Here is a 144,179-nt window from a genome sequence, read left to right as displayed (position 1 = left end):
GCTGCCTCCTGAACATCTCCTACTGGGGATGTGCCCGCAACCCTGGTACATGCCCTTGACCGGAATCGAACCTGGGACCCTTCAGTCTGCAGGCCGACGCTCTATCCACTGAGCCAAACCAGTTTCGGCCAAATTTTTCTTTATGTATCTTGAATTTTTTATATTAGGCCAACACATTTATGCCTTATGTCTTCCTGATTAATGTAGATCCTTTATCATTGTGAAATGTGTCACTATATCTCTGGTGATACTTGATCTTGAAGACTACTTTGTATGATAATAATATGGCCAGTCGCTTCCTTTTATTTTTATGGTTTGCAGGGTATATATTTGTTTACATTTTTCCTTTTAACCTATCTGTCTTTATATTTAAAGTGCCAAGTGCTATGTCAGAGTCCAGCCAGGAGACAGAAAGTACACAATAATTTCAACCAGGAAAGTTTAATATAAAGAATTATTAAGTAAAATTGGGGATTGGAATAATGAGGGATTGGCTAGTAAGAAGTGAAGAAAATTCTAAAGACCATAAGAATAGCAGATATAAGGAGTAGCCACTCCCCCTAAGGCAGAGATAGGGTGCCCAAGGAAGAGTTTCTCCTGTCCCTAATGCTCCCAACCCCCTCTTTAATTAATTTATTTTTTTAAATCCTCACTCAAGGATATTTTCCATTGATTTTTAGAGGATGGAAGAGAGAGGGAGAGACAGTGAGAAACATCGATGTGAGAGAAACAGCGACTGGTTGCCTCCTGCACGAGCCTGACCAGGGCCGGGGCGGGGGTGGAGCCTGCAAACACAGTACATGCCCTGGACTGGAATCAAACCCAGGACCCTTTGGTCACCAGGCTGATGCTCTATCCACTGAGCAAACTGGCTAGGGCCCAACCCCTTTCTTACCAGAGCTGAGAGCTAGACCTTGTTGGAGTGGGTGAATCCATGGCATGCAGATGGCAGAGAAGTCACTGTGGTGCTGCACCGACAGAATTTGTTGGAAATCACCCTCTGGAACTGGCCAGAAACTTGCCACCTAGGGAGGGGAGGAGAGTTATTCGTGCAGAGGGCGACTCAGCGGTGGTGGTTTTGCTCTGAAACTCCCCAGAGGGTGCTGGAGGAGCTGCTGGTTGCTGGGTGCCACTCACCACTGTGCCCCGGAGAAGCTGACAGTGATGCATGTGTCTTCTGAAAGAGCACTCAGAAGCCAGGAAGGAAAATGCTTTCTTCCTACAATGTTTCTGCAGGGCTTGCCACCAATAAAGCTTAATGTTGTACCTGGTGGCAAAGGGAAAATATGTAAACACATACGTGTTCATCGTTGCTATGTAAATTGTATGTCTTATTGTGATTATGGTAAAAAATGTTTGAAAGCCACCAGCTAAAAGACAGATATGAAGTAAGACCTGTTCCAGAAGACTTCAAATTCTCAGAGGACTTTCCCTGAGAGAAACAAATGTTTCTGGGGAGCTCCCCCCCCACCCCTGCCCCGCCCCGCCCCCGCCCCAGAGGAGTGAAAGGAGAGGATAAAAGCACTTGCTAAAAGCACAAGTTCTCTGCTGCAGAATCTCTAGGACTCTTGCTAAGACATTAAAATGGTGCTTCTTGGCTCAGAGGACCTCAGGGCAGAGCAGGAGAAATCTGCTCTTAACAAGTTCCCCAAGGTGATCCTTTGGCAAAGAAAAGTTTGAGAACTTTGGCCTCGAGGTTAGCATTCATTGAGCTTTGACTGAAGCCAGAGAGGTAAGTAATCTGTCAGAGGTCACGTAGATTAGAAGTGACAGGAAACCCACTGTTACATCACTGCCATCTAGACCCCATGTGAGTGTTGCCAGTTGCTCCAAACAAGTTCTTTTGGCCAAAGGATCCAGTTCAGGATCATTCATGCATCTATATTTTCATGACACTTTTGAAGGCGTGAACTAGGATTATCTGGGCCCTAAACTAAGCCCTAACTCTGAACCACTGAGTGGAGCAGGGCCTAAGATACCAAGTTTGCAGAGATAGGAAAGTCGATTACACCAAGCAATGGCTTGGCTGGGCTCCCCTCTGTTACCTGTGTGATTTCAGGCCTGTTTCACAAGTTCTCTGGGCTTTGATTTTGTTCTCTGTAAAATGAGGGTGTCTTGAGGGTTATGGACTGGGTTACAAGTTAGATGAGTCTTTGTGTTCTGTCCTTTTATTACACTCTGCCCTTTTTTCAAATGAAGGTAGTCATGACGGGATTGTTGGGGAGACCACAGGCCCTTTTGCAGCCAAACTAGGGGAGAGAGGGCCTCAAGGGCTAGGTGGAATGGAGGCCCGCTCTGAGAATAAAGGCCAGTCTCCTGGGGTTAGCAGGCAAGGACAGGAGAATGCAGAGGGCCTGTTTGGGCCTTGGAAGGGCTTCGGGATGAGCTTCGGAGGGCCTTTGTAAGGTTTCCCTGCACTCATGAGATCAGGGCAGTCCGCTTTTAACATGGTTACAGCGCATATCCAAAAGCCAGGGGACTCTATTTCCTCACTGGAATAGTTTGAGGATTTATGTTTTGAAGTACTTCAAGCATTTTAAGTAAAAAGTGTTGTAGGAGGGCAAAGAATCATTTGCTTACTTAATTTTCATGTTTACATAGCATTTGTTTTAAAGTAGTAAGAATCTAAATTTCAAATCGGGTTACAAAATCAGCCTTTACTTAAACTGGTAAGTGCATTTTAATGAGGCTTACTTTGAAATCACACATTTGCATATTGAAGTTTATGTGAGCCAACTTTTAGAGTATGATCTACAGAGCACAGGTTTTCTGGTGTTCTGAGAATGTAACAATTCGTTTGAGTTGCTTTTCATAACCTATAAACCTTAGCTCAATTGACATAAGGCTTAGCAAAATGGAGAGGATACAAATTAATAATACTTTTCCGAGTCATTTTTAGAATGTTCTTGGGATACTTTAGAACCCAAATGTCACTATTTTGGAATACTGTGTTAAACATACTTATTCTGCAGTTCATCTGCATTTAAATCAATAGGCATGAGAAGTTAACATGTGAGAATTTGCCAAGCCAGAAGGTATCCATTTTCTATTGATACCTTCATGCAAAATCAGGCTGTATTATACACTTATTACAAGTATACAAGTATAACTTATTAAAAGTATAAGCTTTTAAAAATATATTTTTATTGATTTCAGAGAGGAAGGGAGAGGGAGAGATAGAAACTTCAATGATGAGAGAGAATTATTGATCGGCTGCCCTTGCACGCAACCGAGGCATGTACCTTTGACCAGAATTGAACCTGGGATCCTTTAGTCTGCAGGACAATGCTCTATCCACTGAGCCAAACCGGCTAGGGCAAGTATAAAAATTTCAGAGGGACTTCTGTAATTATATAAAATGAAGTTGATTTATTTTAAATCTTTATTAGTTGTAAAAGATAACACATGGAGAAAAGTGCATAAAACACAAAGTAATGTATGATGAATAATTGTAAATCTATAATAATAAAAGCATAATATGCTAATTAGACCAGACGTCCTTCCAGACAACCTTCTGGACGAAGCCGGGGCTGCAAGGGAAGCCCAGGTCCCGGGTGCTGGAGGGAAGCTGGTGCTGGCAGCTGTGGGAAGGAAGACCTCTTTTTTAAAAAAAAATAAAATATTTTATTGATTTTTTACAGAGAGGAAGGGAGAGGGATAGAGAGTTAGAAACATCAATGAGAGAGAAATATCGATCAGCTGCCTCCTGCACACTTCCCACTGGGGATGTGCCCGCAACCAAGGTACATGCCCTTGACCAGAATCGAACCTGGGACCCTTGAGTCCGCAGGCCGACGCTCTATCCACTGAGCCAAACCGGTCAGGAAGACCTACTCTTGCACAAATTTCATGCATTGGGCCTCTAGTATAATTATAAAAAAACATGAAAACACCACCCAGATCAAGAAATAGAAGATTGCCATTACCCCTGGAACCCCTCCCTATGTGTCCCATCCTAGTCACCTTCTGTTCAATATTCTTCTTACACCTACATAATCATTACCTTGACTTTTATGGTCATCAGTCCCTTGTTTTTCAGTTTTTGAACTTTATATACAGATGGAATAATACTAACAAACACTGACTTGGCTTGCCTGCTGACATCAGTGCAAACTTGGCCGGGTAGCAGTCCCCACTGGGGCACATCATCTATGCAGAAGAGGCAACTGAACCATAATACTCAAGCTGGAGCTTGATCCTACCTGTACAGTGACCTCCCCCAGTCAGCCCAGGCCTTTCCCTTAAATGACAATCCTGCATATCCACAGCCACTCAGCAATACTATAGGTTTGTTTTCTTAAAGTCTGAGAAGGTCTTGGTCTTTTTGGCTTTAAATGATCCAATCCATTTCTTGTCTCCTCAGTTTCATCTCCCAGAGTTTAGACTCTATGCTGGATTAGGTTTCCTAGCCTGGCAGTAATTTTTTCCACTCAGCACTCAATCTCAATCTTTGGTCTTAAAATACCAAGGGATTAAATGATCATTTTTCTTTAACACTACAGAATATATTCTTTTGTATATGTCTTTTCCTGCTCAACTCTGTAAGCTTCATTCACGTTGGATGTGCAGTTGTAGTTTGCTCATGTGTGCCGCTGGATAATATTCCAATATGTAAATCTGTGCGTCCTAATTTATCCATTCTATTGTTGATAAACATTGGATTGTCTTAATTGCTGTTTATTTTTGTACATGTCTCCTGGTAACATATACATGTATTTCTGTTGGATATGTACCTAGCAATGGAATTCCTGGATCATAGGACATATGTATCTTATACTTTAGTAAATAATTCCAAACTGTTTTTCAAAGTTGCTATGGTGTACATTTGTGCAACAGATTTTTAAAACTGTGCCCAATGTAGAGAAATAAAAGGTAAAATAAGTCGTTCTTCATTTTTATCCTTAAAAACTATCTGCTTTATGAGATCAATGTAAGTGGGCTCAGGCTCAAGTTAGTCGTCCACCTTCATTGCTGTTCCCATTACAGGTGCTTCTGGCTTAACATGGTGGCTCTCCCGGGGAGGCTAGTGCACAGATGGTAAAGCTGGTGGATTCCCAGGTGGATGTCTTGGAGGAGGCAGGGCAAGATCTAAAGGTTCTTTTCGCAGCCAGTGCCTTCTTTGCAAAGTGAGAGTTTCCTTTGAGGGTGTTTTGTTTGTTTGTTTATACCTGCTTTCCTCAAAGCTGTAATCACTTCTGGGGTATGAGTTTTGCTGGGAGCATGTTCTTTTCTTCTCATCTGATGTTCTGGTTACAGGCAGGGCCTGCCCCCAAATTATATGGCTTGTTGATTTGCAAATGGCTACATCAAGAATGAGTTAGAGAAGTAGTTTCCCACTTTTTAAGCAGGACAACAAACAATTAAAACCAATTTTTTTTTTATTATTATGGACTTTTCTAAACGTACACAACAGTCGAAAGAATAGTATTTCATGAATCCATCTCGGAGCAATGGCCAATCTTGTTTACACCTCTCTCACTTGTTTACCCCCTTCAAACTAGGCACTTATTTTTTTTGCAGCCAAAGTCTTTAATAGAAATGAAATGAGGTAAACACCTCCCTACTAGCCCCCCACATACACGTCTCTTCACCCCCATCCCCAGGACGAGAGAGTAATAGGGCACGTGCTCCGCTCGCAGGCACACCCAGCGGCCACCGCTCCTCTGCTCCGAGCAGGTCAAGGTCTTGGGGTGCAGCGCCTGCCTGCCTGCCTGGGTGGGCACACGGAGGCACTTCACCGGCTGCTCACGGACCCCCGTCCTGTCTTTCAGTCCTTCTTGAGAGCAGGCGCTGTGGTCCCCAAAAGGGCAGCGTCAGGGCTGCAGGTGCCTGCCGGCGGCCACAGTTCATGCGGGGCTGGAGCCCGATGCCCGCCGGCGCTGGCACCGCCAGCTCGGGACCGTGCCCTTGACCTGCACGGACTTGCCGCGGGCGTGGCCCCCCGTGCCCTTGGGGCGTGGGCCTTGCAGAAGGTGCGTGGGACACCCGCGCCAGGCTGGGGGCCGGCAGCTCGGGAGGCCCTGGGCAGCCCTGCCCATGCGCACTCTGCCCTCACCCTCCTGGAGCCGGGCCTCACCCGCCCACCTGCTGAAGCCCCGCCCCCAGGCCCTCCACTTCCGCTTCCGGTGCCCTCCTGGCTTTCTGGCCTCTGGGATTAGTTTGAAGGAAAACACCCACAGCAAATGATTTCATCCACAAATCCTAAAAGGTAAGTAAGAACACAACCACGGCCCTAGCCGGTTTGGCTCAGTGGATAGAGCATTGGCCTCCAGTGTGGGGCCCGGTTCGGTTCCGGTCAGGGCATGTACTGGGGTTGCAGGCTCCCGGCCCTGGTCCGGCTTGGCAACCAATGGATGGGTCTCTTTCACATGGATGTTTCTCTCTGTCTCTCCCTCTCTAGTCCACTCTCTCAAAATCGATGGAAAAATTGTCCGTGGGTGAGGATTAAAACAAAACAAAACACACAACCGCAATACCATTATCACATTAAATAAAATGAACAATAATTGTTTAATGTCATCGGATATCTTCTCAGTCTCCACGCGTCCCCAGTTGCCGCATAAGTGCTTGGTAGTCAGGGTCTCATCAGGTTGACACCTTGCATTTGGTTTCTACATCTGTCTCTTATTCTCTGTTTTTCTCATCTTTATTTTCTTGCCATTGATTTGTTGAATAAACAAGATTATTTCCAGTAGAGTTTTCTTATCTTAGGTATTTTATTTTATGTTATTCCTGTGTTGATGCTAATTTTCGTTTTTGTGGTAATAAAGGCCATTGTGATATTAGTAGTACTTTTAGCAACCTTTGATTAAGAAAATGGCCTTGCCAGCCAGCATGGCTCCGTGGTTGAGCGTTGGCCTATGAACCAGGAGGTCCTGGTTGGATTCCTGGTCTGGGCACATGCCTGGGTTTCGGGCTTGATCCCCAATGTGTGGTGTGCAGGAGGTAGCTGATCAATGATTGTTTCTCATCATTGGTGTTTCTCGTTCTCTCCCTCTCTCTTCCTCTCTGAAGTCAATAAAAATATATTTAAAAAAAGAAAAGAAAATACACAATGACAAAGGATTACTATAAATGCAGTAACACTTTCAAATTACTTTGTGTGTGCATGTGTGTGTGTGCATGTGTGTGTGTGCCTGTGTTTGTGGGCAAAACAGCTGCAAAACTGTAGATCAGCAGGTTCTGAAACTTTTTGGTCAGGACTCCTTTATACTTTTAATATTCTTGAGGAGCCACAGTACTCTAAAAGCCATTTGTTTATTGATATTTACTGTATCAGACATTACAACAAACAATTACAAATATTTAATTCATTTTAAGACAATAAATCCATTCGATGTTAACACAAATAATATACTTGTCAGAAAATTTTTTTTTTCCAAAACAAACAAAAAAAAATTAGTAGGAAGAGTGATATTGTTTACATCTTTGCAAATCTCCATAATATCTTGCTTGATAGAAGCCAACTGAATTCTTTTATATATTTTGGTATTTAATCTGGTACAATATTACTTACCATATAGCTCAGAGGTTCTCAACCTGTGGGTCGCGACCCCTTTGGAGGTTGAACTACCCTTTCACAGGGGTTGCCTAAGACCATCGGAAAACACATATTGAATATATAATTACATATTGTTTTTGTGATTAATCACTATGCTTTAATTATGTTCAATTTGTAACAATGAAAATACATCCTGCATATCAGATATTTACATTAGGATTCATAACAGTAGCAAAATTACAGTTATAAAGTAGCAAGAAAAATAATTTTATGGGTTGGGGGTCACCACAGCATGAGGAACTGTATTAAATGGTCGTGGCATTAGGAAGGTTGAGAACCACTGATATAGCTTCTGGAAACTTTGCCATACATTTTTGAGAAATTGAGAGTGAAAAAGGCACACACAAGAACGTCTTAGTGTTCGTATGAAAATAGTTTTCACCTCCAGGAGCATCTGAAAGGGTCTTGGGACCCCTGTGGGTTCCTGGACCAGACTTTGAGAACTACTGTTGTAGACTATTTATGTGTGGAAAGATATAATTACTATTAGTGTGTAGACAAGGCTTAGTGAAAAGGAGTGTATTTGAGGATCTCTTGCAAATAATTCTCAACTTCCCCCCTCTCTCTGAGCTCCACAATTTCTCCCTTTTTATCCCATTTGGGACTGGAAGTACAAAAATATTCTGTGGATGTGGTAGTGGCATTCTATGTTCTAAAAAGTGTTTAAAGGCCCGGCTGGCATGACTCAGTGGTTGATCATTGACCTATGAACCAGGAGGTCACAGTTCAATTCCCAGTCAGGGCACATGCCCAGGTTGCGGGCTCCATCCCAAGTGGGGGGTGTGCAGGAGGCAGCCGATCAATGATTCTCTCTCATCACTGATGATTCTATCTCTCTTTCCCTCTCCCTCTCTGAAATTAAAAAAAAAATTAGAAAGTGTTTAAAGAACACCTTCCCTTCCAAATATCTTAGCAAACTCCATAACTTTTTCCTGAGAGTGCAAATGAAGTAGTGGAATGGAAATGTGGAAACATGGATTAGGACCCTTTTTGGTTAGTCAGAGGGAGAGTAAGGATTGGATACACCACAGCAGACTGAGGATTGAAGAGTAATGAAGTATGTGTCGTAGCCCCTTGTCAAGAGGTTTTGCAAAGATTTTTCACACCAGCAAGTATGTTCAGAACAAGAACCAAAGCCCAACATTTTTTTTCCTCCTAAAATCTTTATAACCTTCTAAACTCCATTCACTAAGGCAGGGTTGGCAAACTGTAGCCTGTGAACTAAGAATAAAGCCCTTGCTTCTATTTTTACATTTTCAAATGGTTGGGATAAAAAACACACAAAAGATGAATAATATTTTGTGGTACATGAAAATTACATGAAATTCAAATTTCAGTGCTCATCAGTAAAGTTTTATTGGAACACAGACACATTCTTTATGGAGTATCCATGACTGCTTTTATGGTACCAAGGCAGAATTAAGTTAACATGTCAGACACAGTATGGCTTGCAAATATTTACTATCTGGCTCTTTACAGAAGTTTGCAGACCCCTGCCCTAATATAAACCTACAATTTGCATTTTATGGCTGTGCTTTCAAAGGTAGTTAACAAATAATCCTAAACCACCCATTTATATATCTTCTCTGACTCAATTTTGGTTCAACGTTTAGGTTCGTTTTAGGTTCTAATGACTTCTGCTTCAACCCTTTCTTTTATATCAAACGGAGGTCTCTACTCTGACACCTTTAATTAGGCATCTCAATCTCCTGTGAAAGTTTGAAGGCTGTAACAGGTGCTCCTCTGTGACCCGCCCATCCCTCTTCATGTCTAGCGGAAAGCCCCAGCCTGGCTTCTCCTATACTATAGACTTCCTCAAATTCAAAACCACCTGCACTCTTGGACTTTCTATTTCCAAGGCCTTCTTACCAATAGCAGTTGTTGACAGTGGCAGGAGAAAGATGTGATTTTCTCCCCCTTTTTTAAAACTAGGGCATAGTCTGCTCAGCTAAGTCATTAGAACAACTTTAAATTTGCAGTTTTGTCACTTCATGGTTTTCAGTGGTCTTCATTTAGACTTTTCAAGAATTTAGGCTGAGGTCTGAATGAGCTGGAAAATGAGTTAATTCAACAGTTAAAATGGATAACAAAAGAAAATATCGGCACTTCCTTTCTGCATAGAAATCTTGGAACTTTTTTTTTTTTCAAATATATTTTATTGATTTTTTACAGAGAGGAAGGGAGAGAGACAGAGAGTTAGAAACATCGATCAGCTGCCTCCTGCACATCCCCCACTGGGGATATGCCTGCAACCCAGGCACATGGGATATGCCCGCAACCCAGGCACATGCCCCTGACCGGAATCGAACCTGGGACCTCTCAGTCCGCAGGCCGACGCTCTATCCACTGAGCCAAACCGGTTTCGGCGAAATCTTGGAACTTTTAAAGACATAGCTACATGTGTGTAGCTACTTATTTTACACCGGATTTAATTTATAGAGGTATGAGTAAGTGAGGACATGGAGAGGTCAATGCCATTGACTGAAGATTTACACTAGTCACTCCTGGGAAACACAGGATAATTAGGAGGCAGAAGACAGAAGGGAGGGAAAATCATTGGACCAGAGCCTTTATTGGGATTTCCCAAATGGAAGGCAGGGCAGAGTAAATAGTTTAGAATTAGCTAGTTTGAATAATAATATTCGGCCTCGGAGGGCATAGGAACTGTCCCTAGTTCCAAACCTGGTTCTGGGTTTGATTTAGGGCAGGAGATATATTGGCTTGGTTGTGGGAGAGTTAGGTAAGGAACTAGTTGGGGGTGTAGGCTGGGGCACTGGTTGGTTTGCATATGAAAGGTATGCTTTTAGGCCGATGTTATTAACTCTAGGGATTAGCAGATTTGGGAGGGGTAGTTTCTCTCTGGGACTGTAAGGGCCCCAAATGCCAGAGTATCAAGAATACAGAGCGTGTGGGAGGCAACAGATCGATGTTGTGCTTTCACATTGATGTTTTTCTTTTCTCCCTTCCCCTCTCTCTAAAACTATTCTTAAAAAAAAAAAAATACAGAAAATATAGTTAATATAATTGGCCTTGTAATGAATGGGTACCAAATAAATACAGAATCTAACAAAAACACATTTATGCATTTATTGGAATAATGATTTTTAACATTAACAAAGTAGAAATTTGGAAATGAGTTTAAAAATTAATAAAAGGCATAGATACTCAAGATAAAATTTTAAACCTGTATAAAAGTTTATAATGTGAAAATTAAAAAGATTATTCACTACTGTTCTTAATCCTATCTCTTTTTAAAAAGTTTTTATTTATTGATTGATTTTAGAAAGAGAGGGAGAGAGAGAAACATTGATCCAATTAGTTGCTTCTTGTATGTGCCCTGACCAGGAATTGAACCCACAACTTTGGCATTTCAGGATGACCCTCTAGCCAACTGAGCTACCCAGCCAGGGCCCTTAATCCCATTTTTAAATTAACCACAAATTAAAAAAAAATTTTTTTTTCAAAGAGGAAGGGAGAGGGGGAGAGAAACAACATCAATGTGACAATGAAACATCAAAACAGCAATCTTTTTTTTTATATATATATTTTATTGATTTTTCACAGAGAGGAAAGGAGAGGGATAGAGAGTTAGAAATATCAATGAGAGAGAAACATCGATCAGCTGCCTCCTGCACACCCCCCACTGGGGATGTGCCCGCAACCAAGGTACATGCCCTTGGCCAGAATCGAACCTGGGACCTTTCAGTCCGCAGGCCGACGCTCTATCCACTGGGCCAAACCGGTTAGGGCAACAGCAATCTTTTGGTGCATGGGACGTCGCCAACCAACTGAGCCACCTGAGCCAGGCCTTAATTAACCACAATTTACATCTTCCTAGAGCAGTGATGGGAACCTATGACACTCATGTCAGAGGTGACACGCGAACTCATTTTTGTGGTTGATTTTTCTTTGTTAAATGGCATTTCAATATATAAAATAAATATCAAAAATGTAAGTCTTTGTTTTACTATGGTTGCAAATATCAAAAAATTTCTATATGTGACACGGCACCAGAGTTAAGTTAGGGTTTTTCAAAATGCTGACACGCCGAGCTCAAAAGGTTCACCATCACTGTCCTAGAGGCTTTGCACCTGTATCCGTCTTGCTTGGAGTAAAAGCAGTGTTCTCATATGGTCAGCAGGCCCTCTTACCCGCCTCTACTTTAACTCCTGCTCGCTCCATCTCTTCTCCCCACCAGCTGGAATCCCCTAGGCATGCTCCTGCCTCAGAGCCTTTGCTTCTATTTTCCAGACTCTTCCTTCTGATAGGAGCCTGACTATCCTAGCACTTTCCTCTGTTCTTCACTCAAATATACCTCCAAGAGGTGATATTGAAAATTGTACTGACCCCAGGCTTCTATTTCCCTTCCTTAAATTCTTTTTTACATTTCTTTTGCTTATTTATCTAGTTTATTATCTGTTTCCCCTACTAGAATTAGTTAAGTTTTGTGTAGGCAGGGATTTTCATGCAGTACCTGATACACAGAAGATGCTCAGTAAATATTTCTTGAATGAATGGATGAGTATTAAGCACAGTTATACAGTACATATTTATTTTTATATTTTACCAACTGGGATCATATTATATGTGCAGTCTCCTTGTTTTTTGTTTTCCCCCAGAGAGGCATCTTGGATATTGTTCATGTTAGTATATCTGGAGGCAGTTCAATCTTTTAAGCAGCAGCATAGTTATCCAGAGTCTAGATAAACCTTAATCTACCTAACCAGTCATTTACTGATGGCCATTAGGATGTTGAGAATTTCACAGTTTCCCAGAAAAACAAATCAAGGAATAGAATGCATACCAGGCTCAGGGAGAAGACCTTGTTCCAGAACTGACTAGGAGACGATTGGTCATTTTCTGACTTTCTTGTGCTGTAATTTATGTTTTTCTTTAATCCTGGCTACTCAAGTAGAATAAGGTTGCTCAGGTGAGGTATGGGCAGAGATGGATGTTGGGACGATCACATTTACTTACGATAATTCTACATTAATAGTCAGGTCGTAGAGCTGAGGGTAGTCGACCTCTGCAGAGGCAGGCTACAGGCTTGTAGGGAGGATCCCCTCATCTTCTTTGGCTCAGGTCAGCCCATTTATCCACAACTGTCTGTGCCCTTATGTGATACACTTGCTGACTGGTCCATTCATCTACCATGTGCCTTCAAAATTAATACCGGACACTCCATGTGCTGGTAAATTTCTCTTCTCAGTAATCATATCTTCTATTTTCTATTCATTTAAACCCCACTAGTGAGTCTTCTTATCTTTTAGAGCTTAGTCACGTGGTCTCTTTCCTCATTGAAATCTGCCTAATCTCTGACATCTTCCATATAGAAGTTCAAACCTCATCTCTCCGTGATGCTTAATGAGATGGCCTTCATCTTGCCTTTCATTTCCTCCCTGGCCCTGGACCAGTCCATCTGTTCCTCCCCAGCATCTCTGTTGCTTTAATCTGTTCCTGCCTCTGATCTGTGCTTGTTACACCTGCAAACCCAACCCATGTAATATGCTCTTCCTCCCTAGACTTCAGAAATCGCATCTGCTTCCCTGAGTGCTTCCAGCCTTTCCAGCCCTTCCAGTCTTCCCTGAGTGATTCCAAAGGCTGCTCGAACTGGGATGTTTATTTTCCGTGCTTTGTCTCTTTTGAATATTCCAAGTTTGGCTTAATTAGGGTGCTGTGGGTTTATAGTTGGCCTTCCATCGCAGAGGGTTCCAGACTCACTAGGCAGGCATGGAAATGACAGGAACTATAGGTGGGCTACCAGGCCTGATGTCTCCAAGTTTCTGGGTCCACTAGTTCCTCCATGGTGCCAGGGTGCTCTTTTCAGGAGAGCGGGACAGTTGGGTTTGAAAAAACACTGTTGGATTATGGAAGATACTTATTTCTATAATAAGTTAGTGTTTTGAGGGGGACTGGGGGTGCTCTTGATGACAGCTAGGAACCTTTTTTCCCCCCAGAAAAATTTACATATGCACAACATTTTGAATGAGCTCCAAGATGTTCAAGGACCTCTTGAAACTGACTGAAGATTCCATGGCCTCAGGTTAGAGCCCACTTCCCTAGATCATGTTTCATGTTTGTCCTTTTTTGTTGTTGTTTTCTTTCTGCCTGCCCACTGACTGTGGCAGGAAAGCATTGTCTTAATGAGATAGTGACATAGACATAAAATGACTCTGATGGCATTGTTGGCTTTTCTTATTTTTAAAGCAAATTTGGTTACTCTTTGGAGATGTCCCATATTGGAATGTAAAGAATTAGGTAGGGTTCTTCCCCCAACGCCATGCATAAATTTGGGACTACCAGTTTCTGTCTTATATCTGAGTTGTTTGGACTGTGGTGGAGGTTGGTGGGAATTTTTCTCTGAGTCATATTGGGGATTCTTCAATATTGGTTCTTTGCCTCCTTTCCCATACAACTCAATTGAGGTCTGGTGGATTAACAAAGAATAAAGGAAATATAGAGAAGTGGTCTAGCTTAGGTGTAAGTTTTGTTTTGTCTGCTCAGCAAAGTTACCCCGATCTCCATAAAAGCATTGCACAGCTACTTGTTCTATACTGACCCCCGTAATGCAGTTAGGTCAGTGGCTTGCCCTGAGGCAATGCACTTTAGGATTTAGCTCCTCCATTTGTAAAATGAGTGTAATACCCACCTCAAAGAGCTAAATGAGTTAGCTTGATTCCTGTAAACTCTAAACAAATTGTACATCTGACTATTAATAAAGGACAGTGATGGATGCCTTAGGAAGTGCTAGATGTGTGGGGGTAGAAACAGGATGGAGCTGAGAGATACTAAGTCAATTTGAGAATAAAAGCAGGTCTGTTAGGGAAAGCCACATAAAGTGGGAGAGCAGAATCTGGTCCAGAAGGTTGTGGACCTGCATCTGGAATCGCTGGCACCTGGCTCAGAGAACTCAATGCCCAGGGTTTCGCTGGAATGGCAATGTGTGGTTTTGACTGTTGCTTCTGCAGGGGAAGTGAAAGCCGCTGTCCAGGCCTCCTTCCTGTGGATGCTCTTCCCTCCAGGCCTTCTGTGCTTCCCACGCCTGGCTCCTTCCACTGCCCACTCCTTGGATTTCACAGGCATTTCCAGACACAGGAATGCCTTTGTTGGGCAGCATCCTTTGCAGCCCTGAAGGTGGGCTGGGGTGCCATAGCTGTGTCCTTAGTTTCTGGAGCTCATTTTAATCAGCAGCTGGGATGCTTTGATGTCCAGTCTCCCTAGGGCTTTCATGAGTTGGACCACCTTGGCCTGGCTCAGTATTAACTTCTCACTGACTTGGGCTCTGCTGCTGTCTGTGGGGCAGGAAAGGATATCTAAGGAGAGCCTCTGATGGGGCAGGATAGGCAGACTCTGCCTTCTGACTCTGGGTGGCAGGCTGTGGGCCCAGCCTCATTATCAGAGAGCTCAGACTGCCGTCAGATCTGGAGAATTTGGGGGTGAGGTTGAGGCTGGATTGAGGACAGGGAGTGAAAACTCTCAGTGTTGGTACAAACTCAGAGGTTAGGATTGCAGGTCCAGGATTCAAATCTCAGCTTTGCTGTTTATAAACTATGTGCCCTTGGGCAAGTCACCTAATCTCCTGGTGTACCAGTTTTTTATTCTATAAAAAGGGATAATAGTAGTATCTGCCTCAGAGGAATGCTCTAAAGATTAAGTGTGTGTGTGTGTGTGTGTGTGTGTGTGTGTGTGTGTGTAACAAGCAAAGGAGTGCTCTAACATTGTGGTTTAAGGACAGAAAAGAAACTTTTTTGAGAGCTAACCACCGTGGTGTTATTAAGACTTACATTATTACATTAGGATTATTTTAAGTGGTCTGTAATAAGAATAAAGTGAAAGGAAGTGAGCACATAAGAGGTTGCTGGGCTCCAGTTGTGAAAATCAGAATGAGGAAACACCAGAGGCCTTCTCATTAGAACCATGAATGGATTACAGAACACCCACCATTACCATTATCATTTGATGTCTTTCCCAGTTTGTAGCTAGTGCAATTAAAGATGAAACAGAAATAAGATTTAGATCATTGGAAAGGAAAAGACAAAATTTTATTATTTGCAGATGATAGGATTTCATACCTAGCTTACTAAGAGAATCAAGCAAATTGAACCCCCAACCATGGGATTTAATAAGAGAGTTTAGTGTGTTGGCTGCAAGAGGGATAGATAAACTTAAATCAAAAGCTTTCCTACTTGCCAACATTGATGGGTTTTAAAATATAGTAAGAGAGGGGGCGAGAGAGAGAGAGAGAGAGATTTCATGTTTAAAAACAAAACTCACAAACTACCCAGGAATAACCTTAATGAGAAATGTGCTGAGGGATCTATGTAAAGAAAACCAAAAAATCTGCTGAAATTTATAAAGATGTGATTCATATAGAACCATACTGTGCTTTTTTTCTCTGATTACCAATGTTTTTTATATCTTTCTTTGTTAACTATTTACCACATTTTCACTCTGCTATGGGCTCCACTCAGAATTCAATGGTGAAAAACACAGACATGGTCCCCTTACGGAATTTACAGTTGAGTGGAAGAGATGAATGATCAGCTGCCTCCTGCACACCCCCTACTGGGGATGTGCCCGCAACCAAGGTACATGCCCTTGACCGGAATCGAACCTGGGACCTTTGAGTCCGCAGGTTGATCCTCTATCCACTGAGCCAAGCCGGTCAGGGCTTCTTTCTTTCTTTTTAAAAATATTTTTATTGATCTCAGAGAGTAAGAAAGAGGGAGAGAGATAGAAACCTCAACAAGGAGAGCGAATCATTGATTGACTGCCTCCTGCACACCCCCTTCTGGGGATCAAGCCTACAACCCAGGCATGTGCCCTGATTGGGAATTGAACCATGACCTCCTGGTTCATAGGTTGATGCTCAACCACTGAGCCATACCTGCCAGGCTCCAGTATGTTATTTTCTAACATGTGTTTTCTTCTCTATTTATTATCCATCTCTTTGTTTGCTCTAGTTACACCCTGGATGAAACTTTGCTGATTTCATTTATAATTTCTGCCCAAATCTTCCATCATTTTCTTTCTTTTTGCCCTGTCAGAATTTTCCAAGGGGTCCTATAGCTAACAGACAGTGTTCAGCTTTGGAGAATAAAGGGAGTGGATAACCATATTTTGAAGAGTACCCTCCTTTGATGCTCTCTTTATAAAGTGTTCTAAGAACATATGAAATTAATTTTCCTTCTGAGGCTTTACAAGTTCGTTTGTTTCCAGAAGGAAGGTAAGTATTGGCCAGGTGTGGAGATGGGTTAAGTCTTAAAATTGTTTCCGTTTTGCTAGGAGAAAAGCTGAGGGTGCTAGTCACCATGGAAACATCAGGAATTTGAGGACTGTTCTCAAGGAGGAGGACTTACGCCTCGCTTTGCCTTCTGGGCCATGGTGATAGATATGTCTCAGGAAGCAGAGACTTGAAGAATAATCTGTTAGGGCTTGAAGGGAACTTTAAAGACATTCATTTTAATCACTTCTTTTAAATAAGGAAGAAACTGAAGCCCTGAGAGGTGAAATGACTTTTCCAAGGAGAGTCCAAATTTTTGCCCGTTAGTGTTCCCAACACACCTTGGCGTCTGTTACAACCTTCCGGTGGTGATCTGAGCAGAAGACTCTGGCTGTGGCCCCCCTCTTGCTACATAACACTGAGGAAGTCATATGGTATCTTTTTCTCTAGAGAATGGGAGAATGGTAAGTCACAAAGAGACTGTGACAGATTCCTAGAGCTGCACACATTCATGAGAAAATGACAAAGGTGAGATGCTGATGCAGAAAAATGCTCCCAACGATATAGCTGTGAAGAGGAATGCCCTGCACACTTTCTGGCAGTGGAAATAATGCTTGCTTGGCCAAGGTGTGTGTTCAGGTTTGTGTGTTTCAGGAGGGTCAGGGTAGAAGGCATTTGAGACCAAAGATAATCTACAAAGACATAGCGAATGCTATCCCATCCAGGATCACCAAGGGGAAAAAAAAAACAACAAAATATGGAGACCATATTCAAGTCTTTACCCGCTACATTTTAGTTGAGAAATGTCTATAGGAAAGTTGAAAGGATAATGCCATTAACACCTATACTCCCTTCACTTAGACTTACTAATTGCTAACATTTTTGACATTTTAGTATGCATCTCTTGAGAATAATGACATTTCCTCTACATAACCACAATGCCATGATCACACCTAAGAAAGTAGCAATATTCTGATGTATAATTTGTATTCAATTTCCTCCATCTTTTTGTAGCTGTTTTTATTTTATTTTCAATCTGGGATCCAAACAAGAGTCATGATTATATTGAGTTGTTATGTCTTTAGTATCATTCAGTATAGAATAGTTGCCCCTCCCTTTTTTCCTCAGGACACTGGATTTTAAAGGAGACCAGGCCAGTTGGCTTGTAGAATGTATCATATCCTGCATTGCCTGTTTTCTCGTGATTTCTTTTAGAGAAACATTTTGGGTAAAACTATTATGTAGGTAAGATTGTGTGTCTCTTTTTGCATCACACCATGAGGCATATAATATGCTGCTCATTGTGGTCACTCAGTTAGCCATTACCAGCTAGTAGGTGTCTCCCTGTCTCTCCATTTCCCCTTTATAAGTGTTAAGTTCTCTGTGTAGTGTTACTTTGAGTCCATGTGAAAACACTGTCCCCCCTATAGTTTTAGTATATATTGCCTGAATTGATCATTACACCAAAGGTTGCAAAATGGTCATTTTAAAACTTTATTATTTTTCTATATTTATTAGTTGACATCCTTCATAAGGAAAATCTCCTTCTTTCTCCCTCTCTTTTGAGTATCCCCATGTTGTTGTTTTATTTCTTAAAAACAACTCATTACATTAGAATCCATTATTACCATTACTTGATTCTTCTATTTACTGGTCAAGTAATTCCAGATATGGGAAGCAGGATGGTTTGTGGGTAGGAGCAGAGGTGATATGTAGCAGCAGCATCTCAGCTCGGCTGGCCACTTCCTGATTATAGCACAGTGTTAATGGTGCAGTGGCAGAACCAGATTCGGCTTGTGATGCGTTGTTCTCTGGCCAGTCCTCTTCTGTGGCTTTGGAATTTTTCCTAGAAGCTCAGCCTACACGTCTGTTTCTTGTCAAACCATCTCCCTACCCCCCACTTGAATGATTCTGGAAGCTATATGATACCCTGCAACAAATCTCCTCTTGCTTAAAATAGCCAGAACAGATTCTCTGCACCTAGGCCCTTACTGATGCAGGGTATGGCCTCCCTACGCAAGTATCGGATGTGTGTGTAAATAAGCAATGATTAAAAAGCACTGTGTTAGTGGATATGTCAGAGAGATCACAAATCTAAACCTATAGCACAAACTTGAAAAAGACACCTGCATTTATATAATTATGGCTTGGTATTAAAAATGCCCAGGGACAGCGCCATAGATAGAGTGTTCCAAAAAATGTATAACATACTTTGAATAATTGTACAGGCAGTGTTTATTAAAATACATTTCATTTTCAGAATTGAGCTATCAGCTATTAAAGTGAGCAGACATTTTTGGGGACACCCTGTATTCAGAGTTCCCTGATATTCAAATTATATGGTGTTACTATGGTCTGAAACGAATGTGCAAAAGGTGGCCGTTGAGAAATGCCGGCCTGCGGGATCAAGGATCAGCATAATCAGTAGCAGTTTGGTGTTCAATAGTATTTTGATGCTCAGTAAGCTATTCAAATGACAAATGAAATTGGCGAGTCTTGTTGCTGCGGACGGCCGGCTTCTTTCCTCTGTTTTTGTTCCTGTTCCTGTTCTGTCTTTCCCCCCACTCCTAACACAGAATGAGTAGCACCCCCTCTCTGCCTCAGGGAGCTTGTGAGGGCTCAGTAAGGGGACGATGTGCAAATCCGAATTCACAGCCCAGAGGCAGTCCACAGGCAATGCCAGCAAGTAAGGGGACACTTGTCCTTGGGCAGCGGCGATTTCAGGAGGAGGTGGCGTTTCAGGTGAGCCAGACCTACTGTCCTAGATTTTACTAGATCCTTAGAGTCATCCTTCAGATAGGAAGGAATAGTGCCTTCCTTGGACTTCATCAATTAACCAGTTGTGTGGAATAAAAAACCCAAGTCTCTCAAACCAGAACTTCCCAGCAAGTCTGTTTTCACCCACACGGTGAGTGACATGCCGGAGGAAGACAGACCAACCAAGTTCAGCCACTTGTCTTGGCAAACAGACGGACTCCCTCCATTCGCCAGGGAGGAAGGAGACCGCTTCCCTGTCAGCCTTTCCAGAAAACCAGCAGGTGGGAGGCGGCGACCCTCGTGGTCTGCGCCCCACTGGTCGCTGGGGGGCCGTCGGGCGGGCGCAGTTTCCCCGCGGCCCGCTGGGTCGCACTGTGGCCCCACGAATGCGCGCCTGGGCGGGCGGCGGCGGCGGCTGGGTCCGCCCGGGCGCAGGTCGGGGCGCTGGGCCGGGGCTGTGCCCAGGAGCGGCTCTCTGACCCCCTGCGGAGTTTGCACTTGACCACAGATCCCAGGGGTTGGACCGCGCCTCCCCGCGGAGCCACACGGGCCACCCCCCTCGGGAGAAGGGCGCCGGTTCCGGGCGACCCGGTGTCCCGGTCCCCGGGGAGTTTGCCGCCTCCACTTGCTGTCGCCCGGTCCGGGACACTACCGAGCGGCACCGAGCGGCTCCGAGGGGAGCGGGCCAGGCGGGGTCCGATTGCGGGCAGGGAAGCGGGTGTTCTCGGGCAAGGCCACGCTCGTCCTGACGCGCAGTATGCTGGGGGAAACGACTCCAATGCTTTAATCTTCTTTCTATCTACTACACGATGTTTTACTTTTTAAATTTTATTAAAAGATTGTCTGCCTTGCTTCTTCCTTAAGCATTTGAGTTTTCATGGGTGCCCATTGCTTGGGTGGGACGTGGAATCTCCTTCCTCCAGATAACAGAGCTCAAAGCACCATGGATTCCCCCCCACCCCCCCCCCCCGTCCTGCTTAAATATTCATTTAATGTTTACAACAATGAGCTAGTTTTTAAAACGGAAAAATAATAAAGGCCTATGATAGAAAATGTAAGCAGTACAGAAGCCTCGCTCCCTTTTACATGGCACCAAGCCTCCTTCTCGGAGGCAGCCACTGCTAATACTTTCTTTTAATTTCTTCCAGAACACAGTATACAGATAGCTCATTTGAAATGCCCTCCCTACCTAAAAAATTAGGTCATCTGTGACCCCTCCCCCTTAGAATATATCTTGGAGATGGCCTCACATAAGCCCATGTGATCCCTGCATTCTTTCAGATGGCTGCCTGGAGTTCTGTTGTGCTGCACACCAGAATTCTTCACTCAGCCCTCTGTTAAAGGATACTGAGGTTGTTTCCAGTCACTCGCTATTACAGACAGTTCTGCAGTGGACATCTGTGTGGGTATGTGACTTGGACTATATGTGCAACTTTGTCTATAGGATACATTCCAAGAAGTGGAATTGTCTCAATGGAGAATATTTGCATTTTTAATTTTATAGATCTTGCCAGTTAAAAGTACTACCAAATCATACTCTCATCAGTGACTGCTTTCCACTCCCCATCTTGTTAACACTAGATTTATTGAACTTTTAAAGTATTTGCCAGTGTGAAAGATTTATTACTTTTTATTTTATTTTTTTTAATATATTTTATTGATTTTTTACAGAGAGGAAGGGAGAGAGATAGAGAGTTAGAAACATTGATGAGAGAGAATCATCGATCAGCTGCCTCCTGCACATCTCCTACTGGGGATGTGCCCGCAACCCAGGTACATGCCCCTGACCAGAATCAAACCTGGGACCTCTCAGTCCGCAGGCCGATGCTCTATCCACTGAGCCAAACCGGTTTCGGCTACTTTTTATTTTTTTTTAATCCTCACTGAAGGACATGTTTTTTTTTTATTGATTCTAGAGCATTGGTTCTCAACCTTGGCTGCATATTAGAATCACCTGGGAATCTTTTGAAAATACTGATTCCTGGGCCGCATCCTCCGGAAATTCTGTTTCTTTGTTATGGGGTGGAGCCACATTAGTAACAAAGAAACAGAATTTCCAGAGGATGAGGCCCAGAAATCAGGATTTTAAAAAGATTCCCAGGTGATTCTAATGTGCAGCCAAGGTTGAGAACCACTGTTCTAGAGCGAGAGAAAGGGAGAGGATGAGAGAGACACGTACATATGGATGGAGAAACACATATACCCTGTAGGGGGCCTGCAGGAGGCAGCCGATCAATGATTCTTTTTCATCATTGATGTTTCTATCTCTCTCTCCCTTCCTCTCTCTGAAATCAATTAAAAAACCCCATAAACAAAACAAAATCTAAACATGACACTTGTCCTTACTAAAAAAATAATAAAAGTAGCATGTCATTGTTTTAATTTGCATCTTTTAAATTTTGAATGAGGTTTATTCTTTTTCACATGAATAAAATTATTTGAGTTCTATGAGTGGATGGTTCATGTCCTTTGCTTACTTCTATTGGAATTTTGGGCTTTTTCTTAGGGACTGCAATGCTTTTGATATATTAAAGAAATTAGATCTTTGGCTATAATATCTAATCAGTCTTTTGGCTTCTTTTGCAGTGTTTATCATTCATAAATTTTAATATTTATAGAGTAAAACATATCAGTCTTTTACTTTATAGCTGCTGGGTTTTCTATTTATTTAGAGAGAACTTACTGACACAAATACTGTATTCAGATGCCCCCAGGTTTTAGTCTGGCAATCTCTCCAAAGAAATCCAGGTAACAGGACGAGCTTACTGTATGATTGAATAAAAGGGAGGGAATATTATTTTTTCCATGGGGAAAATGTATGATTTGAAGTTAAGCAAGTAGTTTGTCTTATAAAAAATTAACATTTCCCACCCTAACCAGTTTGATTCAGTGGATAGGGCATCGGCCTGGGGACTGAAGTGTCCCGGGTTTGATTCCGGTCAAGGGCACATGCCTGAGTTGCAGGCTCGATCCCCAGTAGGGGCCGTGCAGGAGGCAGCTGATCAATGATTCTCTCTCATCATTGATGTTTCTATCTTTTTCACCCTTTTTCTCTGAAATCAATAAATAGATATGTATTAAAAATTAACATTTCCCCCCGTTTACAAAGATTATGTATTTTTATTGTAGGAAATTTGGACATGTGTAGTGATATAAAGAAGGAAATAAAAGTCACCTACAATTCTACCAGAGATAAACAATGACATTTATATGTTATATACATATATTTATACTGTTTATATTTTGTAACCTACTTTAGAAAATATAGCAATATTTTATGAGAATTTTCTCAGGATATCAAATATTTTTCTAAACATGATTTTAATCATCAAATACTTATTTATTGTATACTAGTAAGTAACAAAAGTGTTTAACCAACACTAGTTGTAGAATGTTTAGGTAGTATCTAATTTTTTAAAATACATTTTTATTGATTTCAGAGAGGAAGAGAGAGGGAGAGAGGGATAGAAACATCAATGATGGGAGAGAATCATTGATTGGCTGCCTCCCGCACACCCCCCACTGGGGATCAGACCCATCCTTGACTGGAATTGAACCTGGGACCCTTCAGTCCGCAAGCCCAATGCTCTACCCACCTAGCCAAACCAGCTAGGGCTAGGCAGTATCTAATTTTTCATTGTTGTAAAGAAGTAGTGTTAATATGCATGTCTCTCTTTTTCTTGTCTTCTAATTTAGCCAATTCTATAAGTATACCATGCACTACAAAGAAAGGAGAACATGGATTTAGCTTTCAGATGGAGCCTGCCTGTTCCTAAGTATCTTTTTGCACATGACGAAGTTAATCTCTAGTTATAGTATGCCAAGACCCCACAGTGTCTGTACCTTCCTTTAATATCTTTTTGGGAAGTATTCATGCTTTTTTGCACATAAAGGAAGAAGCATGTCAATAATCTAGTTCTTTAGAGTTTTCATATTGCATTACTTACCTGACAGACTAAAAATTGCAATTTTCCTTTTTAAAATATATGTATGGAATCTCTAAGGACCAGAGTAGGAAACTATAAGCATTATTATTTGTATGTCTGGAAAGAAGATGAGAGGCCATCTAATCTAGTCCTTTCCTATCCCAGGTGGGGAAGTTGAGGTTCAGAAATCTTATGTGCCCTGCCCAAGACTCACAGCTCAGCTGCATCAGGTGGCACAGGATTCATATTAGGTTTTTTTGTTGTTGCCCATTATCTGAATTGTACATTTTTTAATGCCAGTTTTTAGGTGAACTGGCCTTTCCTAGCTGTGATTACAGAATTTCTGAATGGGGCACACTTGTATAGAACGCTGACTGTGCCAAATGCCTGGCTGAGGAGGAAATCTCAACTCCACATACAGGTTCTTACCTTCTCCTCTGTGTTTACATCTGTACTGAAAAGGTTCCTTTATGAATTTCCTTCCTTGTCTATCATTTTCCTGAAGAGTTTAACCTACTTTACGCTGGGTGTTTGCCTTGGATACACATCAGGTTTTTATTTTACTCCTCATTGAGAAAGCAGAACTTATCGTGAACTTTCTTCATAAGGGCTTTCACTTACACTATGAAACAATGCTTTAGACAAACATTATGAAAGCTTTGGAGTCTATTACCTAATTGGCTTGAAGATAAGTATAGTTAAAAACACTTTGCTTCTGCACACCTGCTACAGGCATCAGTTCTTGAGAATCTTTTTGGACAAGAAGTCAGCAAGGTTAGTCTGATAAAGCTCATCTGGCTGGGAGTTTGAGGAATTTGCAGTTGGTTTGCTTTGGTCCTTGCTGTCCCTTAGACTAAGACATCAGGACAGAATCCATCTCTCTTTTCCTTTTCCTCATAGATTTGGCAGATAGTTCTCTCTTTGCTTTTGACATAGAATAAAGCTTTTTTTTTTTTTTTTTTTTTTTTTTTAAGAAAAGTTCTGAGAAGTTATTTTTGCTTTGGTCTTGGTTTCTGTATGACCTTGGCAGAAATTTTATATAGAAAGTTCTATGTGCCTTTTCCCCCCTCTGGAGAATAAATAGAATATCTTACTTAACAATGACATTCAGAATATTAGATTATAGACTTTAATTTTGGATCTTGAATGTGGCTGATTGTCACAGTCATGGAGAGAGGGTTGTTAAGCCTCCAGTGAGAAAATGGCGATGTTAATTATCTAGGACCCTTAGATTTCAAGGGACAAAGCCAACAAAATCCAGCTAAAGCCACAAGGGAGAATTTTTTGATTCATACATATGGGAAGTCTAAAGTGGTGGTGATGGTGGGGTAGTTGTGGCTCCAAAGATGGCTGAATCCAGAAATTGAAGTGATTCTGTCTTTCCCTCTCTATTTTTTTCAATTGTTTACCTCTCCGGGGCTTCATGTAAGCCTTCATGGTCTTTACAGCTCACAGTCCTAGTGTAAGAGAGAAAACATTTCTCTTTTAGTGCCCACATGTCAAGTCTTAGGGAAGGCTCTGATTGGTCCTGTTGGGACACTTATTTATCCCTGAATAAATAATGTGGCTAGAGCAGCCATGGGCAAACTACGGCAGGTGGGCCGTATCCGGCCCGTTTGAAATGAATAAAACTATTGAAAAAAAAGACCGTACCCTTTTAAGTAATGATGTTTACTTTGAATTTATATTAGTTCACACAGACACTCCATCCATGCTTTTGTTCCGGCCTCCGGTCCAGTTTAAGAACCCATTGTGGCCCTCGAGTCAAAAAGTTTGCCCACCCCTGGGCTAGAGCATGGGGTGCTCTGATGGGCCAGCGAAGCTCGTGAGCATACCTCTTTGGCAGGGGAGGATTGGGACACCGTGATAGGCAACCCTACCAGGATCCAATGAAGTCAGATTAGGATAGTTGTGTTCCAAAGAGCAAAGGGAGCAAAACAGGCCAAACTAGCACTACAAAGCCTTTGGATGGAGTATGAGTGTACTAGCTATAGATCTGTTCAGTATTCAGACATGTTTGTCTCTCTCCATAAATGTAACTTCTACATATGCTCACATTTTATTTGATTTCACTATAAAGCTTAAGCTCCATTGAACTGAAGTAGCACTATTGTAAGGCTAGCAAAGATGAGTTATTAATACAGAAATGAAATGTATATCAGAGAGATCAAAGTGATAAGTGAACTTTTTTTTTTTTAGTTTCAGTTAGCACAAAGTCATTGTATTTATAATAGTTTTCCTTGGCCTCTTTAATCATATAATGTAGAAAGGTCTTCAAAGTATTTTTTAAATTATAAAGGCACACAAGGATATAAAAGTGAAAAAATCGTTTATTTTGTTTCATTCTAGAACCTTTCTATGTGTTTGCAAGAATACACATACTGTATATCTATATATTTAAAAAAAAGAAGTGATATGCAAATGAGGTCGAGACTCGATCACGGTCATGACCAGCTCAGGAGGAGGGGCCGGGCTCCGCCCTAGCCTGAGAGACCAACACAGAGGGGCGCCTGCTCCAAGCCTCTGCAGTGCAGCTGGGAGCAGGCCCCCAGCGGACACACACACACACACACACACACACACACACACAGTGTCTGCTCCAAGCCTCTGCAGTGCAGCTGGGAGCAGGCCCCCAGCGGACACACACACACACACACACACACACACACACAGTGCCTGCTCCAAGCCTCCATGGCCAGACTGAAGGCCTAAGCCATCGGTAGGACATCTCCTGAGGGCTCCTGGACTGTGAGAAGGGGCAGGCTGGGCTGAGGGACCCCCACCCCCCAGTGCATGAATTTCGTGCACCGGGCCTCTAGTTTTATATAAACAGGTAGGATGATTCCGTATGTCTGCTCTGCAACTTTCTTTCTTCACCGAATGTTGTGTATTGGAGATCGTCATTTGTCAGTACAGATAAAACTCCTCTCCTCTTAACAGCTGCACAATCTCCCATAGTATCAATGTATAACCCAACTGCTCTGTCACCAGAGGATCTTAAGGTCCTTTACAAACCATTACTCTTTGGCCTCTCCTGCCTGCAAGAAACATGCTGTGGCTGGAGCACCTGTGGCTCAGAGTTGGGCCAAGCCTTGGCCACTAATGTGGATGCAGCAGAAGCAATGATGCCATCAAGGATTTCCCCGAGGGAGCAAGATTCCTGCAGGGCTAAATTAGAACCAGCTTCTGGTCCTATTACTGCCCCACCCTCCCCTCCCTGTGGTTAACCAGGAGGGATGCCCATTGTTGAGTGGCTTGGCAGGTAGTTGAGAAATTGCAAGGGTGTAATGACTTCTTTTTTTAATTTACAGCCACTAAGGGGACTGACACTATTTTCACAGGATTCCTGGGTAGCTTCTGTTCTCTGGCCCCCTGAATAGACTCCTTGGTGTCCTGTATCAGTTTGCAAACATCCGCACGTATTTCTGGGCTATGGTCAATCACAGCCAATTAATTTACGTCTGGTTTGGAAATGCTCATATCAGATGTAATTCCCTCTGAGGTCTTTTTATATTTATTTTTGTCTGTTTCTTGCTGCTGAGTTATCACGGCTGTCATGAAAGGCAGGCTGGGTTGGAGGGCTAGTGACTGGGATAGGTTGAGAGGACAACTTAAAGGCAAACGTCTGAGAAAAAGCCTTTGGTTCTCCTCCTCCCCAGCCTCTTCTTCCTGGTATTTCTCCCCGTACTCCTTCCTGCTTCACTCCCTTAGCTTCAATGCCAAAGGAAAGGCTGCTGTAATATTTTAACACTGCCCCAACTCCTGGCATCTTCTGGCCAGATGAATGGCTACAGAGTTGTAATGACATAGGAACTACAATATGAGACCAGAATGCATCTTCCCTCTTGTTTTTCTCAGACTTCTCTCTCTGTGTTTTACTGCCCCCCCCCCCCATGGCTTTGCTTATTGCAATTTTTATACTTCTAGACCCAGCTCTAAGACCACCATGAGGATCTCTGGTAATCCCAGTGGGAAGGGTCCCTCACCTCTGCTGCATGTGCCACCTGCCCACTGTATCTCTTACTGGACCTGGACGTTCTTGAAGACCTTTGCTTTGACGTGCTGGGATAGGTAAGCTTTGTCTTTTCCATACCAGACTGTCCCACTGCCCCCCTTAAGGCTCAGAAGGCACTGTATTCTTAGCAACTATCATGATACCTGGTCCATAGTAGGTACTGTTGACAAAGGGGGCCAAATGCTAACCTGACAAGCTCAGGGAAGGCCTGCATGGCAGTCTTGTAAACTCAGAGACCTAAAGTACCACAAAGGATGGTCTGAACTTAAACTTTAACTAAACGCAGTTATGGTGGGTAGTCGTGTCCTAGGCCAGTATCTTCTCTGACAAGGTCAATCTTTACCTTAATTGAGCTTATTGTCATTTTGCATCTAAGGTAGCGTACCTATGAAAAGTCAGAGTAACTTGTAACTTCCCTTTTTCTGGACTCCTTGGGGCACAACCAAATGCGCCTGGCACCAGGACAGAGACCATAAATTCCTTCATTGTTATTGTTATGTTAATTGTTGACTGTTAAACTTTTCTGTACCCACCTAAGTAAAAGAAGTATGTGTCTATCATTTTACTTTTTATCCAATCCCAGAGTCCTCCCCAGACCCTGACTTTGCTTTCTCCCGCCTCCCAAATCTACCACCAGTGGATTTCATGTAATCCACTTACTAGTACATCTCCTCCTTTGATGTAATATATAAAACAAGGTGAAAAACCGCCATTCTTGGGAGCATTACCCTAATCCGTTGAGATTCTGCTTCCTGGCAGTTGTTGACCAGTTTGGCTCAAATAAACTCACAAAAATTCTTTACAGGTTTGAATGTTTTTATGTTAACAGTGCTTAATATGCTTGTTGAAAATATGAATCTGTCTAGATCAAGCTTTGCTACAGGAACTCGGACCTAGTTTTACAATTAAATCACTAATAACGTTTTTTAGGTACTTGTTCCTTTTGTTAGTGTTTGAGTTCTGGTGATAATTTAACATTAAAAAAGACATATTTATATTTTTAGTCTCCTAGTAGACCTTAAAACTGTCAGATCCTAGGAGAAGTAATTGCATAGGGACAGGTTGTATGTAAGTGTAAATTGTTTTGTAAATTCTAACGTCAGAGGAAAAAGAAAAAAAAATAAATATAAAAAGACCTCAAAAAATAGCGTCTTGTCATGCAAGGGGTTGGGCACACTCTCCATATTGCCACGATATATTTTTGGACCCCAGAAACTCTCCTGAGCATCTCTCCAAAATAAGGAAGAGCCTGCAATTACAAGTACAATGGCACTAATTTGCCTCTCTAGGGTGGCCTGGAGTACAAAGAACTCAGAGAGGCTCACATCAGTTTGGGGTACAGGAATGTGCTCTGAAAAGAAGATTCTGTTTGTTTTGTTTCTTGACTCAGATGTAAATAGCAGCCTTTGAGGCTTTGTTAAGCAGACATTTACTCCTTTGATTGTCTGTCCTGGAATATCACCCCTTCTCCTCTCTGGATGATGGCAGTTCTGCCTAACACATGTCGTACAACCTGTCTTTGCCTTTTTATCATCTTCTGAAGACAGTTCAACTTCTATATATGGGTTTTCAAGGCCCCGCAAGGCCAGCCCTGACTCTGGCTCCAATATAGGTTAGGATGGTAAGTCTAGAAGCTGCAGAAAAATCCATTTCCTGTTCCTAAATGGAGATCAGCATTTCTATTTTCAAAGATGTCTGGCAAAATCTCTGTGACAAATGTTTGGTAACTAATTTTTATTTATGCTAGCTCTCCCCTTAGTTCTAATTGACTTCCCCTTCTTCATTTCCCTTATAAAACCCATCATGTAGTTAAGGGATTTTCTTTTTATTTATTATTTTCAGACCTTATAATTAAAAAAATTTCCCTTTGAATAAAAATGTATGCTCATTGAAGAAAATCAGAAAAGCACAAAAAGTTTAAAGAAACTAAAAGCAGTCCTAAATTTATCTTCAAGATAATCTTGCAGGTCTGGCAAGTTTTCTTCTAACATCTTCGAGAGATTTCTCTTTTAGATTCTTGAAGTACCCTCTATGCCTCTGTCATATTTTTCATTTCTTTATCCTGTTATTGTTTCTGGGAGAATTTCTCTATTCCACCTGTCAGCTTTCTAAATCTGTCTTTTACTGTGTCCATTCTGCTAGTCAGCCTAATTACTGGAGTTTTAAAGACTACTTTTTTTTTTTTTTTTTTGAGAATGAGCTCTTCTCTTAATGGTATTTGGTGTCTCTCTGTCACAGTAAGGGTTTTCTTCAAGTGTTTGCTGGTTTGTAATTGTGTGTTCATTTCTAATTTGAGAGTTTGGATGGTATGTCTGAGAATGTACTATCCTCTGGCGGTAGGGCAGGAGCAGGATGTGGGGCTGGGCAGCGTGAGTCAGTAGTCTTCTAGCCAAGATGCTTCCACTCCTCCTGGGTGAGGCCAGCTACTGGAAGCATCACCTTGATTCTCTGGCCCAAATGTTGGCCCAAAATATGTCTCTTAGGCTTGCTGCTCCTACAAGCTTTGGGTGGATGTGGGGGGGCCACCTGAATGGTCGCTCCTACTGAGATGCCCCAGAACTCCCTTGTCCACACAGACTTCTCCCTCTGATTTAGGGCCCCGTGGACCCATCCCGCCACTGTCCTCTCCTGTGAGTTTTAGGTTCATTAATCTGATTCCATGTGTCTTTCAGAGGTGACTCATTATTACTGGCCACAGAGGCTGTCTTTCTTTGCTTACCTTCATTGTTTGGATTCGTTTTTTAAAATTATTTTCAGTCATTTCTAATGATTTGGAGTGAGGAAGGTTGGCTGGAGCATGTCAGCCTTCTTTATCCAGTCTTCTCAGCTGATTGTTTTTTGAAGTAATTTGAGGTTTTTCTTGTGGACTAAGAATTCAGAATTGATAATCGAGGAGGAAATAGCTTAATGTTTGCCTCCCAATATCGTAATAGATGTTGGGAATTTAAAACCTAAATACAGAGAAAGCATAGTTTTGAACCATCTACTTGACTAAAATCAAACTTCCGTTATCCATAGTTAAGGGTCACTTTTCCTCAGAAGCTGCTCTGTTGACTCCTGGCAACCTTGTTGCTTGAGAACTTTGGTGGCCTAAAAGGAGACAGTACCTCCTTGGGTGAGGACACTGTTTTGAAGCTTTGCAACTTCAGGGAGTGGTCTGGGTGGGTCACGTTCCAGCCGCACCCCATAACATTTCCCACGAACTGGCCGTGTTGATAGCTGGTGCTGTCTGCGGTTCACTGTTCTGGCCAATGAAGGCAAAAGAATTGCTTGCATTGAAAAAGCATTGACTCACGCAGCAGACTCATGCATTTATAGACCTCTGGGGCTGGCATTTCTGTGAATTCTTTCAAGTTCATTCCTGTTCCACAGGCTCACCCCTTTACAAGTGTTTGCTTGCCCTGCATGCCTACAATGACAGAAGGACATCAACTCCCCATGATAACTTGTCAGTGTATTTTCTCTAGGATTTTCCTGCATTAGTGTGTTATCATTTCCATGTTTGTGGAAAATAATAAAAAAGGTACTTTGTACTTGTCTAGAACATTTCCCATGAGGAATTTTTAACATCTAAAGAAAAAGTTTTGTAATCTTCATAATTTTTCGTCTGAGGTAAATGTTTCTTTGTTAATTTTTCAGGCAATGAATATGACTTTGAAGATAGCACAGTGGGCTTTAATTTTACCACAGAACAGAAGAACCTTGTATTCTAGGCCTGAGTACAAATGTGGCGTTTCATACTTATTGGGGGCGGAGATATACATACAGGTATCTTTCACTTAATGGTATTTCAGTGAAGTTTACTAGACTATTTGTCACAAAACTTATTCTAGTTTCCCAAGACTTAAAAATTTTTAAATTATTTTTAAATTTATCTTAGATAGAGGAAGGGAAGGAGAGAAAGAGAGAGAGAGAGAGAGAGAGAGAGAGAGAGAGAGAGAGAAAGAAACATTGATCAGTTGTTTCCTGCAAGCACCCTGACCAGGGATCGAACCCACAACCTGGGTATATGGTCTGACCGGGAACTGAACCCACCACCTTTTGGTATATGGGACAATGCTCCAACCAACTGAGCCATATGGGGCAGGGCTAGTTTCCCAAGACTTTTTGATATGAAATCAGATTTATTTCTCCATAGGGACAATTTCTAATAGAAAATGTTCAAATTTTGCGAGGCAGGACTAAGGAGAGAGTTTAACAATCAGGTGTCTAAAATGATAGTTCTTCACCATGTTTGCACACTAGAGTCACTGGGGAATCTTTTAAAAAATACCAGTGCTTGAAACGCCAGTGGTGCCTGGGTTGGGGTAGAACAGGGACTGACAATGAACTGGCACTGGGGAGCTTTTGGGGTAAAAGGAATATTCCACACTGGATTGTAGTGGTAGTTGCACCATCATATATATTTACTAAAAAAAGAAAATCATTGAACTTACCAGTGGATGAATTTTATGGAATGTAAATTATTTCTCAGGAAAGCTCTTTTTAAAAAGCCTGCCTGGGTGTCACTTCAGACCAACTAAATTAGAATTTCTGGTAGTAGAGCTCTGGTACTGGAATTTTTAAAAAGCGCCCCAACTGATTTCAATGTGCGGCCAAGACAAAGAACCACTGGCCTAAACCTGATTTGTCTTGGTAGGATAATCCTGCCGTAGGGCCAAGAATCTTTCAAACAATATTTCGTAATGAGATTTGGTATAATTGCCCATCCCTTAAGGCTTATATAGGAAGATGGATGATGCATCCAGATTATAATACAGCAATCTGAATTTAGGTGGCAGTGCTGTGTTGGGAGTATAGGTGAATGACTAAATGAGTTATTGATATTTTGGGGGGAAAGCCCAGCCTTTGTAGGGTGAATCTCTACATGCCTATTTAGGGCTCGGATGAGGGTAAGGCGAGCAAGGCACTCATCTTGGGTGTGAAAATTTAAAGGGTGTGAAAAAACTCACTAATCAAAATAAATACTATTTTAATGCAATTAAAAATCAGATCACGGTTCGATTGTTTTTGCTGTTCTGGTTAGGTGTTTTCTGCTACCTTGTCTTCCAAATTGCTGATTCAATCCTCTGTTTCATCTAATCTATTGTTGATTCCCTCTAATGTATTCTTCATTTTATTTATTGCACTCTTCATTTCTGACTGGTTCTTTTTTGTGTTTCCTATCTCTTTATTGAACTTCTCAGTGGGATCATCTATTCTTCTCCTAGATTTATCGAACACCCTTATAACCAGTGTTTGAGCTCTGCATCTGGTAGATTGCTTATCTCCACTGCTTAGTTCTTTTTCTGAAGTTTTGTTCTGTTCTTTCATTTAGGACATATTTCTTTGTCTCCTCATTGTGGCTCTCTTCCTGTGTTTGTTCTATGTATTAGGTAGAGCTGTTACATCCTGTGGTCTTGGTAGAGTGGCCTTGCTACTAGGTATCCTGTGGGGCCCAGTGGCAATGTCTTTCTGGTCACCTGAGCAGAGTGCTCCAGGTGTGTTCCTTGTATGGGTTGTGTGTGCCCTCCTGTTGTTATTTGAGCCCTGATTGCTGTTGGCATGTCATTGGGAGAGACTGACCCTCACTAATTGGTTTTGAGGACAGGCTGTGACTACAGTGGAGGAGCTTTTGTGTAGGGGCTGACCCTGTGGAGCAGGATTCACATTAGCAGCGCGCTGATGCCTGCTGAGACTGACCTTCAAGTGTATCATTTGTAGAGGTGGCTGGGTAATACTCTGGTGTGGCTTGAAGTTGGCCACCAAGTGTGTTGGTTCTGAGGCCTCTTGGGAAGTACAGACCAGAGTCACCCACTGCCTGTGCCATCTCCTGCCTTGTACTACTTGGTATGAGCCACCCAAAGTGATTTGCAGATGGTTGCTACTTGTGCTGGGCTTGGAGGTGCCTGAGAAAGGCTAAGCTGTGAACTGAGGTCGGTTGGCACTAGTGACAGGCTGAGCAAGAAGTATGGGACACGACGAGGCCAGACATTGCTTAATGGAAAAGCCACTGAAAGCAACTTGGGTGGGGCAGAATCTCACTCAGGGGATCACCAGGTCAGGGTGAACAGTGTTGGCCAGGTTGATGGAGACTCAGATATGACACCTCCTGCACCTGCAGGGGAAGGGCTCAACAAAGGAACAATGGCTTCTACCAGCACTTCTGTCTGGGAGAAAGCTGCCCTTCCAGCCCTTGTCCCAAAGCCAGATAATTCAGTTCCTCCCCATATGTCCCTGGTGCCTTTTGAGCTGCTGTCTCAGCACTGAAGCTCAGAACACGTGAGTCAGTCAGCGAGTAAGTTCATGCTTGAGCCCTTTAAGAGGAATGAATGCCTGGGATTCCAGCAGCCCTTCATCTCACTCTGCCTCAGTCTCTGCTGGTTTTCATAGCCAGAAGTTATAGGAACTTCTCTTCTGGCACTGGAACTCTGGGCTGGGAGGCCCGGAGTGGAGCTGAGGAACCTTCCTCACTCCTCAGGGGGCACCTCTACAGCCAAGGTATCCCTCCTGATTTTTAAAAAAATAAAAAATAAAAAAATCAATATATATATTGATTTTTTTACAGAGAGGAAGGGAGAGGGATAGAGAATTAGAAACATCGATGAGAGAAACATCGATCAGCTGCCTCCTTCACACCCTCACTGGGGATGTTGCCCGCAACCAAGGTACATGCCCTTGACCGGAATCGAACCTGGGACCTTTCAATCCACAGGCCGACGCTCTATCCACTGAGCCAAACCAGTTAGGGCCCCTCCTGATTTTTTTTTTTTAAATATATTTTATTGATTTTTTACAGAGAGGAAGGGAGAGAAACAGAGAGCTAGAAACATCAATGAGAGAGAAACATCGATCAGCTGCCCTCCGCACATCTCCCACTGGGGATGTGCCCCGCAACCGAGGCACACGCCCCTGACCGGAATCGAACCTGGGACCCTTCAGTCTGCAGGCCGACGCTCCATCCACTGAGCCAAACCGGTTTTGGCTGAGCCAAACCAGTTAGGGCCCCTCCTGATTTTTAACGCCACACATGGGTGTGGGTCCAGCCCATTCTGCGTCTTTCCCCTCCTACCAGTCTCTTTTGGCCTCTTTCTTTTGTGTATTCTTAGTTAGAGAGCTCCAAAATGTCGTTTTAAATAAAGACAGTATCCTCTAGTCTCCCCAGTACAGCCTGGTTGTCTGTCCCCTCTTCCTCAGAGTCAGGACCACATCCAGCTGGTTCCGTAAGAAGGAGGGCCTGATGACTGGCCCTGAGAAAGGAGGACTCACCCATCCTTGGCTGCTACTGTTGACCCTGCTGGGTGCACAGATCTTGCCTTTCCTCTTGTTGGACGAGGGAAGAGCCAACTTTCTGGGGAAAGCTGGCTTCCTGAGTGCCCTGAATGCTCTCTGGAGTGGTGAGAAATAACTCTTAACTTTCTCTTTTTCTCCTGAGGGCACGAGAGCCTCAAAGGTTGCCTGTTCTTTCACCTATATTCTGTGGGTCTATGTTTCTTTGTAAAAATCCTCTGCTTGATCTCCAAATCTGGGACTAGAAAATGAGTCTTTAATCTGATAAATTCATGGTCTCATCCAGGAATGGATCCATGTATTGTGGAGTCTGAAGCTTATACCATTTTGGGAACCTTCCTAAGAAGAAGAGTCCAAATATAAAAATGCAAAATTAAATTTAGGGCTTTGGAAGGACACCCTTGCAAGTGAAGAGTACAGAAACTTCATTTGCTTCATGGTAAAACTATCTCCAATCTTACCTTAATATTTCATTTTCCTTATACCTTTTCAGGACTTCTCTCTGCAGTTTATTAACTCACAATACCCATAGACCTTAGAAGCATGTCTCAAGTCTTGTCTTCCAATTTCATACTTTCAAAAGCCTCAGAATCTTTTCTTTTATGAAGTAGTGAAATAATTAAGAGAATGAATTCTAGCATCAAACTGCCTGATTTTGTCTTCTGGATTTGCCAATTGTATGACTTGGGCAAGTTAATTAGTCTTTTTGCCCATTTCCCCCTCTATTCTTACTGCATAGGTTTTGTTGGGGCAGGACTAAATGAGATAATGGATGTGTGAGGGTTAGCACAATGTCTGACACAGAGAAGGCACCCAGTAAATGTTACATAGCACATCCACCTGGATTCTTGGTTCTAAGCAACAGAAACTTATTCTGGCTACTTTAAGTAGAAAACTAATTATTGGTAAGATGTTGGATAGTTCACCAAATTGATAGGAAGTTTGGAAAAGCAGATGCTGAAAACAGGTAGGAACTAAGGAAAGTCAAGCAGCAGAAATACTCTGAGTAGAACATTCTGTTCCTGTTGCCTGTTCCAGAAACCACTGCTGGATTCTTCCACTGCTGCAACCCCAAACCACCCATTCCTTCTTCCTGGGGTCTCTTACTTAAGTTTCAAAATCACTTGTGATCCTGTCTGAGGCCAAGATTAGGGAGGGAGGGTCTCTCCAGTTAGCTTATATAGTAGAAGTTGGGGCCTCTTACTTTGCAGTCTTCCACCCAGATAGAGGGTTTGCATGTGGAGGAAGAAAAAAGTGCCAAACTAACACTATTGTTTCTATTGTGATTCTTTTGGTGTATTCTGTAGTGTTTAATAGAACCAAGTTGCAGTGTGATATCCTGCCAGTAGGTGCCACACTTTAGATATTTGAGTATGTTGCTTAATCTCTAACTTCACTCAACAGTAATCTGCTATGTATAGAACACTGTGATGTTTCCCCACTAAAATCACAACTGTGATGGTCAATTCTCAGGTCACAGAAAATGCATTCAGTTCTCTCAGGTGAAAGCTTGCTATCCATAAGATTGTTAATTCTTTGGTTTCTGTTGCTCTTTATCTGACAATAAATATGAACATCTAGTAAATTAAACTTAATGGAAAAGCACAGAACCAGTGAATAAGGCTTACTTTACTAATTTTTTTTTTCAGGACATGCTTTCAGGATGTTGAAAATATACCGATTACTTATCCTATAGCAGCACTGTGCTAGGTGTAGCTGTGAGGTTTTGCCATTCTACTTTCTTTTTTTAAAAAAATTTTTTAATATATATTTTATTGAGTTTTTACAGAGAGGAAAGGAGAGAGATAGAGAGTTAGAAACATCGATGAGAGAGAAACATCGACCAGCTGCCTCCTGCACACTCCCCACTGGGGATGTGCCCGCAACCAAGGTACATGCCCTTGACCGGAATCGAACCTGGGACCTTTCAGTCCGCAGGCCGACGCTCTATCCACTGAGCCAAACCAGTTTCGGCTCTACTTTCTAGTAGAATGATTTTTCTAGAACATGATAGAATTAGATGGGTCAATGAAACATGGCATTTCCCAAAGGCCAGGTATGGCTTGGTGTTGTTCCAGGAGCACTGCCAGACCACAGGTCTCCCAGGGCCAGGTACTCCGTCTTTTATTTATCTGTGCATACTTAGCACAGTTCTTGACATAGGTAGTTCTTAAATAAATGGAGGAAGGGAGGAATGAGCATCGCAGATTGTAGGGGCAGCACTACCTGGACTAATTTGAAAATCACTACCATAGTTTGAAAAGTCCTTAGCCTTGGAATTTGAGTTGGGTCCCAGGTTATGGACATGGCCTCTCTCCATTCATTTATTCATTTGCTTCCCCCACCTCCCATATCTTTAACGAAAATGTACTGATTGCTTATCATATAGCAACACTGTGCTAGGTGCAGTTGTGAGGTTTTGCCAGCAGAGTCTCTTGCCCTCATGGATGTCATGTTTGAGTTTAGGGACAGACCCACAAGAAAACTATAAAACATGAGGTCAAAACTATAAAATATGATAGAAATATGCAGATAGGGCAATTAAGAAGAAGGACAGCTCCCCCAACTTGGGAGGGTCAGGGATGGTCTCCCAGAGGACAGAAGTCTAAATGGAACTTTAAAGTTCTTCAAAGTGTTCAACTTGCACATAAAATCAATTAATGTACTTTGAGTAGAAAACTCTTCAGCATGTGCAATAAACAATAATTGATCTTATAGGTTTGGAATTCTAGACATCACAATGAAACACGGTACCTGAAACATGATAGATGGTCATTAATAAATAGTTGTGGATTAGTTCATTGGTTTAGGGATAATTGTACTGTCGAGGCTAATGTAATCCATAACATACTGCTAAATATAGGATTGACTTTCTAGTATCCACAAATTTCAGCTCATGAATTTGATTCCTATATCATCTGGTTAGTTACACACTTAGGAAAAGTTTCTGTTTCAAGGTCATAAATTGAACCTCACAACTCACCTGATTCCAAGAAATGCAGCAGAAATGTGGCAATGGCTCCCTGCAGACCCGCCTTCACTACCAGGAAAAGCAAGGGATGCTGCATCCTGTGGTAGACAAGTGCATGTCCCCCTACTCATCAGGTTTGCGTCCGTCAGGCATCTGTCCAGAAGACATTCTTTATTTTTAACATAGAAAAATCCACCATAACTATGGGTTCTATCGTAAATCAGCGAATGAGATATAAGATGCCTTAATGAGCCAATTAATTAGGAGTCGTTTATTGCGCGTGGCCCAGAGGGAGGTGTCTCTTCCAAATCTCTGAGCCCCACATACAGGAAGTTTCCCGTATTTATACTTTTCGAGTCTCTTTGCAGGTTTCACAAAGACCTCTGCGTAGGTTATTGTTACAGTCAGTTTGTAACCTTTAATACACAATGAGTTAGTACTTGGCATAAATGGGAATTATTATCAGTATTAGTCTATTACATTGGATGGCTAGCTTGCAAGGTCAGACAGTTAAGTTTATCTTTTTTCTATTATTTGAACGAAAAACAAAGTCATTTTATAGAATAAGTGACTGTCTTAAAGTGACAGAGTTTACAATGACAGAGTTTACAGGACTAGGAACTATCTAACAATAGCAGAGAATTCAAACAGCAGTTTTATACAAGATGGAATTTACTATGCTTCATATGCAACGAAGGCCATTTAGAAAATTTATGGAGATTAAGACGAACCCAATTAAGATTAAATTTATATAAAAAAATACTTCCATCCATCCCCCACAGGCCTCCAAAAGAAATCCTTTTTTTTTTTTTTTTTATTGCTTAAAGTATTACAAAGGGTATTACATATGTGTCCATTTTATCCCCCCGCCCTAGACAGTCCCCCAGCCTCCCCTATCCCCCAGTGTCTTATGTCCATTGGTTATGCTTATATGCATGCATACAAGTCCTTAGGTTCATCTCTTACCCCCCTACCTCCTGCCCCCCAACCCTCCCCGGCCTTCCCGCTGCAGTTTGACAATCTGTTTGAGGCAGCTCTGCCTCTGTATCTATTATTGTTCAAAAGTTTATAATGGTCTCTATTATCCATGAATGAGTGAGATCATGTGGTATTTTTCCTTCATTGACTGGCTTATTTCACTTAGCATAATGCTCTCCAGTTCCATCCATGACGTTGCAAATGGTAGGAGTTCCTTCCTTTTTAGAGCAGCATAGTATTCCATCGTGTAGATGTACCACAGTTTTCTAATCCATTCATCTACTGATGGGCACTTAGTTTTTGTTTTTTTTCATGTGAAGGTGACTTATTAGAACGTGTTTCCAAAAGAAATATTGATTCAAATTGATTAGCATGTGACACTGTATTTACCTTGCTGCAATACTATTTGAGTTTCAGAAATTCATTTCACAAAGGGAAAGGTGTGTCTTAATTTTTTTTCTTTGAAATAGAAATGTAACTAAGTTTTATAACATTTCTACCTGGTTCTCTGCTTTGTTTATCTAAACACTACAGAATCTTGATTCAGGTTATAGTTTGGTTTGGTTTAACTTTTTTTTTTGTTTGTTTGTTTGTTTGTTTGTTTGGTTTAACTTTTAAATAGTAATTGGGAGATGGGACTGGAGGTGGGTTGGGTCATGTAAGGCTATAAGGAAAGGATGTAATATAAGATGTAAGGAACGATGTACAATTCAGCCATGGTTGGTTTATGAGTGGGACATTCTGTGAGGACAGTCTGGTCATGCCCCTGTGTAATCAAAGGGTCAGCTTCCCTCTGCTTCTTACCTCTCATGTGCAGTAAACAGTGATGCTCTCTCTATCTGCATATATATAGAGTTTGCTGCTGTAATTACATTTATAACCCAATTAATCTGATACATGCTCAATGATAAAAAATGATTTTGTCTTCCATGGAAGACAGCACTTCCCGTAAATGAAGATATTTTTAATCGCCAAACTGACATTTTAGAGGTCCTTTTCTCACTCTATTTATTTAGGACTTGTAACAGTTCTACTACTTCCTATTTTATCTCGGACACACTACCTTTTAATGAAAGCCACCTCACTCATTCTCATACATTTAATCCAGGTATCCTGCTCTAAGCTGAAGCTCTCCGGTCTCCTGCCCAAACCTCACAGGCAGTGACGTCCCAGATGAGTAATGGAGAATCAATGAGAATAAGCTGGGGGCTAGCACATGCAAAGGCAGGACATGATGGAGAGCAAGGCAGGTTTGTGGGATCCCTAGTGGTACAGTGGGGATGGCTGGCACAGAGTTTAAGAAGAGAATGGTCAGAGATGAGGCTGAGGCCATGGGGCCTTATATGTCATTCTGAGAAGTCAGGGCTTTATACTATGGGAAGCCATTGAAGAATTTTAGGCAAGGGAGTGACACAGTCAGATCTGGTTTTGGAAAGATCATATTGGTCAGGTGAAAGACTGGTTAGGATATGATCAAAGTCTCAAGTAAGATAATAGCAGAGGAAACAGAGAAGAGGAGGAATTCTGGAGATAACATGCAGATAGAATTAATGGACAATAAAAAATAATTAATAGGACAATGTATCCTATTGGTTATAGGCCATGAGGGAGAGAGAAGAAGCAAATAGTCTTCTTGCTTGGGTAATAGGGTGGACTTCTGAATCTAGGAGGAGAAAGAAAGCCTTTTGGGGGAAGATGTTGTGGTCCATTTGGGATATGTGGACTTGGAATGCTTGTAGGATATCCAGCTGGAGATGTCCAGGGGAAATGGAAATGGGATCTTTGAGTAAGGACCAGGGGAAGGTCTGGGCTGGAGGAGAATATGGGCTTACTCGAGGAAGAAGTGGGGATGAGAAGGGAAGGATTCCAAGCCTCTGGGACTACCAAGTGCCTCTTTCCACCATCCCAAGGGCCTAAAAGGGTAACCCGGGGCCTCCCTCACTAATGCTGGCTGGCCTGCTCTGGTCTCTCTGCCTCTGGTTCATCCTGGCCTTTGACATTGCTCATAGGAGTGAAGTTCCAGAATGTGTAAAGGGGAAATCTATTTGTGATCCTTTAGCCTGACCATTCCTTTTATCTGCAGAGCTCCTCACCCTGATACCCTTGTAGCTCACTCCTTCACTTCAAGCTTTCCCTCAATGGCACTTAGGTTAAATGGCATTAGAAAGCCATGCACTTGTCTAGAGTTACAAGTAGTGACTTTGTTTATACAGTAGCTTGCGAATAAATCACTTAGCTCTTCTAGCTTCAATTAAGGCACCTTTCTAGCATGTGAAGTGTTTTTGCAAATAAAGTTCTCTGAGAGGAATTTACTGCTGAGGGAGTTCTGTGAGGTTTATCCATCTGTTTCATCGTAACTCACGTGGTAAAAGTCTAGACAACCATGTAATGGCCATGCACTCAGCTGGCAACTGCTTGGGTCGTCATAACACCCCTCTCCCTGAGCTTCGCATCTCAGTACACACACGACAGGGGTGGGCCATAGAGGTTAATGGGTGATGGCAGGGTGGCCTTGTAGGCTCTGAAAGTCAGCTCTGATGCATTTTGACAGCAAAGTATTTCTATTTCAGACAGTTCTGTAGCTTTCTGCCATCTCCCTCTCTGCACCAGCTGGAAGACAGGTCGGAACCCTGACTTACAGTCAGCTTGCTTATCCACCCCTGTCCCTCTCTCTGTTCTCTCATTGGGAACTTGATGGGGGTTTTTTCCTGGTAGTTGCATGTAGCAGGTGACATCTTGTATGGGGATGGATTTGTGTAAGAGGGAGAAACGATATCTTTCACAATATTCACTTCAAGAATATCTCCTTAAGATACATTCACATGGAAAATTCAGGGACCCCATTTCATCCTTATTTCTTTACCTAATTTTCTTTCCAGGGGCAACACCCACTTTCATCCTTTATAGATATCAAGGGCATCTCAGTGTATAGTTATCTTCCAAGCTACTTTAGAAAGGCAAGGAAGGCTCATCTACCACCTGTTTTCTCCATCAGGTACATGTGAGAAGGACCAGGGGTTATCACAGCACTTTCCCTTCATTGGAGCTCATGAGGGAGTTGGCAGACCAATCCCAGACCCACCAAGAGGGACTTCTGGTTAGAAGGAGGGATGCATTTAGGGTTGTTAATTCTGAGGAGGCTGTAAACGTCTTTTTCTGTGGCCTTGACAAATAGAGGATCTTACTATCAGTGAGGAATGTGTACTCCTGTCTGAAAGCTGGGAGAAGGCTTGCAGGGCCTCCTTGTGGAGGCTGCTCCCCTGTGTCTTTTTTTTCTTCTTTTTAACTTAAGGAAGCTAACATTGAGCAAAGGCTGAGGTAGCAGAAAAATCTATTTATAGAGCTTATGTTGTGAAAAACAGACACAGGGAAAGAGCAGATTTTCTCTTCTGGGATGGCAATTTTCCAGGCTATACATTGTGAAATAGCCTAAAGGGAAGTGGCCTTGGTCTGATTCATATCTGACGCCTTTTTCCACATTCATAAAGGATGGTGAGCCCAGGGTCAGGCTAAGGCTGACTTCTGACTCGATGGCTCAATTGTCAGATATGTTATGCAGGTTACAGGGAGTGCCGAGCAGCTCTCAAAGTTTCCTGACCCGCCCCATTCCTCACTCTTGCTAAACAGCCTCAGAGAAAACATTGGAATATGAAAATGATAAACCAGAGAAAAACCCAGAGGAGCAGTGGGACACTAACAGTGGATAGAGCCATGAGCTAATTTCATTTAGTTTTTTGTTTGTTTGTTTGTTTTTTAGTATTTCCAGAGTAAGCCATTTTTCTTTATGAAACTTTGGAGATTATTCTAGCTCTTATCAATTGTTCTAATGTATTTCTAGTATCCTTCGTGTAAAATTTTAAGTTTGTTTTCATATTATAAAATTAAATGCTTGTGCTCGGCTGGTGTTGCTCAGTGGCTGAATGTTGACTCATGAACCAAGAGGTCACAGTTGGATTCCCGGCCTGGGTTTTGGGCTTGATCCTCGGTACGGGGTGTGCAGGAGACAGCCTGTTGATGATTCTCATCATTGATGTTGCTATCTCTCTCTCCCTCTCCCTTCCTCTCTCTGAAATCAATAAAAACATATTAAAACACACACAACTAAATGCTTATTGTGAAAGATTAAGTTAAGAAAATAATGAGCAAAACTCATCCATACCCTTTTCTGGCCATGCTAGCGTATGGTATATTACCAAACGAACTGATCCATGGGGAAGGTCTAGTTGGTGTGGTGGGAGGAGTTCAGAAAGGTTTGAAATCTAAGCCTGAGGTAGTCAGGTCAGGTGCAGAAGGGATTTGAGCTAGGCCTTAGTGGGATAAGATTTAGTTCAGGCGTGAATGGAGAGGGCTTTTACAGAGAAGGGAATGTCATAAGCAGAAGCACAGAGGTGGAAAAACACAGAGTTGATTTAAGGCAATAACAAGTGACTGAGAACAGTGGAAAATGAGCCTGGAAAAGTGAAGTGGGCCAAGCAGAGGGTCTCAAAGGCCAGGAGTTCGGTCTTCAGCACACAGGCACTGACATCTCATCAGAGGTTTCTGAATAGGGGGCTGCCGCCATGATCCCAGTCAGTTTGTGTTGTGGTACAGTTTCCAAGTTTCCTTCTCTCCCTGTGTACACCTATTGCTCTTTGTCTCAAGATGTGGCGACTACTCCCCTTCCCTGTACATCTGGGTGGGCCTTAGTGACTTGCTTGACCAACAGAATGTTGTAGAAATGACATGCTGGGACTTCTAAGGGCAGGTCATAAGAAGCCTTGCAGCTTCCTCTGGGTCCCTTTGAATACTCAATTGTGGGATATTCCCTCTCGGGATCCAGCTATCCTTTGAGAAATCAAAGGCACACGGAGAGGCCATGTGTCTGTGTCCAGTGGACGGTCCCCACGGAGCTCCTCCACAGTGTCAGAGCAGAAGGAATGACAGAACCTGGACCGTTGGTAATGTAATTCAGTGACTGAATCAAATCCAACTCTGACCTCCAGGTCTAGAAACCAGTAAGTCAGTTTTGTTTTGAGCCAATTTGAGTTTATTGCTTCTTACAATAAAATGCATTCTCAACGATACTAAGGAGCACAAGATAAGTACTAGCTGAGTTCACCTCTTAACGATGTGACCAGAGACAATATCTCTTTTTTTTTTTTAATATTTTTTATTGATTAAGATATTACATATGTGTACCCTCTACCCCCCCTCTCCCCGCTCACCCCCTCACCCCCCCGTTGTCCGTGTCCATTGGTTAGGCCTATATGCTTGCATATAAGTCCTTTGGTTGGAGACAATATCTCTTGACTGGCTTCCTTTTTTCTAAATCTTTAAGGGATGCTTTAGGTGGCTGGTCTTCAGGTTACTCTACAGTATCCCAGATAAAAGTATTTCTCTCCCCTGGACCTTTCTCTGTACATATTGAGAAATTTCTCTCCTTGAATTATCAACTACCTTTCATTTTAGAATTTCCTTTTTATTTGCTTTATGCATTAAGGCCATCCCACACTTAAGTTTCCCATACAATACTTGTTCTAACATTCTCAAATGTCCACCTTTTCTCAATAATGCCGCTAAAAACACCACTATCTATAGGACGGGTGTCCTGGTTGGAACATGGAAGTGTCTCTAGTCACAGGGAAGGTTTTACTCTGTTTAATTAAATAAATTAGCTCTTAGATAAAAAACAGTGTTGACAGAGTTTGGCTAGAATGAACAGTTTCCCTTGGGCTTAATTACTATGGTTAAGCTAGCTGACTTTTGAGATTTTGGATTTGTAGTCCTGAGCAATCCCCCAATCTGTGAAAATGAGCCCTGGCCAGGTGGCTCAGTTGGTTGGAGGATTGTCCCGTATCCCAAAAGGTCCTCAGGTTAGGTTCTTGGTCAGAGCAGATACCCAGGTTTCGAATTGGATCCCCAGTTGGGGTGTGTATGGGAGGAAACAAAACAATGTTTCTCTTTCACATCCATGTTTTTTTCTCTCTCTCCCTCTCCCTTCCTTTCTCTCTAAAATAAAAGAAAGAAAGAAAGAAGAAAGAAAGAAAGAAAGAAAGAAAGAAAGAAAGAAAGAAAGAAAGAAAAAAGATGGTACGCAATGAGACCTTAGTCTCATTTAGGCTAAGCTTCCTCTTTAAGTTATTGGATTTCTTGTCTCCAGGGATTTTGAAGGGAGAATCTGGAAGTTTTCTCAATTCTGGAACATTATAACTTAAAATATGTGTAGATCTGGGTTTTCTGAAATAAAACAAATCTCATGTCCAAAAATGTTATAGTTACTAACCTATAATAAATATTGGTTTAGGGCTTTGAGAAATTCTTCAGTTGCCATTGTGTTTTTGCCATACCTGAGGACTAAAATTCTTCATTTTCTGATTTTTAGTGGCATTGTGAAGGCATGGACAGGGGGGTGTCAATGACATGGTTAGAACACTCTAGTTTAGAGATAGCAACGTCATAAATACAGATGCCAAGCTCAGACACACCCGTCCATTTCCGTCCTGCTGCAGGCGTTTTTCTGTATGCTGCCCTCATGTTAAGGGAATCAGAATTACGCCTTCCTTGGTATTTGACTCCTATAAATAAATACATTTCAGCCCAGTCTCAGCATTCAGAAGAAGGAGATCTAAGTTGTAGGGCATCTTTGCCTTTAATAGCGTTGGGTAAGTCACATAAGATGACTGCCATCTCTCAGGGCTGTGGGATGAGATACATCAGGCAATGAAACAGCACTCTGAACACTCTGAAGCACTGGTCGGTGTGTCTCAATCTCTGTGTTCTCGGTACTTTTTCAAAGACGAGCCTTTTTTGGTGGAATGCTTGAGCTGTTAGAGGCTAAAACAAAAGCCAGGTTTGGAACATTGCAAATAAATTCTTCTACAAATTATAGTCCCAGGTGGCCTACTTCCGTCAGTTACCCAAGTAACTTTTGAAGGGAAAAGGAGGAAGAGTAAATAGTAATATATGGAGGAAGGAGAAGGAATGAAAGGAGGAGAAGCCCAGCAGAGGCTCTGTAGCTTGTCTGCGTATCATGTTGGAGACTCTGCATTTATCTGGTTAATTTGATGGTTGTAGACAGACAGATAATTACAAGGAGAAACATTAGCTTTGGGACATGATTTCCCCAGATTGACTGTCTAGAATAATCTAATTGTCAAGCTAACCAGCAAATCTGTATTTCACTTGAAGCTATAATGAGTTATAGCTGGTTGTATATCACTGGGAGCAAATGCTTAGGAACGTATAGTATATTTCTGGTTTAGTGCTAGAGGAGTGTGTGTGTGTGTGTGTTTTCATTTGTTTGTTTGTTTAGCGTTTTCTTTAGGGAGTTGTATTTAGGAAAAATCCTACATAAAATGTCTAGGTCTCCAATGTATTTCCATTCCAGATGTATATTTTTGATGTTACCCATGTATTCAGTTATGGTTATTTAACACTACTACAGATGTTAAACTTCCCCTTTTTTCCATTTCATTAGTGACGAGAAGATTACAGTCTACAATCATAGTCTTCGTAAAAAGGAAAAAAGGAAATTAGCTGTTTTTTTCTCTTATTTAGTCATCTTCTCTGACTTCCTAAATTTCCCAAATTACCTCTGGGTTGTATGCCCTCCAGGGTGGTTAGCATTCTATTGATTTGGGAGTCCATTTCCTGCCAACTGGCCTTCTAACTGGAGTGCCACATTGCTTTTTTCAAAATTAACCCCCTTAGAGCAGGCTAGCTAAGAGGAGGAGTCACATTACCTACTGCCTGACTTACATTAAAACCTGCCGCTGCGGGTTCTCTGAGGTTAAAATGCGGCCGGTTCCTCTAAGGGTCGGAGAAGGCACAGTGGAAAGCAGCAACAAAGTGACTCTGCAGCGCATTGTTCTCGGGTCAAAAGGACTTAAAACCGAACAGCACAACAAAAGAGTGAAGAGAAAGTGCTTTTCGTCACCCTGCGGAATCCTTTGCCCAAACTCCTCTCTACTTGGAAAGAATGAAGAGCTTTACAAGGTTGGGGGGAAAAAAGAGCAAGGAAATATGGCTCCGTTCCACGTCAGGACCTGCTATTTCTCAGTGGGTACAGGAGGGCTCTTGTGCACATTCACCCAATTATAGGAGAGAGGCACTTACCAGCAAAAGCGAGGCACACTTGGAAAAGGCATACAACCTTCCTCTCCTCCCAAACATAAAATGGCAGTTTGGGAGAGGGGGATTTGTTCCTTTTGATAGGACAATAGTAGCCGTGTTCTAAATCCCATTGTATTCTTACTTGAAATTACCTCCCTTAATAATAAAAGCCTTCCCAGTACAATGAGTACTGAATAAAATAGGCATATGAAAGACTGTAGATTTCAGATTGTGGGAAGATCTGGGATTTAAATTCAAATTTAGGTCATTAGAAAATAACCAATAATATGTTTTACTTGAATCTGTCTATTTCTGTCTGATTTTTCTCCCCCCTAGAACCGTGTTTCTCAGACCTTACATACATCAGAATCACCAGGAGGGCTAGTTAAAACACAGATTGTAGCCCAGCCTGCATGGCTCAGTGGTTGAGCACTGACCTATGAACCAGGAGGTCATGGTTCGGATTCCTGGTTGGAGCACATGCCCAGGTTATGGGTTTGATCCCCAGTGTGGGGCGTGTAGGAGGCAGCTGATCAATGATTCACTCTCATCATTGATGTTTCTCTCTCTCTCCCTCTCCCTTCGTCTATAAAATCAATAAAAATATATTTAAAAAAAACACAGATTGCAGAGCCCTACCCTCCACAGTTTCTATTTTAGTAAAGCTGGATGGGGCCTGAGAATTAGCATTTCTGACAGGTTTTCAGGTGCTGCTGATGCTGCTGGTTAGGGGACTACACTGGGAGAACCACAGGGGGAACAGGCTGGCTTAGGTGTCTATAAAGCTGCCCTGATTTGTATTAAATCTGGCACAAAGCAAAAAGTTGAGTATTTGCCCAGCCATTTCCTTGTTGGACTTAACACTATGACTGGTGTTTGTTGGTCAAGTTGATGAGTTCACATCTGGGTTCCAAATGTTAAAGATAAGGACAGATGGATGATTCTTTTATACACCTCAGGGAGGAGATGTGAAGGCAAAATGTGCAAGGGTTTTGAGAATGTAAAGATAGAAATTGGCACAAAATTTCATTATAGGCCTTGTGCAATGGAATAATTTTTCTTGCCTTAATTTTCCCTTCATAATTTTAAATTATTTGAATCTTCAAATAATCCTATATAATAAAAGCCTAATATGCTAAGTGTCCAGTCATCTGGTTGTCCGGTCATCTGTTCAACCAATCAAAATGTAATATGCTAATGATATGCTAAGGCTGCTCTACTGCTCTCTATGATGTACACTGACCACCAGGGGGCAGACACTCCAACTGGTAGGTTAGCTTGCTGCTGGGGTCTGGCAGATCGGGACTGAGTGAGATGGGCCGGACATGCCCTGGAGCCGCCCCGCGTCCCTCCTCGGCACCAGTGGGGTCCCTCAGCCTGGCCTGCACCCTCTCCCAATCCGGGACCCCTTGGAGGATGTCAGAGAGGCGGTTTCAGCCCCATCCCTCAGGCCAGGCCAAGGGAACCCACTGGTGCATGAATTCCTGCACTGGGCCTCTAGATTATTCATAAGGAGGGTTGGACTTGAGAATATTATGCTGCTCCTAGGATAAGCATAGCGATATTTTGTTCTTAAATGCCTCTTCAGTTAACAGAAAATCACTCTGCATCAGGGCGAAGAATTTTGGGACTTTTGCTTCTGGCTGTCACACAGACAGGCAGGGAATATGCCTCAGCCCAGCCTTATAGAAATGCAAACCAGAGTAGTGTCCAATGACAAAACCCAAATAGCAGGCTTGATGTCCTTTCTTCAAGGGAAACCATTCCATGGATTGGGGGAGTACAGTGCCTCACAAGCAGTGGAGCACTCCCCCTGAGGGATTTGGGACAAGAGTAAGTGTTATAGTGAATTAGAAGATGCCACGAGGAAACAGCGTGGTTGGCTAGGAGGGCGGATATTTTTCCTCCAAGGTCAGCAGGTCCTATTTTCTAGCTAAAGCTGAGTTGCAGGATTGTAATTGGTGTTAGATTTCCTTGACTGAGGTGTTTCTGGTAAGTAGGCTTCGATTTGGGGCATGGGCAGGGCCACTGGGGTGGCCTTCATTTTGTGGTTGCCTTTTAACTTATCAGTAGTATCATAGGATGATAGGGATGGAAGGGGTCTCAGAGGTCATCTTCTTTTAAAAAAATATTTTTTTAAATTGATTTCAGAGAAGAAGGAAGAGAGAGAGAGATAGAAACATCAATGATGAGAATCATTGATCAGGTGCCTCCTGCACGCCCCCTACTGGGGATGGAGCCCACAAACCGGGCATGTGCTCTATGTGCCCTGACAGGAAATTGAGCCGTGACCTCCTGGTTCATAGGTTGATGCTTAACCACTGAGCCACGTCAGCTGGGCCAGAGGTCATCTCTCTCATTCTGCCCCTTCTTCAGATAATTAGACCCAGCCAGAGTTTTGGAAGGAGGTGACTCTGTGGCAAACTGCACAGTCCAATGTGGCAACTGGTGATGGGTCCAGGTGGAGGGAGAACTTCAGGATAAAGGGCTAGCGCATCCCATTGCCTTGTTTGTGGTGGTCATGCCTTTGTGACCTCGTTGTGTGGAGGCAGGGGATTCAGGCTCTGAGAAAAGGAGGACATCATTGAATCTGGCAGCTAAACCATGAAACCTCCATCCCTAGGATTTCATGGAGTCTGTAGGCTCATTGGGAGGCCAGCCAACTTGCTGTCTGCTGCTGAGTGTGGGCGAGGAGGTGGGAGGAGAGCACTGGGTGATGAGAGTAGGAGGACAAAGAATCCGTGAGGATGGAAAATTTGTGGAAGGGAGTGAAGAAAAAGTGAGTAAGACATAAGAACCCCAATTTAAAATCCATGACTTACAGGACCCTGCCATCTACAGTAGACCAGGGACTTTACGAGTTTTGTCACTTAATCCTTGCAGGCTTTGCTGGCCCTGTGCCCGTTGGTTTTTGGATGGAGCCCCTGCTTTGTCTCATAGAAAAGCCAGCTCGTAGATGTGTTTCCCAGGCTATATCTGGATGGTGTGCCCAGTGGAAGGCGTTGGTAGGACTGAAAGATAAGGGGATGGGAGAAGTCAGAGAGGCCCTCGCTTCCGCCTTTGCCTCAGGTGGCTGCACTGGCGGCAGCTGCCAGACAAGCCCTCAGAGACCCAGCTTCCTGAGGTGACCCTGAACTTCCATCATTTCATCTCCTCTCTTGGTCTGCCACCCCAGGGTCATTGTGGTTTCCTTCCTCTCAGCTCCTGCTTCATCTGTGGAAATAATTCCCTGCATTAAGCTCTTTCTATGATGAATGCTTAAAAGTGGTTTCTGTTTTTGTGGGTTAGATCCAGGTTGTAATTCTTATTCCTAGTGAACTGATGAGTAAAACCAAAGCTTATCTAGGTTAAGTAACCTGTTCAAGGTCATCACAGCTAGCAAATGATGAAATTGATATTCAGAATGACACTATGTGGCCACTCAGACTGTTTGGAAAAATTAAGGAAAAGGAAGAAGAGAAATATTTTTAATGTATAAAACAGTGGTAGTGGTGTGAAGTCATTGTTTTACCTCAAGAAATTAGGTAGTCATATGGTGTGTGCCCTGTGTTCTGTAGCCCTAAATCTTGGTGAATTAATTCAACTCGGGCACTGGTGGCTAGCCTTTTATTAATCCTCATTTTCTTGGTTGATCATAAGGGATTACTGATTTCCACTCATCTAGCTGCAGTTTGTGAAAATGTGGCCTGAGCCTCGCTTGGGAACTCAGGTTGCTATAGAAACCTTTGATGGGAGGTGAATGGATCGTGAAGGTTTATTAATGAGAATTTTCCCATTCTACCTCTAGGCCCAGTCTGAGTGAAAATCCAAGCAAGGCCCATTAGTTTTGTATTAGTCAGGGTTCTCCAGAGAAACAGAACCAATAGAATGTATACAGATAAAGAGATTTTTTCTTAAGGAATTGGTTCACATGACTGTGGAGGTGGACAGGTCAGCAATCTGGGGACTTAGGACAGGGATGGTGTTCCAGCCTGAATGCCAGCAAGCTCGAGACCCAGAAAGTGTGACACTTGACGTTTGAGTCCAGAGGCAGGACAAGGCAGCTCAAGGCAGGAGTCCTCCTTACTAAGGAGAGGGCTTTTTGTCCTAGTCGGGCTTTCAACTGATTAGATGAGGCCCACCTACATGAGGGAGGGCAACCTGCTGTAATCAGTCTACTGATTCAAATGTTAATCACATCCAAAGACAACCTCACAGACACACTCTTCTTGATCAAATGTCTGGGAACCCTGTGGCCCAGTCAAGTTGACACATAAAATTAACTATTACAGAATGTTTTTTTTCAGGCCTCAAAGGAGAGTGTATCCCTGAATTGATTGCTGTCTGGTTCCTTCCATAGAAATCTGTTTTGAATTGATGGTTATTAGAGAGCCACCTAATACTTGAAAGATAGAGGGCAGTGAACTTCAAAAAGTGGTCCTTGGAGCACCAGCATCAATTACACTTAGGGAACAGTTAGAAATGCAAATTCTTGGGCCCCACCCCAGACCTGCAGGATCAGAAACTCTGAAGGTGGGGCCCACCAACCAGGTGATTCTGATGCACGCTCAAATTTGAAAACCAGTGGCTTATCAGTGGTCAGCAAACTCATTAGTCAACAGAGCCAAATATCAACAGTACAACGATTGAAATTTCTTTTGAGAGCCAAATTTTTTAAACTTAAACTATATAGGTAGGTACATTGTTATTAACTTAATTAGGGTACTCCTAAGGCTTAGGAAGAGCCACACTCAAGGGGCCAAAGAGCCGCATGTGGCTCGCGAGCCACAGTTTGCCGACCACAGGCCTAGGTTATAGCAGCTATAAAGCCTCTATGGGTCAGCAAATGCATTCTTGGAGACGTGAGATTTTGCTAAGAGAATAAAAAATGAAATTTTTTATTTTGGTGAAAATCCAAAAAAGCAAATATAGCTATATTCTAGGTAACCTACACTATCAGTTTATAAATAAATATTGCCATAATATTTCTTTTCCCATAATTTGTGTGGTGTTTGCTTTTGTGTTGGTGTAGTACAGAATTGCTGGTTAATGAGCGGCATCTGTGCGAAGTGATGGAGAGCTGAAGTGTTATATGGCATGACACTGTATGCTTGTCAGACGGAGAGCTGGAGTGTTATATGGCATGACACTGTATGCTTGTCAGACGTGAGACACGTGCACCTGGCGGCAGTGTCTGTTTCAGTGTGATTCAGTTTCAGCAAACAGCATCGTCTCCCACACTGATTTATCGTTGATAATTGGAATTTTGTATGTGTTTAATCTGTAAGCTTGTTCTGACTTTATTGTTGTTTGTATACATAAGCTCAAGGACCGTAACTGACATTCATACCTGCATCTATCTACGTAACATAATAATGAAAATAATGTAAATTAACTTCGGAGTCCATACAAACTGATTCCTTTTAAAAGCAATTTGTTTTTAAGTAAGTATAGGTGAACTTACACAGCAATATTTTTAAAATCTCAGTTATTTAACTCAACAATAGTTGAGGGGGTATTGCTCAGTAACCTATACTGAATGAGGCTTCATTTTGACTTTAGCTTTCTTTAAAAAGATTTTGTTTATTGAGATATAGTTCACATCCACCACATTATGCCACTTAAAAATATACAATTCAGCCCTGGCCAGTGTGGCTCAGTTGGTTGAGAATTGTCCCATCCATCAAAAGGTCACCAGTTTGATTCTGGTCAGGGCAAATGCTGGGGTTGCAGGCTTTATCCCCAGTAGGGGATGTACAGGAAGGGGAGTCATGCAGGGGGCCGCTGATTGATGTTTCTCTCTCTTCTCCTTTCATCTCCCTCTAAAATCAATAAAAATATATTTTTTAAAGGTATGGAATTCAGTGGTTGTTAGTATTTTACACAGTTGTGCGAACATCACTATTGCCTAATTCGAGAACATTTTTATCACCCCAAACCGTGTACTAATTGGCTGTCACTCTCTATTTCCCTACCCCCTCTGCCTCCATTAACCACTAATATGCTTTCTGTCTCTGTGGATTTACCTATTCTGGACATTTCATGTGAATGGAATCATACAACATGTGGCCTTTTGTGTCTGGCTTCTTTGAACTGACATAATGTTTTCAAGGTTCATCCATGTTGTAGCATGTATCAGCACGTCATTCCCTTTTTATTGCTGAATAAGATTCCTTTGAATGTGGATATACCACATTTCGTTTATCCATTCACCAGTTGATGGACATTTGGGTTCTATCCACCTTTTGCCTATTGTGCATAATGCTGCTATGAACGTTCTTGTGTAAGTTTTGTGTGAACATGTTTTTCATTTTTTTGGGATACATACCTAAAGGAAAAAATTGCCAGGCTGTAAGATAACTTGATATTTAACTTTTAAAAAAATTTTTTTTTTATTATTAGTTAAGGTATTACGATATTTGACTTTTGAGGAACTGCCAAATTGTTTGGCACAGTGGCTGCACCATTTTATATACAGCAGTGCACAAAGGTTTCAATTTCTCCACATCTTCTTCAATACTTGTTATTGTCTCTCTTTTTAATTATAGCCATCCTAGTGGGTGTGAAGTGGGTTTTGTTGTTGTTGTTAATTTTGAAAGAGAAACACCGATTTGCTTTTCCACTTACTTATGCATTCATTGGTTGAGTCCTGTATGTGCCCTGCAAGGATCGAACCTGCAGCCTGGGTGTATCAGGATGACATTCTAATCAACTGAGCTACCTGGCCAGGGCTGTGAAGTGATTTTGATTTGCACGTCTCTCATGACTAATGATGCTGGGCATCTTTTCATGGGCTTTTGGCCATATGTGTATCTTCTTTGGAGAAATGTCTTTTTAAATCTTTTATATATTTTTATGTTGGGTGTTTTGAGTCTTAGGATTTAGTATCCATACTACCCTCACACAACAGTGTAAATGGAGAGTATCACGCAGTTACCAATGTATCTACTCTAAGAGTAAAAAGGAACCTTCATCCATTTTCTGAAACCCTTACTCATGCTGCACCAATTTGATATCATCAGTTTATTACGATATTAGATATGGTAGTTTTGATGCACAAACAAGACAGAAATATCTGTAAAATTAGAAAATTAAGCATAATATTCCCCTGAGTACTATATTTGGAAAAAATCTGTAATTTATTTATAATTTATCTCCTAACTGCCTGGAAAAAGTGAGGTAGTTCAGGGAAAAAAAAAAAAAGAACATGACACAAGATGGCTAAAATAAACATTTGGAAAAAATATCTTATTTGAAAAAGAGTGTTAGTTATACTGGGAGGAAAAGAGGCGGTCATTAATTTCAGCTCTGAGCTTCCTAGCAACACAAGAAAAATAGAAACATATTTCTTATTCCAAAATAAAAGGGAAGTGCATTCGTTTATCTATAAATAAAGGTCTTCCTGTTAACTAAAGTCTACCAGGTAAGAAGAATTACATTCATTTCCTTATGTAAAAGCCACCATTAACCTAATTAACAATATAGTTTGGCCCAGACTTGCTAACGATGTTAAAACTCTTTCATGTGACCATTTCTCATATATGAGAAAAGGTAAGGACATACAATCTGGCTGTATTTTTGGCAATCCCAAATTTGGTGTTTCTCTAGTGTGAGTTAAGTCATAGTGGTCATTAGTGCTGTTTACCAGATATTCCTGATTTTCCACATTTTTCAGACACATGGTAAGACTGCACTTCTCTGCCCCCTTAAATTAGACGAAGCTATGTGACATGCATGGCCAATGAAATGTGAGCATCAATAACACAAGGAACTTCCAGGTGCGAGCATACATTTTGCCACAACACTTACATACTGCTGTGGTCTTTAAGGCTGCTCAACAACAGATTCTAGAACATGACACCTAAATCACAAGCAAACAGAGGAAAAAAGATAAACTGGGCTGCATAAAAATTGGTGCTTCTTAGAATGCTGTCAAGAAAGTAATAAGACACCCCACAGAATGGAAGGAAATGTTTTCAAATCATATATCTGATTTGTTTTCAGAATATATAAAGAACTCTTACACCTCAGCAATAAAAAGACATAGAGATTCAAAATTGAAATTATGATTATTTATCCTAAGAAAATAATTTGGGAAGTGGGCAATGATGAACAGTAATATAATAATGAATACTGTTTAAGCTCATGGTTAGTATTTTGTATGTATTACCTCATTTAAAAGCTAGGCCCCACTATTGCCCCATTTAACAGATGAGAAACCTGAGCTTAAGTGACTTGTCTGATGTCACTTGCAATGTCACAAGCGTCTGGGACTCAAACCAAAGCAGTCCAACTCCCAAGTCCTGACTTTTAATCATTATGAGGTGAGAGCAAAATTTGGAAACAATGAAAATGTTGCAACAATAGGAATTTGTTAAATGAATTAAATCACACATTGGAAAACCAAAACTGATTTATTAACAATAGAAACTACTCACAATATATTGTTGAGTGAGAAAAGCAGGAAATATAATAGTATGCCAGATACCATATAAACATGTGTGCCTGGGCGTGTTTGTGTTGTGTGCATGTGTCTGTGTTCAGGGAGAGGATTCACACATTGAAAAGGGCCCAGAGCAAGGCTTCCCAACTTTCCCTGAATCGCAGAATCCCTGGAGGCACCTTTAAAAGTACTGATGGCAGAACAATGAAATCAGAATCTCTGGGGGTGTGCCCCAGGCTTCACTCCTTAAAAGCTTCCCAGGTTATTCCCAAGTGCTGCCAAGTATGTGGACCAGGAGCAGAGCAGGAAGTTCACCTGGGTATTGAGTGGTTGTCTCTGAGTAGAATGGGAGTCTGCTCTTTTTTTAAATTTTCTATCATCTTTTTTCCTATAATGAGGCTATTGCTTTTGTAATTAAAATCCTTTTTAATCAAAAGAAATTTGATCCAGTGGCTAGGAAATGAAATGTTCATTCCTTTTACTTTCCCTTACTTGTATATATCCTAGACTGCTCTTTTATTTTCTAGCACATAACTAAAACATATAGTATGTGTGTCTGCGTATGTGTGTGTCTCTATGTGTGTTGGTGTGAAGTTGTGTTTTTCCGTTGGACTGCAAGGGAAGTAAGAGGTAGAGTTGAGTCGATTCCCTTGGGGAGCCAAACTATGTCACAGATGCCTGGGGGACCAAGCCAAGTTCCACAGTCCTGGTTCTCCCCCCAGTTTGGGGTAGTTAAGCCTTGACCTGCTCAATTCCCCCCAAGAGCCACTCCTGCTGGTCCCTCCAGCTTCTGAGAGCGACCCATCATTCCAGTGTGCCCAGGATCTTCCTGGTTTCTGAGCCCACTAGTACCAGAATTTACTTTCTTTTATTTTGCTCTGGGCTGTCCTTAATGGCCTTGAACATGCTCAATTTTCTAATCTATAGGAGAGCTAAGGCATTCTTGCTGAGTAGTACATTTATTTAATATTCCTGAATCATACTATATTTCTCGAGGGGATGTTAGAGGCTCACTGGCCAGTTCTTCATTGTAACTTATCTTAGGTAGGGTTTTATAAAAAGCTGGCTTAGATTTTGTTTAGATAACTTTAAAAATAGAATCCATCAAAATAATCTATTTCTCCCCATCACTCTTTCTAAATTGCTGTTTGATCTTGTCATACTCTGCTAAACCATGGCACCTGTTTCAAATTGCACATCACTATTTTTACATAGTTTGAATAATATAGCAAACCTTACTTGAAATGCACATAGTATATCAAACCCTATTGGTTACTCATAACATTTGCAGTGTAACACCATTGCACATATATAACTCTTTTTCTTAAACTTGGTGTATCAAAAATTTCCCAAGTTATTTGCATCTTTACCCATAAATTCTCACTAAATAATGGAACACATGACCCAAATCAGTTAAACCAAAGTGTCTTTGATATATAAAAAATGTAAGAACCAAAGCTCATTTCCAAGCAATTAGATCTAGATTGTCAGATAGAACTGAAGATTCAAGGCCAAGAGTATGTTAGGGTGTATGTTCTTTTTGTAGACATGGAGACTGGACATAATTATTTACCAGAAGTTGGTAATTTACCCTCCTTCTGCTATAGTTGTTCACTTAGGAAAAACTGATTTTATTAGGCAACATTTTCCCCAGACTCTGTATTGCAAAAATAATAAATAGTTTTTCAATATAAAATGGCATACTAATTACACTTTTTAAAATCCTTACCCGAGGATATTTTTTTCATTGATTTTTATAGAGAGTGGAAGGGAGGGAGGAGAGAAAGAGAAACATCGATATGAGAGAGACATATCAACCCGCTGCCTCCCACATGTGCTTCCACCGGAGCTGGGGATTGAACCTGCAACCCAGGTACATGCCCTTGACCAGGAATTGAACCCGCAGCTTCACACTCTAACCACTACACCGGCCAGCGGCCTCCTGGATATTCTCATTAGGCTCCTCTTGGGGGCAGACTCGCCCCTCTAATCCTCCTAATCCCCCCTCCCCAGCCCCACCCTCCCGAGAATCATTGGTCCTGGACCCAGAAAAGAGTAACTATAATTGCCTCAAGGTTAGCCAAGGTCACAGGTCACCCTGATCTTCCTCCAGGAATGGAGCTCAGACACTCTGAGCCAAGCTGTTAGGAAACTGGTGGGGTAGCCTGGCCTGAGGTGGGGGCATGGTTGGCTTGTCCACAGGAAGCTGAATTCAAGCTATTGGTCCTAAATTCTTGTAAAACCAGTTGTCGCTTTCTGTGGGTGTGTGATCCAGATGACTTAGAGATAAGCACCAGGTAGGAGAGGCCATACCGAATTTTGGTTTCAGAACTACATTGGGGAGCCTGGTCTCCCGGTAGGTTGGGCCCTGGATTTCCCAGGGAGGATGGAACAGGCTTCCCATCAATGGTGATGTGGAAACAGTGAGGTTTGTTTCACTATAGAGCAGGGAAGAAGGGAAAGAAATTGGTGCCAGTGAAACCCACTTGCTGCTCTTTCAGAATCTTGTTTTGAAGTGCCATCTAGATTTCAGCAACATGCTTGCACTTGAAAAAGGAAAACATTGGACAGAGCTGGTGTTTTCGAGTGTGAACTTGCTCTGGCATCCAGTGTAATTTTTTTTTGGCTACGTAACCACCATTCTTCCCATCTGCTCCCCCAAGCAAATCTTTGTGGCAGAGGAGTTCCATTTGGGAGATCTTAGCTGCTTTGTTAAAAATGGGCTCCGGGCAGGAGAGGGAAGGGGCTTTCCTGTCTCCAGAGGGGAGACTGTTACAGGGACACTTACCCATGGACAGGAACAGAGGAGACAGGAACTGTGCGCTTGCAACCAAAGAGATCTCTACACCATCTACTCCTTTACCTCTCTTGGGGTATTTAGGGATCCGGGCTTCTTAGCTCAGCCTTTCCTGGTGGGAAGATGCTCTCACCAAGCCTCAAGGTGAGGGTGCAGTAAGGATTCTGTGGGTCTTATTCAGGGCCGAGCTGCCTTGGTTAAATCTCAGTCTTCATTTGTGAGATAGTTTCTGACCTCTATTAGCATCCTTATTTTTACTCTTTAAGAGAGTAGTGCCAGATAAAATACAGGACCCTGGTTTAATTTGAATTCAAGATAAGCAAATTTAATTTTTAAAATTAACTATTCACAAATATTGCATGGGATATACACTAAAATTTGCTTATCTGAAATTTGAATTTAACTGGGGCTTTATTCTGTTGGTTTGTTCTTTGCTAAATCTGGCAACCCTAGTTCCATGGGGCCCAGTGACTTGAGCTGGAATGAAGTAGCAAATTCCAGGAAGATGGCAGGGTTCATTTCCTGGCCCGTGTGTGTGTGTGTGTGTGTGTGTGTGTGTGTGTGTGTGTGTGTGTGTGTGGTGGCCTGGGAAGACACCGAGGAGTGTGTTTGGAAGCAGAAAGAAGCTGATCCCTGATGAAGAGTCCCCCTGCGTCCCTTCCTCAGGGGGCAATGAAAATGTCCCCTTCTCTAACCAGCCTTTTCTTCTCAGAGGATCAACGCTACCAGCTTTGGCCAGTTGTCTGTGGCCTGGCTTAATGTCCTTCATTGGTGCAGGGAGCTGTTTGTTGTACATTCCTCATCTGGGAAATGGCCCTCATGCTTCCTGCTGAGAGCTGATAACAGGAGTGGAATCAGAAATCCAGTGTGAAGATTATGCCATTGGGAGATATGACGGGCTATTGTGGCGGGAAAACTTTATAGCCAGACAGACCTGGGTTCAAAGCCTGGGCCTATCGCTTGCTTGCTAGTTGCTGGATCGTGGGGCTGGGCTCATTTTCCTCATCTCTAAAATGATAGTGATGTTTACCTCACGGGCTGTAGTGAGGGTTAAAGGAGATGGGATAGTCACGGCATTCAGATCGTGATGAACGTGCTTGTCGCCACATCCACACCGTACTTCAGCCCACCTGTGCCACCGTGTTTGTCAGTACGATCTCACTGAAAACTTTCCTGTGCCATGGAAATGGGATGTGTTACATGCCTCCTTTTTGAAAGCAGAAAGCCGGCAGGCCAGCCTCTGAGTCTCCTTCTAGACTCTGGGGTTTCCGTAATCAGTGGCTACACTCAGGCTGATCAGCTGCAACTCCAGTGTGGAGGCTTATCATGATTTCATGAGCTCCTATCTAAACTTCTTCACATCAGTGTTAAATCTAAGTAAACACAGTGTGTATGTGCTCTGCAGAGCCAACTTCACACAATCCTTGTTCCCTAGTCAGACTGAGCCCAGGCCCCTCTCAACCTTGGGAGTCATCACCCTGGCCTGTGTTGCTCAGTGGTTAGAGTGTCGGCCTGTGCACCGAAGGGTCTCGGGTTTGAATCCCAGACAAGGGAACATACTTGGGTTGCCTGTGGGAGGCAGCCAATCTCTGTGTCTCTCTCACACTGATGTTTCTATGTCCTCTCTCTCTCTCTCTTTCTCTTCCCCTCCCTCCCTTCCACTCTCTCTAAAAAAACAATGGAAAAAATGTCCTCAGGTGAGGATTGACAAAACAACAAACAACAAAACACAACCTTGGGAGTCACAATGGGGCCAGATGATGAAAAGTGTCTGAGACACCAAGTGTGACAGGCTCTCCCTGCAGAGGCCACCAGGCTTTAATGGACCTGATAGGCTTTTAGAAAGGATGTTATGAGAAAGTTCCAGTGATGTTTTAATTGATTACATTTAAGAATGGGGGAGGCTTGTTTTGGGGGCGGAAGCCTAGACCATGGGCCACAGATTGGATTCCAGGAGCCGGCAGAGCCAATGCAGCAGCCCCCTGCCTCCTCGGGCTTATTCCCCTCCACCTGGCAGCTGGGGCCAGCCTTGCTGCGGCTGCCCCCAGAGTCAGCTGACTGGTGGGTTGGCTGAGTAAGGTGGTGTGTGCTGAATTCCTTTGCAAGGAGCCAGAGGAGATGCCAGCCACCCACCAAAGAGGCGAGATACTGCTGTGGAGAAAATGGCTTTTGCTCATTCCTTTATATTTGGGCCTGAGTAAGAGCCAGAAGCAGTGGGGTTCACAGTGGTCGGCAAACTGCAGCTCGGCAAACCGTGGCTCTTGAGCCACATGCGGCTCTTTGGCCCCTTGAGTATGGCTCTTCCACAAAATACCGGCTCTTCCATAAAATACCGACTTCTGCGCATGGCACTCAAGGGGCCAAAGAACCTCATGTGGCTCACGAGCCGCGGTTTGCCGACCACGGATTAAGAATCCAGTTACAAATCATGCTGATCGGATGCTCATGGTCTGGAACATTAGGACTGGGGAGCATGTGGTTGAGTGTTGAGAATCTTAGGGTGTTATCTTCCCTAAGGTTCGCTTTTGGAGCGGTGGCGGTGCAATGACGTCATCACGACTGGTGTGAGAGGCCAGCTGGGACAGGGAGGGCCAGGCAAGGGTCAGGGTGGCAGACACTGAGGTCTTTCTGTGATGTGATTATGGTTGCCCTGCTAAGCAGTGCAGATGGAGGGCAGAGGTGTTTTGCCTTATGCACAAAAACAAAAAAGAGCAGAACAATGACACGTGCCACCCCCAGACACAATCAGATGCTCTTAAGTGGGGTTTCCCTTGGACCTGTGTCATCCCTCAAGATGTTCACATGAGATACACTCAGCAAAAGGAAGAATTCTTTTAGTCCTATAAATGCTCCCTTCTACCCCCCCCCCCACCCCCGCCTGACCTTGGTATGTCCTGGCACTGGGCTCTCACTGCTGGCTTGGGTCTGAGTTTCATGCAAGTGCTGCCAACTGTCCTTTTCTTCTAGAGGTCGAGTGTATTCCAGGACACTGCTGACTTCCTCCTCTAGGAGGCGATGCGTGGCGCTGAGGGGACTTGGCTTCATCAGTGACAGGGGGCTTTGTTGGGCACTGAAGAGTCTCCCACCGCAGCACAGCTGGTGGAGAAGTGTGCAGAGGTTATCAAGAATGTCACTCCCTGGCTTACAGGAACTGTCTTCATGAAGATAGGGGCTGCCATTTTCCTGCTATTGTCCTAATGCCTCTCCTCCCGATCTGGCTCCAGACACACACCTGCAGCCCTTCACTGGCCCCTTCTTCTCTTCCCAGATGACTAGAAGCTTACAAGTTAATTATACTTGTAAAGGGCCTCGGTATTTTTTTTAAGCCGTGATGGTGAACTAGCTTCTCCCCACTGCCAGCCTTCCTGACTCACTGCCCCGCCCAGCTGCCAGTAAGAGCTGGGAGGAGGAGGGAAGGGTGACTAACAAGGGAGAATCGCTAGCCTGGAGAACCATTTCCCTGCCTGCCTTATACCGAGTCATTGTGTAGGAGTGTGCGTGCGTGCGTGTGCCTGCGGGAGCCTTGTCCAAAAGCAAGTGCTTTCTCAGCATCACCTGGGGCCTTGCTCTGAGGTCATGCTCTTTTCCTTCTTGGAGTCAACCCTGAGTCCAACATTAGCTTTGTTGTTCCGCCAGATAAGGAAACAGACCCTGTGGAAGTCATTTTTCAAATCATGTTGAAGGAATGTTTCCAGCTTACTAATCCTAGCGCCTTCCTTGGGTAGGTCAAGGGTGAGCATGAAGCACACTAAATCCTTCAATCAGGTCTTTTTCCCTCCCTCAGATTTCTGTTTTTTTCCGAAACTGTGCATCTCCTGAGCATATACTCCTTTAAAATGGAAGTCCCTCCACAAACAACTCTATTGAAAATGAAAATAAAATCCTTCAGCAAACGCCTTGCTTCCTGGGCCCTCAGAGAAGGGATCAATTTGGGAGACAGGGATCATGCATTCAAACCTCACACCTTCAACCCCACTGCAAAGGGGGTCTGTGCCATTATTTATAATGTATTGACACAGCTCTGTGGCCCTTGAAGAGGTCTGTTTAATGAAATGCTGGACTGTTAGAAATCATTATGAGTAAACAGGTATAGAGATTTACTTGCTTTCCCCTGGAGGTCTCTCGGAGGTCCCCAAAGGTAAATATTTGCATGGGGTCCAGTTTGCATTTCCCCAGCCTAAGGTGGTGCTGAGGTGAGTGGTTTGACTTCTTCACTGAGCTTGTTAACGTGCACAGAGCTGTTCTCCTGTCCAGGCAGCAGTGATGGTCTAACCTGCCTCTGTGACAAGTGCCTGGGCAGCAGCCACGTCCCCAGCTTAGCACTTCGGTGCAGGCGCCAGCTTGCTGCTATTCCAAGCAACCTCATGCCGCTGAGGCGTGGACCAACTTGGACCGGAGGAGCTTTGCCTTGAGTGCGGGAGGCCCCATCTCTTCTGTGTGAATCTGCATTGCTGTCCACGTGTTAGAGAATTCAGCTGTAGAGGACATCATTCTCAAGAGTCCTGAGAAATCTCTCGAATTCTCAGTGTTCTTTCTGGGGAGCTGATTTGAACTTTAAAAAAATATTTTTTTTTCTTCAGACCCTTAGTAACATTGCAAAACAAACTAGGAGATGTCATTAAGACCAGGATTTAAAAACTTTTTTTTTTAAATTATTGATCCATGTCTCCTTTCTTGGTGAAAAGTGAAGGAAGAAGAAACTACAGAGTATTTTATGCTTCTAATATTAGTTTTATATATTTAATTACAAATTAGGAAAGTAGGCCTAAGGTTACTCCATAACTAGTCATTTTCGATAACATTATGATTAGCATAAAACGGGGTTAAGAGGAGGTCTGGGACTGTTTAATTTATTTTATAGCTCCATACTTGACGATGGCAGACATCTTAGAAATTGGTGTGTGAATAAATTTAGGAAATGTTTTCAGCTCAGACTCAACATATTCTTTACTGTAAGGTACTGATAGTTCTCTAACCTAAGCAATGCTATTTGCTCATGTCTGTAATGGGCACACAACTGCATGGGCAGCCTTGAGGAAGACTGATGTCACCTGTCGGGGATTTGCAGAAGCATAAGGCAGATTGAATTCAGCCTGCATAAATATGTTAATCTAGGTATATATTGCCCAGCAAACGTGGCTGCTTCATCCCGCAAGATTCAGCAGTTGATGTTTTCAAGACCATTGTTGGAAGGTCAGGGTTGAAAGCTACTATGAAATACTGCTACTTGGGTAGCACCCCATCCATTCGATGTGAATTCTCACAACATGAAACAAATGGAGTGAAGGAGGCCTGTGAGCTTTCTGAGAAACTGGCAGCCCAGCAGACATGCTGACACCGGCAAGAACCAGCTGGAACTGAAGGTCCTTGTACCAGGAAGAAAACAGTGCTTCTTCCTTAGAAGAGAATGGGCCTGGTGCTGGAAGGCCCTCGGTGGGCATTGGGTAGCAAAGCTTTGGAGATTGGAGGGTTGGAATTTGGAGCTCTCCAGGGTGAAACATAAGGGATGTAGGGATGGGAAGGGGGTGGGGAGAATAGCCGAGAGTGTCCGCCAGGATGTGTCCCTTCTGCTGGTGGAAACCCCCTCCTTGTTTTCAGTGAGATCTCTCAGGAACTGCTTCATGCCAGCAAATTTATTTTGGGAACAGTGAAAGGGCTGCATTTTGCATTATGGTGGTGGAGGAATGAACAAGAATGGCGTGCGGATTCAGGTGGCAGCAGGACATCAGACCCCCTGGGAGTCTTGGGGGAGGTTTTTGAACCTTCCGAGACAGTAGAACTGGTAAATTCAAGACCACTTCACCCAGATCTTACAGGACAAAGAGATCTGCACCTGACACCTGGGTCACAGCTTTAAAATAATGTCCAAATGGATATTTGTTCTTTAAACTTGTGTCCTAGTGGGCTTGCTAAGCAACTTGATCCATCGATTCTCTGTTCATGCCCCCAATGAATATGGAATGGGAAGGGAGGATCAGCCCTGGGGGAAGGCCAAGACCACGGCTGGGAGGCTGCCTGCTTTGCCTGGTGAGCAGAGCAGGCAGCGAGGAGCTGGCCACGTTGGGCAGCAGCACAGGGAGGGCCAGGGGACGCTGTCAGTGGTGGGCGGTGCCCGGAGAAGCAGCTCTGGGACAGCTGGCAGCTCAGCGGCAGCAAGGAGCATAGTGACGGGTTCTGCAAATAACAGCTGCGGAGCAATCATTCTGTTTGGACAACGTGGGAAGGGCCGTTGTTCGCAAATTGGTCTCTTCAACAACACCTGCAAGCACAGATAATAATCCATTGTCGGTCTCCAGCTTTTAAAGACAAAAGACAGCCGTGGAGGGAGGAGCGAGCCGTTACTGCAGACAGCGGAACTTTTGAACGAGGAGAGTGCAAACGAGGACTCCAGGTTCTGTTCCTGGATTCACCGTGGGGTTCTCTTTTTATCCTTGCAGGCCACCACTGCTGCCATCATCATTTCCTGTCAGTTGCAAAGCATGCTCCCTTGCAAATCAGTGATCAATACTGGTAAAGTGGCCCCGAGATAGGAAAGGTCACACGTGTGTATGTAAATCGAAAGGTTTATGAGGCGCAGGTGGCTTATAGTCCTTGGAGATTGCAGAATTAGCATGTCAAAGCTAAAATGGAACTAAGGTATAGATGCAGTCTCTTCCTGTGACCCTGAGCATGACCCTCTTGATCCTTCAGTTTAAAATCATAGGTGGTGCCAGATGTGGCCACCACATCGCTACTGCATCCAGTCCCTCCCATTTGCACAATACTTTGCCGTTAGGTTAGCCAGCTTACTTGCATCGTCTCACTTTAGCCTCACAACGACAACTTGTAGAGTAAAAGCCCCATTTTAACAAAAAAGGAACCAAAGGACCAAGTCTGGTGTTCTGTCCACTATAGTACTTGACACAACAGCATAGGGAGGGCCTGGGGACGCTAATGTATACAGTGTGTTGTTTAGATCTTTTTATATTTTTTTTCCTTTTTCAACCTTTATTGAACTGTGAAGCGAAAGATGAGGTAATAGACACATAGAGACATAAGAGGTACATTTCCTATAATCACTGGTCTAACATGATGCCACTAGCTAAATTTTAACTAATTAAAATTAAATAAAATGTAAAAGTCAGTTCCGCAGTTGCACCAGACACATTTAAAGCGGTCAGTAGCCATATATGCCTGGTGACAGATCAGCAATTTCTGTTGGATAGAAGCGACACTGTATGGCGGCTAACAATCTAGGGATGTTTAAGGAAACATCTTTTCTGCCCTATTTGCTGTTTTTGAAGTTCAGCTGTTTCTTGGTGTATCCATGCTTCTTGTTGTCTAAAAGATAGCCTGAGCAGTTTTAGTTTCTTGATAAAGAAGTAAAATGTACAAACAGTAGATACATTCATTTTGATGCACAATTTAGTAGTTTCAACCAATGTAAACAACCATTGTAGTCACCAACCAGTGTAGTCACCACCATTATCAAGACACGGAACTTTGAGATCTTTCTGAAGTGCTCCCTTGTGCCCCTTCCCAGTTATTCCTCCCTTAACCCTTGTTCTAGACAACCACTGATTTCCGCCATTATATATTAAATTTGTAGTTTCTAGAGCTTTATATAAATGGAATCATATAATATTCACTCTTTTCTCTGGCTTCTTTCACTCAGTGTGAAATTCATCCATGAGACTCATCCATGTTGTTGCATGTACCACTAGTTCTTTTTTGTTGTGAGTAGCGTTCTTTATAGGGGTACATCACAATTTGCTTATCCACTCACCTGTTGATACACATTTGGGTTGTTTTCAATTTTGGTGAGATGAACATTTTCATACTTGTCTTTGTGAGGGCACATTTCCACTTCCTGAAAGTGAAACTTTTAGGTCACATGGTGAATGTATGCTTAACTCTATAAGAAATTGCCAAACTATTTCCAAGGTGACTATATCATTTTGCATCGTATTTAGCAAGGTCACTGGATAAAAATCAATTATATTTCTATATGATAGGTATAAACAATGAGAACTAGAAATCTAAAAAGCACCAATTATAACAGCATAAAATATGAAATATTTAGTGTTAAATTTAGCAAAGTTTGTGTATAGTCTGAACATTGAAAATGATAAAATACTGCTGAGAGAAATGTCAAGACTTATATAAGTGGAGAAATATATACTGTGCATATGGATTGGAAACTTGATCTTGTTAAAGTGTCATTTCTCCTCAGATTTTTTGGGGAGTAGAAAATGACAACTTGAAAATGGAAATACAAAGCATTTACAGTAATCAAAACAATATTGAAAAGAAGAATAAAGTTTAAAGATTTATATGACTTAACTTCAAGACTTATTTTAAAGTTACAATAATCAGGATGGCATGGTTCTGGTGTAAAGAGTCTAGATAGAAGATACTGGAGAAAGACTGGAGCAGGACAAGATTTTGGAAAATCTTTAAGGAAGAGTGTCAAAATCGTGGCTTTGAGCTTATAAAGAGGGATTTGTGGGGAGAGAAGAAAAATCTAATGGGGATTTTCATTAATTTGTTTACTGTCTGGTATGTGATGTAATTCTTCTGCAGTGACAACCTTAACTTTTCAGTGAAGTTGGTAAGTTAAGCTCAGAGGATGCTTGGTTTCAGCATCATTTTCATAGGAAGCCACAGAGGGTAGAACCAAGATGGCAAACTCAGATTAAGGAGAGGAGTTGGAGGGCATGGAATATCAGGAGGACATAGTAAGATCCAGAAGAAAGTAAGTAGAATATAGAATGCCTGAAGTAAGATCAAACATTTTACAATAGGATGGGGAAGGCTTTAGAATATTCCAAGCTGTGGAAGTAGGGTTCGGACCACAGTCAGATTTCCTATGTCCAGGTAAAGACTTTTCTCATGTGAAGAATGTCTGAATCCAGTATATTGTACAAATCCAGTGGCATATTTCTCTGAATTCTCAGTTAAAGCTTGTCTCTGGAGTTGTGGAGTTGTGCGACTCAACTCGGCAGCCCTCATTGATGGAATCTGAAAATCACATTGTAAAAAAGCCTGTGGGAGTGTGAGGTTTTCAGTATAATCTCCAAAATTATACATGAGCTCTTCTGTATTCCTCAACTGTGTCCCTAAAATATGTTCTTTACTTTCCAAACATCTCAGATAAAGACCCAGGAGAAAGGAGAGGCAAGGGACACAATGAAACTACCTTATCAAATGGGATTACTGAGAGGAATTCTTTTATTTTCCCCCCCATCTATCTTCTATGATTTGGGAAGTCAGAAAAAGGAAGGAAATCTCTTCTTCACACAGCCTGGATTAAACTACATGCTAGTTCTATTCTACCTACGTTTGAATGTTATATTTCAAACCATTTGCAAAGTTCTCTCCATTTGGATATTCCAAATAATTAGGCATGTTCATAACAGAAAGTAAAGCACTTTTACTGCTTTTAAATATCCGACATTCATTTCCCTTCTTTAGCTGTGGTACCCTGATTTCCCTTTGGGGAATTACCCTTACCCTTGCTCTGAGTAGAATTCATTGTTCTCCTAGTACAAGGGAAGAGCACGCCACTCCACCCAAGTCAACCAGGCATCACGCTTCTTGGCCTTTCTGATTAGTTCCTATGTGGGGCACATGGCCCAAGTTGGACCAATCAGAGTGAAACTCCTAACTGCGGAAAAGGCTACCTTCTAAGCTGCCTAAAGTCAGAAGTATTGTCAATAACACTTTGTCCCCCTTTAAATTAGTTTAGGTCAGGTATTATGTTACCTCAAAGCAAAGCAACTCCAAATGAAACAATGAATTTATTAATCCATTCTCTAAACTCATCTCAACGTCCTGTATTTGTTGTTAAAATGGCATGACTATTGTTAACAACATAACCAGTGAGTCCGGAATGTCAGTAATTTACCATAACAAGCCATGTGAAACCCAAGTGGTGTTCCTGGTTGGCAGCTGCCTTCATGTAGTCATGCAGGGACCTAGGTCGTCTTCAGTCTTGTGGATTTGGCCTCCTCTTTCGGGCTCAGAGCCTTCTTCATTCATCAGGAGATGGGAAGGAGAGTGGAGAAGCACATGTGGGAGGTTTTCATGGGCCAGGCCTGGATGGGGAGCACATGGTTTCTGTTTATAATCTTTGCTCAGAACTCAATTACAAGGTACACCCAATTGCAAGGGAGGCTGGGGAAGTGTTGTAGCTGTGGCCCCAAGAGGAAGAGGAAGCTACACTGGAGCTCCAGGATTAAAAAATATTGTCATTTGTTACTTATTCTTCTCCTTGAGTTACCTTCAGCCAGCCATCAAGTCCTGCTAGCTTTTATTTTGTGATGGTTCTTATCTGTCCTTCTTCTTTCTTCTCCGTTCTAGTTTCTTAATACAGTCCCACCTTGTGTTCTCCTCTGCTCCAACCCATTCTGCATTCCCCTCTGCCAGGCTCCTCAAGGTCAGCTGCTGCCTTCTCCAGCTTTGTATTCTCAGTGCCTACAGGCACCTCATAAGCATCAAGAAATGTTTGCCTTGTGAAAACCTGACAGACTAATCTTTCTTATGCACCAATTTCAGCATGTCAATCAGCATGCTCAGAAATCTTCACTAGATCTTACCCTGTCAACTTGTATTTATCTACTTGCCTTTAAGCACTCAGGCCATTATTTCGATCCTACTCTAAAATCTTCTCTGCCCCCAGGCCCAGCTCCAGCCCAAGTGGGTCCTGACTTCTGGGTGCCTGAACATACCACTGTGCCTTTCCTCAATGCTCTTTCCCTCTTCCCTCTGTCTTTCCAAGTACTGCCTTCCCTCAAGGTCTGCCCAGGCCCTGCCTCCTCCATGAGGCTTTCCCTTTCTGCTCTTGCCTCCCTGACCTTCTCTGCACTCTGGTTGCCTGGATTGCTGATAAGCAGGGTGATCTTATGTTCTTGCTTCTCAGAAATAGCCCTGAAAGCACATGATCTGTCCTGTTGTCAGACACACTGGACTCAAGATACTGGGCATGAAAAATAGACGAAGCTGAAGCTGCTCTGATTGCAGTGAGATGGGCAGAGATCAGTCCTGTAGCACCACACCTCCTGCTCCAGACTCTTCTTGCAGCCCATTGATCAAGTCCAATCCCTTCATTTTACAGATGAGGAGACTGAGGCACCCTGAGAGGCAGCCTTGCCTGAGATCATATCTGTGCCAGAGAAATAATTAGAACTCACAGCTTCAGATTCCCAATGCTGGTGTTCTCTCCTAGCAGCTGCCTCCTTTATATTTTGTCTTGCTTTGGTCTCTAGTACACCTGTGTAGGAGATAATAAACTCTACAGGACAACACTTGCCTGGTAGCTCTCACTATGGATGAGATTTAAATGATATTAAATGCTCAATTCAGACTTTATTAACTTGAATTCAATTTTATGTCACAGGGTTTGAAATCTAGTGAAATTAGCCAGGGTCTGTACTAAAACTTGAACCCAGTACAAACACACACACACACACACACACACACACACACACACACGAAAGGAACACAGAAATACGAATTTAATTTGGTGGTTGGCAGAACTATGGGTGAGTTTCTTTTATTTAGACGCCATTTAAGGTTGGCAATTCAATAAAATTAACTGAAGTCTAGTTATATTCAATGTAACTGACAGCCATTTCCCTCCCTTTATTCTCAATTTTCTTTTTTTAAATGTATTTTTTTTCTAATTTCAAAGTTTGCTGATTCCAATGTTCTGTCTTCTTTCAAGTTCCCCCTAATCTCTCTTTTTCATTCAAAACCACCCCAGGCAATTGAGAGTCTAATTCACATCAGAAATTTATTATTAATAAAATCAGTGAAATGAAACCTGTAATTATTTACACCATAATTTTAAACATGGTGGAGCATCTGCAGAAGTATGGACCTTGCCTGAAGGGTTAGAATGTGCATGTTCCATGTCGATATGCAGCACGAGTAAATCCCTTTAGATAAGATGACTGTTGGATCTCAAAGATAGAGAATTCTTCAATTATGTTTAATAATAATATAAATCAATTTTTCAAAAAAAGACCATCCCCAAAGGACAGAGAACAAAGGCAAGAAAGAGGCTGCTTTGAAGAAAGGTTTGAAAGAGACATGGGGTAGGTGTGGCTTGTGGCTGGGAGCAGGCCAAGCTAAAGCCATGGGGTCTAAAGACGCTGGCATCTCAGAGCTGCCATCCTTTGAAAGGGGGATTCTGTGACCTTTCTTCACTAGAACCAGGGATGAGGACCAGGAGCTATGTGTGTGTGAGAGAGATATTGGTCTGATGTTTATATTTCTCAACCCTGTTAAGGACTGGGGACAGTTTTAAAGAACCATCCTTAACAAAACTTGCCAGATCACAGTCTAGTGCAAGGAGAGGAAATAAAATGCTGCTTTCAATCATTTAAATTACAAGGAAATTGAAGAGTCATCTACAGGTAGTTCTTATGGGCCTTGTCTGGAATCTTCTTGTGTAGACCTTGTTGGACAGGGGCCTGAAGTGCCCGATAAGGTTGAGCACTTTGTGCGCTGTACAAAAGCCAGGTTGAGGTGGTGAATCAAGCCTGGCTCTACTTACTTGGCTCTGTACTGATCTGAGGCTCCCTCAGCCCAAAGGAAGGGCACTTTAATCTAATTTACACAAAGCTAGATTGCCACGCCAAGTGCCCAGCGGGTATGCCCTTGTCTAACTTGCACAAAGACACCGAGTAGGCTCACAGTGGCCTGGGATAGGGAAGGCTGAAAAGACAGGGATAACAATACAGGAGGGAGATAACATAGAGAATTTAATTGTTGGGAAGAGAAACCTTCAGAAAATGTTACAAGATACTGTATAATCTATTGGCATTACTGCCAGCATTCCATCCTCCTATTCCCCTCTGCTTCCTACCCTCCATCCTCAGTGATTCCTTCAAGCCCATGGCTTAGGCCTCCACTTGGATGCACAGGACTTACAAATTTCTATCTTCAGCTCCAGTTTCTCTCCTTAACTCCAGGACCATCTGTCCAAAAACCTATATTGGAAATACCTACTTGGGTGGCCCTGATGCATCTTAAACCCAATATGTACTAAACTATATTCATTATCTCTCTTCACCCAAACTTGTTCTACATTCTTGATCTTCCAGATCCTTATTCTCCTCTTTATTTCCTTTGCCCATGCTGGGTACAAGTCTAATAGCATAACAAATCTCTCCTTAATATATTCTCTGCATTTCCTGCCTCTAATCTTTCCTCAATTTAATATGTCCTCCACATTTCTGCCACAGTAATTGTCCTAAAAGGAAAAAAATTTCTACCTCTCTCCTTAAAACTCTGGTAGAAAGATCCCTTTTGAGGAAAATGTCTTATGATCTGGTCCCTGTATACCTCTCTCCAGCCTCAATTTCTACTTCTACCCCCTTCCTGTTTTATAATAACTGACCTGGAGCGTGCTACACTTCAGCTCTTTATGCCTTCCTCCTTGTTGATACCTCTGCCTGGGGTGTCTTGCTCTCCTTGCCTACTACATTTTATTCACAATCTCACTTCCCCTTAGAGGATTACTCACTCTTTCTCTTGTGCTACCTCAATGCCTTGTACTGTTTTGAAATATATTTCTTTATATATCAACATTCCCTCCTAGATGGGGTTCTGTGATGGTTAATTTTAGGATGTCATCTTGACTGGGCTAAAGGATGCTAGGGAAACAGCGTTTTTGGGTGTGTCTGCAGAGATGTTACCAGGAGAGATTAGCATCGAATTGGTAGACTGAGTAAAGAAGATAGCCCTCACCAATGTGGGTTGGCATTATCTAAACTATTGAGGGCTTGAATAGAACAAAAAGGTGAAGGAAGGAGGAATTTGTTTTTTGCTTGAGCTGGGACATTGATCTTCTCTAGACCTAGGGCACCGGCACTCCTGGTCCTTCCATCTCAGAATGACGCCTACAGCATTGACACCCCCCCCCCCCCCCCCAGTTCTAATGCCTTTGGACTGGGATTGAATTATACCAGAGGCTTTCCTGAGTCTCCAGCTTGCAGATGGCAGATTGTAGGATTTCTTGGCCTCCATAATTGCACGAACCAGTTCCTATAATAAATATCCTCTTATATGTATCTGTCTATTTATATATCTTATTGGTTCTGTTTCTCTGGAGAAACCTGGCTAACAGCAACTTCACTCCGTGAAGTCTTGGTCATCTATAGGTAACCTGTGCCTGTAAGTTTTTGGCTTCGTCAGCCTGTGCCAATGGATACGTCCTATTTTACTTGAATGGAAATAGCACAAGTCCCCTCCAGCCTACCAGAAATGGGCATTCTTTCAAATGGCCATTTGTCTATTTTTGAGAGGTTTTTAGGGGACCACTTTAATCTCACCCCTACTCTGGTTTGGGGGTGAAGAAGACCCATGCAGCTACTAGCCTACAACTGCTACCATCCTTGGAATTTGAAGGTCAAACATAATCTTAGAACCCTCACCAAATCCCTGGTGGGTCTCTACATGGAGAATTTCTCAACATCTCCAAGCTAGTGATAGACCACTTGACCTAAGACCACTAAAATCATTGGCTGCCTATGACCTATATGGCCGGTCCCCAAAAGTTTACTCTGGCAAATCAGATGCTCTTACTTGGAATTTGAAGTTTAAAACACTGAAACATGTTGCCAGTTGGTGGCAGGGGAAGAATGTCAAAGGATGCTAAATGGTAGTTCCAGGACCCTGGCCAACCAAATCATGGATAAATCACTGTAGTCAGAAGCCAGCAAAACTGTGAGTGAGTAGGGGAGTCCAGCTGGGGAGGTGTGGAAAGAAGCAGACGTATGGAGAGTAACAGCAGCAGGGGGGAGCTTGAGACTTTCTGCTGCTAATGTCTTTAAAAGATACCTCAAATCCAGAACACCCTGAGGCTTTAGTTCCCATCCCGTGAGGACTGCTGTATCATGGCTCAGTGTCAGTGAGATCCTGTGACATCCCTGTCTCCTCCTTACCTCTTATTTATTCTTGCAGTAACAACCCCTAACCCCCAACGCCCCACCCCGCAATAACCAGATTGAGTTGATCTCTGTTCTTTCCATATCAACAAGCTGAGACTGTACCTTCAGCTTCTGGGGTACTGTTACTGGTCCAAGTTACAGTTGCTTAACTTTCTGTCTTAGGGTATGTTTTTTCCACGTGGCCCACCGCAGGAGCCCAATTAACTCTCATTGAATGACACCATAGGGATTTTATAAAGAGAAAGAGCAGTGTAAGTTGCTGTGGTCCAGCAAAGCTTTCTGGAAGAGCGAGAACTTTCTTTGGGAGATGGCTAGAGGGGAGATACTGCAGGCCTGAGACAGAGCACGTAAATAACCCTAGGTCATGCTAAGGAAAAGGTCGGTTAGAGAGCATTCATTTGAAATTGTGTGGGAACGCTGAAGGCATGAAAGTCTCTCATGAATTTTCAGGCTGCCAACAACCCCGCTCCAATATCCCCAAGTCATCACTTGGATTAGTCTGACCCCAAAACTTGGGAACGACAAAGAATGACTATTAAAGAAATCACACTGCCAATGGAAGATGGAAAGGTAAAACTGTGCTGTAATGATCCTGCAGACAGAATAAATGTTGTAGTGGATTATTATGTTGTCTAAAAACAGTCTTTGTGAATGGGGAATGACACGTGAAATTTGCAGCTATTTACTTTGCAGTGCTTCCATTTCCATTTATTTGGAGTGATGGTTACTCTGTTCCAATGCCTCCCCTTTTCCATCATCTTGGCAGTGGGAAATAACCTGACAGGTGCACTCGGGAACTCTCTCAAGGTACAGTCGCCAGAGTTCTCCAGAATTCTGGAAAGTTCCACTTCTTCAACTGTGTTGGAGAGAGAGAGAAAGAGAGAGAGAGAGAGAGAGAGAGAGAGAGAGAGAGAGAGAGAGAGATACAAAGAGAGGATGGGTAGCACTGGCCAGCAGCCATGGAGACAGACATTCATGAAAAGGCATTTATGCAGAAACAGCCCAAGGTGGGGAAGATACTTGAGGGTAAAGTAAAACCCTTTAATATGCTTGAGCTTTGTAAACTTAAGTGTGGCATATGGATCCTCTAAACCTAAACCTCCCTAGCATTTTAAATTAACTTTTAATATTTTTTTCACTTTTGGAAACTAATAATATACCCATTTTGTTGGTTGATTTGCTGGCTAGGCCCGTAATGCTTCCTAAGAAAGTATCTCCACTGTTTGCCTTGGTGCTTCTGCTCATGCTGTTTCTCGGCCTGGAAGCTTTTCAGTTCTCCTCACCCTGCAAGGCCCAGGCAGAGCTTACCTCCCGGTGCCGCTTTCCTATCGAACCCAGGGGAAGTTTTCCTTCTCTTGCAGTGTTCCAGGACAGTCATTAAATCTGTGCAATGCAGGGAAGGCACAGCATTCACCATAGTCTGCCTTGGATCATGTTCATATTCTTCTCCTAAACCATTGCCTGCATCTGTGTTTGTTACCTACGTTTGCCAGGCCACAAATATCTGGGGCTTTCACAGAAAGGTAACAATCGGTATTGTATTTCTCAGGCATTGTTCTCACCTGCAGCGGCAGGTCCTTCTGCCTCCCTGGAGTTCATCCGCTTGAGTTCTGAGAGTCCCCTGGGTAGCCCATGTGTGGTCCTGAATACTGTCCTCTGCATCCTGCTCTGACTCTGGTCAGCGATGAGGGCTCCTGGTGAGGGTTCTCTGACTCTCAATGCTTGATGCCCACAGAGATCTGGGAAGTTGCTGCTGCCGCCGCCTGCAGAGCCCAGGCCCACACTGAGCTGACACTGCCCTGCCTCTTCTGTGCACACTGTGGGGGTCCCTCAATGGGCTGCCCTGAATTGGCCTCTCAGCTGAGTTGGGGGAAACCCCTGATTTTCACTGCTGTATTGTTTCATGGGTGTAGACCAGTAGGACTTTGCTCCTAATGTTTTATAGATTTTTAGCTCCAGAGCTCTGCTCATTTTCTTTGCTGTCTCCTCCTCTTAGAATGCAGCGGGGGAGTCCATTGAGACTGTACCTTCAGCTTCTAAGGTACCATTACTGGTCCATGTTACAACTTAACGCTCTTAGAGTGTGTACTTTCCAGGAGACCTCTCAGTAATAATATGCTGCAGGCAGGCACAGGCTCTGACCCCTTCCCACACAGAAGCCTTGCAATGAACTTATGAGCTTGGTACTCCTGTATCCAGTTGAAGAAGCTAAAGCCCAGAGAGGTGAAATAACTTGCTAAAATTGCCTAGAAAATTAGTGGTAGAACCAAGCTTCCTGATTCCCAGTCTAGCGTTTCTTCCTCAGACTCTTCCTCTTTTTATTTTTTTTTGGTCAGTTTTAAATTTTATCTCATTAGCTTAAAAGGTGAATAATACGTGTTTCAAACTCATTTATTATTAAACTTATTAAACTCATTTATCTCAATATGTTTACATAGAGCACAGATACAGGATTTCAGGTAACTTATGGTAGAGGCATAGTCCATTTAAAAATAAGCTTTCTTCCACAAATACTGCATTGAAAGGCAAAACAATTTTCTTTTATACTGCATAAGAGCTACATGCAAACTTTTTTTTTAAAATATGTTTTATTGATTTTCCACAGAGAGGAAAGGAGAGAGAGATAGAGAGTTAGAAACATCGATGAGAGAGAAACATCGATCAGCTGCCTCCTGCACACCCTCCGCTGGGGATGTGCCCGCAACCAAGGTACATGCCCTTGAACGGAATCAAACCTGGGACCCCTCAGTCCGCAGGCCGACGCTCTATCCACTGAGCCAAACCAGTCAGGGCTAGATGCAAACTTTTGATGTAAATTTATTTTATTGTGAACGCTCATGCTAAAGCTGGGAGGCACAAAGGTTCATAGTTCAGTTACTAGTAAATGATACAAACAAAAAGCTTCAGTTTCTCTCAGATACAAATCAGAAACCTCCATTCACGTCTCTTACAGTAGGATGTCAGACTTGATCGTCTTGCCAAGTCACTTCTTCTTTCCTTTCCCCTTTTTACTTCCTTCTCATTGCTGAAGAGTTTGGTCACTATCTCCTGCTTTTTGTGTCCTTGTTTTTAGTTCAGGAATCATTTCCGCTGTATACAACATTACTGACTTATGTGATGGGACTTGTACAAGACAGAGGCTGCCAACTTCCTGTTTGAGTTGAACCCCGACTCTGCCCCTGTACTGAGCATTACGATTCCATTCTCTGGAGTACATTTTGTTTTTCTCACAAAATGCATTAAATCCAATTGCTGAGTGCACATCTTGAATCTCTGTAGCTGTAGGATTTTCAACAGCCTTACTTTTGGGGATTTGCCTGCCCTCCAAGATGATCTTCTTGTTATTTAAATAAGCAGGGTATCTATCTAGATATATATAAAAGGCTAATATGCAAAATGTCCCCTCGGGAGTTCAACCTGGAGACCGGGAGTTCAATTGCTCGCTATGATGTAAGTTGACCACCAGGGGGCAGTGCAGAATGAAGGGAGGCCCCGGCCGGCAGCCAGAAGGCCCCAGTCAGTTCTGATCACCCGTCAGGCCGAGGGACCCTACTCATGTATGAATTTCATGCACCAGGCCTCTTAATACAAATAAACCTGTCTTGATCGGCCGCTGTGCAAGCCATCTCCGCCCATGCGCACCGGGCTGAGACCCACCAGATCTTCCTCTGTTTAAAACCAAATATGTCCCACCCTGGCTGGGTAGCTCAGTTGGTTAGAGCATTGTTCCGATGTGCCAAGGTTGCACATTTGATCTCCAGTCAGGACACATACAAGAATCAACAAATGAATGCATAAATAAGAGAGTAACAACAAATCGATGTTTCTCTTTCTCAAATCAATCAATAAAAATATTTAAACCAAATATGTCCCTTTCTTCAAGTGGAATCATTCAAGAACTCCAACATGTAAAGCAAATATGGGTTGGCCAGTATAGGTGTGAGTCAGCCTATGAACCAGGACGTCATGGTTCGATTCCCGGTCAGGGCACATCCCCAGGTTGCGGGCTCAATCCCCCATAGGGGGTGTGTAGGAGGCAGCTGATCAGTGATTCTCTCTCATCATTGATGTTTTTAATCTTTCCCTCTCCCTTCCTCTCTGAAATCAATAAAAATATATATATATATATATATTTTAAATATATTTTATTGATTTTTCACAGGGAGGAAGGGAGAGAGATAGAGAGCCAGAAACATCGATGAGAGAGAAACATCGATCAGCTTCCTCCTGCACATCTCCCACTGGGGATATGCCCGCAACCCAGGTACATGCCCTTGACCGGAATCGAACCTGGGACCCTTCAGTCCGCAGGCCGACGCTCTATCCACTGAGCCAAACCGGCTTCGGCAATAAAAATATATTGTAAAATATAAAACAAATATGGCTGGGGCTGCTCTAGACGAAAACAGGATGAATGTGGGGTTTTCTTTAGCTCGGCCACACCTTCCCCAAAGGCAGCTGGGCCCTGAGCTCTGTCTGAGGAGTGACCCCCGAAAGACTGCTTCTAGAGTTCCCAGTCTCATCCAGAACACAGATGAGCTCCCTGTCGCATCAAAAAGGGAAGTTTCCCACCTAGAAGGATACAAGTTCATTTTTACACAGGCCAGCAAGAAACACAATTTTATCAGGCTTTGTTTTATTTTTTCTCTCCCCCCGCCATTTCTCTTGGGTCACATCTCCAAGTCTCTGTGTTTAATCTGTCACTCATCCCTTCTTCTCTGCGAGCCCCTTTAGCTGAGCCACTTTCATCCTGGCAGGTGATCACCACAAGCCTTTAAGGAGTGGTAAAATGAGATGGAGAAATAATCAGAGGCCTCAAAGCTGCTTTAGGTGATGTTTGTACTGTCTCATTCACCCTCCCACGGGGCTTCAGGTTTTCCATTCAGGCTCATGAATGCCACACCCAGGGCATTCCAGCTGAGCTCTGTGTAGCTGAGCCAAGAGTTTGTAGACAGCTGGAGGAAAAATGTGCTGAAGAAGCAAGACCTCTGCGCTGTCACCCCAGTAGCTTGAGCCAGGGCTAGCATGACCAGGTGCTAAGATGGTCTGTCTGCCCTGTGCAGTGGAACAATGTGAGGGGAGTGAGCAGCACCTAAAGCAGAACCTAGCGCCTCTCTGGGCTGGGAATTACTGCAGAATGAGCAAGCATCAAGGAGACAGGACAGACTCACCAAAGAGAGAATGGTATGTATGAGCCATTTAGAGTGACTCATGAGATTTCCACCTGATAAAGGAATGTTGGCTTTTCCTGGACATGCTTTAGGAAATGCTCAACTCTAGAAAACCCTCACCCAAACGCCACACACTGCAAACTCCAAACTTCCTGTTTTTCAGATAGGGGAAAACAAGACTGTAGAAGGGAGCTGGATCCCCAAATGACACTTTGAGACACCTCCATGTTTCAGGTGTGGATTCTGGTTTAAAATGGTTATTTGCCCTGGAGAGACTGTCTCAAGAGTATGGCCACTTGCCTGCTCTTCCTGAATCTGCACATTTAGTGGCTGAGAGCTATCCCCGGGCCACCTTTCCAGATGATAGCTCTGGGACCTTGGTGAGTAGCCATAACTTACATTTCCATAGCAGTTTATAGTTCTTGAGGCACTTTACCCAAATATATCAGACAGGATTCTGCACAGGTAACAGAAATCACTCTAGTAGTTTAAGCAGAAAAAGACTTACTTACTATAGAAGATTAGGTGCTTGCAAGGAGCAGGCTTCAGGCTGGGCCTCCAAGAATGACTTTCAGAGCTGTATCCCAGAACTAGCTTGACCAGAGAGTGCCTACTTCTGCCACAATCCGGAAGATACTGCCAAAAACGTTGGCTGTAAGAATATACTGCCTGCATTGTAATTTGGGGATCAGAACTGCTGCCTCTAACGCCATGTGACTCGCAGTTTTGATTTGCACTAGCAGAATGCATACTTCATGTCCACTCCTCTCTCTTCTTAACTTTTTAAATCCAAGCTCTGGGCAAGGATGTCTGCTTAGTAGGACCCAAATTACCCTAAAACATAGCTGCAAGGGAGTCTAGAAACTAAGTGTTAGCTTTCCAGCCTCTGCAGTACAGAAAGGCACACTAGAAAATTAGAATAGACATGTAGTCTGTATCTGCCTTCCCATATTACTATTCCTGGGAAATCTGGAAAGTGACAGGAGAAGTGGTAGCCTCATTTAGCACATGAGGAAAATGTTGATGGGGCTAGAGAGACAATAAATGGGGAGATGAGGAGGTCAGGGACTGTTGCCCTAAGCAAGTGCAGTTTGTGTTGAGATGTAAAGAATGCTACAGGTTAAAGTGGATGAAGGGATGAGTGGGAACAGTATTCCAAGAAGGAAGAATAGCATGCATACAGGCTCCAAGACTGGAGGGAGTGTGATACAACTGCAGAACTGGAAGAAAGAAGGGACGTACTTGTGGGGCAGTGAGAAAAGGATGTGAAAGGCTGGAGAGGCTTCAGGGACAGACAGGCAAGCCCTGTGGGCCTCATTAGGAATTTGGCCTTTATCCCAAGAGCAATGAGAAGCCATTCAAGCATTTTATGGAGGGAAATGGTTGGGGGAGGTGTGTGTGTGTGGGGAGGAGCGGGGAGCAGATCATATTTAAGTTTGAAAAGATCACTGGCGTGCGTGTGTGTGTATGTGTGTGTGTATGTGTGTGTGTGTGTGCTGACCCCATGCCTGTATTTGCTTACTATGGTCCACCATGTGCCACCAAACTATCATTATTGTCATGTATTACTGAAGGGGTTTTTTTTTGAATCATTTGCTCGCTTTCATTCCAAGCAACAGGAGAAAAAACCCATAGCACAAAGAGGTCTACAAGTCTGGGAAAGTATTCTTTTGGGGTTTTTACATTTGTATAAATAAAGGCCTCTGGGGGAACCATTCATTTCCTTTGTAGCTGCTTTAGGATGTTAGGGAGGGCATTCAGTGTGAGCTGTTGGAAATGCTTCTGCACATTGTTCTGTGGGTGGAGCTCAAAAAGGTGTGGAAATGAATCAGCAGGCGAGGCCTCCGCTAGTGCCTCTGGTCCTCTAGAAATGGGCTGCTGCTGGGCTGCGGGTCCTCTGTCGGCAATAGCTTGGTGGACGGTAGGTCTTCTCTCAGGGATCAGCAGCTGGGGGTTGGCAGCATGTGAATGAGGGCTGTTCCAAAGAGATCAAAAAGCATAAATTTAAAAAGCTGTCAGATGTGACTGTATTCCAAAGAGACCACACGTTTTAAAAGAACCAGCCTCTGAGAGTCCCAAGACTCAACTTCTTCAGGAAGCCTTTCTTCCCAAAAGAACCCAACTCTGCTAGCACCTTCCTCCCACACGTATGAATGCGGCGTCCCGCAGGCAGTCCCACCTCATTGGAAACCCCGGCTCTGAGTCCCAGTTCTTAACCAGGATGTGAGTTCCTTCAAGGCAGGCATCATGCTTTTTAAATGTCTTGGTATTCCTCACAGCACCCATCTTGGCCAGTTCATGGAAAATATTCATGAACCCCAAGATATTTTTTACTTGTCATTGGGTCATGATAGCCGTGGGGCAGGGTGTCCATGGACCAGTCTTCCAGAGCCTTTGCTTAAACTACCTCAACAGGGCTTTTCAGCCATGACCTCTTTCTGATTATCCTGAGCCTATACACTGGAGGGTTGTCCACACTGGCCTGAGACCAGCGGCCAAGTGCAGGAAGTGTGCTTTGCGAGGTTACACCTGGAACAGTGAGTGGAAGCAGCTGCAGTCCTTTTGGCCTCTCCCTTCCTGCAGCGGTGTGCAGTCAGAGCTTTTGAGGCACAGGTGTGTTTTGAGGCACAGTATTAAAAATTGCTAAGGTAGGGGACCCTATCGATGTGATTTGGCTGACTTGCTGTCTGCCTTTCAATGCCACCTTTACCCACCTGTGGAAGGTTTGGGATTGTGGTACACTCGTTTCTCTTTGTATGAACAGCTAGGGTGTGTAAAGCCTTGGTGCTGTGAAACTTACTTCTTTGCTCAATTCGAGCACCCGCTGGTCATCCCGGTTTCTCCATCTATAGCTACCCAATGGGAATATAAATCCCAGAAAATCATTTCTATTTATATTTAGGGGATTCTCAAAGAACTAGATACCAAGAAACCAAAGCATTACCTATTTTTTTTCCATTGAAAAGGATAACAATGAAGTGATAAACGATTAATGAAGTAAACCATTATGGACAGATAGTGTCATCAAATTCATAGAGATAAGAAGTAGAATGGTAGGCACCAGGACTGGGAGGAGGAAGAATGGTGAGGTATTGTTTTATGGGTACAGAATTTCAGTTTGGGGAGATGAAAAATTGCTGGAGATAGATGGTTGCACAACGATGTGAATGTACTTAATGCCACTGAACTATTCACTTAAAATGGTAAAATTTGTGCTATGTATATTTTGCCATAATAAAAAATAAGCCATTTTGAACAGAACATTGTCTCATTGAAAAGACACTAAACTTGACTTTTAACTCAAGTGCTGTGTGTGTGTATTTATATTAAAAGTAACCAGTTTCCTGAAAACATAATCCACTCCTGGCCAAGAGGTTCTTTTCCTGTGCATTTGTGCATCCTGAAGCTGGCTCCACAGTGTGTTGGTCAGGAAGTAGGTGACTCATGGGGCCTTTATGACAGATCCCTGAGTCACATACACACACACACAAGTCCCGCCCCCACCTCACCCCCTCAAATGGGCTTCTAAGACAGGCAGTGATTTGGGCACTGGAGAAATGTGCCTGGGCATGGCAGGAGGCCGCCTGGTGCCCACTGCCAGGCACGTTCCTGAGCGGCCTCTCCCGTGGCTTAGTAATAGGCTGAAGCTGTGGCCACAGCTCCCAACCCCAGGCCCAGCATTACTTTTCTGTCTCTCTTTAAAGGCCAACCTGAATGGTAGCAGCAGTGGAGAGCAGTTGGTTACTGAAAGCACCTGGTGCTTACTCGGCCACTGTGGCCACGCCTGTTTCAGGAGCCTCTTCTCACGCCGACATGAGTGACGCTGGATGTGGGCATGTGAAATGGCTGGTGTGTGGTGGGTGGCACAGTCGGGTTAATCACAGGCTGGTCTTATGTCTTCCTGGGGGTCATGAAGGTTTGGGAGCTACTCAGTTACATTAACAAGTGAAGGACGGACCTGAAAGTCAGGAAACCTGAGTTTAGACTTGGCTCTGCCACTAACTGGTTTTGTTACCGAAGTAAATCATCATGTAAGCTCTCTGGCCTCGGTTTCCGCCTCGATCAGGATTGGCTGCATACAGCTCATGTGTCAACCACCCCTCCTTTGCGCACAGCAGACACAACAGCACTGTCTCCCCCTGAGCTCAAATTCGAACTCATGTCCTCCTCAGATAGCACTCTCCATTCCTCTTTCAATGAACTGGAGTTAGCATGTAAAATGACAACTATTTGTCATTTTAAAGGCGAAATTGTTGGTTCTCAATTCTGACTACATATGAGAATACTGAAGAGTGTTCACAAAATACAGGTGTCGGAACCCTACCAATATGGATTCTGATGTAATAAATCTGAGATTGATAGATCTTAAAAGCTCTCCAGGTGCCTGGCCTGTGTGGCTAAGTGGACTTAGTGTTGTTTTATGCACCAAGAAGTCACCGGTTTGATTTCCCAGTTAGAGCACATGTCTGGGCTGTGGGCTCAATCCCCAGTGGGGGGCATGTAGGAGGCAGCCAATGGATGATTCTCTCTCATCATTGATGTTTCTATCTCTTTCCCTTCCTCTCTATCTAAAAAATGAATAAAAAAAACTATTAAAAAAATAAGAAAGCTCCCCAGGTGTTTCTAATGTGTAGCCAGGATTGAGGGCCCCTGGGTGAGATGGTCCTCACTAAGGCCCCTCCCAGAGCTAACATCCAGTCTCTCTGTGAACAAGTGCAGGCGTTAGGATGGTGGACATGGTTGGGCCAGCTGGGCCACACTCGGGTGGCAAGAACATTAAGGTTGAGAATTGGGATGCCTCATGTTGTTGTTTCTCAGTATCATACCTAATTCATGTGTAATCTTGAGTGAGTTATCTTTTTTGAGCTTTAGATTCCATGTGTATAAATTAGGAATAATAATCTCTTGAACTTTGATTTTTGATATATTTTAAGAGGATGAAGTGGTAAAAGATATATGAGGAAAAGGGCTACATAAAGAGCTACATAAATTATTCCATTTTTATAACCCAAGTGCCCCCAAATACCTTAAAATATAAAAATTTGAATATATCTCTTATGGGATTTTGTGAGGCTCCAGTGAGGTAGTGTACACAACAGCAGCGCCCAGCATAATGCATGGTAGGTGAGCAGTAAAAGGCTTGTCTGAAAAATTTGATGAAGATTATTGCACTCATTAATCACCAGTGGAGTTTTATGAGCCTTCAAGGAAGGATAAGCTCATTTCTGTGGTTACTTGTTAGAACTGGTCCTTTACTTGATTTTTCTAAGGTAAAAAATTATAAATATTAATGCCTGAAATATCATTATAAAATATGCAAATGATAGAGAAGTAAAAAGAGCAAACTATGGGAGCCCTCCTTATTTCCCCTACATCACTATTCCCCTCTGCAGAAGGAGTCACCCATAGTGACTGAAGGGAATCTGCCTAGGGCTCTTTCTATGCATTTCTATCACACACCCACAACACACACTTTTTTTTCTACAGAAATGGGGTATAGATAGTATTCTGCAAATTCTGTATGCAGATCCTTTACTGACCCTTTAAATTTCACACCATGAATGATGGGCACTAGAGCCCAAGCTTGGAGATGTCAGTGATTTTATCTTAACGAACTAGAGGCCCGGTGCACAAAATTGGTGCACAGATGGGGTCCCTAAGCCTGGCCGGCAATCAGGGCTGATCAGGTTCCCCTCCTTCCCGCCTCCCTGCCTCCCTGCCTCCCTGCCTCCTCCTTCCCTTGCCACTTGTGCACTGCCACTGCATGGTTCCCTGCATCCCTCCCCCCACTCCTCCTTCCCTCACTGCCCATGTCCACTGCCACCCACCCCCAGTTCCCCATCCCAACCTGGGGCCCAACCCCGATAGGGCGATCGGGTCCTGCTGGCCAACAGGAGGGACCCGGAAGGTTGGCCGCTGGCTCCGAGGTGGGAGCCGGCCCTTGACCATCTCGCCGCCCCCCCCCCCCACCCCAGGAAAGGAGCTGCGTCCACTGCCACACACCCCTGGTTCCCCATCCCAGCCCTGGGGCCCAACTCTGATTGGGTGATAAAGGCCTGCCGTCCGGGGGGAGGGACCAGGAGGTTGGCCAGCAGTCCCCATCGGCAGTCGGGGCCTGCAGGCTGGGGGCAGCTCCTGCATTGAGCATCTGCCCCCTGGTGGTCAGTGCATGTCATAGTGACTGTCCGTTCAAATAGTTCCAGTCGTTCTGTCATAATGGTCGCTTAGGCTTTTATATATATAGACTAGAGGCCCGGTGCACAAAAATTTGTGCACTCAGGGGGGAGGAGGGGTTCCTCAACCCGGCCTGTGCCCTCTCGCAGTCTGGGACCCCTTGGGAGATAATGACCTGCTGGCTTAGGCCTGCTCCCGGGTGGCAGAGGGAAGGCCCAATCCCTAGGTGCAGCCCCTGTTGGGCTCAGAGCAGGGTCGATTGGGAAGTTGGGGTGCCGCCCCTGTCATGCACAGAGCAGGGTGGATCGGGAGGTTGTGATGCCACCATCAGTCACGCTCAGGGTAGGGCCGATTGGGGGTTGGGGCACTGCCCCCTGTCACATACAGAGCCGCAGGGCGATCAGGGGGTTGGGGAGCTCCCCCCTATCAGGCACAGAGCAGGGCTGATCAGGGGGTTGGGGTGCCTTCCCCTGTCATGAACACAGCAGGGCCGATAGGGAGGTTGTGGCCCCGCCCCCTGTCACACACAGAGCTTCAGGGCGATCAGGGGGTTTGGGCGCTGCCCCCTGTCATGCTGATCCCGATGCTGGGAGGCATATTACCCTTTTACTATATAGGATAGAGGCCTGGTGCACGGGTGGGGGCCAGCTGGTTTGCCCTGAAGGGTGTCCTGGATCAGGGTGGGGGTCCTGCTTGGATGCCTGGCCAGCCTGGATGAGGGGATGATGGCTGTTTGCAGCTCGTCACACACCCTTCAGGGTGGGGGTCCCCATTGGGGTGCCTGACCAGTCTGGGTGAGGGGCTGAGGGCTGTTTTCAGGCTGGCGAGTAACTGAAGCTCCCAGCCGCTCCTTTTTTTCTTTTTTTTTATTTTTTATTCTGGGCCAGCTTTAGCTCTGAGGCTTGGCTCCAGCTCTTAGGCCTCTGCTGCTGAAAGCAGGTATCTGGTTTGTTTGGGTTCTATAATCGAAACACTGTTTCAACTCCAGCTCTGAGATCCTGGCTGGCTGAAAGCAGGTTCCTGGAGTTTGTTTAGATTCTATATTTGTAACAATGTTTCAAACTCTAAGCTCAGAGGCCAGCAAGGCAGGCGGGGAACGTTGGAGTCCTCCGTCACTGAAGCAAGCAAGCCTCATGTTCGCTTCAAGCTGCCTGGCTGCCGGCTGCCATCTTGGCTGGCAGTTAATTTGCATATCGCCCTGATTAGCCAATGGGAAGGGTAGTGGATGTATGGCTAATTACCATGTTTCTCTTTTATTAGATAGGATATTCTGATGTCAGCCTTTTTATTCCACTTCTGGGGCTTGGTTTCTCTACTGGAAAGCTAGGTGCAATATTATCCATCAGGCAAGAAGTGCTGAGAAGAAATGTGATTGGAACTCATGGGTGGCTATTTATGACATCCCAAAGTGTTCGCTTGCAGGGCTGATGAGCACTAGGTCATGACCTTGTCTCTAATTTCTCTCGGAGGTATGTTAGGGAAGGTACAAGAGAGAAGTTGTTGGCGTTTTGCCTCTAGAAAGAATTTTGATTAAGCATAAACATATTTCAAGGTTCTGTGAAATCGAAGTCATGTGAATGCTAAGTGATTTCTTGGCATCAAAAATCAATCTCTGGCATGTCAGTCCTAAAAAAAATAAACACTTTTTACCTTCTCTAATACCAGGAATAGCCAGATTGGCTTCAGCTATTACAGCAAAAGCTTTTAAAATAATTACTTCTAGAATACAATAATATTAATGATTAGCTTAGTGTTAAAATTGAAGAGATAAGTAGTTAAATACTAGGAATAATAAACCTTGGAAGTGTCATTGTGTAATAAGTTTGCCCTTTAGAAGTATCATTTTAAACAATTTTGTTCATAGTGCATTGTTCAGGAAAAATTAAATCCCTCACTAAATAATCCTGTCTATGATTTAGGTGAGTTCTTAAAAATCATCTTTGATTTTCATACATTAGAGTCAGACCCTTCAAAACAACAGATTTTTAAAAAAGTAGTTATACCCTCATTTATAAAGTAGTTTCTATGTGCTGGGCACTGTGAATGCACAATCTTATTAACTCTGCAAACAGCCCTATGGGTGATAATGATTATAACCACCCCATTTTAGAGATGAAGAGACTGAGGCTTTAGAGAGGTTTTGTAATTAGTGAAATGAATACATGTAAAAGGCAGAGCTGAGATTCAAAACCTAAGTAGATGCTCGATGTGCCAGAGGCTAATTACTGCAGAGGTCTGGATTTACTGCAGGTCAGATCAATCCTTTGAAACATCAGAGGAATGTGTGTAAAAAGCAGGCGTGTGTGTGTGTGTGTGTGTGTGTGTGTGTGTGTAAAAATGAAGGATAAATGAGGTGGGAGGAATGGGAAGCTGGTAGACTTTTACAATATAGCTCTTTTGGAAAAAGCCCTCTCAGTGACTTGTTCTGCCAGGGTGCAGATTGACTGGCAGAGGGTGGAGGGAGCTGGCAGCTTCCCTCTGAAGACTAGAGGGGCTGGCCACTGGGAGGACCCCTAGGAAGAATAAACCCCTGTCTGTTGGGAATGTCAATTTTGTAATTATATTAAGGTAAGGGAAGCTGTACTGAAGGAAGTCCTGCCCATAAGGGTGTCTCCTGCACAGCAGCTCTCCAACTGTAGTCACGGCTGGTCCCCGTAGCCAATTGGCCTGGAGGTCAGTTCCTCCCAGTGACACCAACAGCAATCAAGGCTCAGCTACAATAAAACTGTGCACACAGCCCACAAAGGGGTGCACCAAGAGTGTCCACCTCAGGTGATTGGGGAGGCTGAGCCACTGGGACCTATAGGACACCTGCTACACAAGGCCACTCTATCAACTCAAGGAAACTTAGCAGCTACCCAATACATAGAAACCAACACAGGAAAGCAGCCAAAATGCAGAGACAAAGAAACATGTCACAAATGAAAGAAATGGAAGAAAGAAAACTGGATATAGAGTTCAAAACCACAGTTATAAGGTTACTCAAGAATCTTCTAGAAACCTCCAAGGAACTTAGTGAGACCTTCAAGGACCTTAGTGAGAATGCCAAAAAAATGGAAAAAGACCAGCCAGAAATTAAGCATACACTGACTGAAATAAAGAATAATATACAGAGATTCAACAGTAGACTAGAGAATCCCAAGAATCAAGTCAATGATTTGAAATATGAGGAAGCAAAAAACACCCAACCAGAAGAGCGAAAAGAAAAAAGAATCCAAAAATATGAAGACAGTGTAAGGAGCCTCTGGGACAACTTCAAGCGTACCAACATCCAAATTATGGGGGTGCCAGAAGAAGAGAGACAGCAAGATATTGAAAACCTATTTGAAGAAATAATGATAGAAAACTTCCCCTACCTGCTGAAAGAAATAGACTTACAAGTCCAGGAAGCACAGAGAACCCCAAACAAGAGGAATCCAAAGAGGACCACAACAAGACACATCATAATTAAAATGCCAAAAGCATTCAGAGGGAAGGTAGGGGAGGGTGGGGGTAAGGGGGAGAGATCAACCAAAGGACTTGTATGCATACATATAAGCATGAGCGATGGACACAGACAACAGGGGGTGAAGGTGAGGGCAAGACTGGGAGGATGAGGGGACAATGGGTGGATAAGGACACATTTGTAATATCTTAATCAATAAAAAAATTTTAAATTTTTTTAATTTTTTGTCAGTAAAAGACAAAGAGAGAATCTTAAAAGCAGCAAGAAAAAAACAGTTACCTACAAGGGAGTACCCATACGACTGTCAGCTGATTTCTCAACAGAAACTATGCAGGCCAGAAGGCAGTGGCAAGAAATATTCAAAGTGATGAATAGCAAGAACCTACAACCAAGATTACTCTACCCAGCAAAGCTATCATTTAGAATTGACGGGCAGATAAAGAGCTTCACAGATAAGAAAAAGCTAAAGGAGTTCATCACCACAAAACCAGTATTATATGAAATGCTGAAGAATATTCTTTAAGAAGAGGAAGAAGGAGAAAAGGGTAAAGATAAAAAATATGAGGAACAAAGTGACAACAAATACATATCTATCAACAAGTGACTCTAAAAAATCAAATGAATAAACAAGCTGATGAACAGAATAAACTGGTGATGGAATAGAATCAGGGGCATGGAAATGGAACAGACTGACGATTCTCAGGGGGAAGAGGGTGTTGTGGGGTGTGGGAAGAGATTAGACAAAGATCTTATTTGCATGTATGCATTACCTATGGACACAGACAATAGGGTGGCAAGGGCCTGGGATGGGGTGGGAACCGGGTGGAGGGGAGCTATGGTGGGGGGGACGGGACGAGGAACCTCTGTAATAATCTCAACAATAAAGATTAAAAAAAAAAGGACATTTACTTAACCTGAAAAATAAAATAAGAAGTGAAATTAATCTTGATATATTTTATTTAGCTCAATATATTTAAACTATTATCACTTTAACATATTCATATGAAAAAAGTTATTGATGAGATATTTTACATTCTTTTTTGCATGCTAAATCTTTGAAATCCAGCACATCTCGATTTAAACTAGCTACATTTCTTTCTTTTTTAACTTTATTGAGGAATAATTGGGAGTAACTGATCAATATAATTGTATTGTGTACAACTAGCTATATTTCAAGTGTTCAATAGCCACATGTGACCAGTGGCTTCCACATCGGAGAGCACAATTCTAGAAGAAGGTGAAGATTAGTTACAAGGTAGGGGTCAGTACCCCAAATCATCTCCCAGTGTTAATTAGGAGGATGTAAGCTTTTTTTCTTTCAAATAATGAGAGCCACTTTTCCTCATACTCACATCCTTAAAAGATAGGAATCTATCATCCATGACTTGAACGTCTTCATTTTTCAACCTGCATGATATGGTGGGGGGGGAGGGGGGGTTAACCCCTTTACATTTTAGTAGTTTCTTATGCAGAAACTTTTGTAATGGACTAAAAGCTATACTCCTATCAGAACTTCCTGATTTGAGTCTAATGGAGTTGGGTGAATAAGATCCTGCCAACCCTTTATGGGCCTTTGGGGGTATCTCTGACTTGCTCTCTAATGAGGTCTTGAAGATATTGCATGAAGAGGCTCAACCTTTCAAGAACCCAGGATTATATTAATACAGTTGCTTTCGTACATCCCCAACCCCCTGTGGTCTCAAATTTTGCTTTTCTCTGCAATTTTTCTCATTCTTTCCTGGGTAGTATTTATTCAGCTGGTGCAGAGATCACATTTGGGTTTTATACCTATTTCAGTCATGCCCACCTTTTCCATGCTCCCTGCCCCCTACCTCTGTTACACCTCAATAAGAAAATTGCATTCCAAAAAATACCCAGGATCCTTTTCCACTGGCCTTTTTTGAGAAGTTAAATCAGAATTCCAAAACTGCAAGCTTCAACAAGGAGTGGCCAGTCTGACAGTTACCACCATGTACAAACTTGTCTAATATTTTTTTTTAATCTTGAAACATAATTTGGGTGACTAATATCCCCTGGGAGAGGCCAGACACTTGGTTTCTTCCAACCCCACCCAAATTCCCAAGTGGGTCTCAAAAACATGTTGTGGGAAAGCCTGTTCTGTTTGTTTTTAATGTGAGAGAACCCTCAAAGCTAAAGCTATGCGATCAGCAAAACACTTCGCTCCTCCTTGCAGTGGCGGGCTTGACATTGAGGCCTTGAAAGGACAACTGATGTGGGGCCTGATGTTTCAGTCATAGGCAGCTGTTGTCAGCGGAGAAAGCAAGCCCTACCTTCTGGTGCAGCGTTACAGGCGAGGAGGGATGTGACCATCAGGATTCTGAGAGGGAATTGAAAAGAAGGGGAGGATAAATGAAAAGAGAGAGAAATGGGAGTGGGTGAGGAGGACTCAGCTGGCTGGGGAAGGAGAGACCATCTCTGTGGAGCAGCAGGATTTGCACCATAGCAAACATGGCAGGCGGGCCTTGGAACATTCCTCAGGATGCGGTTTGCTCCCTGCAGGATGCCCTTTCTTGTTGAAGTCTTTAAAATGCACAGTATGAAAAGGACTGGGAGAAGCTGGGAGGGAGAGAGGGGAAATCATCAGACTTCATCTCTTAAACAATGTTTGGTACTGCCAAGGGATCAGCACCTTGACATTACCTTCCTGCTCTCAGGGCCTGACTTCCTTCTCTCCCCACCCCACTGGAGGGCTCAAGACTTTAATTATAGGGACGGTGAAGATTTTACATCTGTCTGGAAAGCAAGTCGGGCATTTTTTCCTGCTCCTTTTAAATCCTGGGATTTTCCATCATTAGCCATCAAATGAATTCTTAAGGAGTTTCCTGCTAATGCCTGTCTAGGTGATTGTAGACACACATACACACACACACACACACACACAGTACAGATTCAGGATGAAGTAAATAGCAAGCAATACTTTTTGACAGCAGAAGTTCTGAAATCTTTGTTCAAAGAGGAAGACTTTTCCTGGAGTTTTTCAAGTGATAAGCAGATAAGAAGAGAGAGAAGCCACTGGGACTGGCATCAACTGTGGGGCTCACCGCAGCCCCATCCGTAAGTTTCCCTTCCAGGAAGGACTGTCTGCTCCATGGGACGCATAATTCAGGTGGTTACTCCAGCAGCTTGGTGGTCTCGGGGACTGTCACCCAGGAGGGGCTGCAATACAAGGGTCCGTGGAGTAGGAAGGTGGATAACTGTTGCCATAAACCGTAGATGTTCTACTTTCTGAAGTCATTCTTTCTTTTACCTTTCAGAGACTATCCGCTGTTGGTCAGCAGGGACCTGATGATTTTAAAACAATTTATTTGGGATATAAATCCCTTGATCACTGACATAGTTCATGATTTTTTTCCATTTTAAAAAGTCCCATTCAGTAGGGCCCCTTCATCCAAGGTTTGTAGTGATATTTAAAAATGGGCTATCCACTGATAAATGGATTTTTTAAAAGGTGGTTTTCCATACAATAAATATTATTTAGTCATTAGAGGGAATGAAGTACTGATATGTACAACTACACTGATGAAGCCTGAAAAGATGAGGCTAAGTAAAAGAAGTATAAAAGGCCACTATCATGATTCCATGTATATGAAATATCCCAAATAGGCAAACTCATAGAGACAAAAGCAGATTAGTGGCTACCCTGGACAGGGAAGAGAGGGAAATAAGGAGTGCCTGCTAGTGAATACAGGGTTTCCTTTTGGGTGATGAAAATATTTTGGAACTAGATAGTAGTGCTGGTTGTACCACACTGTGAATGTCCCTAAATGTCCTTAATGGTAATTTTTTAAAATATATTTTATTAATTTTTTACAGAGAGGAAGGGAGAGGGATGGAGAGTTAGAAACATTGATGAGAGAGACAGGGATGGAGAGTTAGAAACATCAATGAGAGAGAAACATCGATCAGCTGCCTCCTGGACACCCACTACTGGGGATGTGCCCGCAACCAAGGTACATGCCCTTGACCGGAATCGAACCTGGGACCCTTCAGTCCGCAGGCCAACGCTCTATCCCCCAAGCCAAACCGGTTAGGATGGCAAATTTTTTTTTAAATCTTTATTGTTGAGATTATTACAGAGGTCCCTCTTCCCCGCCACATAGCTCCCCTCCACCTGGTTCCCACCCCACCACAGGCCCTCAACACACTATTATCTGTGTCCATAGGTAATGCATACATGCATATAAGATCTTTGTCTAATCTCTTCCCACACCACCCCTCTGAGAATCGTCAGCCTGTTCCATTTCCATGCCCCTGATTCTATTCCATCACCAGTTTATTCTGTTCATCAGATTGTTGATTCATTTGATTTTTAGAGTCACTTGTTGATAGATATGTATTTGTTGTCACTTTGTTGCTCATATTTTTTATCTTTACCTTTTTCTTCTTCTTCCTCTTCTTAAAGAATACCCTTCAGCATCTCATATAATACTGGTTTTGTGGTGATGAACCCCTTTAGCTTTTTCTTATCTGTGAAGCTCTTTATCTGCCCTTCAATTCTAAATGATAGCTTTGCTGGGTAGAGTAATCTTGGTTGTAGGTTCTTGCTGTTCATCACTTTGAATATTTCTTGCCACTCCCTTCTGGCCTGCATAGTTTCTGTTGAGAAATCAGCCGACAGTCCTATGGGCACTCCCTTGTAGGTAACTAAGTGTTTTTCTCTTGTTGCTTTTAAGATTCTCTCTTTGTCTTTTGCTGTTGGCATTTTAATCATGATGTGTCTTGGTGTGGTCCTCTTTGGATTCCTCTTGTTTGGGGTTCTCTGTGCTTCCTGGGCTTATAAGTCTATTTCTTTCACCAGGTAGGGGAAGTTTTCTGTCATTATTTCTTCAAATAGGTTTTCAGTATCTTGCTGTCTCTCTTCTTCTGGCACCCCCATAATTTGGATGTTGGTACACTTGAAGTTGTCCCAGAGGCTCCTTACACTGTCTTCATATTTTTGGATTCTTTTTTCTTTTTGCTATTCTGGTTGGGTGTTTTTTGCTTCCTCATATTTCAAATCAATGACTTGATTCTTGGGATCCTCTAGTCTACTATTGAATCCCTGTATATTATTCTTTATTTCAGTCAGTGTATGCATAATTTCTGACTGGTCCTTTTCCATTTTTTTTGCATTCTCACTGAGATCCTTGACGATCTGACTAAGTTCCTTGGAGGTTTCTAGAAGATTCTTGAGTAACCTTATAACTGTGGTTTTGAACTCTATATCTAGTAGTTTTCTTTCTTCCATTTCTTTCATTTGTGACATGTTTCTTTGTCTCTGCATTTTGGTGGCTTCCCTGTGTTTGTTTCTATGTATTGAATAGCTGCTAAGTCTCCTTGAGTTGATAGAGTGGCCTTGTGTAGTAGGTGTCCTATGGGGCCCAGTGGCTCAGCCCCCCCAATCACCTGATGTGGACACTCTTGTTGCATCCCTTTCTGGGCTGTGTGCACAATCTTGTTGTAGTTGAGCCTTGATTGCTGTTGGTATCACTGGGAAAAATTGACCTCTAGACCAGTTGGCTGCGGGGACCAGCCGTAACTACAGTGGGAGAGCTGCTGTGCAGGAGACACCTTTATGGGTCAGGACTTGCTTCAGTGGTCATTGAGTCTGCCCCTTGAGTGTGTCACTTATGGATGTGAAGAGTTGTAATCTGGTATGGTCTCACACTGACCACTGGGTACACTGGCTCTTTGGTCTCCAGGGAGATGCAAAGTCAGCCACTGTGTGGGGCCACCCAGCAGGAGCTACAGAGAGATCTTAAGATTCCTCTTCTTTGTATCAGGTTTAGAGGTGCCCAGAGGAAGACCAGCTGTGAAGCAAGGCAGGCTGGTGCTGGTGCCAGCCTTGGGCCCTTTATTGATAGCTTTGGGGCTCCCTGACCCAGCTGCAGCTTGTTTGACAAGTTTTAGGCTGAGAAAGGGCAGGCCATTCATATGCAAAAGCCGCTGCACACAGCTTGGGTGGGGTTGTAAACTGGGTGTGATGGGGTCTCAGGGAATCTCCAGGGCAGAGCAAACAGAAATGTCTGACAGTCCTGTACCAGGGAGGTCCTAGCATGGGAACAATGACCATTGTGAGCACCTCTGTCTGGAAGAAAGCCGCCCCCACATTCCTGCCCCGATGCCAGACAGTCCAGTTTCTCCCCACATCTGTCTGGGTCCCCCAGAGCCACGCCTGCACTGGAGCTCAGAGCTAGTGGGAACTTGTAAATTCAGTTCATGGTGCTGGCCTTTTAAGAGGAGCAGCTGGGTCTCTAGCAGCCTGTGTGTCTCTCAGCCCCAATTCACACTTGTTTTTATAGTCACACTTACTGCCTGTAGGGACTTCTTCCCCCAGCTCTGGAACCCTGGGCTGGGGGCCTGGTGTGGGCCTGGGACCCCTTCCTCTCTCGGGCAGCCTCCGCAGAGGCGATCTCCCTCCCAATTAAAAAGCGGCACACCTGGGTGCTGGCCCAGCCCGTTCCATGCCTCCGCACCTCCTACCAGTCTCAATGTGCTTTCTTCTTCACCTCTCTAGTTGTACTTCCACTCAGCCAGCTTTCCCGTGGTTCTGGATGATAGTTGTTCTGTATCTTAGTTGTAATTTTGATTTGGTTGTGGGAGGCAGCAAGTACAGGCATTTACCTATGCTGCCATCTTGGTTCCTTCTCCAGTAAATCCCTCTTACTTATTTTAATATGACAACTAGAAAACATAAAAATTACATATGTGGCTTATCTCTGTGGCTCACATTCTGCTTTTATTGGAGACTGTTGTATTAGAATCCTTTGCTAATAATCATTGCCATGATCATGTGTAAGGGGTTAATGGTAATATGGCCCAAACATGGAAAGTGCTGACTTGTGGCGTGGCTGGAATGTCCAAAAGCCAGTGTACTGAAGGTCATGGGCACACCACCAGAGCAGAAACACAGAGATTCTTATTGATGAAAACAACATTTTTAAACCTGTTTTTCTGGAGCTGCTTCAATTGAGGCCCATTTCCCTGACCTGAAGGCTTCTAATTATAGTAGGTATCTAATGCTAGTGTTGTGTACTCACTTATTTAAGGCACTTAGAACAGTGCTCCATAGTAAATGCTTTATAAACATTTGCTATTTATTCACCCTTTTCTTATGAGACAGTGAACCTCTTTAAATAAATGGGTTTTCCGGATAGTGGTAACATTCCTTTGTGTGTTTTTTTGCCCCAAGTTTTTAGTTTGGGGGAATGGTGACCTAGTTTGCCCCTTTACCAGCCGTTAGGGGCTGCCACTGATTGGGTCTGCCCCAAGTGCTACTTGGACCAATGATGGAATATAGACCCTCTTTCTAGTGAGGAAGATTTGGGTGTGGTCTGTGGTCCACCATGCCTCTGGGTGTCTGGGAGGGATTTTATTTCTGGGACATCTACTTAAGCACTAGGTGTAGTTTCCCTACCTTACTTCCTTCATGCTCTCCCTGGGCTCCTTTATATATATATCTTATATGTATCCTTTAGATATATTTTATTGATTTCAGAGGGGAAGAAAGAGGGAGAGAAAGAGATAGAAACATCAATGATGAGAAGGAATCATTGATTGGCTGCCTCCTGCACGCCCCCTACTGGGGATCAAGCCTGCAACCCTGGCATGTGCCCTGACTGGGAATCGAACCGTAACCACCTGGTTCATAGGTTGATGCTCAACCACTGAGCCACACCAGCTGGGCTCCTTTTCTGCTCTGGACATCTTGACCGTGGTGTCTGTCACACCTTAAACCTGCCTTTAGCTGAAAGTGTCCTGCCACCCCATCACATAGCCCCTGCTTGTTAAATGTGGCCAACTTTAATGGTGATTACTTAGAAATGATAAATAAATTTGGCTTTGAGATAGCTACTAGTAACTGGGTAATGCAGATCTCAGCTGTTCAGCTGCTGCTAAGATCATCTAGATCAGTGGCTCTGAACAATAGACGAGCTTCAAAAGACCTAGAGCATTTTCAAAGGACACGTTCTCTGCAATTCTGATTTACTGGGTTTGAGATGGGGCTCTGGCATTTGCGCTTTTGAAAAGCTCCCAAAGTCCCCTGGCCAGTGTTGCAAAGTGGTTAGAGCGTTGGTCCACCCACCGAAGGGTCTCTGGTTTGTTTCCTGATCAAGGGCATATACCTGGGTTGCAGATTCAATCCCCCCCCCCCCCCAGCCGCATGCGGGAGACAACCAATTGATGTGTCTCTCTCACATCAATGTTTCTCTCCCCCCTCCTCCCTCCTTGCCTTCCACTCTCTCTAAAAAGCAATGGAAAAAATATTATCGGGTGAGGAGTAACAAAAAGAAATTTAAATAGACAAAAAACCCTCAAAACTCCCAAAATAACTCAAGTGAATACACTTGAATAAGAATCACTAGCTAGACAATAATAGGAACAGATATTCCTAGAATCACTTTGTGTATTACATAATTAATTTATTTGATGTCAAGATTAGATTGCTAATATTTTAGTTCAGACTTCTCAAGGTATCCACTTGTAGACTTCTATGTATAAAGTGTGTGTGTGTGTGTGTGTGTGTGTGTGTGATATACTTTTTATTTTTTGCATTCCCAGCAATCAGCACAATGCCTGGCACAGAGCAGGCTCTACTTAGTCACTGCTGAGCTGATGACTATGCATACTGAATACATATTTGTAGAGAAAATATCTTTTAAAATTTTTTGAGTTTATTGGGGTGACATTGGTTAATAAAGTTATATAGGTTTCTAGTGTAGAGTTCTGTGGTACACCATCTGCATATTGTATTGTGTGCTCAAAGCCAAGTCTTCTGTCATCATTTACTCCCCCGTTCCCCTCTCCTGCCTGCACCCATCCCTTCCCCTCTGATAATCACCAAACTGCTTCTGCATCTGTAAGGTTGTTGTTGTTTTTGTTTTATTCCTCACCTGAGGATATTTTTCCATTGTCTTTTCAGAGGGGGGGCGGGGGGAAGGGAGGTAGGGAGGGGCAGAGAAAGAGAGAGAGGTAAACATTGATGCAAGAGATACACATCCCACATGAACCCCAACCTGGGGTGGGGAGCGAACACACAACCCAGGCATGTGTCCCTGACTGGAAATGGAACCCTCAGCCCTTTGGTGAGCAGGCTGGTGCTCCAGCCACTGAGCAACACCAGCTAGGGCTATACGGGTTTTTGTTTGTTTAATCCCTTTACCTTTTTCACCCAGCTATCCTCCTCTCCACCCCTGCACCCCCCCCCCGCCAGAGAAAATATCTTTAAATTGTATTGCATGAAATGTTTTTCAAGATGTCTTTAAAATATCTTTGAAAATGTATTGAAAATTTCTATCAAATGTTCCGTGTTTCAAATAAATGAGAAATAGGCTTCGAAAGAGTCTGGCCGGTGGCCCCATGGAGAAGGCCCACCTAAGAGTTATCGCTGCACAGAGCGCTTGGAAGGGGTGGCTCGTTTGTTTTTGAACAGGCAGGAGGGGTGCAGCTGCAGGTGTGGCCTTTGTTGACACCCAGCTCCACTCTGTGGCTGTTACTTGCTGCTTCCTGTCTGAAGAAAGCAGTACAAGGGACGGAGGCTGTCTGCTGTTTGCATCTGCCACGGGCCGAGCTGTGTTGAAGGTGGTGATGATCCAAGAAGGAAAAACAACGGCAAGTCTGCCCGTGGGAGCCTGGTCTGTGGGGTAATGATTTTCACAGGTCAGCTGACCCCATGGGGCCACCCTGTGCAGAGTAGCACCTGTGACTGCAGACACAGCTGTTGGCCTCCTCACCCGCTCACCCACCGCCCCGAGCAGTCAACCTCCAACCCCGGATGCCCTTGGCGGTTAGGTCTGATGTTTCCTCAGGCACCTTAGTGCTTGCTCCTACACCCACCCCGCCTACTATTTCTTAGATTTTTTAAAGAAGAAACAACCCACAAACACATCTAAAAACTGTTCAACTGATGAGGAATTCTAAAAATGACTGAAGAATAACCTTTATGGGGGATGAGCCTTGTACAAAGCAGCACTTTCAAGGGCCCCGTGGGAAATCCACGCCCACGTGGTTGGCCAGTTGCATCTTTTCACCCACAATAGATGGTAATTTGAATTCGTTTTTAATTTAGCAAGAATTTGTTCGGTGATGTTCCACTTTCACCACCTCTTTGTCAGAAAAGGAGAGGACCATGTTCTCAAGTTGGTGGGTTTTTTTCCTTTAATAAATACCCTGTTGTCCTGTTTGTTCCTTTGCACTGCCGGGAAAGGAGGAGTTCAAATCAGTCTGAGTGGGAGGTCAGCAGATGAAGAAAGAGAGGAACCCGGGGTGTGCAGACTTTCCACAAGTCCCTAAGCTGCACCTGCACCACCAGTCCCCACCCTGCTTCACTGTCGATGATGGCAGGTCAGTGCAAAATCATCTGAGAAACCACAGGCTGCCCCAGGGGCTGCTGTTGTCCCTTGCTCAACTGAAAATGACTCTCTGCGGGAGTGGACAATCTACAAGCACAGATGAAAGCAGCTGGTCGCACATTCAGAACATGAGAAGGAGCAAGCAAGGAAGTCTTCACAGCTACAAAAAGACTAGGAACCTGAATGTATGAAGGGGATATTGGGCTTTCTCTCGGTTACTACTGAGTATTTATTGAGCATCTGCTCTGTGTCAGGCCCTGTGCTCACTTGCTGGGGGTACGCTGGTGACAAGAATCCTACTTTCACAGAGCTGAGAGCAGTGGTCTCCAAACTTTAGACATTGCACATCTCTATAGGGGAAAAATGAGTCTATTTATGTTGCTTTTATTTATTTTAAAATTATGTCATATATTGCTATAGTATATGTATCATATGAAACATTGATTAGGATGAAATAAATAAATATAAATATCTATAGAGAGATAGATAAATTTTAACATTTTCTTCTCACCCTCCAATAGCGTATCTCACACAACTTCTGGGGGTCAGGCACCCGCTATGGAGACCACAGATGGGAATAAAAGCATAATTTGGAGTCAGATTTTCTGGCCCCAGCACATAATTTTTGTGTGATCTAGGATTTTTTTATTTAATACCTATAAGCCTCAGTTTTTCCATTTGTAAATGGGTGTTATAATAATAATACCTTCCCTAGAGTTACAGTGAAGATTAAATGAGCTAATCATATCAAGTGCTTAGAAGGCTTCCTAGCATTTGGAAAGAGCTCAATAAATGTTAGTTATTATTATAATTATTATAGTCTCTTTGGGGAGAAAAACATTAATTAACCATCTAAATACTTAATTTCACTTTTGATAAGTACCGTGAAGGGCGAGTATAGGAGGATGTGTATGAGGAGATTTAACCTGGTCAGTTTTGAGCTGTGTTTTCAGTTTAGGAGGGAGCCAAGGTTGGAGCCGGGAGAGAGCATTCGCGACTGAGGGAGCAGCTCATGTGAAGGCCTGAGTCAGGGAAGAATCTAACTCATTGGAGGAGGGGGACAAAGGCCCTGTGAGAAGGAGAGATCACCCCCTGATGCAGTGGGAGAATACTGTAAGCATTGTATCTGTTAAGGCACTTAGTCACAAAAAACAAAACCCACAGTAGTTTAAGCAGAAATGGACTTTATTAAAGGATATTAAGACATTTTCCAAATCTCCAGGAGGGCCAGAGAGTCAGGCTTGGAGGTCAGGAAGCCAGAACAATGCTCAGACCAACCACACCACCAGCGTGAATCAGCACAGGGCCCCTGCTCCTGCCTTCAGTCTAGACTCCACAGCACAGCTCATGCTGCTGCTGCCCCCGACAGCTGGATGCCACCATTACCACCCCTTCTAGAAAATGGATTCTGCATGGTTGGCTTCCTCATGTGGCTCATTTCGACTGAAGCCTTAAAGCCTATGCCAGAACATCTTTCAGGTAGAGCGTGGATCATGTGGGTGAGGCCTGGCTGGAAGGGAAGCAGGAAGAGTGAGTTTTTTGACTTTTACTGTGGGGAAGTGATTACCCCTAAGATGGGAAATTCCCCACTTGTAGGAAATGATGTCAAAGATTTTGGACTTGACTGCTCTCACATCATCAGATGTTTGCTTTGTAGGGTTGGAGAGGGGCAGGGCTGGAGATTCAACATTCTTCTTTGCAGAAATGGAAGAGAATAAAACAAGCCTCAAACAACCAAACCCCAAACCCAACCATTTAAGAAATGAAAAAAATGTATACCTCCTGGAAATTTCATTCATTGGCAATTTTAACAAACCCTTTTCAAGGTATAGTGCTGAAGGGAGTTAATGCATGAGTTTGAAGTGTATGTCATTCCAGTTTACAGTTTATCTCAAGAAAATTGTAGGTCTTTTCTCTCAAAGTTACAGTCTGGAAAGGCCCGACTCAGATGCCAAAATCAGTTTTTTTCTGTGGGGTGGTGGGTCAAGGACTGGAAGGACCTGAAGGAACAGAAATATGAGATGAAAGTGTTGTGTATGTCAGAGGAAGATGGATCAAGGAAGTAAGATGAAGGTCGAACAAGAGAAGCCACTTTGTTTAGAAAAGCTGCCTTAAAAAAAAAAAAAAAAAAAAGAAAGAAACCCTTAATGATATGATTTTTGTTGATTCAGGAAGCTAGTTGAGATGGCAGGACATTTTTTTATATATTACCAGAAACAAATTACTGCTTTACTTCAAGTAATAAATAATGCATTTCTAAACACAGAGAAAATATATAAAAAAATAGCTGTGGAAGAGAAGGTCAAAATGAAACTATGGTGGGATGGTTTCTATGCAGCTCAATATATTCTGCTTAGTAGTCTGACTTAAGGCCAAAAATAGGATTCTCACTCAATTCAGTTATTCAAAATAAAGTGGTACAGTACTTTAAAAATGGAAGGTTGGGAAACTTTTTAGTATTATGATACAAACCATTTTAATTATTAACTGATTATTTAATAAGTTGAAACAGTATAAACCAGTTAAATTCCTTTAAAAAAGGAATGTTCTTGTAGTCGAGAAAAAAATTTTTTGACTGTATTTTTGGTATCAGCATCTCCCTGAAGCTTGTACGAACTTTTGTTTCAGTGATTTCTCCTGATAATATGGTCCTTAATCTTTTGGGGGACTCATAGAACCTTTCAGTATCTAATGAAAGTTATGAATTATGTTCCTAAAAAAATACAGTCTCATCTTACTCCTGCAACAAATTGGTGTGTAATTTCAAGGAGGTTCAAGGACCCCAAGTTGAACTCCCGATTTAAGCCCTGGCTTTCTTCCCAAAAATCATGGGGAAGAAAACAGGAAGCTCAGGCTGGTGGCCGGTGATGATGTTCTCGAAGATGAACAGTCTCAAATGTGTCAATGGCGCGTGCGCGCGTCCCAGGCCTCCTTGTGTGTAGTACCCTGAGAGACTGGGTTTGCGGTACTGGCTTGGTGGCCAAGAGGAGTTTTGCATCAGGAGCCAATCAGTTAAATTCATTCTGCCTGCAACTGGCTAGGTAGAATGGAAGTGAAAGTGGCACCAGCACTGCTTCCTGCTGGCTTCTCAGGACCCCACCTCAGACACAGACCTTGCCTGGACCAGCCCTATGCCTCCCTCCTGGGATTCCTGCGGTGTTAGTGCTTTTGAATAATATGTTCTTGTTAACTTCCTAATGACAAATAATAGCTTTCCTACTGAGTTTTTGCTTCCAGGCAGACGTGTGCATTTTGTAAGAGAGGGGATTTTAATGTCTTTATTCAAAGGGTGTCCTTTCTGGTGGGTCTGGTTTGGAGAGCAGGGGCTGGGAGCAGAATTTTGGGATGGTCTCTTTGTTGAATTCATGAAACTCCTGAACATAAGACAAAGTCTTTTAATTGCAAAATTACACATAAGATGAAAATGAAATGCCTTATTGGATAGTTAACAGGAAATATAAATTTCTACAAGGAGGAAGTAGCTAATAGCATTTCTTTCCCAAAGAGGCTGTAGTACAGTGGACTGGCAAGACTTCAGGATTTAGAGTGAAAAATCTGGTTCTAATTCTGCCTCTGCATTGCATCAACGCAGGACGGGTAGGGGAGATTTGAGGCTCCTTAAAAAGTGATTTCACCCAAGGGCGCATAACAGGCCCCATTTTGTGGCTTCCAGTTTTGAACATTGCTGATGAAACCATGACAACAGTATTAACCCTGCAGACTTAATTTGGGACAAATTTCTCAACTTCCTGAGCCCAGTTTCCTCTTCTATAAAATGACTGTGAGAATACCCACCTCACAGTGTTGTTAAGTGTCCTTAAATGAAATAATATATACTATGGATTTCATCAATTCTAAGACACATATTACTCTCCACTCTCCTGCCTCAGCATTAAAAAGTTCTCTGAAATTGAGATGGCATCTTGGAGTAGGCCCAGGTTTTAGGGGGCCTGAGCCTTATATTATTTGAAACCTTTTTAAAAAGAAAACGTAAAACGATGAATGCAAAAATTAGGAAAGAATGTGAATATTTATTTAGATAGAAAATCACAAAAAGTTACACATTTTAAAAAGCTGACCTAATTCACAAATAGTATAAAATTCATAAAGGCAACATAATATTTATTAATTAACTTCCTGACACACTTCTGTAATACCTCTTTTTTTTTTTTTTTGGCTGTATGACAGTGATTTTGTTATGTCATTTTCTGTAGAGATAATAGGTAAACAATTCAGTCTCCCTTCTCTATTGTTGATGGAGATTTATTTGTTACTATAGATAATTTAGAAAAGTGTTTTCCAGCTTCACCACTTACGAGATAAGTTTTTAGGATTGTTGTTGAATTTGGAAATGCTTCTCTAAAGTTTCTTTCATATATATGCTGTTAATATTTGGAAGAATTTTCCACAGACTAATTTTTGGCTTCATAAACTTCAAGCTTTTTTTCCCCACTACCCATGCTGTATATGTCTGGTGGGCCTAGCAGGACGTGTTTATATTGGATACACCCTCCAGCCCTGCACCTGAGGGTCCCACTGCCAGGAGAGCTGGCATGGAGGAGGGTAGAATGGTGGAGGCCATTGCTACACCAGGAGGGCTAGCAATAACTCAACTGATGAATGTGACTGTGACCATAAATATATCCCACTGGACCCAGTCTAAATGTATTCTCCAACTTAACTTCCCCTTTAGCAAGATCCCCAAATTGTCCATGGCCACTCCAGTGCCACCCAGCACAAGGGGAAGTGTGACAGAGGGGAAGTCAGGGTGAAAAGAGACAGTGGGCTGATTAAAGTTAAAATATCTTTTGCAGATTTTACAAAAACATATGGCCATGTGAACGCATTGCTGGGGCTCCGCTGGGAACCTTGGAAGGGTTCATGCAAGTGCAGGACCTTGAGGCTTTAAGTGTATCTTCTCTTCACAGCAAATGCACCATGGATGGCATCCTTCAGTTCATGGTCTTGTTTTTGCTTTTCTGGTGGCACATGAAGTAATGGGTGTGTTACAGTTGGTGGCGACTTAGATTCCATCTGATCCATGCGAAGCACCCGCACAGTGCCTGGCACACACCAGGCTTGGTCAGTGTGCTTCCTCCCTCCTAAAAAGCAGAGGCTCCAGCAGTGGCAGGGGGCTGTGTCCTTCAACTGCATTATTGGAGAATCAGCTCTGTATAAGTTGATATGCCTTTAGTTTGCCTATAAAAATTTTAAATTACAGTTTTCGAATTCATGGATCTTAGTTCGAAGTCAATAAAAGGTGATTGATGGGTAACCAGTGGGTGCCTGGGGACAGAAGATGTCCTGTTACTTTGTCTGTGGTCGATGATAATGCACTCACTTCCAGCCAATCACTAATAAGGCAAGCCTTTCGCTAAGAACCAGGGGGAAAATGGGCTACAGTGGACTGAAGACACCTGACTTTTGCAGAATAAAGGAGGATTTTCCCTGAACTCAGCCCCGACACTGACCCTCACCTTCCTGAAGGGCATGTGCAGGGCAGCCGGAGCTCAAGCCCAGTCAGGACGCAATGGATGACATTGTGCTTTATTTGCCTTTCTGCTTCCTTCTTCATCTTTTCTTTCGCTCTTTCTTTTCCTCCATTTTGCCCACGTTTTGAAAATCGCTTACTTGTCACTTCCTGAAAAAAGAAAAAAGAGTCCACTTTCCCTTGTGTGTTAATACTCCTGAGTATGCTATCTGACTCCCCACCCTCAAAGCTACTATATCTAAAGGCTAAGGGCATGGGGTGCTGAAATACAAGGCGTCTGTCTGGGAAGCCAGTTTCTGAGTCAGTTAAAAGGCATATGTATTTTCTTCCTTTGGCACCAATTTAAATTTGCCACAATTCTGAGGCTGCCTAAATGCTTTATGTGAGGCTGTATGTTAATGCTGCTCTTAAATACAGTAACCCCATTGGTCCCACACCAGAACAGGTATAATTACGATGGTGTTATTTTATGAGCAATTAAAGGGATTGTGAATAGTTAAGATTCATTCTAGAATGAGCATGACATTTATTAAAATAAAGGGATATATTTAAAAAGCAAGCCTCTTTCAATTCACAACAAGGATCTTGGTGTGCCTGCAATCTGATTTTGTAATAGTTGTTTTCCCTAAAGTAATTTGGATGCTACATTAGTTCTAATTATGATTTCCTGTTGAGATGTTTAGAACCCAGATACCTTCTTGTTATGTCCCCAATAGTGTATTTCTGGAAATGACTTCAACCAATTGCATTAGCTCTTGTTCCTTTGGTTTTAATGTGGTTCACCAGACGGGAACCAGGTTGTCCAAGTGTGCAACCCAGACAGCACAAAGCAGTCAGTAGAAAGAGTTTAAATTATGCTAAGGTGCTGTGTGGTCCGAAGGCTAGTCTAAATGAAGGAATGTGGTTATAGCTGAGGGCTGGGGAGGGCCTCATGTTTTGATATCTGAAGTGTCTTGACCAACTGGCCTTTTAGGGATGATGTTGATGACTGTACTTCATCTGGATCCAGGTCTACTTCAGGTGTTTTACTGGTGAAGGAGAAAGTGATGACAACAATGATGAGCTTTATCTTAAAAAAAAATAGACATATTAAATATAGATGTAGCAGTGCTAGGACAAATCTCAGAAGAGTCCTTATAATCTCTTTAATGTTACTACTATTATGAGTTAGAATGCCTTACTTACAAAGCTCTTTCTGTATTATACAGCCAGTATCATTAGTCCCATTTACAGATGTGTAAACCGAGGCCAGAGAGGTTCAGGCATGTATTTAATGCCACTTGCAGAGTAAACAGTGGAGACAGGACTTGAACCCCAGTTCCTTTACTCCAGATTGTTCTGTTCCCTCCACCTCCCCCCGTGGCAGAAGTTCATGGGAAGATGACAGGGGCCTTCGGCTCCCTTTGAGTACCCCCTGCACTCTGTCAGGGAGCAACACACTCCTGGACTGTCCCTAAGGATGTGTGTCCTCTCCCTTACACATATCGGCTGTCAGAGGACTGACAAAAGTCCACACGAGATGGATTTTTACATCTTCATTGGCCTTGATCTGGAAGCAACATCCAGCTATTCAGGGTTAGCTGGGATTCAAGGCGATATTTATCATGGAGAAAACACATTCTTCTCCAGGGTCAATTTCAACCATCATGCACATGTCAAAGTTGAAAAAAGGAGAGAAAAGGAGGCCAAACCTACCTTGGACCAAATGAAGGTGTTGGTGTGTGCAGGTGTTCCTCCTGCTCCCCCTTCTGAAATAAAATTCAGTGGCACGTTGCCAGCTGGCCATCGGAAAGCTAAGGGCAACAACAGAAAATGAAGACAGGAGACTCTTTTCTATGGTATCTTGTCCTCCCGATACACAGAAGAAATACACAGAAGAAAGGCCCCGTTGGGATCCCGCAAAAAGATTTGGCCTACCAGACAATGGAGTAACGGGAACAAGATACTGCTCAGAAAGTAGAGATATTTTAAACCTCATTCGGTAAAAGCAATGCTTCAGCTACTCCCCCACCCCCACTCAGTAGCAGGACACAAGAGCTGACAGAAATTTAACCAAGTAAGAAGGGGTTGTTTACAGCACAGACAATAGGCCGGCAGGTTTAATTTCCCTGCATGTAACTTAAAACCAGTTTAATGAAATAACTCCCAGATGTCAATGGCTGCTGATTCTGGGCCAGAAAGCCCGAACTACCTTGGTTGCTAAGGCTATGGAAGACGGGGCCGGAAACCCACAAGCTGTGGGAGCTTCTTTAACGATCCCTCCAATGTCATGTGGTTCTTCCAGGCCTAGGAGTGCGGAGGCCTTTGAGAAGGCCAATGAGGGCTGCCGCCAGTCACAGCTTTAGTTTGTGTTCCCTGCTGTGCTCTGGATCCCCAGCTACTGTGAGGTGGATGCTCATGTGAAGTGTTTGGTGGTGACTCCCTGTGCTGGGGCTGCTGGAGAGGCAGAATGAATCCTTTGGGACTTGAAGTCCAGCAGTTTTGGATTAGGTGAGGCTAAGGGATCTCTGGGTGGTCAAGTCCAAGGTGTTCATGTGTGAGTAAGAAGTTCCACCCAAAAGAATGGACCCGGCCGTGCCTCTCTGCACTCTGCTGCTCTTGCAGGGAGGCACAAAGGGTTTTTGACACAGCTCACCGTTGGTGGTAAGGTCTAGGGAGTTTAGAGTCAGATCAACCTACTCTATAATCCTGCTGCCCCTCCACTTACTCTGTGACCTCAGCAAATTACTTAACATGTTTAAAACTATATATTTTTTTTCTCCTGGAAAATGGTAATAATACTGACTTTGTAGAATTGCTGGGAAGATGAAATGAAGTAAGGTACACCATATGTTCATCTCACACCTGGCCCAAAGTGAGCACTTGATTCCTTAGGCCCTGGGGGAAGATTACCTGCTCAGATGGCGGAAGTTTGCCAGAAAACACACTGATACATTAATCTTGGTTAGAGGAAACTTGGGAGAAGAGTATCAATATCAACTTTTTCATCAACTCAGTTTATCTGAAATATATTTAAAGTGTCTTATATGCCAGGCACTGAGGACCCAGAAATGAATAAGGCAGAGCTTTGCCCTTAGTAAAAACACCTCCTGGTACAGTAGGTTTCAAGTCTTATGACTATGATCCATGATAGGAAATACCACAATGCAATGCAGTACACACTCTCACACACAGTATTCAAATAAAATTGGAACAAATGTTTCTTTAAAAAATTTTTTTTCAATCCTCACTCAAGGATATGTTTTTTTTGTTTTGTTTTTCTTGTGTGTGTTTTTTTTGTTGTTGTTGTTGTTGTTTTAGAGAGGAAGGGAGAGGGGAAGAGAGAGAAACATCAATCGGGTCCTCCTGTGTGCATACGGATCAGGAATCCAACCCACAACCTGGGCATGTGCCCCGACCAGGAATTGAACCCTAGATCCTTTGGTGCATGGGATAATGCTCTAACTAACTGAGTCATATTTTCCAGGGCTGGAACAAGTGTTACTTGCTTGAAATAGCACTTGCCTTTGCATGCAAAGCATTCTGATATTTTTTATGCTATTTTATTTCATTTAAAAAGCTGACAGTGACGTACTAAACTGATTTTACATCTGCTTATAGATCACAACCTTCAGTTTGAAAAATACCAACGCTGACCTTCCCAATAACCAGGGTTGGCATGAGCCCTTGTTAGGGAGGTGACCACTCAGAGAGGCCCTAGATCTTGACTATTCTAAGTCAGTCCTGAATTCCACCCCCTCACCTTTGATTCCTGGTTTAGGCATAGACATATGAAACAATTCTAGCCAATGAGATAAGAAGGGACATCTTCAGTGGGTCTCCTGGAATGATTTTCCCTGCTGTGAAAAAGGGGCATGTAGAAGGGTCAGTCCTTTTTCGGACCCTGACACTGTTGTTCACATGTGCTGCCTGGACCTGGGGCAGGACCATGATTAATATGGTGACTCTCTATGTGGGCCCCAAACCTGGCTATCACAGAGTGTGATAGAGAGGAAGAGCCTGGATTCCTGGTGACATTTGGGAGCCATTGAACGAACCAACTTTGGAATTGCCCTACTTTTGTATTAGTTATATGAGCGAATACATTTTTCTTATTGTTTAAACTTCCTTTAGTTAGAGTCTTTATTATTTACATCCCGAATGATAGACTGTTTTACCTGTCTCTTGCATCTGGAGCATGTGCTATGATTTTTTTTTTAACTTTGAATCACCTGGGAACCAGTAGAATCAAATTAAGGCCACTTAATTACTCCCTTAAATATGGTGTTTAATTAAGTGCATATCACGTAAATGGACACTTTCTAATTGTTTCTTGTAAACTGTGGAATGACTGAATTGATCTTAAAATATGAGTTAACCAATGAAACAAGTTTAGCTGTGTGAATTTGGGCAAGTTACTTAACCTCTCTGTGTCTCAATATTTTCATCTGTTTATACAACAGGAATATGAGACTAAAGATGATTTTCATATCTAGATTCTGTAATGCTAAAGGGTGGTGTCTGAGTGAAATTCTGCAGAGAGAGGAGTTTGCCTCTAAGTGGACGTTAGGACTATTAGTGAGGCCTATTACGTTTGACTAGAAAGTTTTATTTTGGAAGTTGGGGGTGGGGTGGTCTTATCCTGAGATTTGATCGGACAGGACTAGCAATCAGAGGATCCAGATTTAGGTCCTGGCTCTACTATTTGGTGGCCATGAAAACCTCATTAGGCTCCACCGTTTTCTGTGTATAAAGTTGCTTTGAACGCTCTGTTTTCTTTGAACATGTTTCCCCTTCCATAAAATGCAGGTGATAGTACCTTATCTGTTGACTTTTCATGATGGTAAGAGAATCAAGTGACGCAATATAGATTAAAGCACTTGGTTAGCCATTCATGTGCTATACAGAAGATTTTGCTGTCTTGGTGATGTAAACCATAGTGTGCATTTAGCTTGTGAAATTCTGTCCTGTGTTTCTAATAAACTCTCAGAAATTATTTAGATCCCAATTTTATATTGGAGAAATAGCCATGCTCCTTGGCTGTGAGCCTCTGACTCTCTCTCTCCTGGCTACCTAGTGGGCACATTCCATTGATTTTATTCTGAGATTTTTTTCACTTGCTAATAAATAACTACTATTGTTTTCATAAGAAGGGAACTGCACAAATGACTTGAGGGATGCAGAGGGGAGTTTGGGTTGAGTATAGAGACCTGCTTGCAGTTGACTTTTTCTTAGAAAAACCCAAACCCAAATTTTCATTCAAATACAATATTGGCTCAGAAATCAGAACACTTAGTGATCCTCCATGGTTAGGGCAATGAGTTAGACAATAAATAAAATATATTGATTTGTTGGCCCTGACAGTGAGGCCCAGTTTTAAAATAAAAGGGTAATAATTAATATTCCAAAATAAATGTGTGGAGTCAGGCTCTTCCTGCCCCCCCCCCCCACCCCCTCATGAAATTCTACAGGTCTTACTCATTCTTGTTGGTGATCTAATCTGAAGTACCAAGAGAATAAATGATTTCCCTGACTGGTGAGCATCTCTCACAAACTCGTCATTAGAGCCGGGGTCCAGCCTGGACTCTGCTCCTAATGACCATCCCATATGTCTCTATAAATAGACCATTTGTGAATGCTTTTTATCAGGCTTGGATTGGACAACAGTCATGACTCTCAACTTCCCTTCCTTCCCTGTTATCTGATTTTAAATGATCGCTGACAGCCAGGATGTGATAAAGCTACTGTGTTCAGAGTTCAGAGTTCTGAACACAATTTTTCAACATAAGGCTAGAAATACATATTTTAGACAAAAGATGGAAATCCTACCAATCGGTAGTGAATTCGCTCCGAGTGGCTCTCTTGCTTTTCAGGAAACGTGGCTCTGGTCTCCTGTCCTTGTTAACACCACCTTCTTCAGTCTGGCTGTAAATCATTGCCTTGGCAACACCACTTCCCACAGCCCACAAGCTTTGGACAGCCTTTCTCTATTTTGCCTTTGTCTCCTATTCATTGGCCAGTAGGGTACAGAAGCTCGTGACCCTGCTCATCCCAGCTTTGTTTTGTTCAAACTCCTGTGCAAAGAGGAAAACCAGGATTTTGAAACATGCTCTGGGCTGGGCTGTCCCAGTACACTGTAAATAAATCACAACAGAGCAGCTGGACAAGAGCACTTTTAATGGACAGGAGAGTCTGGCCAAAACAGGACTGGGCTAGGAGAGGGTCATGTGTTGGAATGCTAACTTTGTGGGGGAGAATGCCTCTCCTGCGGCATTGCCAACTGCACAGTTTGGGCAAAGCCTGTATATTTTCAATCTGCATTTACACAGGCTGATTTGTCATTAACAGCAAAAGTCTGGAGAGGGAGTTTAAAATGCAAATTAAAATCTAAACATAACATATAAGTTTACAACCAACAGTTTCATCTTCGCTGAGCAAGATTTTACCAGTGGGTTTCAAAGGGGAAAAGGGCTAACATTTACTGAGAGCCCACTGTGTGCCAGGCTCATTAAATTCTCATGGCAACCCTATAAAGCAGATACTGTTTTTGCTGTACCACCACCCCTTTGGGAGTTGTGCCAAGGGGTGGTGGTGCCGGTGGGTGCTAATGTTGGCAAGCAACAATAAAGGGGTTTCAAAAGCAATGCCCGAGCTGCATGCCACTTAATTGCCCTGGGAGTTATCTCTGGATAAGTGGGTATAACCAACAGGATTTTGATGGCCTAGGTTACCAGCTTAATTTTCCATAAGCTCTTGGGAAAACAGATTGGATAACCCCATCAAATTATGTTGAATTAAACTGCATCCTTCAGGTGGAAGAAAGTATAGGGAGGATAAATGGCAATGGAAAAAAATAAAAGAAAGTAAAAGAAAAAAATAAACTGCATGCTAAGCTTCCAGGATAAGGTTGGTTCAATCACCCATGTCTTACAATTACTCCATGATTTTTTAAAAACCTGTATCTTATGTTTGAGCTATTGTAACAGAATACCATAGACTGGTGGCTTAACATTTACTTCTCACAGTTATGGAGGCTGGGAAGTCCCAAGAATAAGGTGCTGGCAGATCCAGTATCTTCTTCTTGGTTTATAGACAACCATCTTCTCATTGCATCCTCACATGGCCAAGAGAAAAATCATCTCTCTGCGTTTCTTCTTATAATGGTATAAGCCCATTCATGAGGGCTCTATTCTCATGACCTATTTACCTAACAACCGCCCCCCCTCAATACCAGCACATTGGAGGTTAGGATTTCAACATATGAATTGGGGGTGGCAGCACAAACATTTAATTCATGACAATCTGGTTTCAGTGTCTCTGAGGTTATCAGATTCATCAAGGGGGCTTGACTACTTGATTGTGGATACACCCATATGACCTGACTTTCCCTTTTGTCTGTTTGGTAATAGCTTAGGAGTTAGAGTAGGGGAAGGATTCTTCCTCTGTAGAAAAGTTCTGCCAAGGGGCAGTAGGGTATAGTGGTTACAAAGATTTTGGGTTCCAGATTTTGGATTCAGGCTGAGGTTTATCATCCAAATTGTCCTATTTACATTTTGTGTGATTTTAGGATAATTTCCTAACCTCTTGAGGTCTCAGTTTCATCACTTATGAAATGGGGATGATAAATATGTTGCTTACCTCCCACAGAAGTTGGGAAGATTAAATGAGATACTATATATAGCATTCAAAGCAGTGCCTGGCACATAACAAACTCTCAAGAAGTACTTGCTGTATTGCCTGTATTAGTATGCTAGGCCTACCATAACAAAGTACCACAGATGGGTTGGCTTAAATAATACAAATTTATTTTCTCACAGTTCTGGAGGCTAGAAATCTGAGATCAAGGTTGGGTCTTTGAGGGTCATGAGGGAAGGTTCTGTTCCAGACGTCTCTCTTTGTCTTATATATGACCATCTTCTCTCCATGTTTTCATATGGTCTTTCTTCTGTGTGTGTATCTGTGTCCAAATTTCTTCTTCTTACAAGGACTTCAGCCATATTGGATTTAGATCCACTCTAATCACTTTATTTTAATAACTTGATTGCCTCTTTCAGAACCCTACCTCCAAATAGATCACATTCTAAGGAGCTAGGTGTTCGGAATTCAACATATGAATTTTTGAGGGACATGATTCAAATCATAACAGCACCTAAACAAAGTTCTAAATGAAAGTTACTCTCAGGGGAATTTTATTCCTTCAAAGTTGCCTGTTTGTTTTTTTCTTTTCTTTTGAGTAACCAATGTAAATTTTCTGCCTTTCTCATGTTATCTCCTATTTATAAATTCTTTTTAAAAACTTACATAAATATCTTGGTCAAAGTTCTAATGGTGCTGGACAGGTTTTTCCCCACGGGAAACACCGTGGAGTTGTAGGTCAAAAGAAAAAGAAAAGGATGTTTTGTGTACTGGGAAGATACTGGGAAACCACAGAATTCCCAGGTCTCAGGACAGGAGTTCTAGGCCTGTGCCCGGCCTTTCCTATTTGCCCCTCCTCTCTGAGCAAGCAGTCTGTGTCCTGACAGCACCCTGACTAAAAAGCATAGATTGTAAATCATTGACTCTCAGGCAATATTTTACCAAAGATGATTCATTTGACCCCATCAAGCTGGGCCAGAGGGCCAGAAAGTAGATGAGTATGGCTGTGAAATTTAGTTGACAACTTAGAAAAAATTGGAAGACCTTCACATAAAAATTCAGATTTCTCTTGGAAAAATAAAATCAAACAATGTGGCAACAGTAGCTCTCTTTACTGCATGGCGACAATTAGCTGGAGCTGAATAGTAGCTGCCCCTTTAGACTGGGCATGTCTCTCCTGTTAGACACAGTCTCCACCACTCCCTATTAACACCCAAACATAGACTTAGTGTTAGTGGCCATTTATTATCACAGTGGCATTGTTTTTATTATACTTGGCCTGCTTACCAGCTGACCCTTGTAGGGTACTGAATTTGAGATACGTGTTCTGTGCTATCACAAGACTACTCACAGTTCCCAATTTCTGTGGCTTCCAGTTCAAGTATGACATTCCCAGGAGAATGGATGAGATTAGCTCAGCTGGAGGCAGGTAGCTACCGCAGTATCTTGTGGTTGAGCCTCTGCTTGGGGTCCATCCCTAAAGACCAAAAGTGGGGATTGTAAGAGAAGAGGAATTGCTTCCAGAGAAAAGGGACCTACTACACTGCAGAGGTAGCTCTTGAACCAAAGTGATGTTATACCCATTTTATATTTTACTTAAGCTTTAATTGCTGGGTGTTGAGATAACATCCAATAATGTCCCATTTAGTGAAATTCTGCAAATTAAATGCTTCCAAGTGCAAAAATGGCAAAAATAAATGCAATTTGAAATTTATTCTTTATGTAAGCAGCATCTGTGAGAAGGAGTGGAAATGTGTATACAAGCCACAGGCTGGTGCTCCAAAATTCCATATGACACAGGTGTGTTGTCTAGTTTGAGGCTGTTGGTCTAACACAGCTTTTGCATATCTGGAGTCCCAGGCTAAGGATGGCAAAAGTGTGAACCCATGATTTTCTCTCTTTCCTGGCCCATGGCAGACATTGTTAATATCCTGCAGAATTCCTTACTGCTAAGCTTCGGAATCCTTCTTAACACTGTTCTCCAAGAAGCCAGCACTAACTAAGCAGGTGGAACATGAAAAAAACAAACACGATTTACCACTTCTGGCTTCCTGGGTGACTTATCATGGAGCCTCCTGGAGCTATTGGAGCCTGTGAGACTCCAATATTGGCGTGTGTGAGAGTCTGGATGGAGACTGCCATTCTGAGCAGTTGAGAGGTAGGATGCTCTCAAGTCACCAGGGTTACTCTGCCATCTGTGGTCTTTAAAAAAAATATATATATATATATATATATATATATATATATATATATATATATATATATATTATTGATTTCAGAGAGGAAGGGAGAGGGAGAGAGAGACAAAAACATCAGTGATGAGAGAGAATCACCAATAGGCCACCTCCTGCATGCCTCCCACTGGGGATAGAGCCCACAACTGGGGCATATGCCATTGACCAGAATCAAACCCAGGACCCTTCAGTCCACAGGCCAACGCTCTATCCACTGAGCAAAACTGGCCAGGGGGCCATCTGTGATCTTGTTACAAACTCCAAGGAACTAGTCTGAGCCCTCTCCTTTAAGAAGCCTCAAACTAAGGCTATTTCTTATTTAGTTTAATGCAAATGAGTGGTTCTGTTGGGTCACATCACAGTTGGGAAGGTGAGTGAATGAGCAGTCACAGGCCCCTGGAGTCAGGCCCTAAGGGTACTCCTCAGAGGGCCCAGAAAGCACTTCTTCCTGGGTTGGCTGAGGAAAAGCCATCAGAGGAGCTGCTTCCTTCACTCCGATGTTTCAGGCCTCCGTCCACAGCGGTGCACTGGTCGATGGACCTGGCAGACTTCCAGACATAAGCACTGCACGGGTGGTTCCGAACCTGATCTCCTTATTCATTCCCTCCTGTCCCCTCTGTTTCCTGATAGTTAAGTACATGGTCAAATGTAGATTAATTTTGTTTGAATGAAAGCCTCAGAATTAAACGTTTTGTCCCCCTCAGGACGTTTGTGTGTCCTATTATTTAAGGGCTGTCAAGTGCAAAAAATAGACGTCATCTATCTTCTCTGGTGTCAGACACTCCTCAGCTTTGAGGAAGGCTCTGGAGCATGTGGGTGTGAGGAGCCCGGGGCTGCCTCTATCCTGCAGGGTGCCCCAGGCAAGTGCCCTTGCCTCTCTGGCCCTTAGTCATCTCATCTTTAAGATTTGGGGCTTGGAATTGTGACTAAATTCCCTTTTAGTTCTCATAGCTATCAAACTAGCTCTGAACGATCATTCTAAGCTCTGACTCTCTCAATCACTTAATAACAGGTCCTCCCATTACCGGCAGAAGGCACAGTACACCTGTGGCGTTCCCTCTAGTCCCCAGCCCAGCTCTCACTCCAGTTGTCCTTGGTCCCTCCTCATTCTTTGCAACTCTTAGCTCCCACCATGGTGTCCCCAAAATGACAGCACCCTCAATTCCTGTCCTCACCAAACCCTAGGATAAATTGGTATCTCTCTTCTTGGAGTGTTCATATTTAAGATGCAGGAGTAACTTCTTACTATAAAATTGCAGATATCAAGTATGTTTGTTTTTTCCTTTTTGGAGGGGAGAGGTCCTTCCCAAGCAAAGCCCTGAAAACCATGCTGCGAAGGCATGGCCTCTGTGGATCCTAGTCAGGTCTGTTTGTGACCAAAGCCACTTCCAGGAGCTGCCATCTCCTTCTCGTCCCTTCTTGCCCATTCAGTGTGGTCTAAAAGCTAGAGACTCACTGTGTGTTAGGGACAGGAGCACCAGAATCACCTAAGAATCCCGAGAAATGCAGGACCTCGGGCCCCACCCCAGACCTACTGACTCAGAATCGGATTTGAGAAGGCCCAGGGGCCTAGCCAGAGTGGCTCAGTTGGTTGAGCATAGTCCTGTTTGCCGAAAGGTTGCCAGTTTGATTCCTGGTCAGGGCTCATATCTGGGTTCCAGGTTCGATCCCCGGTTGGAAGGTGGCCAATTGATGTTTCTTTTTCTCTCTCATCTTTATATCTGATCTTTCTCAGTATAAAATCTTAATAAAAAATCAGTACTTCCATAAATAATTGCCATTTTTGGCATAGCTGTGGACCTCATATCTATTCCGTGCATCATGCTAGTTTCAACAGTTCACTGACTGATTGGTGGGTTAGAAGGGAGAACCAGACAAGAGCAGATAAGAATTCTCATGCTTAGATTTCTTCTTAAGATTCCCTTGGAAATTTACCCAAATCAGTGCACTTAAATCTCCAAGTGGCTTTTGCAAACCAGATAAGCTTGGCAGTTTGGGTTCACATAATTGGCCAGTTTTGCTAAGAGACTGCCAAAAGCACCATTGTCTAAACTTAACTATTTTAGTTTAAGGATACAATCTAGGTTTAAAAGCCAGCTTGTGACTTACTTTAAAATGGTTAAAAGCTCAAAGGAGAGAGCTATTGTACTCTCAGTCTCTTTATTTTTATATCCTAGAAGAAGAATAAAGCTATTTATTTCAATGAGCCCAGGCTTAAATTGTGGGGAGCCTCAAAAAATTTCACATTTGGCATTTTTAAAATGCTTTCCCTTCCTCTGGGTCCTTCATGAGTAGGGGTTCATGAAGAGATTTTTACTTAAGTGGGCAGCATGAGGTAGTGACTACAAGTGTGGGCTGGAGGACCTGACCACCTGGGTTCACACCTAACGTTTACCAGCTCTGTAAGGCGGGGAAGATAACATAACACCGTTACAGGGCTGCCATGATGACTCGGTTAATGCAAGTGCAGGCCCAGAAGAGTGGCTGACATGTAGTAGTGCTGTGTAAGCATTTACTGTTACTGTGTTTTCCTACAAAACCTAAATATCGGGATCACTTTTTTTTTTCTTTTTCAGAGATGTTTAAAAATTGATTTTTAAAGAGAGAGGGAGAGGGAGAGAGAAACATCAATGTCATGCTCCCCACCAGGTATTGAGCCTGCAACCTAGGCCTGTGCCCTGATCTGGACTCCAACAGGCAACCTGTGCACAGGATGATGTACAACCAACTGAGCCACACAGGCCAGGGCTAGCTCACCCTTTTTATTTTACAAATGAGAACATGGAGACTTAGGAAGGTTCAGGGTCTGTCTGCTGTATGGCCCAGGCTGAGAAGCCTTCCTTGCCCTCCCTGCTCTCCCAGGGGCAGCTCTGTGCTGGGTCTGCACCCATCCAGCGGCTGTGTGGGAATTCTTTTTTCTCCCTGTTTCACAGAAATACCCTCGATGGTGAATGGCAAGAACAGAATCTGAGATTGACTCAGGCCTAAGTTTTCTTTGTACATTGACCTCCCCTCACCCAAAGTTACTTTCACCTTTTCACCCCTGGCCAGGCATGTGCGGTCTAGGATGCTGCTGGCAACCGAGCAAGCCTGTGACATCTGAGAAACTGCTACCTCAGCTGCTATTAACAGCAGAGTAATTTTAAGTGCCTAAACTCACAGCGATAACTTCCCCAGGGTCTTGATAATTCCTCCTGCCAATTACAGCACTTTGCTGAGATTAACTAATTAATCCTCACCATACACCCAAGAGACAAAATTAAAAATAATTCTTTCACACGTGTAGAGCACCTTTTATCTGAGGATTATGAACACTGATGCATTTGTCTCCCATGACAACCTCGCAAGTTTCAGAGATGACAAGGAAAATCATTACCATTTGAAGAACTGGAAATACAGAAAACTCCCCTCCAGGACACAGGGGAGGAGGTGGGGGTCGGCAAACAGGCAGGTCCAGGCAGGAGCGGCACTGGAGTACACCTGTGCTCCCGGCATCCTGGTGGGGCTCTGACCTCCTGACTCGCCTGTCTTCACATTTTCCCCAGTTCCCCAGGGATCATGTCTGAGATAAAGAACAAGAGATGGTTTCCTGGGGCTATTCAAGTCTGTGTTTAGCTTCCTAAGGAACCTCCCATTTCTACTCTCCCACTTGTCTCCAGAAAGCAGACTCGTAGCCTCTATTTACCAAGGTTCTAGTTTGAGATGAAATGGAGCCAATAGCGAAGTGCTATGGGGAGGAGAGAACCTGAAAAAGGCATTCCAAACTGAGGACCTCAAAGCAGGGCGGAGGGAGGCGAAGTGGGAGAGAGAGAAGTTAGTCCGCCAGAGCTGGAAACGGCATGTGGGCTAAAAGCAGGGAATGGTCTTCACCACCTGACCCAATAGTAGGTTGCTATGATTTCTCTGTAATTCCTTGGGCAGTGGGTTAATTGTACTTGAGTTGGAAGCACAGGTGGCTGTTCCTGGCTACAGCCGAGGCTAGGAACTGCATCTTCCGTGTTACCTCCTGGGTGTCTGGAAGACACGAAGGGAGATACAAAAGGCCACTTCAGAGACACTTCTCCCATGAAGCCCAGGCAATTGTGTTTCTTCCATGTGGGGAGCCGCTATAGGGTTAAACCTCCGACTGACCTGTTGGCAAAGTCACAAACAAGTCCCAGCTTAGAGGGCACGGTCCTCCTAAGCATAATTAGGCTTGACCTTATAACGCTCCCTAGATCTTACCTGGGAAGCTAATGGGCTGAGGGAAGTTCAGCAAGAACAAAAACAAGTGAAACGCACAAGAACAGTGTAACTATGGAAACCACTATCTTGTTTACCTCTGACTATAAAATAAAGGCTCAGCTTGCCTGGGGATCTTTCTCTGAGGCCTCAGCCAGGCACAGGAAGATCCATGGAGACTAAAGACAGCTAGAGAGTTCTGAACGCTGTCTCCATGTAAAACATTCTTCGCCAACTTCGTCCACACATTTGGGAACCCCTGGACCCCCGGACCCCGGCACTTCCAAGCTTCAGATTATTGCACAGACAACGCTTCTGGAAACACTGGCTGTTTCCCTCCCTGATGACAGACAGCTGTGGCTGCGGTGCTCAGAGCCTGGGACCTGCAGGAAGGGGCTCGTGCCCCGAGGTTGCTGCAAGCTCCCTCTAGGCCCCTGAGGAGTAGGATGCCAGAGGAGAGGCTCTTGTTTACCTCAAAATTCATGAAAGAGAAAGTGAGTTAGACGGTACATTTATAGGGACTTAAACTCTCGGAGGTGCATGACCTTATTTATAACAAGCATATAAGGCTAGTAGTGAACAGACCCCTCTTACTTTGCCTGCCCAGCATCCCTTTCTTTGGGAAACTGACTTTTCCCCAGGCATTATATTCTGGAGGGGCTGTCAACCACAGGACTCATCTGACATTTCTCTGACTCCCACCCCTAAGATTGAGTATATCTCTTTAGCTGGGCTATTGGACTCTTTATGCCAGAGATTTGAATCTTTTGGGGAGAACCCCCAGGAAGGGAGTGTAGGTAGTTGTCCACCAAATCTATCCTTCCCTTCTTCCCAGGTACATGACTAGACTGTATTTTCCCACCTCTTTGCAGGTGAGTGTGGCAGAGCGATCAAGTTCTTTCCAGTGGACTCTGAGCATTGTGTGTCATTCCCAGGCCTAGACCTAAAGTCTGTGGGTGCCCCTCCAGCACTCCCTTCAAACTTTGTACTGTTTGCAACATTGATGTACAGGCAATCCAGCTTTGACCCCATAGACAATGCCCGAGTGTGTGGCAGAGCACAAACCTGGAAGCAGCATGGGTCTGTGATTGACCTCATAGACCAGGGCTACCCACCAGGCTGGTATGCTCATCTCTGGCTGTCACATGAGAGAGAAATAAACTCCTTTGTTCTCTACTCCTCTGTATTGTTTTAGCAGCCTCGTCTTGTGGTTTAACTAATACATACTACGCTCATAATTCCCCCTCTCTGGATGTGTCCCATGGATATGAAGTTGTCTATCAGGGCTGAGTGCTCTAACTGCATTAGCACAGCTATGAGGTTGTTCTTCATGATGCACATCACCAACTTATATCTTCTTTTATCTATTTTATGCAATTGCATTCTTTTTAAAAAAAGAATCTACAAAAAATGAATTTACAATAGCAATAATAAGTAAAATACCTTGGGATATGCATCTTAAAAGTATAGGATCTATATGTGAAAAATGGCAGTATTTTTGAAGTACATAAGACAGCTGACTGAATGTAGAGACATATGACATTATGAAAAATTCAATTATGAAGACTTATATTCTCTGAAAATTAACTTGTAAGTGTGCAGTCATTCCAATAAAAATTACTATGAGGTTGTTTACAGATCATGGGAACAATGATTTAAAGTTATAAGAAGACTAAATGAAAGAATAAGCAAGAAAATATTATAGTTATATGCTTTATATTAATAGGAAGAGGGTTATATTGCTCAATTAATGATTATAGAATGATAATTAGTTGGCTAAGTAGAAAAGATCAGTTATATCTTTATTCCAAAAACAACAGAATTAATTTTTTAAAGAAAACTTTTAAAATAAAGGTAGGTGTTTATGTGATCTTGCAGTGAGAAAGCAAAGGATGATATGAAAAAGGAAATTTTGCCTAGCTGGTGTGGCTTAAGTGGTTGAGCATTGACCCATGAACCAAGAGGATCTGGGTTTGATGCCCAGTCAGGGCACATGCCCAGGTTGCAGGCTCAGTCCCCATTAGGGGTTGTGTAGGAGGCAGTAGATCAATGATTCGCTCTCATCATTGATGTTTCTTTCTTTTCCTTTCCCTTCCTCTCTGAAATCAATAAAAATAAGTAAATAAAAATAACAGAAAAATAATCAAAATAACCAAAAATATGTTGTTTGAATACATTATGATTGGTCAACATGGTGGAATTTTATGCTGTCATTACAAAACTCTGTTTTTGAAAAAAGTGTAACGAAATAGGGAAATGCTCATACTATAATAAGTGAATTAAAACAGGATCTATAGTGGGCAACAGGCTTTCCCTGATCTGATTAGTCCCACTCCACCCCCATTCCAACCCCGTGCTCCACTCTGCCCCTCACTTACTCCACTCCAGCTACCCTGGAGTCCTGAATGTTTTCCAACATGTCTAGTATTTGTAGCCCGAGAACTTGGATCTTGCTCTTCCCTTTGCCTGAAACACTAACCCAGGATATCTGCATGGCTGCCCTTTCCCTCTCTTCACTTTCTGGTTGGATCTGACATTATCAGTCAGACTATCCCTGGCTACTCAATGTAAAAATAGTAGCCACTCCTTACCACACTCACTGCCACCCCATACTCCCTGCCCCCTCCCCTGCCTTTTTTTTTTCTCCCCCTATAGCACTTACTGCTTCCTGGCACAAGACATATTTTCATGTGTGTTTATTTACTGCCTGTCTCCCCCGGAGGAATGCCAGCTCCATGAGGACAGGGAACTTATCTGTTAGTTCATTGCTGTATCCCCAGCACATAGTAGGCCGTCAGTAAATACCTGTGAGATGAGTGAGTAAAACATCTAACTATATCAATGATACTATATGACTTTTGTACAAAAACCTTAGGTTGTTATTTTAAAATTCCGTGATTTGCAAAGATCACCCAAAACCCGAGCTGGCCAAATGTTCCAAAGTGTAAACAATTCTATTTTTTTAGTTCTCATTTTTTCCATTTTACAAATCTGGTGACTCTTCCACGGGGCTCTATTTTATCAGCCACTGCCTCCTGGTGTTTCCTTCCTCTGCCTTCCTCACTTCAGCAAGCACCTCCATGGTGTGAAATTTCTTTTGGGGAACTTCTCAGTTTACAAAAGCAGCTTTTTACTCTCCATATCCAGTGTCCTTGGCCCAGTACCAGCTTAGGAATTGCCACGCCTTCTTCCTTTCTTAGATCTCCTCCTCCTCTTCCTCCTCCTCCTCCTCCTCTCTGTCCTAGCCCAGCCTCTTCCTTATGTTTCTTCCTGGGACCCGCATTGCCAGGTGCCTAGAGGCATGAGGGAGTAGCCTTTCACAGGCCCTTGGGCCTCTAAAGGGAAGGGAAGGTCACTGGAGGGAGGGCAAGGTGACATGGCACAACTGGTGTTAATCCGTGTAAGAGACTCCATTGCAGGGCCTACCTCCAGAGTCCCACCAGCATGGCGCCAGGCAGCTAACCCTGTGAGAAGGCCATGTCCCAGCAGCCCCTTTGCTCAAAAGGGGCCTGAGCTGTCAAGAGTCTTTGGTCCCAAATCTCAGGCTCCCTTGCTTGTACTCTCAAGTGCTTTCCAGTCTCGAGTATCTAGCTGCACAAGGTGAATGAAAGGTTATCACTCGTGAACAGGCACTGTTGTTTCAGTTTTCTCAGCACCTCATTTATTTAAAAATAATTATCCAAGTACAAAAAGCAGCCATCTCTCGACAACCGGAAGCACACCCACAATGACAGGGGGTGCACAGGCCTGGGCCTGAAGGAAAGGTGCCATCAAACATGATGGTCATGCTCCTTCTCAGCGCACCAGTGGATGGCCAGTGTTTTCAAGGTGAGGCGGACGATACCCAGTTATTATTTGTAGACTCAGTGGTGAGGGCCCGCAGGCTGGGGGGAAGCCAGCGACAGTCAGGGACAGCGCTGCTGGTTTTGTTTGAGCAGAGATGACTTACTGCGGGTGGGGGGGGGGGGGGGGAGTGCGGCCTGGGGGTGGGGGGACGCCCTCTCACTGGCCTCGTCAATCTGGGTAACGGGTGGTAGTCGTATCTTAGAATGTGCAGCATCGTGCTGAGTAGTCCCTGGTACTTCTGAACTACAGCAGCCCAGGAAAGAACCTCAAAATGCATCCACTGCCCCAGTCCTGTCTCTGCTGCCATTTACAGATCCTAGAACCCCCATATTGGGCTTCTCCTCTGCACTTTCTAAACATGCTGGGCATGCCTCTACATATGACTCACTTCAGATGGGTTATGTATTCATGTGCTGCTTTCCCCTCCCAGACACTGTGTCTTAACGCACGTCTGGAGGTGCGATGTCCGGTACATGGGAGGTGCTCAATCAGTAGTTCATGAACCTGTTTTGGGACCTGTCTTTGAAAGTTCACTTTAAAACATTCCAAACAATGGTGATTCCTTGGAAAATTTTTCACTTAGAGCAAGATTCATGGGAATACTTCTTGGGAATTGCCTCTTTCTGAGTCTTCACTGAAGAAGGAGTCTTCGGGGCATCGGAGACAGTGACTCTGACGGAGTTCGTTACTATTTGATGCAGTGATGGTTGTCACAATGGAAGTTTCTCACATGTGCCTAACACGTCACAATTTAAAGCCCTTCCAATTTTCTTATCGCCTGATATTATGTGCTAATCTCTATGCCATTATCTGTAAGGGAGCATATTTTTAAATCTTATAAAAATCAAATGCCCTTTGTGATTTATCTGAGTGCCTTTTTTTTAGAATTAAGCACAATTTTTTTTTCCATTCAACACAAGTTACTGCATATCTAGAATGTGCCAGGCACTGTGTAAGACACTGTGTAAGACACAGAGATGAAAAGTCACAATTGTGCTTAGATTAGAGGCACTGACACAAAGTCTAAGGACTGTAATACAGGGGTCATGAGAGGCCATGGGAGCACTGGGCAGGCGTGCTTGATTCTGCCTGTAGGGAAGCAGGAGGGCTCAGACCAAGGTGCTGGTGCTGGTGATAATAGTATCAGCAATACACGTGGCTTATTACAGGTCAGGCACTGCTCTGGGTGCTTTGCACATATTATCTCACTTAATTCTCACGTCCACCGTAAGAGGTGGGGCTCTTATTTCTGTTTTATAAATGAGAAAATTGAGGCATTCGAAGATTAGGTAAGTTACCCAAGATTGTAACAGTAAGTGGTGGAGATTATCTACTGTTTCTTGGGTTTCTGGACCAAAAACAGCAGCAATAATACTGGCAAAAAACTGGTCTTCTGCTACTGCCAAACCCACTTTCCCTGGTCCCCCTCCTGAGGGATTGCCCACTTAGTTCTTGAGCCAGACCTTGAGCTTGGCAGTCCAGCGAGGGCCGTGTCCAGACGGCAAGCCTGACTTGTGGCCCTGGCCCTGTGCTCCCAAATAGCTCACCACAGGTAGAATGATGGTTAAGATAAGGGATTTCAGTCAGACAATCTTGGGCTAGACTTCCGATCCTATCAATTCTCAGATATTGACCTCTGAGCCTTAGGTCCCCAGCTGTAAAACGGGAATAATGGCCATATCTGTGCGTCCATGGCCTCACCTGTCAGCGGCTTCTTGCACACACACCTACTCTCTCCTCCCTGCCCTCCCCCCACCTCCACACAGAAGATGGGGCCCCAGATGCTGAAAATGAGCCAACCTGGCAGCCAACCATGGAGTTCCCCATCCTGATTGCAGCCATTGTTCTATTGCTGGGGGTGGGGGGCAATGGGCCCTCTGGCCGGGAGGAGCAGGGGCTCTGCGGCCTTCAGTAGACATCTGCTGCGGAGACTTCCTCTGCCTTGCTGTTTGGAGACAGAGCTTTTCCTTCAGAAGCTGACGTGAACGCAGCTGAAAGAAGCTGCTTCATGGAAACAACAGTTGGGACGTCTGGAAGGCTGGCAGCGGGACTGGAAGTGGGCCTTGCCCGGGGTTGCGTCCCTGGGGCACACCTCAGAGAAACCTCGGGGCCAGCAGCACACTCTCTGTTTGTTCAGGGGTTTCCTCACTGAACCCGCGGAGGAAACAGCTTTGCAAGGGAAGGGAAAACATATGGGTTAGGCAGGGTACTCAGTGGGCCTAATGGAGCCCAAGTGGCTGCCTACAAATTGCCTCCTGTTCAGTGCCAGGGGTTCACAGACCACAGCGCGGTGCCTGCCCTGCGTGGGCTCCGCGCCAGCTGGGTGACTCCGGGCCCTTCAGAGGGGCCGGCTGATGGCCACCACCTCCTGGGAGCACCTGGTCCTTTAGGGGAGGCCGTGAATTCTTCAGCCTCCCAAGCCCCTTAAGTGATTTCTGAGAAGAAGACATTTGTTTGTGACAGAACTAGCTGTTTCTTCACTCACTTCACTCCACCCCACCCTTATCCTTGATGAGAGGATTTTGTTATGTTTTTTAAACACAATAAGACAGCACAGTTATTCTGTAAAAGGTTATAATATTAGCAAGAGAGAGGTCCGGTTGTCTAATGAGAGCTCCCCTCAGAAGACGGGATTCATGCAGCATTTCCAGAATGAAGGGTCCGCTCCCAGAGGCCTCGTGGCTCTGAGGCCCTGAGGCCCTGCGATGCTGGGGAGGGGCTGGTGGACGCGTGCAGGCACAGGGTGAAAGGAGGCAGGGAGAAATACCCAGGAGGCAGAGCTTGACTCTGTAGGGACGGGATGGCAAGGTGACTTGAGTGGAAGGAAATGTATGGTTTTTTCATCCTCTGAACTCAGCTACCCGTGATCAGCTACAAGAAACATCGGATTCTTTCTAGAATTGGACTGTGGGTTTAGGGGAGGGGACAGCAGGTCCACCTTAATTCAATGGCCCGAGTGTCTCCTGTGCGCCAGCACCATGCCTCCTGCCGAGGAGACAGGAGGACCTGTGGGTGCTGAAGGGCTGCAGCTCTCACTGAGGGCACCACTCCTGCAGCAAAGATCAGACAGCAGTGATCGGAGGACAAGCAAGAGCCTGGGGGGAAGAGGGGGCGGTCAAGGGAGGTGTCACAGAGGATGAGTCTCCCCCTGCGTTGAGGGGTGGCAGGATAGAAGCAGGAGATGGGACTCGGGCTTGGGCCAGGGACACAGCATTGCGGAGCTGGCTTTCACCCGATCTGTAGTGAGGTCTTGGGGGAAACTTGTGCTGCCATGAGGCCCTCTTTCTGGCCAGGGATTACTCACCAGTCAGTGCGCCAGACTGGACCCAGAACTGAAGGCTAGCCTGAAGGGGGCGGGCGATCTGGGTTTGAGGGCTCAGGGAACTCTCTGGATTCTGGACTCTTTGGCATCTTGGCAAAGAACACCCCTTATACATATATACGGGAAGTAAGGGAAACTGAAGCAGACACTGGTGGGAGCTCAGGAAGGTATTTGCTGGCTGGGGAAATAAATGTGCACCCACTGCGAGTGCAAAGCCTCTACCCAGAGCCTTTGCGGGAGGAAGTTACAGCCGAGCAAGGAGGGGGCGGCTGCACTGGGCTGCGCTCAAGCACGTGGCCCTGCTCTGAGAGGTTCCGCGGGTGCCCAGATGGCTCCAGAACGCCTGGTGAACCTCACCAGCTCTGATGTTCAGATCTGCAAACGTCCTGGTCCCTCCTCCAGGGACTTCACCAGATATAGCATCATATGACCTGGACTGTTCTATGCAGGACCAACCGTCCCCAACCCCACCCCACCTGTTCATCTGACCTTCCCGCTCATGGGCACATTAAGCCTCTTAAAAATGTGTTTGCTTTTATGTTTGTTTCCTTTGAAACTATTTCAAAAATGTGCTCCTTTTTATTTTCTCCTTCAAGAATTTTGTAAGAAAAAAAGGGTTTAGAAATGGTTGGTGCGGATAATGAGAAAAGCAGAATTGGGTGGGTAGCTGCAAGGTCAGGGGATTTGGAAGAAGAAATCTTCCTTTCTGCTGTCATTGGACCCAGTAGAGAAATAGTTGCAGTTATTTCGAGAAATGCGAGCAATATAGAGGGATTTATTAGCCCCCATTTCCAAGTGCACCCCATTCAGTAACTTACAGTCATGAGACGATTTTACACATAATTAAGACTGTCATTTTGAAAGAAGGGAAAGTTTGTCGGAGATTGCTCTTAGGCGACTTCAGCTAGCGTTTGCTATTGTGCCTGGTGTACCAGGCATCTTGATGTTAGAGCTGAAAATACTCTGGTCTATAGGACCCAAGGGGAAGGATAGGAGGATGAAAGAGTTTTCATGAGTTGAGCAGCAGTCTTTAGGATTCAGTGCAGTATTCTGCTTTAATAAGGCCATTATTATCATATTCTCTTACATTCCAGACTGTGTAGGATTTACAAAACGCACTTTCAGAAAGTCACTTAATGTGTTATTCCATTTCTAAGTTGGTTTGTTTTAGAGATCTGAGCTTGTATAACTCAAATTCTGTGTTAAGGCCTTTGATACTTAGCATGTGATTTTAAATTTCCAATTTAAAAAGTCTTTTTTTAAAATTAAATTTATTGGGGTAACATTGACTAATAACATTATCTAAGCTTCGTGTGTACACTTCTGTAACACAGTATCTGTATGTGGCATCATGTGCTCACTAACACTTCGTGTGTACACTTCTGTAACACAGCATCTGTATGTGGCATTGCGTGCTCACTAATGCTTCGTGTGTACACTTCTGTAACACAGCATCTGTATGTGGCATTGCGTGCTCACTAATGCTTCGTGTGTACACTTCTGTAACACAGCATCTGTATGTCGCATCGTGTGCTCACTAACGCTTCGTGTGTACACTTCTGTAACACAGCATCTGTATGTCGCATCGTGTGCTCACTAACGCTTCCTGTGTACACTTCTGTAACACAGCATCTGTATGTCGCATTGCGTGCTCACTAACCAAAGACTAGTCTCCTCCCGTCACTGCGTATTCCGCGCCACCCCCTCCGTTACCCTCTTCAGCCACCCCTCACCCTCTTCCCCTCTGGCAGCCACCAAACTGTTGCCTGTGTGTATGAGTTGGTTTGTTTTTGATTTTTGTTTTATATCCCACGTATGCGTGAAACCATATGGTTCTTGTCCTTTTCCGTCTGACGTAATTCACTTAGCATGATATTCTCAAGATCCAGTGATGTTGTTGCAAATGGCAATATTTCATCATTTGTTATTGGTGAGCAGTATTCCACTGAATATATGTACCACGTTTTCTTTATCCAGTCATCTGTCGGAGGGCATTTAGGTTGGGGAAAAGTCCTAATAACAGAATCTTTTTTACTTCTATTTTCCTGTCAGAACAAAGCCTTCTTTTTTTTTTTTTTTTTTTAAACATATTTTATTGATTTTTTATAGAGAGGAAGGGAGAGAGATAGAGAGTCAGAAACATCGATGAGAGAGAATCATCGATCAGCTGCCTCCTGCACATCTCCTACTGGGGATATGCCCGCAACCCAGGTACATGCCCTTGACCGGAATCGAACCCGGGACCTCTCAGTCCGCAGGCCGACGCTCTATCCACTGAGCCAAACCGGTTTCGGCAACAAAGCCTTCTTAATGTAAAACTTCCAGCAAAATAATTACTTTTCCATTGACACATTGTGCTGAGTACACACATGTCTTGACCCCACCTCTGTTTTTCAAACACATTGTATGTAGCTGCCATAGTTCAGGTCTTATCATCTCTCCCTTTGATTCATGTAATTACATAACTACTTTTCTTACCTCTACCCTTATTGCCTCTCCTATCCATTAACCACAATGTTGTCATACTGAACTTTGAAAGCACTTGTCTAAGAAAGTTGACAATACAGAGGCCAGGATGTGAGCAATCTCAGAGATGCAGTCGGTGTGAATGGTGCAGCTCTTTTGAAGCAATATGGTCGTGTCTATCAGAGTTACAAGAACAGACATCCTTTGACTCAAAGCTCCACTTCTAGGAATTTATCCTACAGATGTTCTGTATATGCGTATGTGCAAATAGGATCTCAATTATGGCACTGTCTGTAATGACAGAATATCAGAAATAGGCTAAAGGACCATTGGTAGGAGCTCTTGAAACGAATGATGGTAATTAGATGATGGAATTTGTAAGGACTGTTTGCTGGATGCTACGGGATAATTCATGCCCTTTGCCTCCTCCTCCTGGTTAGTTGGTGTTGATCCCTCCCCCACCTCCAGGAGTGGACCCAATCAAGCTATCACATTTCCCTGGCCTCAGAATGTTTCATGTAAAATGAAATCTTCTCCAATCAGAATAAGTCAGAATGGATCTGAGGCATGGAACAGCTGCAGCCATGAGGATCAAGTTAGCACTTCATGCAAAGGTTACACCTGGCCTCAGCCTGGCCTCCTTGCTCCACCTCTGGTCACTCCCTTCCTCCACCCTGGGCGTCAGCAAGGCAGGATTGCTGGTGCTTCATCTTAGAGCATGCTCATTGGCCTCTCTGCCTTTGTACATGCTGTTCTCTAGGCTCTTCCCTTTGACCCACCCAGGGAACTACTGTCACTCTCTGGGACTTTCCTTCCTGGGTGCGGCCATTGTCCTTGGTGCCTTTCCCTTTCTCGCTATCATTCCATTTTATTGTAATTATTTGTTTATACCTACGCCACCTGTTATCCTGTGAGTGAGCTCTCTGAGGGACCTGTGTCCCCCTGGGCCTAGGGCACAGTGCTGTGACATGCTGGGAAGAGGTACCTCATAGCTGTTGAGTGAACAAATGGAGGTAGGTTCAGATCCCAGCTATCCTTTTACTAAACTGTTCAGTCCCTTTGAGATTTCTGTTCTCTGTGGCTTTAAATTCTTATCTATTCTTTGTCTCTCTGCCCAGGAGCAATTAGCCAGGTTGTAGCAGAGCTAGGGTTTCCAGCCCAGCCCAGATTGCATGTCCTCACTCCTACAGCTCAGGGGAGTCCTCTTTCACTTCACCGAGGAAGCCGCTGAGAGTCAGAGCAGGTCCGATGACCACTCTTTGTCTGCTCCGAATACACACAGTCTGTCGTGAAGTGTTCGTCCAGTTCCTAAAGTTGAAGAGGCTGGGAGAGAGGAAGAGAGAGAAGAGAATTTGTGAAACTATAGTCAGTCACTTGGGTGGCCATCCCATCCAACAGCCCGCCCTCGGTAAGCCCCTGAACCTGGAGACTTGTACAGGAGCTATTCCCGGGGAGTCACTATGCCTATTAATTAATTACCACACCCAGGAGAAACCTGCCAACCACACATGAAATCAACGAGGCGGTCTTTCTAGGAAAGAGGCCCAGTGAGGTGCACTGTCATCCATACAGAGAAGCCTGCTGGGCTTGCTCCGGGAGGAGCTGACCTCTGCCCGGTTTGCCACTGCTGGGCCATTGCAGGTGCCCAGGGGAGACCAGGTGGCTATTGAGCGGGCTAATGATGCATAAGACAAAGGAGTCATCAAGCCCATTTCTGGTTTCCACCTTCAAAAGCAGTGATTGGTTTAGGGTGCTTGCTGTTGGCGTCAAGGTGTTAGACAGCAGTTTCAGGGCTATTGAGAGCCTACGAAGTGTCTTTGTATGAATCAGGAAAGAAGTGTCACCTCTGGGCTGACACAGCCCCACACCAGGGCACAGGGCTTGCAGATTGGAGCTACTCTGTCCAAAGAAAGAGTGCTCATCAATCTGGGTACAACTCCACGCCGGGCACCAGATCAGCGCCCACTCGCCTCCTCAGCACATGAATTGTGTAGCCATGCTTGCAGCCTAGAAGGCATAGCGTGGGGCGCATTTGGAAAGGAGAGGTAAGAGAAAAGTGAATTGTAACTTAAGTAGGGTAGGTTTTCTCAGAGTATGCAACTCCATATCAGAGTCACCCAGAGTCCTCGAGGAGAGTGTGTATTCCTGGGACCCACCTCAGAGTAACAAAATTAAACTCTCTGAAGCGGGGGTGGGGGGTGGGGGTGGTCAGGAGGGCCATCTAGATTTTTAATCAGCCCCTTAGATGAATTTAATACCTATTAAAGCCTGCGGACTGCTGGCTTAGCAACTGTTCTGTCAGTAGGCCTCGGGGTCTGCATATCTGACGGGACAGAGCAAAAATAGATGGCGCTTTCTCTGTGCTCTGCAATGTCTTCTCCTCCTGTGTCCTTGAGGTCTTCCCAAAGGCTTCTTGTCTGGGGTTTGGGGCTGAGGTCATTGTTTTTCCTGGCACCGCTGCTTCACTGTTTCTAAAAAGCACATTTACAAGTATCAGCTTTTAGGATAAAAACTCGAGGAATCTTGAAAGAAAGAGTGAGTAAGACTCAGAGAATTGCACACTTGTCTTTCCTCCTCAGCCTCAGGCTTCTCCTACCTCCTGGTTCCGTGGTGGAGAAGGTTTCAGGTGATCCATCTCAAGGAAGTCTCCTGGAGACACTGTTTGCCTCGTACACTAAGGTTAAATCACTGTATTCTGAATTCCCCGGGGATGGTCAGTTCGCTTTGTTGAACGGGTATTTCTGTCATTTTGAGTAATGCTTGAAATATGAGTGTGACCAGCCCATATCTGCCTCTCTTATATCTGGAGAACTTCCTGGAACAGAATCGCAGCTGAAGCCACATGTGCTTAGGTACACTGTATATGACAGACACCTGCTGTTCTGGGCTCCAGAACAGGGCAGCGCTTACACACTCAGTCTCCCTTGGTTGGGGGATGAAGTCCCCCAAACAGTGGTTCTCAACCTTCAGGCCCTTTAAATACAGTTCCTCATGTTGTGACCCAACCATAAAATTATTTTTGTTGCTACTTCATAACTGTAATGTTGCTACTGTTATGAATCGTAATGTAAATATCTGATATGCAGGATGGTCTTAGGCGACCCCTGTGAAAGGGTCATTCGACCGCCAAAGGGGTCACGACCCACAGGTTGAGAACCGCTGGTTTAATACTTTAGGCAGAATGTTTGCATCTCCTCATAGTGGACAGGTTAAACCCTCACCCCCAGTGTGATGGTATTTGGAAGTGGGGCCTTTAGGAGGTGGCTAGGTCATGAAGGTGGAGCCCTCATGAAAGAGACTCAGAGAGCTCCCTTCCCCCTCCCCCCAGGTGAGGACACAATGAGAAGATGGCCAGTCCCAGACACTAAATCTGTAGGCGTCTTGGCCTTGGACTTCAGCCTCCAGAACTAGAACTGTGAGGAATACATATTTGTTGTCTAAGCCACCCAGTGTTTGGTATTTTTGTTATGGCAGCCCAAACGGACGAAGACATTCACATTGCTGCACTTGTGCCAAGCACCAGTGCAAGATGCACTAGTGTTGAGCCCATGCCCTGCCTTCAGGGAGTTTAATTTAGACCCCCAAGGTCCGTAAGGTAAGTGTAAAATACACAACAAAATTCAAAGGCTATGTAGGGGGAAAGCGGATAAAATACCTCATTAACCATTGTTTATATTGATTACATGTTGACATAATATTTTAGGTATATTAGGCTAAATAAAACATATTATTAAAATGAATTTCACTGTTTGTTTTCACTTTTTAATGAAGCTGCTAGAAAATTAAAAATTGCATGTAAGGCTCACACTGTGTTGTTATTGGACAGCACGGCCCTAGGGGGCGGGAAAGGTAAGTCATTGTTGCTCATGGGCAACGTGATGACTGTTGGGAAGGAGAGGGTGAGCGAGGAGCAGTTTGAAGGAACCTAACTCAGCCTTGGGAGCTGACTAGATGCTGAGTAGGAGAAGGTGCAGAGTGAGATATGAGGGGTGCAGGGGTGACAGGTGTGGTGCATTTGGGGAGCTGTAAGCAGTTCGGTGAGGCTGTATGTGAATGTGGGGAAAATAGACTGAAGAGGGAGTGAGGAAAGGGTCAGGATGTGGGGAGAGGGACTCTGGTTCTCTCTGGGAGAGCTATGAGCTTTTTCTGGAAATAGAATTGGAGGTGTTAGAGATGAGTGAGTATTTTCTTCTCTTTCCACCTGGGTGAGCAGAACAGTGGGGAGAAGATGCTCAGCAGTACTGGGGATGGGAGAAAGGTGTTTAAGTGTTTGCCCCTTTGCCAAGTGTGGAGCTGACGAATAGAGCAAGTGTCCTCAATGAAATTACATCCATGAAAGTGCTTTGCAAGTGTAATGCCCCTGTATAAGGATTAATTTATTTATGATGCTTAATTGCATTGATCTTGTTATAAATATATTGAAATGATAAATTCTATCTTTGGGAAAACTGGAATATTTGCTTCATATTTTAGCCTATTTTATTTTTAGAGGATGTGATTTTTAGTAACAGCAGTCTTAAGGATAATAATAATTCTTTTTTAAATTCTTTATTGTTTAAAGTATTACATATGTTTCCTTTTTCTCCCATTGACCTCTCCCCAGCCACCCCCACCCCCCAGCACATGCCCTCACCCCCTAGTGTCTGTGTCCATTGGTTTTGCTTATATGCATGCATACAAGTCCTTTGGTTGATCTCTTACTGTCCTCTCCCCCCTCCCACACCCCCCCTCCCCCTTTCCCTCTGAAGTTTGATGGTCTGTTCAATGCTTCTCTGGCTCTGGCTCTATTTTTGTTCATCAGTTTATGTTGTTCATACTATTCCACAAATGAGTGAGAGCATGTGATATTTTTTAAAGCAAAGAAGTCCAAAAACAAGTAACAGTTCTGACACTGAAGGTTTAGGATTTTATAGGAAGGGTGCAGCCCAGGTTGTAAACCAAGGATGCTGCATCATTTTCCCTTCTTGTGGGGTTCAGTGCACCCAGAAGTCAGGGGCCAAAGATTTACCCATGAAAGAATCATCAGAGTCTCTGTGTTCTTGCACAGAGCATCTCTCTCAGAGGGCTGTTGTCATCACAGTTCTAACAGAGCAGTAGACTCAGTGCTTGGTGTGGGATGCTCAGGAAGTCTCACTTCTGTGTGTGGTTTGGCCTTGCTCTCCCCACACAGTGAAATTGTTAGCATCTGAGAGGATACTTATCTGGAAGTGGTTAGTTTGCACATTGCCTTCTTTCCTTCGGGTATTCTCCAGGGATGCAGGAACGGCAGAATTTGTCCAGAACAAATAGTTTCCCACAGATAAATGTTTTTGGACCCTTCAAAGGCGCAGAATTAGATTACTTCTAAGAAAAGTTCTCCAAGGAAAGGGGCTGATTTTCATCCTCCCCTCCCCCCGCCATTTATTGAACATCTATTATATGCCAGGGACTATACTAGTCACTGAGAATAGATGAATGAAAAAGGAGCCCTTGCTTGGATTGAACTAATGAACAGGTCAGAGAGAAAGACATATCATCAAATTAATCAGCTATATTGTGATTTAATGTTACAGTAAAGTTAGGTACACAAAGTTATGAAGGCCTCTGAAGGGAGGAAGGAATTCAAGTTCTGTTTGGATGAGGATAGGAAGGGCAGGAGAGCTGCCCTAGGAGGTGATAGTGAGGCTGGGCCTTGAGCATGAGTAGGAGAAGGCAGGAGGGATACGACAATATTCTGTGTGGTATGAAAACACGTGCTTTGCTTGGGGAGTTGTGAATAAGGTACTTGAAGGAGAAAGTGTTGAGATAGGACACGTAGATACCGGGGGACTTGGAATGGCATCCATAGGGGCTGGACTTCTTCCAGGGAAATTTTCTGTTGGAAAGAGACCAGATCTAGTCTCTAGTTTTGGAGAAGAACTCCAGCAGTGGTGAAGCCTGGGTTGGGGGAGGAAGCCCTGCTCAGCAGCCTGGAGTTGGAAAATTACAACTGTCCGTGATTCCTTCTCTTCTCTCTGGGAAATGCCCGCCAGCCCCCGGACACCCGGCAAAGGAGGCTTTGTCTGAGAGCAGAAGGAGCTCTGGCTCCTTCCAGAGGGAGCCCCGGGCATGTGTCATGGGGATTCAGACAAGACACCACTTGCCTGCTCACCATGGATTTCCCCCTTGGCCCACACTCTGCTTTAGAAAGAACTTCTGTTGCCAAGTGGGGACGGCTCAGAGCGTCTCAGCGTCCAGCCCACTGTGGCAGGGTTGGCTGGCCGGTGACCGAAGGGTCTGGAGCCTGTGTCTCTGGGGCCGGCGGGGAGGCCAGCCTTTCCACTGCCTGCTGCTGGGCCTGCAGGACCCTGCGGAGTGGCAGGAACCTTGGTGAAATGTGAAATTTCCGTTGGCCGCCTGCCACTGTTCCCACTGCAAGCTGACACTCCACCCTGAGGCAGGATGCCCTGCCCTGAGAGCGGAGCGGTTGGAAGTGATAAATACATTTGTTTTGCATTAGAACCTTTCCTGGCACTGGGGGGGACTGCATCTGCAGCTGCCTGGCCTCGCTGCTCCCAGGCCTGCGCACGGCCTGCTCCCCGGCACAATCGGGAGCCCTGGGTAATGATTACACCGGCTGCCTTAGCCCAGACCTCCAAGGACAGGGCACTGCGATGAAGGGCCCTCAGAGAGCTTATCAACATCAAAGGCACCCTGTGCACACTGCTCAGGTAATCAAAGTCTAGCCCCGCCCCCGGCCCTTGCTCCCCTTATGAAGGCAATAGGCTGTGTTTGTCTCCATGCTGTGAGTGGCAGGTGGTCAGCTCACCCTGAGGTGCCCTGAGGATGGAGGGTGGGCACTTACCCAGCTGTGGAAGCAGCATTTATTTCACTCTTCACCTTTTAGCTAGGTTGAGCAATCGGGTGCATTTTTTAAATTCTCCAAAGGCTTTCCTGAACGCCAAGCCCCAGGTGCAGCCCTGATAGTAGGACTGCCCTTGGCTGGAGCAGGCTGGCCGGGAGGGGGGCGGGGCTCCTCTGGCAGGTGGCCCCTGCGCTGCTGGGCACCTTGTACGCCAAGCACTGGGCTTCTGTGGGAGCAAGAAACTGTGGTTTTCACTTAAGCTGCACTGTCTAGTAATAACCAGGAATTTGTTTGTATAGCCTGTTTTCTTTGATTGAGACATTTTGGCTAATTTCTTAGGAGGAAGAAATTAAGGTATTGAAAATCATTTTGCTCTCCGTTGTCCCAACCTGGTAAGATATGTTATCCTCTGATAAACAAACAAACAAACATCCAAAAATCTACCCTTAGTGTTCTAAGTCGTGGTTGCTCTGTGTAAGTGTAACTTGAAGAGGGTTTGAGGGCCACGGATTTGCGGAATCAACAAATAGTATAATTATTGCAAATAAAAACAGGTGTCTGAAGACACAGCCAGCAGGTCTGACACTCCCAAGGCTGTGGGACCCTGGGCACATTACTCTATCTTCTTTAAGTTTAGTTTCTTCATCTGTAAAGGGAGACATAAATCTTATCTTAAAAGGCCATTGTGAGGATTGGAAGGAAACCTAGGTAAAGGTTAGGATTTTATAGGAAGGGTGCAGCCCAGGTTGTAAACCAAGGATGCTGCATCATTTTCCCTTCTTGGGATAATATATCCCTTCCAGAATAAATACTAATTTTATTAAGTACCCACTCTGTGCCAGGCATAGATGAGAAGAATGGCGCCCTCTCTATGTGAGCGCCAAGTCTACTAGGGGAAGCGGATACTGACGCATGTGCTAAGCATGGAAATACAGGTGTGCACAAAGTGCATGAATACTTAGGAGTATGCACTGAGTAGTCAGGGAAAACTTCACAGAGGAGAGAACCTTTAACAGAGCATTGAAGGATGACTAGGAGTTCATCAGGTAGACAGAGAAAGGGAAGAACATTTTGGACAGTGCCAGCAGTTTATACAAAGCGGGTCAGGAAAGATCCTGGTCCATTCAAAGAACCATTGGAGTTATTCAAAGATACATTTTTAAAGGGGGAAAAATTGTGACTCTCATAGAATTATAAATTGAGCATCTGTTAAAGGCTTTATTTAACTCATTAATTATTGAAGAAACCAGTAAGATGTCACTAATGATTCAAAGGAGAATTCAAAGAACACTCATATATACGTGATCAGAAATGCTAAAAAGAATTTACAAAGTGATGTGCAACTGGTTGGTATCCACAGGCCAATCACCGGCATCTCCGGGGACACAATTTGCACTTCTATGGCCAAGCATCGTTTGCTTCATTTTTACTAGTGTACAACTTATAAAAATAAAATATAAAATAGTCTACAACTTATAGAAGGGAAAGAGCTCAAAAACAAGGAAAGAGAAAGATAACCCAGTAGGGTGCATTGGACAGAATACCCATTCACCTTTTTTCTTTTTTTCCCCTTTCAAAAAATTTCAGTCTTCCCAGACAGAGTGGGCTAGTTTTACTGGCAACCATAAGGAAGGATGGGGAGTGGATAAGAGGAAGATGAGGCCTGAACTGTAGGCAGGGACTAAGTCATGAAGAACCTGGACCATCACGCTGCGGAGTCTGAATTTTACTCTGTGAGCTGCAGTGTCTGCCATAGTCTGTGGGAGACTGAGCCTGGGAGATTGGCCCAGGGAGGAAGTGAGGAGCTTCTGAACTATGGTGGTGAGAACAGGGGTGGAGGCCTGGGGTTGAAATGGATATGAAATGAAGGGGATGACTGAGGTTTCAGGAGGACAGAGGGATGGGACTAAGTAATCTGAAGAGACTTTGATGGGAGAGTTCTTCTGTATATACGCCCAAGGGTGATGTTTTCTCAGGAGGCCTTCATTGCATCAGCTGGACATGTGAACCTTTGACTCTGTCCTGACTTCTCAAAGAGAAGAAAATTTCCTACAGATAGCTTTCTAGGGAGAGAATGCATGCACATTTTGATTGTTCTCTCTGGATTTTCTAAATACTCTTGATTCCCAAGATATAGTTTAGAACAGTCTTATAAGTCAGCCTCTCTCCTAACCTATTTGAAATGGATGTTCACTTTGCTGATTTCTCTCTGACTGCCTGGGCCCTGTACCACCCTACTCCATCCATTCTCCTCCCTTCTGGCCCAGCCCCAGGGGAAGCCTGACCTCTTTGATAGGACAAGGGTCTCAAGGTCTGGGCAGTCCTTACTAACTGCTATTCTTGCTAAATGTTGAAATGTAGTACAGTATTCTGCAGTCCAGCTGTGTGCAGGTTAAGCTTGACAGGAACCCACTGCAAAGAAGAAATCAACCTGAATTGACCGAAGAGTGTATATAAGCAATGGCTAAGCCTTCCTTCGGGGAGGCAGAGCTTTGGATAGGAATCCCCTGCCTCCTTTACTTGCTGCAAGTAAATAAAACTACTTTGCAACAACCACGACTCATTCTTGACTAGTACACCCCAGGCGGCAAGCCTCTGGCTCCCTTGCCCTCCACCTTCTTGTTGGGTTTGATGCCTGGAAAGTGGGGTGAGAAAGAGGCTGGAGTACTTGTTTCTCCTGCTTTGGTGCAGTTCGGGCACCGCTGTGTAATTCCCGGACAACAGCCATTCCTGGGCTTCATCTCCCACCAGGCTCTCTATGACGTTCTCCTCCCTTTGCCTCTCCAGGCCTCAGAGTGCGTTCTGGGTTGAATTGTGTGCCCTTCCCTGCTGGGGTCCAGTCCCAGTGGTCCAGGGGTTCCCAAAGGTGTGGACGGAGTCGGCGAAGAATGTTTTACACGGAGACAGCATTCAGAACTCTCTAGCTTTCTTTAGTCTCCGTGGATCTTCCCTGTGCCTGGCTGAGGCCTCAGAGAGAGATCCCAAGGCAAGCTGAGCCTTTATTTTATAGTGAGAGGTAAACAAGGTAGTGGTTACCAAAGTTACACTTTTCTTGTGAGTTTCACTTGTTTACACCATGGTTACACTTCCTGCACTTCCTCAGCCCATTAGCTTCCCAGATAAGATCTAGGGAGTGTTATAAGGTCAAGCCTAATTATGCTAAGAGGACTGTGCCCTCTAAGCTGGGAATTGTTTATGACTTTGCCCACAGGTCAGTTGGAGGCTTAACCCTATATCAGCTCCCTACACTTCCCCCCATTCCTACTTTGAAGTCCTAACCCCCAGTACCTCAGAATGTGACCTTACTTGGAACAGGGTCATTCCAGATGCATTTAGTTAGGTTGAGATCATGTCATACTGGAGGAGGGATGGGCCCCTAATCCAATATGGTTGGTGCCCTTATAAAAAGGGGAAAGTTTGAACACAATCATGTACCTGGGAGAACGCCATGAGAAGATTGGACTTGTGCTGCCCCAGCCACGGAACTGCCAGAATCTAGGAGAGAGGCTCAGACAGACCCTTTGCTGGAGCCTTCAAAGGCAGCATGGCCCTACCAACTAACACCTTGATTTCAGATTCTGGACTGAGAGAACAAAGGGCCGTGGTTTAAGCTGTCCAGTGTGTGGCACCTTGTTAGGCAGCCCCAGCAACAAATACAGGATGGTCAGGGCTTGCTGCCCTTGGAGCTTCCTGACCTGCCTGGGTTCCAAAAATGGTCTCTTCACTAAACAGTCTCTTCAGACCCCCCCGTGGAGTGTCATCTGTTTCTGGCCAGAACCGTCCTGGTAGCTTCACTCTTGTGCTCAGGTGTGTTACCCCCTGTCCCATTCGCCCTCCTCGCGAGAAGTGTGGCTCTTCCCGTTGCTCTGTATTGGAACGGCTGTTGATGTAACCTTGGGAGTGTTGCTGTGGAGAGCAGTTTGCATTTGCTTAGCCTGTGCTCCCGTAAACGGCAGCGCGCCCCAAGGACCTTGGCAGCAGGAAACACACGCACAACTTTATTGGTGGTTTTCATGGCGGTCAAACTCTTGAATGTTCATGCCCACAAGCTGGGGCCTTGCTTGGCATGCCTCACGTTTCCATCTCCACATTGGGATCGCATCCGTGCTGGGGTCTTCACCTTAAACTCCAGGAAAAACAACATCAGACCCAAATAGACACATTGGTTTGTGTCGAGCCTCAGTGTAGTAGAAGGGCTTGCTGTGTGCTGTGAAGTGCTGCACCCCGTCTGCCCCTGCAAGCTGGAAGCACAAATATCTCTTTATCCCAGCAGCCCTCTCCCCTCTTCTTCATGCGATCTCGGAACAAAGGTTAGCCTGTATTCTTTGGCTGGGTTTCCAGATTTCTCCTCTTACCAGCACAATGAAAAGATCTCTTCTTAGCCCAGTGGTCTTATTTATGTTCTCCAGTCAAGACAGGACACATCACCCGTTATTATCAGGGGTGACAAAGTGACACTTAAGCAAGGTCATACCCATGGCAGATGTCCGTGCTGTTAATTTTCTCAGACTTAAAATACCAGCATCTGTTCTTTTAAATGTGAGAGGCACTCGTGGATTTAAAAGCCCATTTGAGTTATCCATCCTAGAACTTTCTGTCCACAGAACGTTTGCCAAACAGGCGGATCTGTGGTGGTCTGAGAATCTTGATAGCAGTGCAATCATCAAGTTTATAAAAATAAAATTTTCTCATATTGTTACTTCATCTTTTGCAGTAGTTTTCAAAGTAGTTCTAGTCATAACATTTATCTGGCCTAGCAGAGTAGCATTGATCCTTCCCCAATTTACCAAACACCTTTTCCTGGCTAGGATTTCCCCTGAGAGATAGATAGTAAACAGGTGAATATTTATTTTAATATTTTTACTTTTTACTCAAGGCAGTCGATTCTGGTTTTCCATTTTGGGGAGTGTTATAATAAAACTGCTTTTAGCAAAGCACAAGTGATGTGTAGATTTGACGAATATCTTGAAGGGGGAATGACCAAAGAGTGTGGAATTCTGGGTCTTTGAAAATGCAAATGATTCCTTACTCAGCAAATAGATCCAGTTCCCCACAAAGATTTCAGTGCAACCCAAATGAAAGTAGAACAGAAGGAAAAGTGATGGGCTTTCCCTTCACCCTGCCCGCATGGATCTTGTGGCCTGGACCTGTGGGCCAGCCCTCTTGGTTGTGGCCGCGCCACTCTGGCTGAACTCAGTATCCTGCAGGTGCGTTTAGAGACCCACCCTCCCTCTGCTCAGCACGGCTCAGGAGAGGGTCTGGGGAAGGACTTGCTGGGTCTGGGAAGACAGCGCCTCCCCAGGAAGCTGAGGCTGTGCCCCCGCAACAAGCTGGACTTCATGTGCACTTTGGGTGGAGAGCAGGCTACACCAGGCTCTTCCATGACCATTACACATTCATTTGGTGTCTAAGTTCCCTAGGGATGCTGTTATAAATTACCACAGACTTAGTGGCTTCAAAACAACAGATATTTATTCTCTCACAGTTTTGGAGGCCAGAAGTCCACCATGTAGGTGTTGGCAGGGTTGGTTGCACGTGGGAGCTCTCAGGGAGAAACCACCCCATCCTCTGCGCTAGCTTCTAGTGTTTGCCAGCATTCCCCGGCATTTCTTGACTTGTGGATACATCACTCCAATCTCTGTCTCTGCTTTCACATGGCATTCTCACTGATTCTGTCCAAAAGTCCCCCTCCTTATAAAGAGAGCAATCATGGGATTAGGACCCACCCTAATCCAGTGTGACCTCATCTTAACTCGATTCCATCTGCGAAGACCCTATTTCCAAATAAGGTCACACTCACAGATGCTAGGGGTAGGGCTCAGTTATCTTTCTGGGGACACAGTTCTCCCTGGTACACAAGGTAACTAGAAGCCACAGCATTTTAGAATCGAAGAATGATGCTCAAGGATCCAGGCGTGGCCCAGAGTCCAATCCGGGCTCTCCACTCCGCTTGTGGTCGGTGCTGATGGTACGTGATCTTTTTCCTTATCAGCAGGGTGAGAGGATAGGGCAGTGCCCACCCAGGAGTCTGTGTGAGGATTAAGGGATATCATCTGTGAAACACAGCGCCTGGCACAGAGCAAGCCCCAAGAAATGTCACATGACCTTACGTCACCTGCGTGTATGTCCACTCGGCCTCCCATAAACTAGCAAGTGCCACATAGGATCCTTGGCAATAAAAAATGACACTTTTGTTTTAGTCTGGAAAATATAGGTGAGCTTTGGGGATCAAGAATAAATGCTTGCTTAAATCTTGATTTGAAAGAATGACCCTTTTGGTGATTATACAACATTCTGGCTTCTTGTGTAAACCGCCAGAATTTGAACAAGGTTTCTCAGTTTTCAAAACGTTTTCACTGGATTTTCACATAAACCCTGAGGAACTGGCAGGGTAGGCATTGATAATCCATGCCATAGATAAGGAAACAGACCAGGGTTAAGAGATTTGCTTCAGATGAGTGGGTGCAGCAGAAACGGCTGGCTGCCCACTCCACTCGTATTCTCTCCTTTTCCTTGGTAACAAGACCCCTGTATTATTCAGATAATGATATGTCCCACTAAAAAAGACTCTTGCTAACAGGGATGTCCAGAGACATATAAGCAGTAGTTGAGGATATGGGCACTTCTAAGACAACCCTTTAAAGGCAATTCATCTGGCGGGGGCCCTTTTGCAATCAACCCACCGTGTGTGTGTGTGTGTGTGTATTTTCATATAAACTTAAGATTGGTTGATTAACATTTCCAGTCCCTAATCACGAATCCACACCCCAGTGCATCGTAGGTAGTTTTGGAGGGTCCTGGCCAGGAATCCATTCTCCAAAGATGGCAGAAGACAATGCCTGCATCTTTTTTTTTTTTTAAACATTTTTAAAAATACACTTTTATTGATTTCAGAGAGGAAGAGAGAGAGAGAGAGAGAGAGAGAGAGAGAGAGAGAGAGAGAGAGAGAGAAGGAAACATCAATGATGAGAGAACCATCGGTCAGCTGCCTCCTGTACACCTCCTACTGAATCCCCCTTCTTATAAGTAAAGTAAGTTCAAGGACGGGTTCGGATTCCAGTCCTTCACCCCACAAAGCACCAGAAAAGGTGCCACCTGTTAAGAACGGTGCCACACATCAGCCCTTCCTTTATCCCAAAGGCATTTCCTGAGCCTGCCAAGGGCTCTGCTCTGCGGCAGATGCTGTGCATCCAAAGGTGAGTGATAGTCATTCCCCGTGTTATCATTTCTGTGGCGATCTCTTGCGTCTGAAGTGCTAGCTTCGTTTCTCAGGTATAGTGTCTGGTTTCCTCAATTGCCCATGCCACTCTCATACCACTGTTACAGATTCTGCACCTCCAGTTTCTCGCTCTTTCACTCTTTGTTTTGTTTTACTTTACTTCTGGTCTGTCTGGAATTGGGAATGATAACTCTCTCTTATGTAGGGCTCTTTTCCCAAAGGTCGCCCATCAGGAAGTGTTCTTGCCTCAAACGGACCCGACACACGCTCACTTTGGGACCCGGCTGTTCCATCAGCTGGGAAAGCTCTTGCCCAGCTGTCTCCATGGCTCAGTCCCTCACCACCCTCAAGTCTTTGGGCCAACATTGCCTCCTCCTGCCCACCGGCCTCACACTCCTGAGCACTCTTACCTGGCCTTTTTTCTTTTTCCCCGCAACACTTCCCACCTTCCAAAATGCTTCATAATTTACCTACTTTTTAAATGCTTATTGCTAGAATGTAAGCTCCCTAAGGACAGAGGTCTTTGTTTTGCTCATGCTGTATCCCAGGGGCTCGAACAGTACCCGGCATACAGTAGGCCCACAATGACCGGGTGTCCGGTGCCTGAGTGAATGGTGATGTGGGCAAGTTCGTTGGGGTGAGACACAAAGACAAACAATCAGAATCTACCTGCAGGGAGTGTTCAAATCTAAACTGTTGCAGGTGATCCTAACAAAGGCAGCACTAAGATCAGAGATCACGGTGGTTAATTGAAGCTAGTTTTGCCAAGTTAAACAAAGACTCTGCAGGTGCACAAAAACAGTCAGCATGCATGGACAGAAGATATAAATACCTGTGACATGCTTTATGAGGAAATGTTGATGCAGAATATTTTTGACTGTGTAGTATATTAGGATAGGTACTTAATCACCTAATAGTTAAGGTCCCAGCTTTCTTTCCCCTTGATGTAATTAGCTATTAGGTTTATGTTACTTATCATTGCTGTTAAAAGAATAGCATTTTAAAAGAAAAGAGAAAGTTGGGCCACAATGGAGAGAACATGGAAGATTAGGTTGTGATATGAGCACAAGGTACCTACTGAACCCCTATTCTGGGCAGTGTGTGAGAATGATGGTGCTAACCCTGAGCTGGGAGGTCAGGCCAAGTTTTGGGGTGGCCTCTTCCTTGGATCCTTGGGTAAATACTTTCATTTTGTTTGGGCTTGTCTAGATCATCTGTAAAATAAGGGGGACTGGACCAGAAAAACGTTACGATCTCTTGTAAGGCCCTGAGGGCTGTGATGTGGAATGTGCTGGGCCTTGTGCTGTATTTATTCTGTGGGCAATAGGTAATGGAGATAGTCCTAAGACCTCACAGGGGTCAATGTTTGACAGGTGAACTATGCATTAAATCTTACTTAGTTTACAAAGTGTCAAAATACTACAGGAAACATTTATCTTTCTTGATTGATTATTGACTTAAGAATGCACCAGTAAGTGTAAGGCTATTTTAAATTGGAAATTGAGACGTTGATCATCTCAGTAAAGGAAAATCATCTAAAATAAAGATAAAGTTAAGGGCACAAAGGGAACTAGAATATCCCTCCTGTGATGGACTGAGTATTTCTGTCCCCCCAAATTCATATGTTGAAATTCTAATCCCCAAGGTGATGGTATTTGGAGGTGAGGCCTTTGGGAGGTGTTAGGTCATGAGGGTGGAGCCCTCATGAAGGGGTTTAGTGCCCTTATACAAGAGGCTCCCTCACTCTCCATTCCTCCTTGTGGGGACATAACAAGAAGCCTGAAGCCTGGAACAGGGCCCTCCCTTACCAGAACCCTACCATGCGGGCACCCTGATCTCAGACTTCCAGGCTCCACAAATGTGAGAAATAACCAAGTGCCATAGATCCCCCAGTCTATGGTACTGGGTTACTGAGCGGCCTAAATGAACTAAGACACCCTCACAGTTACAGTTTTCCTTCCTTCTATATTCCTCAAGATAACCAGGTAGACCTCCTTGGTTTGTTTGCTTTCCCCCCAAATTTAAATTTAACCACTTTTAACTTTTTAAACTAAAGAATTAATCATTTAATGGGAATTCTGGACTTCACTTAGAAGATGAAACTTAATTGGAGAAGAATTAGGTCACAGGGCATCGAGCAAGGACCCCACCCCCAACCCCAGAGGGTCAAGACCATCTTCTTGCAGAACTCACCTGAGCAATGGCTTTACTATGTGCCTATCCTACTTGGCTATTATGAACTGAAGGCACTGGCGGGAGAGGGCCCCTCAGCCTGGTCTGTGCCCTCTCGCAGAGGGGTCCTTAGCGCTGCTTCAGAAGCGGATAGGCTCCCACCACCGTTGCTGCGCTAGCCAGCTGTGAGCCCGGCTTCTGGCTGAGTGGCACTCCCCCTGTGGGAGTGCACTGACCACCAGGGGGCAGCTCCTGCATTGAGTGTCTGCCCCCTGGTGGTCATTCCACTGTTCAGTCGATTTGCATATTAGGGTTTTATTATATAGGATATTATCTTTAACACAGTAGGCAATTTAATTTAATTGTTAATCATAATTTAGCAATTTGCCAAAACACTTTTTAATAATCAGAAGCCCTTTCCCTATCCCCACTTTTTACATCAGAAAATGAGACCACACATCTAATACCTGAAAGATCCAAGGTTAGAATCTTCTATCCCAAAGGGCTCCGTGGATAACAGGCAAGCAGATTTCTGCAGAGCAAATCTGAAATCTAAAGAGTGGGAAAGGGCTTTTGGTTACACGCAGCAGACTGAAAACTTTCTCTTCCAAAACTTCAACTAAAAATTCCAGTAGAAGAATAAAATAGGTATAAATATACAGAAACAGATGCTCTGGAAGGGG

At 43.8% G+C, this 144,179-nt stretch overlaps 1 protein-coding gene across 1 annotated transcript; it reads right to left on the bottom strand.

Moving 5' to 3' along the window:
• Positions 1-75,965: 75,965 nt before the first annotated feature.
• LOC308522100 (signal recognition particle 19 kDa protein-like) lies at positions 75,966-76,572 on the bottom strand (the record flags this gene model as incomplete). The annotated part of the gene is made up of 2 exons (XM_081095295.1): positions 75,966-76,312; positions 76,536-76,572. 2 exons carry the CDS (start codon positions 76,570-76,572, stop codon positions 75,966-75,968), a joined length of 384 nt encoding a protein of 127 aa, XP_080951421.1.
• Positions 76,573-144,179: the final 67,607 nt, after the last annotated feature.

This window comes from Myotis nattereri (assembly GCF_964212035.1).
Source record: "Myotis nattereri genome assembly, chromosome: 7".
Classification (NCBI taxonomy): Eukaryota; Metazoa; Chordata; class Mammalia; order Chiroptera; family Vespertilionidae; genus Myotis; species Myotis nattereri.
The sequence above is the reverse complement of the archived record's forward strand: the minus strand, read 5'-3'. Positions and strand labels throughout refer to the sequence as shown.